General features: G+C 43.6%; 3 protein-coding genes and 1 non-coding gene across 5 annotated transcripts in view; 1 reads left to right on the top strand and 3 right to left on the bottom strand.

The window, feature by feature from the left end:
* The window catches only part of PGRMC1 (progesterone receptor membrane component 1), a 7,947-nt gene extending 2,653 nt beyond the window's left edge, over window positions 1–5,294 (bottom strand). Inside the window, exons 1-2 of the mRNA XM_010947407.2 lie at window positions 4,863–5,294; window positions 1,373–1,528 (exon numbers count right to left, since the gene is read on the bottom strand). Coding sequence (XP_010945709.1) covers window positions 1,373–1,528; window positions 4,863–5,187 — 481 coding nt within the window. The 5' untranslated portion in view covers window positions 5,188–5,294. The remainder of the gene's footprint in view (window positions 1–1,372; window positions 1,529–4,862) is intronic.
* Window positions 5,295–70,287: 64,993 nt separating this feature from the next.
* Window positions 70,288–129,493, top strand: KIAA1210 (KIAA1210 ortholog). The gene is made up of 12 exons (XM_074359249.1): window positions 70,288–70,390; window positions 89,859–89,929; window positions 95,618–95,786; window positions 99,186–99,312; window positions 99,633–99,731; window positions 103,232–103,387; window positions 115,217–115,411; window positions 117,790–117,898; window positions 119,553–123,299; window positions 124,307–124,470; window positions 125,893–125,998; window positions 127,422–129,493. Exons 1-12 carry the CDS (start codon window positions 70,311–70,313, stop codon window positions 127,592–127,594), a joined length of 5,196 nt encoding a protein of 1,731 aa, XP_074215350.1. The 5' UTR covers window positions 70,288–70,310; the 3' UTR covers window positions 127,595–129,493.
* On the bottom strand, window positions 72,390–72,461 carry TRNAG-ACC (transfer RNA glycine (anticodon ACC)). Its single transcript has one exon. It is a non-coding gene; the product is annotated as a tRNA-Gly (tRNA).
* Window positions 129,494–131,138: 1,645 nt separating the features above from the next.
* Window positions 131,139–134,609, bottom strand: CT47C1 (cancer/testis antigen family 47 member C1). 2 transcript variants are annotated; one of them, XM_074359452.1, is made up of 3 exons: window positions 133,734–134,609; window positions 132,773–132,911; window positions 131,139–131,730 (listed from the first exon to the last, which is right to left on the bottom strand). In XM_074359452.1, exons 1-3 carry the CDS (start codon window positions 134,404–134,406, stop codon window positions 131,718–131,720), a joined length of 825 nt encoding a protein of 274 aa, XP_074215553.1. In that variant the 5' UTR covers window positions 134,407–134,609; the 3' UTR covers window positions 131,139–131,717. The 2 variants fall into 2 exon arrangements, with proteins under 2 accessions (XP_074215553.1, XP_074215552.1); XM_074359451.1 differs by having other exon boundaries at window positions 131,139–131,657.
* Between the last annotated feature and the right edge of the window lie 9,570 nt (window positions 134,610–144,179).

Raw genomic sequence — 144,179 nt, 5'->3', positions numbered from 1 at the left:
TGAGGAGTAACCAACCTGTTTAACCAGGTAACTGGAGCTGCTTTTGTGTAAAATAATCTCCAGGAACAACTGGAATTTCCCTATTTGAACAGATTACAAAGATCCCTCGGGTGCTTGGGACTGTGCAAGACAAAAGGCCGGGTGGTGCCTGAGAAACCTGCCTTAAGGGGAATCCACACCAGCTCTGAGTGCAGCTGAAGTGTCACAAGTGTTTGGGGCTGGCTTTAGTTTAAGGGGGTGGAAAATACCATGTTTTTTACCCCATTGATGAAGGCAAGCCCTAGAAAATCAAGCTTTGTACATTATGAATTACAACTCCTTTGTTTCATATGGAAGTCTATTGTTACAAAGGCAGCCTGAGGCTGCCAAAAAAAAAAAAAAAATGAAGGACCGTGTTAACTGAATTCTGTTTTCAAAGTAGAAAGACTTGCCGCTAGACTTGAAAGCTATACTTAAGTTGGCTTAGGATCCAAACTCTTAAAAGGTAGAGCCGCATCTGGCTAATTATTAATCCAGGACTCTCTCTGAAGTCAGCATTATTTTAAAATAAAATGGTTGGATTCAGCCAAAAAAGCCAGTAATAGTTAACTGATTATAGAGAACAGCAAATAGAAAATGACATTTTCAATGAAAGAACCCCTCTCAAGGAACTGGTCATGGTTTTTATATACTGTTTCAAAGCTGGGAAAGATTGTTATTCAAATTCTTAGCAGTGAAACATTGTTAAAGTGATAATTAAACTTAGGTTGGACAAAAGCCAATTCCTCAATTCTCAAAATTTGAATTTAATGTTCATCCTTACTAACCACCTCAAGATTTCAGCCCATAGCATAAGGCAGGAAACAAGTGTCTCCTTTTTGCTTTCTTCTTAAAAACGTAGACACCATTGTTGCTGGGCAGATTATAAACATCATTGGTAGATGAGGCCTATAGTTAGGCTCAATTAGATTCAAAGAGAAGCTGTTTTGTAGAATACAAGTCTCTCATTCTTCAGCAGAAATGTGGGCTGCTTTTAAACGGCAAGTTCTACAAGTGAGGGCTTATGAAAATCCCTTTCTGTAGCCAAGATGGCCACTCTTTCCCCTGCACATCAAGCACCAAACCCTAGTGTGAAATTTTTGCAAAATTGTAATGTAAAAATGTAAAAACCCAGGTTTCCATAGAGGACTAGCTAAAAACTGGTATGAAATCATGGCAAGTGACTCAGCACTGCTGCAATTACTTCAGGCCATGAACTTGATCCGTCCAAGATTCAGGAGCCTATCAGAATGCTCCCCAGTTGCAGGCTACTTAGTAATAACTATTGTACTGCCGTGAATCCCACTACTGGTAGAAATTTGACCCAGGCACAATTTAAAAAAAAAAAGCTTACAAGTGAACTGAGAGTCCCAGTCATTCAGGGTCTCCTGCTGGGCAGGAGTGAGGTCAGAAAGGTCGTCGTACTCGTCCTTCAGTGCTTCCTTATCCAGGCAAAACGTGGCAAGGCCCCTGGATGCATCTCTTCCGGCAAAGACCCCATATGGCCCCTCTTTCAAAACAAAACAAAACCAAAGACCGATTCTTTATTACACAGTCGATTTCTCTGTGGTTCATATACAGAAAATGGCTTCCTTATCCATTAACATGGAGAGCCTGCTTTGTGAATATCAAATTCCATTTGGAAACCATAAGTGATATTGATACTTTTGATCATCACATAGTGGACACTGAAAGACCGGTTGTCAATTCAACTTTTAAATAACTAAAACTAAATCAAAATGCTGTGCATTATCATTCATTTCTTAGGATTTTCAAATAGCTAATAAAAAAGCCATAAATAATTATCTCCTGGGTTTGGGGGTGGTTAGTAGGGAATGAGCCAAGATAATGCCAAGCTCATGGGTCAGAATTCAACTTCTGGACTTTGAATCTGGAGCCTGGCTCTGTTCTAGGTACTTGGGCTATGCCAGTGAAAGTTACGGTTTCTGAAGATAAACACTAAGGTGTAAATGAAAACATCTGTTTATAGATGTACTCTGATACAGTTTAATGAGTCAAAAGTATCTTATAGAGATCTTTGGTTAGGAGACTAGACTGTGTTAAAACAGTAACATGTGGCATCTGCAGGAGAAATCATTTTATAAGAGTATCAGTGCTTCAGAAACCTATCCACAGGTTACATAATCTTCACTGTCGATAAAGAAGAGATGGCATAGAGGAAATCACCGTTTTTGGTGGGCTTGAAGAGAAGACTGTGAAAATACTAAAACTCTCAGGAACAAAGGCTGAATCAATAACCCAAAATAATTCTATAAAATATCTGAACGCTATTATACATAACATTATGTTATTATATCTAATATGATACTGAACGTTTGTCTAAGAGAGCAGTGAATCATTCGGTACGTATTTAAGTGGATGTTTAGACTTAAATGAAAAAATTCAGTGTACTTTAAACAATGTGTTGTTTCCCCAAAGGTGGATTGAGTAGGATAAACTTTGTAGGTGACCACTATGCCAAGTATGAGAACAGATCAAGTTTTAATAAGGCCTGGTCACCTGAAACCTCAATCCATCAGGATTTTTTTTTTATTTTTACAAATTAGATGAAATTTATGATCAATTTTAAAATGCACAGAAGATCCCAAAGAAAAATGGTTGTTTTTAATCATCATATGCTACCATTTCCACTAAAGAAGGTAAATAGGCCAACTGTACTGGTCTGGACCTCATCATTTCAGGAATTACGGTCACAGAATATTTAAACAATCTGAGGAGAGCACTAAAAGTCTTTAGAGAACATACATATTATTCACCAGAATGTATACTCATGAGAATCTATGCTCCATGAGCAGAGATTTGTGCCTGTTTTGTTCACTGCTATATTCCCAGCACCCACAAAAGTGCCACGCACGCAGTAATAGGCACTTGTATGAATAATTTTTAGGAATCCTTTATAACATGAAGTATTTCTATGTGACATTGTCACATATTTATGGCCTCACTGGATGACAGTGCAGGGTAGAGACTTAAGAGATCTTACAGTGGGGCCATCCTTATTTTAAAGAGGGACAACTAAGGCCCAGAGAGAACAATGCTTTGCCTCAGGTCACACAGCTGGTCAGTGATCCAACCAGGCTGAGAACCCAGGTTGCCTGACTCCCCGTTTTGTGCTCTATACACCGGCCTACATTCTCTCCATGACTTTGCAAACTACAATCATATGATGATGCTCCAGGCACATGCTTCAATTACTTTATGGCGTAAGTCTGTAATAACAGCTAACAGCACAATTATGTTTATTGATAATGCCTCTAGGGGAGCTGCTGTAAGTGACAAATATAGGTGTGGTTTTTCAAATTATTTTGACAGCTACATGCCTACAGAAAGTAGTTCTTCTAAATCTTCCACGAGGATAAACTGCTAAGTGGGAAAGTTCATCAAACCTTAGCACATCTAATTTTGATGACTTAGACTAGGAGAGTAAAACAAAGCAGGATAGGGGATGAAGGCAGATGGTGGTGGTCCATACTTTACCCTCTTCTCCATACCGGTATACACATTCCCTGAGCCCCCTTGTTTTTAGAGGCGTCCATATTGGAGGAGCTAAAATCTCTTCCTCCTCTGATCCAAACACTCTATAAAGCAGGAATTTCCAAGCCTGGATGCTTCTCGAATTTGCCGGGGGCGGGGGGGGGGGGGGAGTTAAAATGCAGACTCCTGGACCCCCGCCCTCGCCTTCCGTGGTCATGGAGATTAGGCCGGGAATCTGTATTGTACTTCAAGCACATCAGGTGATTTTGATCCGCAACCAACCTTGGAAAAGCCTCATCTCCAAGGCCCCTTCAAGCCTGTCCCCTCCAACAGCTCAGCAGTCATCCTCCCCTCATTTCCTCTGGTTGGCTTTTCCTGAAATCCGCACACCCAGCAGGCTTCATAGCCCTACCCCTTTTGTTTCTCAAGATCCTCCCACTTCTCTCTCCCTCCATTTTATTATTATTATTATTATTTTTTGGCTTCTAGTCCTTTCTCTCCTGCTATAGAGTATAATACCGTATTGCCTTCTCGTCTTGCCACATTCCTACCGTCCGCTGCATTCAGCTTTTCTCATCCAGCTCCCTTCCCCCATGGAACCTCCCTTGTTCACCTCCCAGCTTTCCCCGTCCACCACACACAGCATGGCACACACATACCAAACACATGCCACACGCATACCTGACACATGCCACATTCCTAGCGCACGCGCGCACACGCATACACACGCCTGACCAGCCACGTACACCGAATACGCACACACATCACTCACCACCACGCACAATGCTCCTACCTGCTGCTAATCTCATCTCCGCTCTCCTTCTCCCACACCCTCACTTTCCACCATGGCTACTCCTGGCGTCATCGGCCTTCGCGTCCCCTCCAAGTCTGGACCTCCCTACCTCCTCCTGCCCATGCCTCCCTTGAGACACCTTCATTTTCTTTCTCCAGCTCGACACCATCCCTTCCTTCCAGGAACCCCCAAACCCGATATCTTCGAAACTCCCCCAACATTGTGCTCTGCTGTGTTCCCCGCCCCCTCTCCCAGCCTTCCAGCCTCGCGATCTCACCCACCCACCCCGGCTTAAGCGCTTCAGCCTTCTTCCTCCACTCCTTTCCTGGCGCTGGCGGTGCGGACCAGGAATCTGCGTGCCCCACTGGCCCTCAGCCCTTCTAGAGCGCCTCTTGCCCCTTGCCCGCCCGGGGAGCCGCCCTGCCCCGCCCTCCCTGGCTTACCGCCATCTCCCCACCGCCTCAGGGCGCCCCGTCCCCCCCTCGCCTCTCCAAGACCCAGCCCCGTGCCAGGGCCCCTTCTTTTGTCTCCGCGGCCCCCCGGCCGGCCGCCGTACCAGGCCCGTAGAACTTGCGGCCTTTGGTCACGTCGAACACCTTGCCGTTGATGGCCATGAGTATACGCGGGTCCTGGACGCCGTCGAAGCGCCGCAGCTCGGCAGGGGTGAAGTCGCGCCGCTTAAGGCGGGGCAGCGGGGGCGGCTCGTCGTCGTCGCTGTCGCTGGCCGCCGGCTGGTCCCCGCGCACGATCTTGTAGAGCAGGAAGATGCAGAGGCCGAGCAGCAGCAGGTTGAGCGGCGATGTGAAAATCTCATGCAGCAGTCCGCCGCCTTCTAGCTCGCTCGGGTCGGCGCCGGTCGCCGCCACATCCTCGGCAGCCATGATCGCTGAAGCAAAGGTTGGGCTGGGATAGGGAGGGCTCCGGAACTCGTTTTCTCCTCCCTCTCCGCGAGCTAGTGGCGCGCGGGGCTCTGCGGACCAGGACTAGCGGGCGGAGGAGGCAGGACCAGGCGGGGCGGGGGCGGACCCAGGATGGGCGGAGCCTCCTAGCCCCGCCCCTCGCGACCGCTAAAGCTCCAGGCGTTGCTCAGTCCGGCTCCGCCCAACTCAGGCCCCCCACCTTGCCTCTGGATGGTGGCTCCCCTCCCCCAGCCGGATCTTGCCTCCCCCGCTGCGGAGAGAGCTGAGTACGCCCCTCAGCTCTACCTGCGAGGCCTGGCCCCAGCCTCACGCCATCCTCACGCCATTCTCTAGCTAATTGCGACTTAGCGCGCAGCCCTCCTCTGCACCCAGTTGCTCCTCGCACACCGCTTGGCTTAGCACGGCCCTGTGTGAGGCCCTCTCTGCCACCTGATGCAAGGCAAACACCGACTCAATTCTCACGCTTCAGGCTTCTCCCCACTTTACATTTCGAAGCCTCATCTTTCACTGGCCAACCCTCGGGACCACGAGGCTCTCTTAGGGAACAGCAAATTCACTCCTTGAGCTCCTTTGCCATCCCAGAGACCCAGACTACCCATTTTCACTTGGGAATCCCCACTCACGTTCCTTGATAACCCTTCTGCAATCCTCCCCCATCCCCATGCTGTGGGGCAGACCCCCTGGTATAGCTAAAGTCAGTGCACAGGCCCCATCTGACAACTCTCCCAATAACTGGAGAAATGGATCGGATCGCCCAATGTACTTTGTGTTCATTCTTGGAAAACTGGGTCCTTTTACAATCACTGATTTGCGCAGTCCCAAAGCATCAGCAAGCAACGTTCTGCTGCGCTTTGTTATTGTTGTTGTTGTTGTTGTTGTTGGCTCAGAATAATGACCGAAGTTTCTTTGGTAGAGTTCTTCTATTTGAAGTCGATCGAGGTACCGTTGGCAGTCAATAACACTGCGCTGGAGCCCAGAGGAAGGTGGGAGTTTGGAAGGATCCTAGGTTTGGTCCGTTCGTTTCCTCAGTATTTCATCCGGCCTTTGATGTGCTAACCGGCTGCTCCGGAGCGTGTCTTAGGGAGGAAGAACTGTCTATACCCTTCACAGTCCTAATCTGGCCGCCCTCTTTCTTGTGGCAGGGGGAGGGGAGAGGAAGACAAGATAGAGAGGGGGAAATAATTAAAACCAAGCCATGCACACATCTGCGGCCCAGAGCAGTACTTTTCCATCAAGGGTTCTGTTCGCTTGCACATAATTTACTCCCCCTCCCAACACACTGGAGACTGGAGAGAATTGGCTTCTTACTTCAGAATTCTAAAAATTTCTGGCACAAACTACGTTCATCCCTGCCCCCCACCCCATCTTCTTAAATCATTTAAAAGTAAATGAGCTGAACAATCTTTAAATCGGGCCCACACATTTTTTTCTACAGATCTAAAGTTAGGATTAGCTGAAATGGCCTTTCCAGATCTTTTGTCAAACCTCTTCCATTTAATCAAAGGAAAACAGGCTCAAACTGAGGGCACTCGGCTGTAGTTAGAATCTAATTATCTTTAAAAAAAAAAATTGTGTGTGGCCAAGACATTTTTTAAAAAAGCAACAAACTTGTGAAAAATATTTACATTTGCAACTAATGTGACAAAGGGTTAATATCTTTTAAGAGCTCATTTTGATTGACAAGAAAATCCATGAGAGTCTAGTCAATAAATGGGCAAAAATAGAAATAGGGAGTTCACAGAAGGGTTAGGAATGGCGAATAAGCATATGAAAAATGTTCAATCTCATTTGCAATGAAAAATGCAGATAACGCTGTCACCTACTACTTTCCAACAGAAAGGATAACAGAAAAAAAGGATGATATACAATGCTGGCAAGAGAGCGGTGAGACTCTTATACACTGTTAGGGAAAGTAGAAACTGGTATAACCTTTTGTTATCCATAAAAATATTTTCTACCCATTGATCCCACTCCTAGAAATTTACCCTTCGGGCCAGTAATTCCACCACTAGGAATCTATCCCAAAGAAACTCTTAGAAATGCAAATGAAGATTTCATTACTAACATGCTCATCAGAGAATCATTTGTAATATGGAAAAAACTGGAAACAACCTAAATATTCAAATTGAAGAAATAGCTAATTAATCCACTCGAATTGTGACAAAAGCATAAAATAGTGTACAATGCAGCCATCCAAATATTATCACGATAAAGGAAAGTGCTTGTGTTTTAATCTTAAGAGAGAAAAACAGGATACACAACTATATACAGCATGAACTCAACTATGTAAAAAAAAAAAAATGCATGAAAGGAAGCCTGGAAGGAAACATACTAAAATGTAAACTGCTGTGATTGTTAGTTTCTTCTTTATACTATTCTATGTTTTCCAGAGTGAGCACATGTCCCTTTTAGCCTCATGGTGGGGAGAAATGGTTTATTATTTATTTTCTGAAAAAATGTAGAACGTAATACATGTTCACTACAACCAACTTAACAGTATGTAAGTGTATAAAGTAAAAAATGAACCTCATTTATCCCTCTCCCAGCTCCCCACACAATCTTTAAGCCCAGCCCCACACATTAGCAATTTAGTTTATATGCCTGCAGACATATGAAACACACACACACACACACAAAGATTTTGTTTTACAAAACTAGGGAAATTTTAAAATAATAAATGATTCTTTAGGTTTTTTTTTTTCCTAATAAAGAGAGATACAAAGTAAAAAAAAAAAAAAAAAAAGAATAAGCCGTTAGCTCCCACCCAGGTAACCCCGGTTGGAAATTTTTAAAAGTCGTATTTGTTTAAGGTTATAAAATTGAAGCTATAGAAAGATACAAAAGATAAATTAAATCCCCTCTCCTCACCCCTGGTTCTCTCTCCTCCAAGGTAACCACTATTAAAAGTGCAGAAAACGTCAGACAGAGAAAGACAAATAGTGTGTGACATTGCTTCTACCTGGAATAGTAAAATAAAATAAAAAGCCCTAAACCTGAACTAAAAAAAAAAAAAAAAAGCAACAACAACAACAGCAACAAAAAAAGCAGAATGTGGAACGGTCATTACCAGGGGCTGGGGATGGGGGAATAAGAGAGATGTTTAAGGGTACACAATCGCAAATAGTAGATAAACAAGTCCTGGAGAGCTAATATGCAGTACAGTGATTGCAGACAATATAACCATATTATAAACATTGAACTTGCTATGAAACTAGATTTTTTAAGGGTTTTTTTTTTTGGTTGTCAAATAACCCCTTATTAAATTAGTTTTCTTTACCATATGATATCACTTATATACGGAATCTAAAAAAATGACACAAATGAACTTATTTACAAAACAGAAACAGACTCACAGACAGAAAAGAAACTTATGGTTACCAGGAGGGAAAGGGGTGGGAAGGGATAAATTGGGAGTTTGAGATTAGCAGATACTAACTACTATATATAAAATAGATAAATAATAAGGTCCTACTGTATAGCACAGGGAATTATACTCAATACCTTGTAATAACCTATAATGAAAAAGAATATGAAAAGGAATATATATGTATAAATGAACCACTATGCTGTACACGAGAAACTAACACATTGTAAACTGACTATACGTCAAGAAAAGAAAGAAAGAAAGAAGGAAAGAAAGAAAGAAAAAAAGAATGAAGCTGTTTCAGAGAAAAAAATTTATTTTCTTTGTAGTTCTTAACTAGCTGGGCATTCCACAGCACCACTGTTGATGTCATCTATGATGTCGTGAGGGTGGTGGCCATCAACATTGCAGCCCACAGACTGGGCAGTCCCCGGGTTCTCTTAAATGGTTTCAGGGAGTTCTCTAGTTAAATATTGGTGCCACATCTGTCCAGCAATGTTGACAATCTCATCAAAAGTGATATTTCCACTGCACTTAATGTTTTTCTGCTTCTTTCTGTCGCTAAGAAACTATATCTTAATTGTTCCCATCACTAGAAAAAATGATAATTCTATGAGGGGACAGAGGTGTTAGCTAACACTATGATGACAATTGTATAACAATCTGAATGTATCAGATGAGTATGTTGTACACCTTAAACTTACACGGTGTTATATGTCAATTATATCTCAATAAAAAGTGGGGGAAATGTTTTTATGGAGGGCTAGAGGGATTTATAATTTTCACTTATCACAGTCCAGTGTCCTTCCTGCTATACCTCTGTAGCAAAGTACACCCTTGGAGGGGTAATGGATTAAAGGAAGTCCCACTTCATACAGAAGGTAGAAAATTTGTGCCATTTAAAACCTCAAGAAGTGATACAGCTTGAAAATTAAACTGTTTTCTGAGCAGATTTGATGTTAAATAAAGTGGGCTACTAGGTAAACACTGGGCTGTTGAGATCGTTGAGGAAGAGCATCCTACCATTCTGACTCATGTCATAATACTCAGTGGAAAGGTCTCGTCCATGTGGCCATGCTCAAGTTTTCTGGAAATAAGCAAGGTGCTCCTGACTAAAGAGTCCCTTCAGAACATGAGAGTTCCGTCATATATACTCTCTGGCTTCAAATCAATTTCTAAAGCCTGAGTACTTGACCTGAGGATCACTTATTTCCCAAGATACATGTTAAATCTTTTAATGTTTCCAAATTTCTTGCCTCCTTTACATTATTTTGAAAGGTTTTAAAGAACTCAAAGAAGAATAGGACAATTGGCTGATTAGCATGAAAATGTGTGGGAAGGAATTTAACCTCACTAATAATCAAATAAATCAAAGGAACATAATAACAACATACCACTTTTCATCATTCAGATTACTGGAACATTCTTTTTTGCCTTTTGTTGCTTGAAGCTTTTTAAGAATGGTAATACTTGGTGTTGACAAGCATATATCTAGATAAGCACTCGGACACCATGCTGGCCGGGGTGAAATTGCTAGGATGAAAGATTCATCTTGTTCACTAGTGTATTTCATGCCTGCCGTGTTGTAAGTGATCAATAAATATTTGTTGAATTAAACTATATTGTTAGTGGATACAGACTTTCTAGAAAGCAGTCTTGGCAATATGCAACAAGTGCTTCACATTCTTTGTACCCTGTGGCCAAGGAATTCGACTTCCAGAAATTTTTCCTAAGGAAGTACTCAGAGATACGGAGCAGAGATTTGTATAGAAAAATCGCAAAGCCTGATACATGGTAGCAAAGAACTGGAAACAATGTAAGTATCCAAAGAGGTTCTCCATCTCACTCGGAGGAAAAACCCAAAGTCCTTACAGCAGCCTACAAGGCCCTACAGGATTTGCACCGCCCCACCCAACCTCTACCTTTAGGACTTCAGGGCCTCATTCCCGTTTCCTTCCCTGGTCACTCTACTCCAGCCACAGTGGCCTCCTGGCTGGCCCTTGAAGTATCAGGAGTATTCCAATTCCTCTGTACTTAGGATTCCTCTTGCTGGAGTCTTCTTCCCTAGATACCCTCATGGATCATTTCCTCGCTGCTTTCAAGTCTCAAAAAAGCCTTCCCCGACTCTCTCCCCTCTTCTCGAATTTATTTTTCTCCATCACATTTACTGCTTCCTAATATACAGTATCATTTACTCACATTTTTATTTACCTCCTCCGACTTGAATAAAAGTTACACGAAAACAGAGATTTTATCTATTTCCTTCACTGCCATATCCCCTATACTTAAACGAGTGGGTGGCATATCTTAGGTGCTCAATAAATATTTGTGGCCTTGATTTGAATATGGAAACCCATTATGTTAAATATACATATGCAGAAAAATGTGAAGGAAGTACACATAAAAGTTGGTAACAGTTATCTCTGGGTTGTGAGATTATGGGTAATTTTTGCTTTCTTTTTTATACAGTGAGCATAAATTACTTTTATTATTATAAAAAACAATCCAAAGTTCAAACTTCTAAGGGATAAAAAAACAAAATTCCAGAGTTACCAACTATGTCTTAAATAATAGGATATTAGCATACCCTATTATATTAGTATATTAGTAGGATAATAGTGTATAGATTCCACACTGTCAATTTCAGAGACTAGAGTAGGTGGCGCTTGGTGCTGAGATTTTAAAGAGACCCAAAAGGGGCCTGCCCATCTACATCCACTTGACCATTCTCCCTTGAACCCCGACTTCATGCTAGGCTCTGTGGTAGATGCTGAGGGTGCCAAGTTTTTCCCCCAAGGAAGGAGCTCACTGTCTAGTAAGAGGAGACAGACAGTCAAATGGTTATAGATGATGTCATCATGATCTACACATGGTAAGAGGGAGGTAGGCTAAGGAGAGATGGGAGGTTTGATCCAGGAAAGTTTCGTACAGGAGGTGACATTTGAGCTGAGTCTTGAAAATGTTCACCAGATGGACAAGGAAGCGATGAGTCTTCTAGGGAAACCCGTGGTTCTCAAGATCTAGTGAGGATCAGAATAATCGAGAGAGTGGGGAGGGTACTTACTAAAATGTCTATTCCTAGGATCAACCCTCAAAGATTCTGATCCAGTAAAAGGTAAAGTCTGAGAATCTACATCTTCAGTAAGAGCTAACATTGTTTGTGCACTTACATGCCAGGCAATGTTCTAAATCCTTTGTATGGAATAAGACTTGTACTCTTTTTTTTAAAGTGAAATATATTTGATGTATAACATTGTGTAAATTTAAGGTATACAACAATGTTAATTTGATACATTTATATATTCTAATATCTTTGCCATTGTAACAATAATTAGCACCTCTATCTTGTTATATAGTTCTTTCTTTTCAGTGGTTGGATAACTCTCAGACTTTTTATAAAACACTGTGAGGCCAGTGGCTGCTGGGGCAGACTCTGTGGGGCCATCTCAGCCCAGAGCTCCCTGCAGGATTGACTGAGTCACCGCAGCTCGTCTTCTCCCTCTGCCTCATCCCACTTCCTTGCCTTACCCTTCAGGTGCAGAACCCAAGAGCACTCCCCAATAAACCTCCTATGCACCAACCTCCATCACAGAGTCTGTTTTCCTGGGGAACCCACTTGAGATCCTAAACTTCCATGATCTGGCCTCAGCCTACCTTTCTCCAGCTGTATCTCTCTCTGAGTGTCTTACCCTCAACACTCCAACTTTACTGAAGCTAGGAGTGACATGATCACCATCACAGCTAACGTGTGTGTTTGAGTGCTACAAACGACTTTACAAATATGCCTCATTTCTCTTGCAATGAGTTAGGTTCCATTATCATTCTCTTTTTATAGATGAGGAAACTGAAACATAGAGGGGTTAAGTTATTTGCTCAAAGTCACACAGTAAGAGGCAGAGCTGGGATTTCAACCCAGAAGTCTGGCTCCAGAACCCAGGCTTTACATGAGATCATTTTGCTTTTTAGAAATATCCTGCTGGTAGAAAAACTGAGGAGGCATTGGAGAGGTAGATGCTGGAGCAGGGACACCAGTGAGGATCCTAACTGCAGGTTGTGATAGTGAGGACGTACATGCAGGAATGAATCGGATCTATATTGAAGAGCTGGATGGGACAGGGTTTAGGATTCCTCCTACTTCTCTCACTCCCTCTATGTCCAATTATGACCCAAACCCTCACTTGGGTGAGTGGACAAATGCTATATCATCCACCAAGAGGAGGTATACAGGGTAAGAGCAAACTGGCAGAAAGATCTGTGTATTCAGATAAGTCTTAAAAGTGTGGTTCATGGACCAGCAGGTTGGCATCAGCTGGGAGCTCGTTAGAAATGCACGATCTTGGGCAGTATCCCAGACCTCCTGAATCAGAATCTCCATTTTAACAAGACCCCCCACATGAGTCACGAGCGCATTCATGTTCAAAAAGCACAGGCATAAGGAGCATTCTGGTGGAGATAGCCAGTAATGTGTCCTTTTGGGTATTTGGGTGCTTGGGGGCTCAGGCTAGTGGTCTGGACTGGAGAGATAAAGGCAGGAGATATCAGGCCGTGAGTGGTATTTGAAATCAGGGAGAACACAGGGCAGAGGTGTTGCCAAGGCTCATTGCACAATGTGCTAAGCCAAGGTTGAGAATGGTTGGCCCTGGTGACTAGAACTGGCCCCAATGCATGTTTATTTGACCTTCACGTTATGTTAATTTAAAAAATATTAGATGTAAATAGTTAACCAAAAGATTTTTCCATAAAACCCGTATTTCTGACTTCTTTTAAAAAGTTGGACGATCTGGCCTTAGATCCCTGTGTGGCAACAGTTGGCCAGAGCTGACTGGCAGCTACCACCTTCAGAGGGCGTGCCCGAGCGAGGCCCGCTCCTCCCTACGGCAGCCCCAACAGTGGCACCAAACATCGTTGTCTTTTATCATATTTGCTCTGCTCTTCGTAATAGTAAAGAGGATAGTCAAATGTTTTTTGTACCCACGACTCTATTGAAAGGGAAAAATGAAAGCTAGAGAAGAGGGTAAGAGAGTTACTGTTTCTTAAAAAAAAAGAGAGAGAGAGCATGTTTCTTTGTGAATTCCAGCACATGCTACGCTGTCACGTAGCCACCATTATCACATGACCCATTCAGATTATTTGCCTGGCATCTATAGGTTGTTAGCCAGTTGTAGAGAGAAAAAGAGGGCTGAGACAGACTCTTTTTTAAAAAAACTTTTTATTGAAGTGTAGTTGATTTACAATGTTAGTTTCAGGTGTAGAGCAAAGTGATTCAGTTATACATATTCATACATATATATATTCTTTTCAGATTCTTTTCCATTATATGTTATTACAAGAAATTGAATATAGTTCCCTATGCTGTACAGTAGGGCCTTGTTGTTCATCTATTTTATATATAGTACCGTGTGTCTGTTCATCTTCCACCCCTGATTTAGCCCTACTTTGGCAGGAAGACTGACTTTGTAGGGATAGGTAGAGGAAGAACGACCCACCAAGATGATTGAGATTAAAAACTCCTAGTGGTAGAAAGACGACTGGGAGAGTCTGACAGAAGCAAAGTGGGTAGAGACAGTTTCCAGGGGGGAGAAGTTCACAGTGTTGAGTGCTGTAGAGAGAGCAAGAAAAATGGAGACTAAAGAGTAAACTGGACTAGGCCATTTGGAAGGCCAGAGTCCTGCGAGTGTGGGTGGTGTGACAAGGGCCAAAGCCTGGTTCCAGTGGCCTGGGGGCTGAGTGGGAGGTGAGGGTTGAGGCAATAAGCTTGAGGAGCTTGACTAAAAGGAGGGGGATGGAGGACAGTGGTGAAGTTGGATTTCTTGCTTTGATTTGTTTTTCTGAAAGCTGGAATCGACTCAGGCTGGAGTCACGTAGCTCGCAGGTGTTTAGGGGGTGAAGATACACAAGAGAGGGGATATTAATCAACCCTGTGGCAGGAAGTGAGACAGAAGAGGATGAAATCAAAAGGGATGGGGGGCGGGGGAGGGATCAGAGGAAGGGATTGTACATCATCCTTTAAGAGGAGGGGGAGAGGTGTAGGGACCTCAAGGTTGGGGAAACTCACACCTGACAGCTGTAGTGTTTTCCATAAAGTAGGGGGCAAGGTCAACTGCTGGGGGAGTAGCGTGGGGAGTGGGAGGGAAAGAGCAGGGACTTGAGTGTTAGCCAAGGTTAATATTTTCACCATTCCCTCCATGGGGGCTTTTAGAAACAGGAAGAAACAGGAGAAATGCTGGCATTATGTTGCCTAGGAAACTCAGTGCTTTGCTAAAGCAACAGTGGGTTGTTTTTAATCCCGTTAACCCATTCACATCCATTGTTACCTAAAAGAGAACTGGTAAGGAGAGGATTCTGCTTCCCAGAGCACACAGGGGGCACCTTCTATAGCTAAGGGGACAGATGGGGGCAGAAGTAGCCCTGGGATAAGAGACTTTAATAAAATGGGAGGAATCGGCAAAGAAGTGGCAGGCAGGAAGGTGTCAAAGACACATTTCCCTTATTTCCTTGTGCTTGTGTATCCACCCCTGCACCCCCCACGCACACACTCCACACCTCTGCATATGTGTAGGTGTGGTCCCACTATCCTACCAACCAAAAATATCTAGGGTTAAAATGTAAGAATTATTCCTTCTTAGGTTTTTCCCCCCCCCCCCCCTGTGTGGCAGCATAATCGAACTGTCACCTGTTTTCTCTGCTGTGGCTTCTACACTAAATAAAATTGATTTCTCTCTCCCTTACTCAATCTTGTCACAAAGGGTGGCCAAGTCTTGTGACATGGAGGTCTGGACTTTACTTGCCCCAGGAGGAGAGTAAAGAGGCATTTGATTTCAAAAAGTCTACGTGATGGAGAGCTTGGAGCTGGATTGTCTGAGAGTAGGGGGCTCTGAAGGAGGGAGGTGTGGAGTCTGGGCCAGCCCAGGAGACGGCTGGATCCCCGCAGCCTGGGCGCACACCGAGGAAGGAGGCAGAGTCCTAGAGTATCTGAGCTCTAGGCCCTGGGCCCCCTTACTCCCCAGAAGCCCGGAGCAGGCGGGGTATAAATTTTACTGACCGAGCCTTTTCCTCTAGGCTCAGTTGTCTTCCCCAGGCTGATGCTTCTTCCTCCTTCTTGGCAGCTTTAACATCCACACGGATGGCCCCTCCCGCACCTTGGCCTTCCACTTCCTTGACTGTCCTCAACCTCAATCATCTTTCCCTCTACCCTACATCGGCCAGCCTCTCTTGATCACACACTAGATATTTCCAAAATTTTTTGAAAGATAAGAATTAAAACTGTTTTCATTCATGGATGACATGATCTTTTGTATAGGAAATCCAATGGATTCTACAAATAAGCTGTTAGAATGAATGGGTGAGTTTCACAAGGTGGAAGGATACAAGATTGACACATAAATATCAATTTTATTTCTATATAATAGCAACACCCAATCAAACACTGACATAAAAAAGATATCATTTACAATAGCAGTAAAATATGAAATATGATGATTCCATCAATGTAAATGTCCAGAAAATGCAATCTGGTCTATAATGGCAGACAGCAGATAGGCAGCTCCCTGGGAAGAGGGGATGGGGAGGGGCCCACTTTAAATTTTGGACCGTAATTCACAAGTGGATAATGTGGTCTAACAGTCATGCTCCACAGCCATGGCCCAACCTCTCTCCCACTCTCATTCCCCAGGAGCACGCCATCACATCATCTCCACTCATCCACCCTCCAATATCCCCTCACTATTCTCATTCTCCACTGATGACCTTGCCTTTGATTTCATTAAGAACATAGAAGCAACGGAAATGCCCTCATCTTCCCAAGGCCAAACCCACCACCCTCCTCCCTGTATCTACAGTTTCTGTTTTTCTTCTTAGTACAGTGCAGAAAGTGTCCTTCCTTCTAGCAAGGAACTTCCCCAGGGAGTCTGAATCCATTCGCCTCACATCCTCTCAAGACCTTGGCTCCCACAGTTATCCACACCGCCCCACGGCATATCAAGATCATTCTCTCTACAGAATCATGCCTATGTGCAAATAAACGTGCTTTGCTGTTTCTTCTCTCATAAAACCCTCTCCCTTGACCCCAGATCTTCCTTCTAGCTACTGCCCCATTCATATGCCCCCTAGATCTCCAAACTTTTCACAAGGGTTGTCTGTTCGCACACACTACATCCACCCTTGCCTCCCATTCTCTCCTCCACCCACTCCTTTGGGCTTTTGCCCCCACCACTCCTTCAAAGCCATTCTTGTCTATGCTCTCAGTGCCAGGGGCATTTCTGTAACCTCAGCTTAGTCTCTCAACAGCATTTTGGCAGAACTGATCACTGTCTCTCAAGATACTTTACTTACTTGGTTTCTGGGATACGTACTCTGATGGTTTTCTCCTTTCTCCCTGGCTACTCCTTGTTAGCCTTCTTTACCATTTCCACTTCTTTTACCAGATTTTTAAATGTTAGAGTGCCCCAGGTATGTCCGAGGTCAGCATCCATTCTCACTGTCTCCCTAGGTGATTTCACCCCTCATCCAGTCCTACGACTTAAAATGTGATTCATAGACTTATGACTCACATATTTAAACTATTTACTCCGCTCTTCTCCTAGACTCCAGACTCTTCTCTACAATTAGGCATACCTGATTGTCAGTAGGCATCAGGATCTTGATGTGTCCCAAGCAGATCTTTCTATTTCATCCTTGCATTAGTCAGTGTTCAGTGGTAAGAAACAAAAACTGTTCAGTTATTTTGAAAAAGGGATTTAACAGGGGAATTAAGTGCTTATGGAATCACTACAAGTGTTGCAGGAACAGGGCGGCAGGAGTGACTTCCAAGACATGACAGTTAAATAAGCCCACCAGAGGGTGCCGTGACCTCTGCCCCCGTCAGGGAAGTGGGCAATTAGGAAGCCCCTACCAGGACTACTGACCTCAAGAATGCAGCACCATAGCTGCAACCCAGGGAAGCTGAGCCATTACGACTGCCACTGGAAACTGCTTCCCCAAATCCAGGAGACTTGCTGAGATACTGGAACACTGAGTTGTGTTGCCACCATTACTGCAACTGTCTCTTGACCACCATTTCTCTCTCTCTCTCTCCCCTCAAAAACACACACACACAAACACCAGCTAATACTTTGTGTGTTCAAGGTACTATTCTATGTTCTGTTGCTATATTATCTTCGTTTTATAGATGAGTAAACAGAGGTTAAGTTGCCAATGATTATACAGCTAGTGCATTGGATCTGCCGTTACCCGCCCTGCTTTTTATCTCCGAACAGTCCTTTGTAAGAGGTTTCCATGTAACTAAAATTCCTCACAAACATAATTTTAATGACTGCATAAGATACCATCATATGTATTAACCATAATTTATTTGCTCATTCCTCTGTTTGCATATTTAGGCTTATTTCCAATTTTTCTTTATGAACGATAATTCTGCGATTAGCACTATGCATACAAATTATTTTGCCTATCTCTGATCACTTCCTTAGGATAAACTCCTTAAAATTCAACTCCTGGGGCAAAGGCTATAATGATTTCTAAAAATAGAATGACTGGGTCAGCGGTTTGAGAATTTTTTTTTTTTTTTGGTTTGAGAATATTTTTAATGCAGTTGATGTCACGGTTGATTTTATGAGCCAGCTTGACTGGGCCAAGGGGTGCCCTGATTAAACATTATTTCTGGTTGTGTCTGGGAGCGCGTTTCTGGATGAGATTAACAATTGAATAGGTGGACTCAGTGAAGCCGACTACCCTCCCAGTGGGGGTGGGCATCATCCAATCCACTGAGGGTCTGAATAGACCAAAAAGCAGAGGAAGGAAGGATTCGCTGCCCCCACTTCCTGTCTGCCTGCTTGAGCTGGGACATTGGGCTTCTTCTGCCCGTGGATTAGGACTTACACCGTCAGTGCTCCTGGTTCCCAGGCCTTTGGACTTGGACTGGAATTACACCACCGGCACTCCTGGGTCTCCAGCTTGCAGACAGCAGATTGTAGGGCTTCTCACCCTAAATAATTGCATGAGCCAATTCCTGTAATAAATCCTTTGTATATGTATCTCCTGTTGGCTCTCCAGAGACTCCTGACTAACACACTTGGGGGTACTAATGCGTGTGCCTACTGGCAATAAGTAAAAGGACTTGTTCCCCTGTGCCCTCCTCACCTCAGCTAAGCATGATTGTCTCCTCAAGTTTTTGCTCTAAGTATGCAGTATTTCCATACTTCTACTGAAAAAGCATCCTTTTTTCCCCTAAAATTCAAATTTAACAAGGGTTCCTGTATTTTATCTGGCAGCCCTCCCTGAGGTGGCTCTCCAAATCCTCTCTTCTGAGGTAACCCCTCATTGTGAATCTGGAAGGCAAGGCCTTACCTCCCACCAGGGAAATGGGGGCAGGGGAGGAAGCTTGTGTCGCTTCCTCACATGCCTGGGGCAGTTAGGATGCCGGCAGAGGACCCAGGATTCCCTGGATAATAGAGATTTATACAAAAAGTGGAAATTTTGAATTCATTTAGAGAAATTGCCTCTAGCAGAGGCCCCAGCAGCCGACATGGGATGAGTGGCGTCCAGGGGCAGCAGTGACTTGTGGTGATGGTACCTGGAAGTGGTGGAGGGCGCTGTTGCCCAGAGCGGCACACCAACCAGGCTGGTCCCATCGTGTGACCTTAACTGGAGTCCCCACGGCTCAGCCTCCCTTGCTTCCTGCCCATTTCCCTTGCCTGTTCATCTGCCTCCCTGTTGATTCTGTGAAATGCCCGATAATTGGCTTAATTCAGTCAGTTCCTGCCATTTGCAGTCGAGAACTCTGCTATAAATACAAGCTCAGATAGACTAGAGAAAAATTGAAATCCAGATATTTCCAAAAAAATTTTGTGTTCCTAAAAGTGGTTCTTTTTTTTTCCTTTTTAGATATTCTCCCAAGCAAATGACTGTTGCTTGAAAGACAGATGTGGAATTTCCCCAAATAAGCACTAGATGGTGCTATGAGGTAATATTCTTAATTGTGGCACCCGCCCAAATAACTAGGTTTAAGACAGTAACTCCACTACCAAGGGCACTGCCAACAAGAATAGCTAAACGTTAACTGAGTGCCTAATATGTGCCAGAAACTGTTCTGGGTGTTTTCTAGAATGAACGCATTCATTACAACCAATAAAGCAGGTAGGTTCATTACTCTCCATTTGCAGAAGAGGAAACCAAGGCATGTCCAGGTGAAGTAACTTGTCCAAGATCAGAAAATTAATTAGTGCTAAAGATAAGATTTGAAGTTAAGAAATCTTCCCCAGAGCCTGTAAGTCTTATCCCATGTGCTCTCGTACCTCTCATAACTAAGCTAGAGCTGTCATTTACATTGCTACTCCGAGTCAGACTCGGAGCCAGGCATTTTGCATAATGAGGTTGTTATTGCCATTTTACAGATGAGGGAGCTGAGGTTCAGAGAGGCTAAGTAACTGGTTCATGTTCCACAGACAGAGACAAATCCAAGAGCTTTTATAAATGGAATTCCATAATGTTAATAATAAAATTAAAGTGAATTAAATTAAAAATAGTTTGTCTCTTGAGAGAGTAATTCCATTTTGGAAAGAGGGAAAAATAGATTTTGAAAGTGGTTGGCATGGTAAATTATTCCTTTTTATTTCAGCTCTGCAGGCCATTATGGCCAAAATAGTCTTCCCTCTTTAGGGCGCTCTCTCTAGGAATAAAGAAAGTATGAAAGCTAAAGGTTCAATTGGAGCCTGGCTCATTTGGGCTTTTGCTTTGTTCATTATGAGGATGCTGTCTAATGATCCAAGGGGGTGATTTAGGCAGCCCCCAAATTGTATAACTTAGGTGGGCTCTGGGAAGGAACCAGCCCTCCTGATAAAATATAATATTTATCTAGAAAAGAAAACTAATGTAAATAGCTTAAAAAAGTTCAAGTAAGAGGAGTAATGCTATCAAATATATTACAAAAGCACAGCATATAAAACAGTGTGATAGTGGTGCAAGAAGAGATAGATCAATGGAACAAAAGAGACAGCCCAGAAAAGACAAAAATAGGTAATGTGTGTGTACATATGTATGCATATATATGTACGAATTTATAAAGTAAAGGAAAGATCACAGATCAGTGGGAAAGGGAAGGATTATTTAATAAACAGCACTGGGATGATTTGTGATTTGGGAAAAACAATCAGAAAATACACTGAAATAAATTCTGCATGTATCAAAGATAAATTCTTAAAGGAAAGAAATGAGATGATCCATCTGATTCCTGGATGGGGAAGTGCTTTTAGGCATACATGTGATACAAGAGATCATAAAGGAAGAAATTGATTGGTATGCCTACAGAAAATTAAGCCTTCTGGCCACCAAGAAACAGCATAAACATATTTAAAGGCAAAAACAATCCCCGAAAATTCTTCCAATAAATATTGAAGACAACTGATAAAGAGATGGTGCAAATCAATAAGAAAGACACTAAAAGAGCAAATGAGAAATAAATGGACAAACAACTGAATAGATGAATCATATATGAAGAATACAAATGTGTAATGAAATATTAACAAATTTTGACCCCACTTGAAATTTTAAAATGACAGCTAAAAATGAGACGGCATTTCTCACCTATCAGATCAGTAAAGATGTTTTAAAAAATCACAACCCCTAACATTATAAAGCACTTTCATGCACTGATGAAAAGGACAAATTGGTCTGGCCTTTCTGGATGGCAATTTGGCAAGATGCATTAAGAACCTTAAAAAATGTTCAGGCTTTTCCCCCAGAAACTCTGTGTCTGTCTTAAGGAAATAGTAATACAGATAGAGATTTTGTACAAAGACATTCATTTCAGCTCTGAATAACCCGAGGAGAACTATTAGGAGAGTGGTTAAATAAATCACAGGACAGCCATGCAATGGAATATTATGCAGCTATAAAAAATGATGTTTACAAAGAATTTTTAGTGACACAGGAAAATGGGCAATAATAAATGAGATAATCTAGATGAAATGGACAAACTCTCAGAAACACACATATTACCAAAATTGACTCAAGAAGAAGCAGAAAAGTTGAGCAGACCTAAAACAAGCAAAGAGATTTCATCAGTGATCAAAACCTCCCCTTCTCACACAGACCACTCCTACTCCCCATCTGTACCTTTTATAAAGAAGAGTCATTTGTCAATGAAACAAATTGCATATAATTTGGGATTCAGGTTCTGGACCAAGGCAACACTGGAGATGGATAAGTTTTGTCTTCATCTCCCTCTTCATATGATTTTGGATCATCTCATCGGTGCTGTTTCCTCTTTCCAGTGGCCTTTGGGTATAATCACTTTCCTCTCTAGCAAAATTTTCTGTAAGGCAAAGAGCAAGGAAATGAATTTGTACTCAGTTATACTTGGCTGATAATACACACTCTTCCCAGGAATAGTTATGTTGACAGAGGCCAAAGCCTTAGCCGATAGAATGAATCCCTAAGTGGCCCAGCATTCAAGGCCACTCCCTGCCTCCCTCCACTAGTCTTATTCCTCACTCTCCCCTGTACGAGCTGAGCTATGGAAACAGTCTCTTGCTCTTCCAGCCAAAAGGATCTACTGGCTGTATCCCCCCAAGAACGTTGTTCATGCTCTGTTTCCTTAGGATTTCCTTCCATTGGAAAGACTTCTTGCTTACCTACTCAACTCTTACCCGTCCTCCGGGGCCACCTACACCCCACATCCTCCCTGAATTCTTTCATTTATTCATTAATTCAATTATTATTTCTTGAGCACCTGCCATCTTTCTAGTACTGTTTCGGGGATAGTAGATATAGTGGTGGTGAAGACACATAAGGGCCCTGGGCTCAGGAAGCTTAGTTTCTTGGGAAAGACTGACATCAGGCAAATAAACATGTATATGCATAGTTACAAATTTGGTATGTGCACCGAAGGGAAAGAACAGGATGCAGTGAGAGAGACTAGTGAGGCTGGGGGAAGCTGCTTCCTTGAGTAGTCCAGCTGTCCCTGATCTCTCCCTAATTTAAGCCCCGAAAACCTTACTATGTGAACCACTCTCTCAAATATATATTAGGCATCCTTTTAGGTACCAGGCCCTGTGCAGTAATAATACCAAATACCACTGACTGAGCAATTACTCTATGCCGGGCCCTGTGCTGTCCGTGCACTTTATATCCTCAGATTTAATCCTTAAAGTGACCCTGTGAGAGACGTACTGTGATTATTCCCACTGTATAGACGAGGTGACTGAGTCACAGAGTGGGTCATTCATTTGGTTAGTGATAAAGCTAGGACTCAAACCCAGCTGTCTGAATCCTGACTTCATCTGCGTGACCACAATATTCTAGTGTCTTCTGTAAGACGTGTGTGTGTGTGCGCATGTGTGCGTGTGTGTGAGTGGGGCGGGAAGGTGCATGGTGGGAGAGATGGGACTGGCAGGGGAGTCCGCCATGCAGGCTCTGACCATCTTTTGCCATCCCCTCGTCCTCTCCATGGTCACAGGGGATAGGGAGGGAAATCCAGTCTGCTGAAGTTGGAGCATGGGGTTCACGAGATGCAGCGATAGGACTGGATCTAGATCTTGGCTGAATTTGGAATGTATCTGTGGCAAAGGGGAAGAGAGTGAGAGCCCCGAGAACAGCCCGTTCAAAGGCACAGAGCTGGAAAGAACACAGAGTATTTGAAGGCTGGGCAGTCTGCTCTTGACCCTGCTCAGGGCCGGGCGGGGGCAGGAGAGGGGAGGTTGGAGGGGTGGTGCACTGTCTTGTCTTGTTCCTTCCGTGTTTGGAAATACCTCTTCTCTTTTCCCAGAGAAGGTGTCTGTTTCTTTATTTTGGAGGCAAAGCCAGTCATTGAAGATGCACGGAGACAGGAGGTCACATGCCACCTCTCTCTGCTCTCCCGAGAGTGAAAGATGGTCATCCTAGGAAGCACGATAAAACTGCTGGTGGCAGTTCCATCTCCTGCAGAAATTACAGGAGATAAGTTATAGTTCTCTTTGTTCTGGGGCAGTGTAAAAATTGAAGTATATCCTCAAGCTGGAAAATGAAATCTTACCAGTAGCAAACAATCTATGTTCTTCACTTGCTGTAGATCCATTCAGTGACTTTATCCCAGACAATTGATATCATTTTTGTTAACAGTACCATTTCAGATTTTTGGGAATCTACTATCTGGTAGCTCCCAGAGTTCCTGGGAGAGTGCTGAGCACAGACTAAGTGTCTCAATTTCCTCATCTGCAGGACAGGCCCAGTAATAGCCTCTATCTCCTAGGGTTGGTGGGAGGCTTAAATGAGATATTGGGTGGAAATAAAGTTCTTTGCACAGAACCTGGTGCACTGTAAGCCCCTCCCCCCAGGAATGTTCTTATGATAACTGAGATTCGTTGATTGCGTGTGGCCTTTTCGTTCTGTTTTGTTTTGATTTTGTAACTGTAAGCTGGGAAAAGAGGTATTTGATGGGGGCAAAGGAGTCTTTCTGTTCCCAACACTCCTAAACACAACTTCTCAGGTCAACCCCCCAGGGTTATTTTGACCATTATGAACTTACAAAAAGTTCCTAACCAGTCACCAAAACAAACCCCATTTCTCTTGGCTCACTTCTTAATCCAGGGCAGGCATAAATACCCTCCAAATCATTGGCTTCTTTCTCAGTGGAAATCAGCCTGTATAAACTTGAAACTGAATCTGCCCCACCTTCTTGCCTCCTGCCCTCTACCCTCCTGACCTCTGGAAGTATCCCACTGATTCTCAACTCAATCCTCGTCTCAGCATTAACCCCATCCTGGCTGCTCTTCTAGGTTGATACACCTCATTAGCTATGGTTCTATGAGCCATAAGATGGCCAAGTTGGAAAGACCCTTAGATAACAGTTACACTCCCCTCCCTCATTTTACAAAGGAAATGTACCAGAAAGGGGAGAGGGGTGGGATTTAGCCAAGGTCACACACTGAGTTTGTGGCTGAGCCATGCCAAGGCCTGGGGGCTTTGTAAATAGAGCCCTGTGTTGATTCTCTAAGTTCTTGAGTCAGTTGCCAGGGTTGACAGCAGTGTCCATATGATTGGCCAGGCCAGTTGGTCTCCTGGCCAAGTCGTTACAGTGGCCAAGCAGGACTATGAACTATCCCCTGGAGGAGTTGCAGGACTGTCTGCCTGACCCAGCAGCAGAGCTAGCCTGGGACAGGAATGAAGCTTGATTTTGGCATGTGCTCATCACACCTCTCGCTTTTCACTGGAGTATTTTGGCACCCGGTAAGCACTGCTCTGAAGAGCGATTACACAGCGTGGGGAAGAGATAGCTGGAGGAGCCATCTTGTTCTTCTAGGTGCCTTGTGCATGGCAGGCACTCAGTAAGCATTTGTTAAGCTGAATTTCATCTCGCTCTGAGGGGAAATACTCATTGCAGTGTGGGTGACGATGTGTGCTGACTGTGCATTGAAAACACCCTTGATAGCATATATTCAAAATGGGGAGGTGAATCAAATGTTAGCCAGATGTTGAGGAAAAACATGTTCATGCCCAGAATCCCAGGGAGTTGGGGTGAGCGCAGTTCATCCTTACGGCAAGATTCCTCGCAGTACTGCCAAGGCCAATGAAACCTTAAGCTACCTGAAATCTACACACTAATCACTTTCATGGGGTTCCTTGGGCTTTGGTTTTGTTTTGGTAGGTTTCATTTAAACCTTTTTTTTTTTTCACTCATTAACTTCATCATTAGAGAAAACAGTCCTCCACCCACCCACATTTATCCCATCCCTGGGGTTTCTTAGTTTTAGCAAAGGAGGATTTAGGAAACATAAAAGAAATTGCTAAATATTAATATAGTAATATCAACTCTTAAGAGTAATTTGGCAGTGAAAGTGCAATTACCCCTCAGTGTGTATACATATTTATGAGCCTCATATGAGATGTAAATGCAGACATCCACCTGATCATTTTTAAAAATAACAGCTTTATCGAGATATAATTCACATCTCAAAATGTTCCTTCCTTTAAGTTCACTGGTTTTTAGTATAGTCTGAATTGGTCAACCATCACCACTATCTAATTCCAGAACATTTCATCAATCCAAAAGGAAACCTAGTGCCCATTAGCAGTCACTCTCCATTCCTTCCTCCCCCATCCCCTGGCAGCCACTAACCTGCTTTCCATCTCGATGGATTTGCTTCTTCTGGACATTTCATACAAATAGAATCAGACAATATGTGCCCTTTCTAATCTTGATGTCATGTCCCTGTAATGTGCTCTCTCTGTTAGCCTCTGAGCACCTTTGTCTGCGTTATCCTCTAGGCAATAAGCCCAAGAGAAGATGCCACTCAGGTCATCATGACAGGGGAGTTAGGAATGTACCTCGAGAAATGAGGACCTGGAAAGCTGGCATCATGTACGGCATCTCTCTCTCTCCCGATCCAGGGAGACCTGGGATGGTGGAGCTATGGTGCTGCCCCCAGGGCCGGTGCTTACAGGCTGGGCAGTATAGTTGAGCCCTTCCAAATCCTTCTCTACAAACTATCAGGGTGCAGCCCCAGGTCTATCCCTCATTCAGTTCAGACTATTAGGCAAACCAAGCTGCTCAGAACCTTTGTTATCAGGCAGTACAAAGGAACACAAACCTAAAATAAGATTGATGGTAAAAGCATTGAGTTCTTCGTCCTCATCACCATGGCAACCCAGATATTCCCTAATCTCAAGTCAACATTTAATGACACATGTTCTGCTTTTCCCTCTCTCTTTTTAGGCAGATTTCTTCTGCTGAAAACATCGGAGGATCAGAAAACCAGGGAACTGGTCCAGGGTAATCTGCCCCAGCTCAGTATTCCCTAGGGCTCTGCAACCTTTCTGGTTGTATTCCTTTCATTTACAGGAATCAGTCTCAAGCCACCTACTTCAGAGAAGGTTTTGCTTCGATTAGGTGTCTTGCTGTTCCCAAGGACACAGCTGGCATGTACCACTCCTTTTTTTCCCCTTCAAATTGAGCCTCCACCATTGTTCTCTCTCTCTCTCTCTCTCATTCACCCTTGTTCTCTTAAAGGCAGTGTCACAGCTCCATGTCCCCTGGCTGGATGCCTGTTGTCACCTTTAACTCATCCTTTTCCTCCCACACCCACCAGGGTACCAGGTCTCAGAATCTGTCACCTCGATGACAGTTCTTACTGTACTTTCTGCTTCTAGTTCTACTTCTATTCCTGCCTCTTTGTGCAGCAGCTTCCACACTGCTCCTAAATGACTCCTGTTAAACATTAGTTTTTCTCTTTTCCTGTAGTTGATTTATTTTTTATTGAAGTATAGTTGATTTACAATGTTATGTTAGTTTCTGGTGTACAGCATCATGATTCAATTATACATATACATGTATATATATTCTTTTTCAGATTATCTTCCATTATAGCTTATTACAAGATATTGAATATAATTCCCTGTGCTATACAGTAGGACCTTGTTGTTCATCTGTTTTATATATAGTAGTTAGTATCTGCTAATCCCAAGCTTCTAATTTATCCCTCCCCCTCTTTCCCCTTTGGTAACGAGAAGTTTGTATTAAACATTAATTTTACCATGTCATGACCATACTCATAAACTGGCAAAGGTCCGCTACCCTATTTTCTACCCTGGTGGTCACCTGGGAACCTCAACTGTATGGATTCAGCATCAGCTTCCACACAGAGAGAAGGTCCCCATCCGGTCTCTCCCCCTGCCTCCTCCCTGCTCACACTCCTTAGAGCTCGTGAACTTAACTGTCAGTGCACACACACACACACACACACTCATGCATACATACACAGTCCTTGTAGGCCCAAGTTTCATGTAGCTCCACTTACAAAAAAAATCAACCGAAGTTGTAAGTACTCATTGTATGCTAACTACTGCATCCTCATCATCTCAGCTAATCCTCCAAACAAGCCCAGGGTAGCAAATGATTACGCTTATGTTACAGAGAAAGAAACTGGGCTTCAGAGAAGTTACGAGAATTGATTAAGCACCAGAGCTGGCATTGGAGCCTTGATCTACTCTGACGCCAAAAGCATTTAATCACCCGGTTACTGAAGACCAACAAGGCTGTGCTCAAACTTCTCTTCCCAGCATTCGAGGCTTTCCATAAACCAGTCTTGTGAATCCCCAATGCACCCCCACCTGCTCTAGCCCTTTATTTCCGATGGGTAGTCTTGTGTCTCCAACTAACAAAGAAGCTCCCTAGGGACAATGACAAAGGCTTTACTCATCTTGGGGTCTTTCACAAGGCGTAGGGCAGGGCACAAAGCATTAATTCTTGTGCAAGACAATCGAAGTGCTTAAATTGCAGTCCAAGCAATGGCAAGCCTTGCAGAGCGGTGCTTCAGTGCTTTTGGTAAAGGAAAGGCTTGCTCTGCGACCTCTGATGACAAGTGAAGAGCAAGCCCTTCTGTGTTTGCAGGAACAAACTAGAAATGCTGCAAAAAAAATTCCTAATTCAGAACTGGAGAGGAGGTAATAAAGCATGAAACAAAGTGTCAATGGAAGGACATAGAAGGAACTGGTCCTCATGCTTGCCTCAGGTGAGGGACCCTGAGTGCGACAGATGTGGGAGGGAGGCTCCTCCCTGCATGCCTTTTGTACCTTTTGAGTTTTGAACCATATCTTCACAATTTCAAAAGCAAATGAAAATTTAAATTTTTTAAAAGAAAAACTGCATAGCTGAGTGGGATGGAGGGTGGTATTTAAGCTCTTGTCCTGAAACGGTTTCATTTACGGAGCTCTGTGAAATGGAACCCATTGTGTCTTACTGGGCTTCAGGATCTGAGGCCAGTACCCTAAGGTGCAAAGTATGTGTCCCACACATGCCAGGGCATTCCAGTATCCAACTGCTTCCCCTCACCTGACCACAGTCTTTATCCTTCAGGGCCACTAGAGGGCAGAAGTCAGCATGTGGTGGAAATACACCTACATGGGCAGCAATGTGATGTGATATCCAGTGAATCTGCGGGAAGATGGATTCTTCCAGTCACCTTCAGAGGGACCTCCTAGCCCCAGGAGCCAGAGCTACTTGGGTACAACTGCTTGTATTTGTCTGGGCCTGAGCAGGAGTCTCATGTCTGGGAGAACAGTTACTGAATGGTGTGGACACGGCAAAGGGGAGAGATAAATGCAGATTCGGCCCTTGATCTCACTTAGCCGCAGTCCTTAGGAATGTTCCCGAGAAAATACTCACTGGGCTGGCAGATGAAGTGGAGCGGAAGAGCCAAGTTAAGTTTTTCGTTCCCCTTTCCAGATTAAAAAAAAAAAAAGATTTTCTTGGTTGAGAAAGCCTGAGATATAGCAGTTAAAGGGTTAAAGTAAGTGACATCATAAAATGATGCAAGATGCAGTTTGATCTTGGGGCCACTACATTGTCCCTGTGGGGAAACAGAAGTGACTTTAACAGAGAATAATATTCCATTGTATGTGTACACCACATTTTTCTTATCCATTCATACATCAATGGACACTTGGGTTGTTTCCACATTTTAGCTTTTGTGAATAATGCTGCTATGAATGTGGGTGTATGAATAAACATGGGGTCTCTTCAAGACCCTGCTTCCAATTATTTTGGGTATATACCCAAAAGCAGAATTGCTGGATCATATGGTAATTCTATTTTTAATTTTTGAGGAACCACCAAACTGTTTTCCACAGTGGCCATACCATTTTACATTTCCACCAACAGTGCACAAGGGTTTCAATTTCACCACATCCTCACCAAAACTTGTTGTTTTCAGTGTTGTTGGTTTTTTTTCTTTTGATGGCAATTATTCTGACAGGTATGAAGTGATATTTCATTGTGGTTTTGATTTACATTTCCCTTCCCTGATGATTAGCAATGTTGAGTATCTTTTCATGTGCCTGTTGGCCATCTGTATATCTTCTTTAGAAAAACGTCTATTTAAGTCTTCTGCCCATTTTTGAATTGGGTTTCTTTTTGTTGTTGAGTTTTAGGAGCTCTCTATATATTCTGGATATTAATCCCTTATCAGATACATGATTTACAAATATTTTCTCCCATTCGGTGGGTTTCCTTTTTACCCTGTTGATAGTGCTTTTAATGCATAAAATTGTTCAATTTTCATGAAGTTCAATTTGCTTATTTTTTTCTTTTATTACCTGTGCCTTTGGTGTCATTGTCAAGAAATCACTGCCAAATCCAATATCATGAAGCTTTTGCCTTATGCTTTCTTTTAAGAGTTTTATTGTTTTAGATCTTACCTTTTGGTCCTTGATCCACTTTGAGTTAATTTTTGTATATGGTGTTAGGTAAGGGTCCAAATTCATTCTTTTGCATGTGGGTAGTCAGTTTCCCAGCACCATTAGTTGAAAAGACTGTCCTTTCCCCTACTGAACAGCTTTGGCATCCTTGTCAAAAACCCTATACTTGAGGGTTTATTTCTGAACTCTCTAGTCTATTCCATTGTCTATATGTCTGTCTTTATGCCAATATCACACTGCTTTGATTACTATAGCCTCACCCCTTCCCCAAAATAGTTGAAATAATCTTCCCACTTGTTAACATATGAAATTACCCAGCCCATAAAAACTAACCACCGCCCCCTCCCGGTCCCAGCATCCTGGGGCTGCTCCCCCTCCTGAGACAGACCGCATTCTGTCTATGGAATGTGCATCTCTCTAAGTAAACTTGCCTGCACTTCACTGACTTGCTCTTGAATTCTTTTTTTGCATGAAGCCAAGGACCCTCACTTGGCAGCTTGTCCCATGGACTCCTCTGAAACCTGGGGCGTGACCACCCTCTCGTGCTCCATTCTCCTGCAACACCCTCACCTGTGTGGAGGCAGCAATAGGCCCAGGGTCAAGATTACAGATGACTCTTCACTATTTTAAGTGAGTGGGGAGGGGAGGTGAAAGTGATTAGAAGTGCAAACCATTTTCAACTGGATGATTTTGCCACAATCTGGAGACAATTTTGATTGCTACAGGAGAATGGGGTGGAGAAGGGAGGTGCCACTGACATCTAGTGGGTAGAAGGCAGGAATGCTGCTAACCATCCTATAATGCACAGGACAGACTTCCCCAAAGAATGCAAGCTTGAGAAACCCTGGATCAGAGAGGAATGAAAGGTGGGGCTCAGAACAGTCCTGCATGGTGAAGAAATATCAAATTACTTGTTCACCAGAATGGCCTGAGTAACCATATTTATTCACATTCCTTTGCCCCACGAGTCAACTGGAGAACCCCAAAGGTACGTGACGGGTACTTGGTCTCACTCACTGTTAGTAGATGAAGGCCCCCTATGAGAGTAAGAAGTCCAATTCATAGACTGTTTAAAAATAGTTCTTTTCAAGTGAAACAATAACCTCAACTAATACCTAACAGGGAGTAACTAATGGAGGTTAACCTCTACCTTTGTTAATGAATGGATAAGGTGAAGTGATTAGCACCTAATTAGCATGCAAATGATGCTGCTTCCAAACTAGTTGAATTATTTTCAACCATTTTTATTCAGATGATTAATTTCCATAGCTCTGTCATTTTTTAAAATAGTTGGGGCAAGGGTAAACTTCAGCTGCCTGTGCTCCTCCTGTGATGTGAGTGATGGCTCTCTCAACTCACGAGACTTTGCTCAGTTTTTCAGAGGTCCAACCAAGGCTCCATCTTAATGGTAAGTGAAGAGTTTAAAACGAAGAGCAAATCATGTAGGAAAAAACTATGTGTGAGATACATTTATTTCTATAATTAATTATTTTAAAAATATTTTAATGCTGTTTATTTATATATTTTAAAAAGTTTTTGTTGGGGGGAAGTGATTAGGTTTATTTGTCTATCTTAATGGAGGTACTGGGGATTAAACTCAGGACCTTGTCCGTGCTAAGCACATGTTCTACCACTGAGCTATACCTTCCCCCCTTACATCTACATTTATATATTTCTTTCTATCTATCTACCTATCCACCTCTCTCTCTCTCTCTCACACACACACACACACACACACTCAATCCTCTCCAGCAGCAAGGAGTAATTCACACTGTGGGAAACCATGGCCATCTCAAGAAGAGGGTTTAGAAAGTACTTACAGGATAAACAACAAGTTTTTTCTGTATTATAACACAGGGAACTATATTCAGTATCTTGTAGTAACCTATTTCTTGTAGTAACCTATAATGAAAAATAATATGAAAAGGAATATATGCAGGTACATATATGACTGAAACATTATGTTGTACACCAGAAATTGACTCAACATTGTAAGCTGACTATACCACAGTAAAAAAGGAAAAGAAAGTGCTTACATGATATGGGCTTGTGTTCTGTGATTTGAGGAGGATTTAAGGAAGCCAGGTTTAGCTCTAGATTGGCTGCTATCAGGAAGCAAGGCCACTTCCATGACTGGATATTTGAATAAGTTTTATCCAGAAGGAGGGCAGATTAGAGAATGGCTAACACTGTATTGGTTAACAATTGTAATTGGCAAAGTAGCGGCAGCCACTCGTCTTAGCCAGGAGAGGGAGATGTTTGGTCATTTCTGTGGTTTGGACAGTGGTCCGTGTTTTGCCTGGGTTCAGACATGATTAAGGAGGGTTCTTATCTTTGTCTTGGTCCATCACCCTCACAGAGTGCCTTATCTGATGTTACTGTTCCTGAAATTGCTTACATTCAACAGGAGAACACCAAGGCCTGGCTGTGAGTACAGAGCCGGCTCCTGGGTGGCAGGGGATACGTCTCCCTTTCTTGATATATTATATTATGTTATATCATATCAGTATTATCATATCATATTATAACCCACCATATAATGGCCCTCCACATCTGCAGGTTCTGCAGCCACAGATTCAACCAACCATGGATGGAAAATATTCAGGAAAAAAATTCCAGAAAGTTCCAAAAAAGAAAAACTTGAATTTGCCAAGCTCCAGGCAACTATTTACATAGGATTTACATTGTCTAGGTGTTATAAGCAATGTAGAGATGATTTAAAGTGTATGGGAAGATGTGCATAGGTTATATGCAATTACTATGCTGTTTTATATAGGGGACTTGAGGATCCACAGATTTTGGTATCTGTGGTGGATCCTGGAACCTACCCCCAGCGGATACCAAGGGACGACTGTGTATGTATATACATCATATTCCCATAACCTAGAGTCAACTACTATTAATGTTCTTCCATCTAGTCATTTCTTCAGTGCTCAGGTTTTCATTTGTTGGTCTACTTTGCATAAAGACTTTAAGCCTGCTATTTGACTGCTTTAGGAGACACTGATTTTCCCCTTTGAGACATCCACCAAGTTAGGACACTCACTAGCACACGCTCACTGTGACTCTTCAGGCCTGCCCTCATCCCAGTATGGTCTTTCTCCCTTCCAAGCTGCCCACCTCTTTATCTCCGTATCCATGAAAGGCTTCTTTTCACTTGAGATTCACTGTGAGAACACCAGAGGGCGCACCCGCTCCTGGGGCGGGGGTGCATTTTGGCAGCTGAGGGGACCTAGCTGGTCTCTACCCCACACAGGAGAAAAGGGCCTTGAACTAAAGGAAGGATGGAAGTTCAGGCTTAGCAAATGAGGGGGCAGGTAGTAACCCTGAAATCATGCTGCGCAGATTTTAGGCCACCTCGGTTTCTGGGTAAGAGTTGGGGGACACCCAACTTGATGGAGAGGAGGTTTGACACTTAAACATGTGACCAAATTGGGGTCTTGATCAAACCCTGGCTCTTTATCTGATCTGCATCTTACAGCCTGTCCTCAGGGAAATGGGAGCCTAACTACTGTGGGTGAGCCAGTCCCGAGGATGCAGGGGGTGTCTGGAGAAGACTCCTTTGGACTCTTTCTCTAAAATGCCTTCCCTGACCTCTCTGTTGGATGAGGTTCTCCCTGTTATAGTCTCCTTCAAGCAAGTCCTTTGGGACCAGACTAGACCTGAGATCTTAATCTGGCTATACCAAGCTCCTTGGCCTCTCTGAAGCTGTTTCCATATCTTTAAAAAGGGGCTAAACGTAGTACCCTCTTTGTAAGATGTGTTGTGAAGATGAGAGAAAACATCTGCCTAGTTCCTGGCACATAGTAGATACTGGAAACATGGCAACTCAGCCTGCTTGCTCTGCCTGGTTGCACTGAGCTCTCAGCAGTGGGTAAGAAGGGTGAGGAATGTGCCCTGACAAGATGAGGTGCCCACGAAGGCCAAGAAGAGGAGATTTCCCCTTCTGACCCATTATCCTCCATGCCCATCTTCCCTCAGCTCAGAGCTGGCAGAGTGTCCCCCCATCAAAATCTACTCTTAAGTAAGATTAGGGCTGGAACAGGGAGTCTGGCTTTAAGCTGGAGGACTGAAAGTCTAAGGGGGAACACCAAGCATCCATCAGTGGATGAGAGAGAACTGGATGGGGAGGATTCACCTCCGTGTCCCTGAAACCCCAGCCCACTCTACACACAAGAAAAAAGGGAGTTTTGGTCAAAAGACATTGTTGAGGAAGTCACATGGTCCTAGTAGGACCCAGTCTTTTCCACTGACGTGCCACCAAGGGGGCTTCCAATCAGACTTTTGGTTAAAGAGTTAATGACCTGTAAACAAATTCATAAATGTAGGCTGGTCTTTCAAAGACCTTTAAGGACACTCCTTCTGTAATCCCAACTTCTAATTTGCCTAATTTGTACTTCCAATAAAAAAAAGCCCTTGCAGAGTCCCTTCCCCCTCTGCCCTCCTCCTGCCCCCTCTATTTAATACAGCCTAAGTCTCCCAGACTCAGAAAGTCACCCCAGCCACAGGCCCTCTTATATCCCTGCCGCAGGGCTGAGCCAGAGGCTCCCTGAACACAGGGGGCAATGTCTGGTTTTAATAGTAGCTACATATCATCAAATGCTTTCTACATGCTGGGCATCGTGTTTTGTCTCTCTCCTTTTTTTCCCCCAAATTTTAAAAAAATTTGGGATAAGTATAGATTCACAGGAAGCTGTGAAGATACTAAAGAGAGTTCTTGTGTATCCTTTGCCCAGTTTATTCCCATGGTGAAATTTTGTATTACTCTAGTACAATATCAAAACCAGGAAATTGACACTGGTACAATGTGTAGTTCTATGTCATTTCATCCCAGGTGTAACCACTACCACAATCAAGGTACAGAACTATTCCATCACCGTGTACATCTCCCTCTAGCTACCCCTGTGTAATCACATCCATTCACTCCCCTATCCCCCAATCATCCCTAACCCCTGAAAACAACCCATCTGTTCTCCATCTCTATAATTTTGTCACTTCAAGAAACTTATATAAGTGGAACCATACTGTATATAGCTTTTAGAGGTAGACTGATTTTTTTGATATATAAAAAGCATAATACATCATGACCAAATGTGATTTACTCCATGCATGCAAAGTTCGTTTGGCATTGAAAAATCTATCAATATAATTCAAGATGTTGACTTTTTCCACTCAGCATAATGCCCTTAATCTCCATCCAAGTCATTGCATATATCAATAGTTTGATTCTTTTTTTCTTTAAGGGCTAGTGCTTTTTATTTAAAATAGTTACAATGTGTCAATTTCTTGTGTACATCATAATGTTTCAGTCATACATATACATGCACATATTCGTTTTCGTATTCTTTTTCATTAAAGGTTACTACAAGATATTGAATATAGTTTCCTGTGGATGACTAGCGCTTTTGGTGTCACATTTAAGAACTCTATGGAGCCCTCAGTTCTGAAGCTTTTCTCCTATGTGTTCTCATCCCCAATGGAGAGAATGGGAACATCTCCTCCCTTCCCTGAAGCTCCATAGCCGATCCACAGCAATGTCCTATCGATTTCACTTTCTGACTGTGCCGGGACTCAGTTCACCATTCTCCATCTTCACCATCTGCACTAGGTGAGGCTTCCATCATCATCTCCCACTTGAATGCCTGGAGCAGCTTTCCAGCTGTCTCCCCGTTTCCACTCTCAGCTGCCCCCTGAAGCCAATGCAAACCTGATTCTGTCTCCTATCAGGAGTCCTTCAGTGGCTCCCCAGAGTTCTCAGGCTACAACCCAAATCCTTCTCATGGCCTGTGAGGCCCCGTCTGTCTGGTCCGTCCTTGCCTATCCCCCAGAGCTCATTTGAGCCTCTCTCTTCCTAGTTCCCTCTGCCTCAACCCCTGGCCGGCTTCCTGTTCTTTGAGAGTATCACACCGCCTGGCCTCTGGGCTTTCATGTGTTGTGTCCTCTGTGAGACGACACTTCTTCTCCCTCCTCTCCACCTCACCAAATCCTGCTCATCCTTCAGGTTTCAGCTTTCAATGTCACCTCTTCCAGGAAGCCTCCCCTGACCTCTCCCTTGAATGAGGGCCTCCTTATCAAAGCATTTAGCACAATTGTAATTAGTGTTATTCATGAAAATAATTCATCTCTGTCACTTCCGTTGATGTGACCACTGCTTGCTATCCAGTTCACCTTTGCACCTCCAGCTCCTGGAGAAGTGCCAGCTTTTTGTGGCTGGTCAGCAGATTCTTCCTGAGCCTATGGATGAAGGAAAGTAGAACCAACTGGTCCTGAGTTACTGTGACTTTAAAAGACAGGGAGGGACTTTATGACACTATTGGGAGGAAAAGATTACTGAATGACACACTGACTGAACAGCTGGTTGTTCAAGAGGCCTCCTCGCTGCAACCTCACCCCCCTCTTTCTTCCCTCTTCAAACCTTCCTTTATGGGTGAGAGGCCCTGTGAAGGGAGAAGGTTTTTATGAGGTGCTAGGGACCCATTTTTGAGCCTTCTATATCTGCAAAATGTTGGCAGTTTCCTCAGGACACTTAGATTTCAGGTTTGGCAGCGCAAACTGGAAAGCATCTGTGGATCTTTAGGAGGTGCGGTGTGGCCTCATGGTAAGAGAGAGGCCTCTTTCCACTCCCCTATCTAAAGGGGCCCCCCTCCCTTGCTCCCCCATGAGTCTGTAAGCTCCAGCAGGGCGAACAGCCTGCTTTGTTCACCATGGTATCTCCAGTGCCCAGCACATAATAGGCACTTCATACATATTTATTAAGTGAAGAAATGGGTGAAGAGTGAATGAATGAATGAATGAACAAATGAATGGGTAGGTGAGTTGCTGAAGGTCCAGCAAGTTGCCTGGAAGCCAAAACAACTCTTGTCCTTGGACCTCTTGCCTCGTGTCTTCTCTGGGAGTTCTGCTCTGTCCCCTTGTCCCAGACCGAGAGCAACTGGAGGGCAGGAGCTGGGGTCCCCGTGGAACAGCATGGGGCCACACTCGAGGCCGTCTTCGTCCTCGTCCTTGTCCTCGGGAAGGGCTTGCCGAATGACTTGCTGATTGCTTGACCCCTCACTGCAGCTCCCCCACCCCCACTCCTCCATTCAAACCTTCCTGGCCTCAGAGCTGCTCACTGCTTTCCAAGTTGGCAACCTACAAATGGATGAACTAATCCCAGCAAATAGCTTCCGGTTCTCCCTGTCCCCAGCAGCACGTGCGTTTTCACATTTCAGTCTTATCATCAGAGACCTGGTGGGGGAAGAGATGGGGTCCTTGGGGAAGCACCCAGAACCCCATGGGAGGGCCCTGCTACCCTCCCCGCCCCACTCCCACCCCAGGACACTCTGGGCCTTCGGGGACAGATAAGAAGAAAGGCGCCCTCCCTACCCCACCCCAGCTATTGCCACTGAGGATAGGTTGGAAGATGTGCCTGGGAAGGCCCTGGAGAGCCTCCTATGGGAGGCACCCTCTCGGGAGACACCCAAACCCCAAACTGGTTTCTCTGCCTTTAAATAGGTCACTGAAAGCTCTGAGCTGGAAGGGAGGGAAACCACCTCCCCGGGCAGCTTCCCCCAGAGATTCCCAGCCTGCTGTGAGAGCAGCTCCTGCAGGTCGCAAGTGGTGTGGAAAGGCCTGGTGAGGCCAGGCCACAGTTCCCTCAGGAAGGGCTCCAGGTCAGGGCGGCGAAGAGCTGCACTTCCCTTGTCTGTGCTTTTCCTTTTGGCCACCATCCCCGCTGTGGGAAATGTTTGGCCCAGGAGTTTGGCCCCAGCTGTGCCACTGATTCATTCGCTGCTGCGTGAACCTTGGGCGGGTCTCAGCCCCGTCCAGCTTTAGGGTTTGCAAATGTAGAGTCAGGATGCTCCCTGTTATACCTGCCTTAGGCAGGTGATGGGGAGCGATGGTGATAATGGAGAGGAAAGTTCTTGGTCAAAGTGAGAAGCTTTTCTTCTCTCCCATCATCTCTGGTTCCTCCATCTGGCAGCTGGCCTGGCCCATGGGCCCTGGCTCTCCAGCCCGTGATGTCTTGGGGTGGAGATTGGCCCGGGGCAGGGAGCGCTCTACATGAGATGCTAGAAGGGCTCTTCAAAGTCTCACCTCTGTCCTGCTGGGCGCTGAACCTTCCTCCCCCCAGCCCCCATTGGAGCTGACTCCCTACCCCCTACCACCCCCTACACCTCTGCTTTAAGCATTCTGCTGTATTTATCATTGATAAGCACTGAATAAACACTTCCTGAGTCAGTGATACAGGCTAAGCCATGGGGACACAAGAAGGGCTGGGACACAGTCCCTTCCTCCAGCCAGTAGTGATGAAGACAAGAAAGGAGAGAGAGAGGGAGGAAGACCTTCCTTTTTGTGTACTGCTTTACAACTTACCAAGTGTTTGCACATTTTCATTTAATCTTCAAATTTATCTACAGTCATGAAATGGAATCTCAGAGGGGCCAAGCCATTTGTCCAAGGTCACAAAGCATATTAAGACCAAGCCTCAAAGTATCCTGATTTTAAATTCAAGGCAGTTCTTCTATAAAACGTTGCCTGTCCATGATCTCCAGGAAGCTCCTGTTGAGGTAATGGGAGATGGGGATAATTTCAGTGCCTTGACTACCCACTAATACCTCGTGTGGATTACTGTGGCAGTGTCCAGGAGAAGGGGATAAACAGAGGAACAGAAGAGTCTTTTCTTTTTCCATTTAACTTTTTATTTTTAAAAATAGCTAGGTTGACATGCTCTTGTAAGAAATAATACAGAGAGATCCTATGTACCCGTTACCCAGTTACTCCCAATGATACCATCTTGCAAAACTATAGTATAATGTCACAACCAGAATATTGATGTTAATACAGTCAAGACACAGATGACTTCCATCACTACAAGGATCCCTCCTTTTGCCCTTTTACAGCTACACCCATTTCCCTCCCACCCCAACCCCCACCTCTATCCCTGGCAACCACTTATCTGTTCTCCATTTCTATAATTCTGTCATTTCAAGAATGTTATCTGAATAAAAATCATATAGCCTAACTCTTCGGGATTGGCTTTTTTTCACTCAGCATGATTCTCCAGAGTTTCATCCAGGTTGTTGCATGTATCAAGACTTGATTTTTTTTGTGGCTGAGTAGTATTCCATGGTATGGATGTTGTCAGTTTGCTTAACCATTTACCTGTTGGAGGAAATCTGGGCTGATTCCAGTTTTTGGCTATTAGGAATAAAGCTGCTATCAACATTCATGTACAAGTGTTTGTGTGACCATAAGTTTTCATTTTTCTTGGATAGATGCCCAAGAACGTAATTGCAGGATCACATGGTAGTTGCATGTTTATCTTTTTAAGAAACTGCCAAACTGCTTCCCTGAGTAGTCATCCCTTTTTACATCCCCACCAGCAACATACAAATGGCTCCATTTCTCTAGATCTTCACCAACATTCGGTGTTGCCATTATTATTATTTTTTTTCTGTTTTAACCTTTCTGGTAGGTATCTCATTGTGGTTTTAGTTTTCATTTTCCTAATGGCTAGTGTTATTGAACATGTTTTCATGTACTCATTGGCCATCTATATATCCTTTTCGGTGAAATATATGTTCATGTCATTTGGCCATTTTCTAATTGGATTGTTTTCTTCTGAGGTTGAGTTTGAGAGTTCTTTATATATGCTGGATACTAGTCTTTTCTTGGACATGTGCTTTGCAAATATTTTCTCTCAGTCTCTAGCTTGTCTTTTCATCCTCTTAACAGAAACTTTCACAGAGCAAAACTTTTTACTTTGATGAAGTCCACTTCATCCTTTTTTTTTTTTTTATGGATCATACTTTTGGTGTCAAGTCTAAGAACTTGCCTAGCCCTAGATCCTGAAGATTTTCTCCTATGGTTTTTCCTAGAAGTTTTTTAGTTTGATGTTTTATATTTAAATTCATCATCCATATTGAGTTAAACTTTTTTTTGGCCTATGGATGCTTACTTGCTCCAGCATCATTATTAACTATCAGTTTGGGCCTATTTGTGCATCTAGTTCAGGGTTCTCTGTTCTGTTCATTAATCTATGTGTCTGTTTATCAATACACACTGTAGCTATATAGTAAGTCCTGGAATCAGATAGACTGATTCTACCTACTTGTTCTCTTTCAACATTGTTTTATCTATTCTAGTTCCTCTGCTTTTCCATATTAATTTTAGAATAAGCTTGCTGGATTTTGCATTAAACGTATACATAATTTGAGAGAGAAATGACATTTCTACTAGGTTGAATCTTCTAATTCACAAACACTCCTATGCCTCTCCATTTATTTAGATCTTCAATTTGTTTCATCAGTGTTTTGTAATTTTAGGCAAACAAGTGCTGTATATGTTTTGTTAGACTTATACTTAAGTATTTAAATGTTTTGACCGATTGTAAAAGGTATTGTATTTTGAAATGTTTGTGTCCATGCATTCATTGCTAATGTACAGGAATATCATGGATTTTTCTCTGTTGATCTTGTATCTTGTGACCTTGCTGAACTCATTTATTAGTTCTAGATATTTTTTGTAGCTTGCTTGGGATTTTCTATTTAGACGAGGATGCCACCTGCAAATAGGGACAATTTCATTTCTTCCTTTTATATCTGTTTGCCTTCCCATGTGGTAGAGCCTCATTACTGTGGGGCAGCAGTGAAATTCCTCATTTTCCACTAGGCCTCCTCTGACACCATCCTGGTGGGACGTAGGGGAACCCCTGACAACCTCATGAGGGTGGAAGTGTGGGCTCCCCTCTAGGCCTTTGCTGTCTTCAGTAGGGGTAGGGCCATAGGTTTTCTGTGGTATCTGGCTGGAGTAGAGTATTTATTTAAAATTTGCATCTGTCTTATGGCTTCTCCCTTTCCTGGTCCTTTGGCTAGGGACACCAGGCTTTTCTCAGGGCTTTTTTGGACTGTGTCTCTTGTCCTTTCTCAGTTGTTGGCTTCTTTAGCCCAAAGTCTGAGATATGTGAGGCAAAAAGAAAACCCAGGGAGCTCACCACCGTTGTTGCTCCTCTGTCCTAAGGCCTCTGGTCTGCCTTCTTCTCTCCACCTTTGAGTCTTCATTAGCAGCACCTCCTTCTTCTTTTTTTAGTATATAATGATTAGCATTCTTATTTGTATTTAGTGGGAGGATCGGGGAAAAGTACATCTGCTCCATCTTCCCAGAAGCAAAAGTCTCCACAGCAAGGTTTTGTTTGGTAAAGAGGCAGGAGAGAGAGGAAGAGATCTGGAATTCAGGTTTTATAGCCCCGCCTCAGTATGGTGGGTCTGCTTCTGGGCCGGGTACCATCATGGGTGCAGGTTAAAGTCATCCCAATGGTCCTGGTTGCCTGAGGTAAGAGGTATTGAGAAGGATGCATTAAAGGGGCAGGTGGGAGGCCCTAAAACATGGCCCAGACCCTAGTTATCCAACTGAATGGTGCTGAGGCTTCAGAAAGCCTGAGCAGGCACCACAGCAGCCTTGGCCAGGATTCCTGAGTGAATTGGCCAGACTCCCAGCAGCCTGTAGGTGGCACCTGGCATCAAGGAATTCAGATGTGGGTCTTCCAGGAGGCCCAGTGACTGTGGCCATGGCTGGTTGGTCCCAAGTGTGAGCTCAGCTGATTCAACCAGTTCTCCTTCCTCTGAGTCCACAAGGCCCTGCAGTATTGAGTTTCTACCTCAAAACACAAAGACTCCCCTGGACTTGGCGTGTCAGTAAGTGAGAGGTTCTCATGACGCATTCTTGGGTGACTAGTGGACAGGAAGAAGAAATAAAAAATTTCAGTTTTTATAAAGGTTTGTTTAAGAAAAACTCTGGTTCATTGAAGAGTAACTCACTGAGCATCAGGAACCTTTCCGTCCCAGCCACTGTTCATTCATTCATCAGATGTCATTGTGTTCCAAGCACAATTCTAGGCACTATGGATATAAAATAGACAAAATCCCTTCTCTGGGGGAACTTTCCTGTGGAATTAGTTTTTGAAATCTTTCCCTTCTCAGTGAATAAAACTTCCCCATAAGGGGCTGGGGCAAGCCAGGAGAAAATTGCTGGTTATTTGAAGTCACTGGTCAAGATAGTTTTAATTCACTGAGGTTCACCTCTAGCTCCAGAGTAAATGAAATATTTTTATATTTCAGTCTGAGACTTTATGACAGCACATCTGTGCCTTTTCAGTGCATTCCTGACTTATGCTCATAATAAAACCAGTGTGACCTCCCTGTGTGCACTACAGTTAGCAATAAAGATTTGAGAATCAGAGCAAAGCTAATCTAGAATTGTTGTGTTTTTAAAGGAGCAGTTTTATTTTTATTATTTTGATTCCCCCCTGGTTTTATTGAGATATAGTTGACATGCAGCACTGTATGAGTTTAAGATGCACAGCATAATGATGTGACTTACATAGATCATGAGATGACTGCCATGATAGGTTTACTGACCATCCACCATCTCATATAGATATAAAACTAAACAAATAGAAAAAAATATTTTTCCTTGTGATGAGAACTCTTAGAATTTACTGTTTTAACATGTTTCATATATAACATACAGCCGTGTTAATTATATTTATCATGTTGTACACTACATCCCTAGTACTTAGTTATCTTATAACTAGAAGTTTGTACCTTTTGAGTAGCTTCATTCAGTTCACTGTCCCCCCACCCCTGCCTCTGGTAGCCACAAATCTGATCTCTTTTTCTATGAGTTTGTTTATTTGTTTGTTTTTAAAGTATAATTGACCTGCAACACTCTGTTAGTTTCTGGTACACAACATAGTGATTCAGTATTTCTGTACATTTCAAAATGATCACCATGAGAAGTCTAGTTGTCTTCTATCATGATACAAAGATATTACTTAATTATTGACTATATTCTCCACACTGTCCATTTCACAACTGTGATCGAATTGTTGTGTTTAAAATTTATCACAGTGATCTCCAAAGGATACGAATGCCATCTGCCTAAGGAAAAATGGAATTTGCTGCGTTTCTTGCCCAGCTCTGTGCCTTCCCTTATAGCCCCACATTTATAGCTGGATCCAGATGGCCCAGAGGAATCTGCTGCTTCGCTGACATGTGAGTTCCTGGTTCTGCCCCACAGCGTGGCTATTGCTTTGGCATCTGGCCTCAGGCTCAGGGTAGAGAGGCAGGGATGTAAAAAAGGATCCAGAGACAATGGACTGTGTGGCGAGTAGTAAGATGGTGGCCAAGTAGTTCATCAGGGAACCACTGGAAAGGCAGAGCCCTGCTCCGTTCCCGCAGTGGTTGGGTGGCTGGGGTGCTGAGTGCCCCGCTGTCATGCTCTCTGTAAGTCTGGCTTAGAATGCACATGCCCCCATTTCCCATTTGTGGTTTCTCACAACTGAGCCTTATCCTCAAAGACAGCCAGAGCCTGCCCCTGAAGCCCTGGGCCCTGGACTGAACAATGGGACCCTGAGAACAACGAGGCCAGTGTCACCCAGACGGACTATTGTTGGAGAGAGATTAATAGGCTCTTTGGGCTCTGGGCCACACACAATTTGTTATCTGTTGACCCCCCATTCACCAGGCCCCCAAAAGCCTGTGGCTCTTTGCAGATGTGGTCTCCAGGGTCCCAGAGGAATGTGGCTGTGACTAAGGGCAGTGACTCTGGCAGTTGGGTTGGTTTGCTGTGTAGCTGGACTTGTCCTGAGCTTGGTGGTTACTCTCTCCTTATGGTTTTTTGTTATGTCCACTAAAGAAGGATTTGTTTTTAGTTTTAAAAGTTCATCCAAGAGACACTCAAGATTCTATGTAGGCAAAAGCAAATGCTCTGTGTTGCTTATTTCCTAGGAGTTGTGGAGATTCTTTTGGTCTTGTATGTTAAGCTGGCATTCATATTAAGTACCACTCACAGAAAAATCAAAATGAGCAGGATGTATGTTTAAGAGTAGATCACAGGGCCCCGTTTACAGTAATGCAGACTGATTGGACTTCAGAGGGCATCCTTAAAGGGGTGGACTGGTTAAAGATGCCTTAATCCTGTTCCGGATAGAAAAATTGTTTACAGAAATAATCTAAGTTACTAAAAACAAAACTAATTAAAGCAAGAGAATAGAGAAGTAGGTTTCAGGAGGAGACCATCTCTTCTCCATTTACAGCTAGTGTAAGTCTTCCATTTGGAGAATTTGAGGGAGGGAATAATTGCCCCTTGACCACAAGGGACTGAATCAATGTCTTCCATCAGAGTTTAAGTCATTGCACTTGAAGTGCTGGCCGATGGATGGCTGGCTCTGGGCGAAGACTGGGGTGAGGGGATCACACCACAGTCACTTGCCTTCCAGCCTAGTGCACGTCCACATGGAACTTAGGGACTGGCTTGGTTTGTATTGCAGCCATCCAAAGAAAACAACATTAATGAGAATAACATGTACTGAGTACTGCCTCTGTGCCAAGGAGGGCTTTACCTAGATATAAGCAAGCCTCAAAGATATCTCTCCTTCAGTTGGAGACCACCACAATTAAGTAAGTATCGCAATAAAGCGACTCACACAAATTCCTGGGTTTCCCAGTGCATGTAAAAGTTATGCTGACGCTCTACTGCAGTCTATTCAGTGTGCAATAGCATAGTGTCTAAAAACCAATGTGCACCCCTTAGCTGAAAAATCCTTTATTGCTAAAAAGTGCTAACCATCAGTGAGCAAATGCTGTTGGAAAAATGATGCTCATAGACTTGCTCGATGCAGGGTTGCCACAGATCTTCAATTTGTACAAATCACAGTATCTGCAGAGCGCAAGAAAATGAGATCTGTCTGTAATCTCATTTAAACTTTATGTTAATACTCTGAGTGAGGGACCATGGTCAGCCCTATCTTACAAAGAAGTTACAGTGACAGAGGGACCCATGCTGGAAACAATGAGGGTGTGGCTAGGCCAGCTCTGCAGACTGCTGTAAGTTTAGTCACTTCCAAGCAAAGGCCACAGTATTTTGGGGGACCCATGGGAGGGGGCAGCTTCAGTCTTCATAGGCACAAAAAAACTGAAGGGCACTGTTTGCAGATGTTTGCATATAGGCAGTGGTGTCACTCCTCAGCCCCACCCCCATAGTCTTCCGTACAGAGAGCCTTCTGGTGATTATTCTGGTGTCTTTCTTGATGACAAACCTCATCACCAATTGTTAGCTGTAAGAACTACATTCCTTTTAAAATCCACTCAGGAAACCTCTTTCTTATTGCAAGCTGTAGATTGCAGGGAAGCAGGCTTGTTCATGGGTTGTCTGCTACATTTAAGTTTCTCTTTTTTTAATTTTATTTTTTATTGAAGTGTAGTTGATTTACAATGTTAATTTCAGTTATACAGCAAAGTGATTCAGTTAAACATATACATACATATCAATTTTTTTCTTTTTGGATTCTTTTCCATTATAGGTTATTACAAAAAATTGAATATAGTTCTCTGTGCTATACAGTAGGTCCTTGTTATTTATCTATTTTATATACAGTGTGTGTGTCTGTTAATCCCAAACTCCTCATTTATGAAGTTTATCTTTGTAAAGGGCTCTGAACATGGGATGTAAGTGATAATTAGCATCACTATGCTCTTTATTAGCAGAGTAATACCTATTCCTAGAGGCAGTCAGGCCTCCTGCTCGTGGTCCTGGCCCTTCGCTTATAGCCGCTAGACTTCTTACCCCGGCACTGCAGCCTGCTGGGGACAGTTCTTGCCTCTTAGCAAGACCAAGAGCTCTTGACTAACTGTAGCTGTGACCTGAAAGAACAGCAGGCAGGAAAGTAAAGGGTTCTTTCTTGGCCTACAGTGTGTCCATTGGCAGACGGGCAGGTCTACAGCAATAGGTTAGTTTTTTAAAAAACCCACTTTTATTGAGATGTAATTCACATACCATGCAACTCAACCTCATTTTTGAATGGCTTTTTATCACGGCCATTTCTAGACATACAGAAAAGTAGAGAGAAGGGTAGAATGAATTCCCACATACCCATCCCCCAGCTTTGGCAATGAACAACTCATGGCCCATTTTTTGTATCTATCCTGACATGCCCATGCACCTCACCCTCATATAAGTAGGCATATTTTAAAACAAATCCCAGAAAATATGTCATTTTACCTGTAACACTCCAGTGTGTATCTCTAACACAGAAAGTATTAAAAATAAAATAAAACCACAGGAGTTAGTCTGCGTTCAGATTTCTAGATCGGAAGTCTCTGTAATGTGGGGTCCTTGTGGTGGGTGGGCGGGTGGGGGGCAGTGTTCATGAAGGGGCTTCAGAGGATCTATGTCCTCCCTGAAACTATGCAAAGGTTAGTATTTTGTGAGGGGACCACCGGAGGAGTGCGGGCCTCTGTGTGGATGTGTCTTGGGGCAAGGTTGGGGGAAGACCCAGACCTTTCAAAAAATCTCAAAGTGGCATGTGACCCCATAAAGGCTTGGGGCCCCCAGTCTAGAGGAAGGGGCTAAGCTATCCTGGCCCAGCTAAAGAGCCCTGGTTTTCAGTGGCCAGGATTGGGTGGGGGATTTGCTGGGAAGATGGCTGAGCAGGCCTGGGGTGGAGGCTTCAGCCTTCTGGCCTACACTGTACCCCAAACTCAGGAGGTGGCATAGTGTCCAGTGGGTCCTAAAACTTCCCGGTGCCTCTGAACCCCTTGGCATGGTGTTAAGCATGTGGATTCCCAGGCCCACCTGCTAGGATCCCAAGTCAGCAGATCTGAGATGGGGCCTAAGAATCTGTTCATGCTTACCAAGTTCCGGTTTTGAGCAATATGGGTTTGGTGGCTAAGAGCATGAGCTTTGGAGTCCCACAGCCCTGGGTCTGAATCTTGGCTCTACCTCATGTCGGCTGTGTGGCCCTAGGCAAGTCAAGAGACCTCTCTGTGAAGTGGGCTGACTTACAGCACCTCTGCCCTAGGGGTGTTATAAGAATCAGGCTAGATGATACAGGTAAAGCACAGGTGGGCTCTGCCTTGCATGAACGGCGCTCTAATGGATGGTAGTTCTTTTTCTTCTTCTTACTAAATTTCCCAGAGTGGCAGACCTTGGAAAGGCTCCCCTTACTTCCCCCAGGATCATAAGGGCTTACTGTCCTTCTCATAGAATTGTCGAGATTATAAGAGTATCAGAAAGTTTATATGATTCATGGCTCCTCTAGGCTCCACTGACTTCAGCTGACAAGAAGGAAACTCAGAAAACTGATGAGCTCAGATGGTATTATCAGACTGCATGGCCAGGGTGAAACTGGAAGCTTCTTTCCCTAGGCGCCTTCCTGCAGTTGGTGGTCTTGTTAGCCAAGTTGTTTGGAATGTGGTGCATCAGTCGGGAAACCCTCAATAGTGAAGCTGGCCCGATTTGGTGACTAGGTTTCTGTAGCCACACCGAAGACTCCAGGAGAGAATGTGTATGACTCGGGGTTGGTCCCCCTCACTTGTAGGAAAAGAGCTCAACACTCACGTCCAGCTGATGGGGGAGTGGGGAGCAGTGACGCTGACATCTTTCTCATGCATGAGGGCACACCGTAACGCCAATGGCCTTTTCTAACTTCAAAACCATCGTGGTTTCTGGGGACCAGGGCTGGGAGGCACCAGTGCTGGGCCTGGGCTTCTTTATGTGAAGGAAAGGCCCTGCTAGGCTTCAAACTCCATGAGGGCAAGGCTCTGTCTAGGCCACACCAGGAAACTGTAGCCTCCATCCAGGTCCCCTAGGCTTTAATGCAGGATGATCTGCCCATGAACCTTGGGCCTCAGCCCCACCACCACCTTCAGCCCTTTTGAAGGTAATTGGATTTTCTCACTTTGTTGCCATCCTTATTTTCTAAGCCTATATCCATGCTAGTGTCCAATTGGTGTCTGACTTTTCACATCTTATCTCTTGTTTCTAGCTCTGTGTGAGCCCTTGGAAATTAACAGCCAATGTGGCCTTCCTCTTGCAGACCCTCTGGTCTACCAGGACACAGCTCGTACCTTTTTGGGGACTCCAGGTAATTGTCCTGTCTCCAGGTCTCTTGCTCAGGGGAGCTTCCCTGGTCGCCTCCATCCCTAGAAAAGTGACCAGATAAGCTTGGATGCAAATGAGTAGTAATTGGCTCCAGAGAGCACTTGCTGTCCAGGATGCTATGAGTGGATGACTAGTGAGGGAGGGAGCAACATTTCCTTCCTCCCCACTCCCCTTCACTTTATTTTTTATTTTTTTCCCCTTTCATTTTATTTATTTATTTATTTATTTATTTATTTATTTATTTATTTATTTATTTATTTATTTATTTAATTGATGTATAGTCAGTTACAATGTGTCAATTTCTGGTGTACAGCATAATGTTTCATTCATACATATACATACATGTATTCATTTTCATATTCTTTTTCATTATAGGTTACTACAAGCTATTGAATATAGTTTCCTGTGCTATACAGTAGAAACTTGTTTTTTATTTATTTTATATATAGTAGTTAATATTTGCAAATCTTGAACTCCCAGTTTATCCCTTCCCACCCTCTTTCCCCCCAGTAACCGTAAGTTTGTTTTCTATGCCTGTGAATTTGTTTCTGTTCTGTAGATAAGTTCATTAGTGTCTTTTTTCTTATTTTTTAGATTTAACATATAAGTGATATGGTATTTTTCTTTCTTTTTCTGGCTTACTTCGCTTAGAATGATCTCCAGATCCATCCATGTTGCTGCAGATGGCATTATTTTATTCTTTTTAATGGCTGAGTAGTATTCCATTGTATACATGTACCACAGCTTCTTTATCCAGTCTTCTGTCGATGGACATTTAGGTTGTTTCCAAGCCTTGGCTATTGTATATGGTGCTGCTGTGAATATTGGGGTGCATGTATCTTTTTGAATTACAGCTCCTTCCAGATATATGCCTAGGAGTGGGATTGCTGGATCATATGGTAAGTCTATTTTTAGATTTTTTGAGGAACCTCCAAACTGTTTTCCATAAGGGGTACAGCAAACCACATTTCCACCAACAGTGTAGGAGGGTTCCCTTTTCTCTACACCCTCTCCAGCTTTTATCATTTGTGGACTTTCTAATGATGGCCATTCTGACTGGTGTGAGGTGATAACCTCATTGTAGTTTCGATTTGCATTTTTCTGATAACTAGGGATATTGAACACTTTTCATGTGCCTATTGGCCATTTGTATAAATCTTCATTGGATAATTGCTTGTTTAGGCCTTCTGCCCATTTTTGGATTGGGCTGTTTGTTTTTTTGTTATTAAGATGTATGAGCTGCTTATATATTCTGGAAATTAAACCTTTGTCAGTCACATCATTTGCAAATATTTTCTACCATTCTGTAGGTTGTCATTTTGTTTTCCTTATGGTTTCCTTTGCTGTGCAAAAGCTTATAAGTATAATTAGGTCCCATTTGTTTATTTTTGCTTTTATTTCTATTGCCTGGGTAGACTGCCCCAGGTGAACATTGCTAAGATTTATGTTGGAAAATGTTTTCCTATGTTTTCTTCTAGGAGGTTTATAGTGTCTTGTCTTATATTTAAATCTTTAAGCCATTTATTTTTGTCTATGGTGTGAGGGAATGTTCTAACTTCATTGATATACATGCAGTTGTCCAGTTTTCCTAACACAGCTAGCTGAAAAGACTGTCTTTTTTCCATTGTATATTCTTGCCTCCTTTGTTGAAGATTAATCGACCGTAAGTCTGTGGGTTTATTTCTGGGCTCTCTATTGTGTTCCATTGATCCATATGTCTATTTTTGTGCCACCATGTTGTTTTGATTACTGTAGCTGTGTAGTATTATGGGAAGTCTGGGAGGGTTATTCTTCCAACTTCGTTCTTTTTCTTCAGTATTGCTTTGGCAACACTGGGTCTTTTGTGATTCCATATAAATTTTAGGATTATTTGTTCTAGTTCTGTGAAAAATGTCCTAGGTAATTTGATAGGGATTGCATTAGATCTGTAGATTGCTTTGGGTAGCATGGCCACGCTCTTTCCTTTAGCCAGTGCTCCTGCCTGTCTAACTCTACTCAAAGATCCAAGGATAGGGAGGTGGACTTTTGGTAATGGAAGGAACTGAGAGGCCAGGCTGGGGATGGCCCTATTTCTGTTCTCTGATGGCTGGCAAGCATGTAGGCCACTTGTCTTTCCAGAGGTTTCTGGCTGCAGGGTCAGCAGAACCGGAGAGGCACTAGCCTGAGCTATCTCTGGCCTTCTCAGCAGAGGGAAACCTTGAGTGGTCAGAAGCTTGGGGAGGGGGCTTCATGGAAATTTTTGGGAAACTGAGGCTCAAGCAGAAAGCTTATTTTGTCATCCTCCCTGCTGAAAGCATTACCAAAGTGTCTGAGGCCTACTTCCTGCCTTCCTGAGCTCAGCCTGGTGACTGTTATGAGCCTTTGTGTGGTGATTAAGTTTCCTGGCTATCTGGGATCACTGCCCAGGCTGAGGATAGACACCAAAAGAGTGTAAGACTGTGACCCCAATAGATGTCCAAGTAATCATTCATCTGTTTGTGTGTGTGTGTGTGTGTGTGTGTGTGTGTGTGTGTGTGTGTTTTGGAACGTTGATTTTTTTTTTCCTAAAGGAGAGTTAAAGAAAATGTTTGAGGGGGTCCAAGTAATTGACACTTTGTCCTCCTGGAAAATAGAATCTTCTAACCTGAAATCATTTTGGTCAGGGATGACTTGGAAAATGAGACAGAAAGCAGCATTTGGGGAGGGTTAGGAAGAAAGAGAGCCTCTCCCATCAAATAGGATTTGGCGAGGCAGTAGAGGAGATGTAACCTAGATGTAGCATAGTGTAGTTTGAGGCTTCTCAAATGATAGCCCCCAGAGCCTTATTCTGATTTTATGGCTCTAGGATGGGGTCCAGGAATCTATTTGATCACACTCCCCAGGAGATGTGGAATCTCTGGCAAGTCACCTCTTTCCACAAGCCTTAGGGTCCTTGGCACAACTGAGGCAGACAGACTGGATGATCTCCCAGAGTTTTTCCTGTTCTGACATTCTGAGATGCCCTGGAAAGCCAATTAACTAACCCAACAAGGTGCCTTATAATGGGTGCCATATTTACGTAAGAAAAGAGCCTTTCTAGGAGTTCAGAGGAGGTAGAATCGCTTGCTGAGTTGGGGTGAGAATGGTCTTTCTTCATGGAGAAGTTCCAAACTCAGCTTCTAAGGATAGAAGGGAGATTTGGAGAACATGGAGAAACTATGTGACCAAAGGCTCAAGGTTATGTGGTACTGCTTCTCTGGTTTTCTTTGTGCTTCTTATCTGGGGGTGGAGATGGAGGAGTTGAGTTGGGGATAAGAAGTCACACTGTGTACCACTCAAGGCCAGACCTCAAGTCCCTCAACATTTTTCAAAACTTCTTCCTGCCCAAAGTCAGGGAACCTTCATTAAGCACTGACCTGTTGTTACTGGGAATAAAGATTTAGTGAGGCCATTAATTCATTCCATAAACCTTTATTGAATGCTTACTTTGGGCTAGGTCTTTTTTGGACATATATAATTGATATATAACAGATTAGTTTCAGCTGTACAACATAATAATTTGGTACTTGTACATATTGCTCAATGATCACCACCATAAGTCTAGTTAACATCTGTCACCACACATAGTTACAAATTTTTTTTCTTGTGAGGAAAACTTTTAAGATCTACTCTCTTAGCAACTTTCAAATTTGTGATACAGGATCATTAACTATAGTCACCATGCTGTACATCACATCCTTAGGACTTACTTGTTTTATAACTGGAAATTTGTACCTTTTGATCTCCCTGGCTAGGTTTTGTGTTGAGTGCTTAAGATACATAGATGAATAAAATATTGTTCCTGCCCTGGAAAGGTCTCAGTTTGAGCAGACAATTACAATGTGATGGTTGTGTCCAAGGCCTTATATGGACACTAGTGAGCAGAGAGGCTGTAGTCAGGGAGAGGGGACAGGGAAGACCTCATAAAGGTGGTAGGTAAGATTCACCAGGTTGGGGGAGCAAGAGGGGAGCACTATGGGGTAGAGGTGGTAGAGAAATGTAAAATAGTCTGGCATACCAACAATGAATTAGGGCAGCTTGTAGGCTTATAATCTGTCCCTCCTCTAGTTGATGTAAATTGTCTGAGGCCTCCAGGGGAAGAGGGAGTGTTGAGCACAGTTTAGCTGGGGCCATTGCTTGTGCCTCCCCAAGGGTTCCCACTTCACCCTGAAGACCCTGGGAAGACAGAAATGTGATCTGTAAACAGGAATTGACTTGGACAGAGTTGAGTTTTAGAATGTTCCCTCTGGTGGTTTTGTAAATGGTGGGGATAGAATGAGTTGAGTCATAGCAAAAGAACTATTGAGCAGAATATTTTTCTGGTTCACAGAGAGTTGATGAGTTGGGGCAGTACAGTGGAGAGGGTGAGGTAGGGTGCTGAAGGAGAAGGTAGAGCTGAGGCTGACTTCCCAGTTTGTGATTTGGATCGTTGGGTGGGAGAGAAAGGCTTAGGGGATTGTGGATTATGGAGGGAAAATGAGTCCAGTTTTGGACAAGCTGAGTTTGAAGTATCCATGGACCATCCAGATGGAGATGTCCAGTAGGCCACTGGCTAGCAAGAGAGAGGCTCAGCTGAGACATGTTTCTAAGGGAGAATTTCTGAATCTGATGTGAATTTCCTCCTTATGTATTCCCTTTTACTTTTAATGTGCTTCTAAGAATAGATTTACATGACGTCTAAGGTTCTATACTCTCTCCTTCCCAATATGCCCATATCCACCAGTCATAACCCACCACATATCCACTCTTGAATTCCCATTATTTATACAGACATTTCCCTAAATCATGAGGGCAATTAGAAGAAGATCTCAGATCATCACTTCTTGACACCTTGCAGTCAAGTGTGGATATTCCAGAAGGTAACCAGGCAAATTTGTTCAAGATTCCAGAAGTCACTCATACCTTTTTAGGAATGGGAAGGAAGTAATGGTGTGTCAAGTGTCCATAGACATTCTGCCTTGAGGCCAGGCCTCCTGGGATGGGTTGACATCATCATTGTCATCATCATCACCACCACCACCATCACCAAAGAGCTTACAGCTTTTGGAACATTTCGCACATGGTAGAAACTGTGCTGAAGACTTTTCATGCATGACCTCACAGAAACTTGTAACAGTCCCAAGGTAGTACTATTAATATGCTTCTTTTAATAGATGAAAAAAACTGAGGCACAGTGAATATGCATGACTTGCTCACAAACCCACAGTTAGTACTCAATAGAGCTGGGTTTCAAACCCTCATCTACCCACATCTGACTCCAGAATCCTTATTCTTAACCATACTCGGCCTGCTTTGGAAGGCTGTTTAACCATGATTGCTGTTGCTTTTCTTTCAGAAAGTCTTCTAGTTTTCTTTCATCTTCAGTACATAATTGCCTCATTAGTCAGCTAGTCAATCAACAGCCTGGATTGCATACCAGTTTTTTTTTTAACCTCTTATTCTGGTCAGGTTTATTCCAGTTCAAAGGACAAAGGTATATTCCATATATCCCAGGCCTTATCAGTTTGTAACTACAAAATACATTAAAAAAGTTATAGTCAGTTACAATGTGTAAATCTCTGATGCACAGCATAATGTTTCAGTCCTACATGCGTACCAGTTTTGAAAGGAGAACTATACGACATATTGAGGGGCGGGGGTGTGAGACAAAAGAACTAGAAAGCACAGCTCCTGTACACAAGAACCTACTTACCAAAAGACACCCATGAGAGAGATGACTTGAATGAGATTATGCAGTCTGGGGCTAGGATCGGGTGGAATTCAGAATAAGGCAAGACTTCCCGGAGGAGATGAGTGCTAGCTATTTCTGCACCTAGAAGGGAAAGAAGGACAGATGGAGCAAGGCATTTGAGGTTCCTATTAGGAGAATTCAGAAGTCATCAGAGCTTGGCAGGACCAGAGATAACATCCGGTTACTAGATTCTGGCCCAAAGATCTCATTTCCTGGATGAAGAAACATAGCAAGAGAGGAGTGAGGACCTGTGTGGGTGAGGATTCCCGACGACCCAGCCAATGTGCTCTCTCTGGGGCGAGGGAGATGGAAGACCAGCATGAGCAAACTCCTAGAGGTGCTTGGTGGTCACCTGCTGGGAAGAATCAGACCAGGAGCAACCACAAAGCCATCTTGTTCAGAATCCACTTCAGCAAAGTCCAGGAAGTCTTGCTTTGATTTCCACTTACTCCACAGGCTTCCCTCAACTCTGGGGATGGTGTGTGGCATACTCTTGCTATGTGCTTCTGCAGTCCAGGCTGGGTGTACCTTTCACTGGCCCACCCAGGCCAACACCATACAATCAGTGGTATGGTCAGTGGAACAGGCTTACAGCTTGTTTACCCAGCACAGAATATTTCCAATAAGAAACGAAAGCTTCTTTTCTTTTCCAGCAACAACTTACATATTATCAAGCAAAGAAACCATGGAGTCTTCACTTATAAACTTCTGGCTGCCCTGGTGTTTGGTCAGGAAATACCAGTTTTTTTACATGGTGTCAAAATTTAATCAACTTCCCATCTCCTCCCACAAAAATGTTGCCCCGCAGATGTTAAGACGTGGGGGTTGGAATCCCAACTCACTTGGCTCCCAGACTACCTTGCCATGGAGTCCTCATAAATCAGAAAGCAACCCTCTCTGCCGGGTCTGTATTTATCTTTGCGGATGAACAGAGATGCCAAGTTATGGAGGAAAAATCTCTTCCTGACTGCCTTCTGGAATCTGCCAGCAGTTCCCACCTGCCTCTAGTTAGAGGCTGGGTGGATAGCTGAAGATATGTTATTCCTCACCTCCAGAGGGAGTATTCTGGGTGCTTCCCTCCCTCCTCCCCAGCCCCAGGCTTTGCCCCTCACCCTGACCTTTCTGCATTACAAGTCTATAAGGAGTTTGCCATGGCCTTCAGCCTTCAGCTTCTCGGCTCCAAGTTGGGGCTCAAAGGAAATGCTCTCCTCTCACATTAGTTACCCTGATTCTGGATCCTGAATTATACTTACTGGACTAAGGGCTGGCCTCACTCTGGATGGCATCAGTAGAACGCACCCCTGATGTGTGGGGAGGTGACAGCCAAGGGCCATGGGTTCAAGGGGGTGACAAGTGGAGATATGGAGGGAGGGAAGCCAATTCAGTTTCTGTGAGTCCGTTCCACCTAATCAGAATGTAGTCATCTTAAGAGAAAGGATTTTGAGGAGCTTCAAGACCTAGGGAAATACTCCACTACTCTTATTTGGGATCCTTCAGATCAGACATCTTTACTTTGGAAACTTGACTGTATACTATTTAATTTTTTTGTAAATATTTCATTGTGTTCTCTTGTTCATTCAGCAAATATTTGTTAAGCTCTCTACTATGGCCAGACACTTTGCTGACTTCAGTGATGAGCAAAACTACATATGGTCCTGGGCTTCATGGAACTTATAGCCAAGTTGGCAAGCTAGACATCAATCACAGAATCACAGAAATGAATGCTAAAATACACTTGTGAAAAGTCCTAGAAAGGAGAAATATCTGCTGTGAGAGCACATAATGGGGGAGGGGTTCTGATTTGTCAGGAGACCCGGGAAGGCTTCTTTGAGGCAGTGAAGATTTTTCTGAGACCTGACGGATGAATAGACTTTAACTAGACAAAGCATGGAGGGAAGGGTATTTCAGGCAGAGGGGAAAGTATATGCAAAGGCCTTGTGGTGGGCCTGTAAGAAAGCCAGTGTGGCGGAGCAGAAAGAGGATTAAGGGAATGCATGGTGGGAGCTGAGGTTGCAAAGGCAGCAGGCCTCCAGGGCCAAGCCCATGTGGGGCCTTGAAGGACTTGCTAAGCAGTTTGATCTTTATCTTAAGGGCTGCAGGAAGTTCTTGGTTAAGTTCTTTTTTGAAAATGTCAGCCTATTGGAGGGGAAATTGACTACTTAGGAAAGAAAAGAAAGGGTTGTTTACTTTCTTTGAACATACATGGGTGCACTAACATGTAAATAAATCACATTTCCTATTTTCTTGAGTTCCAAGGGGAAAAGTCCTCCTGAAATGGAGCAGAAATCAGGAAGAGCCTGACAAGATGATGAGAACTACAGAAGGCTGGGAATTGTGAGTCTGGCTCTGTTCCTTTAACAGGACTTGTCCAATTGTTTCCTTTTATAATCTGACCCAGGTCTCAATCTCTCCCTGAGCCACCCTCCATTCATTTAATTTTTAAATTTGTGATAAAATGCCCACAACATAAGGTTTACTGTCTTAACCATTTTTAAGTGTACACTTCAGTGGCGTTAAATACATTCACATTATTGGGCTATACTATCACCACCATCATCAACAGGACTTTCATATTGCAAAGCTAAAACTTGGTACCTATTAAACACTAACTCCCCATTCACCCCTCCCTGAGCCCCTGATAACCACCATTCTAATTTCTGTCTCTATAAGTTTGACTGCTCTAGGTGCTTCATATAAGTGGAATTATACAGCGTTTGTCTTTTTGTGACTGGCTTCTTTCACTCAGCATAATGCCTTTAAGGTTCATCCACATTGTAGCACATGTCAGAATTTCCTTCTTTTTTAAGGCTGAATAATATGCTATCAAATGTATATACTACGTTTTGTTTATCCATTCATCTGTTTACAGCCATTTGGGTTGTTTCCACCTTTTGGTTATTGCAAATAATGCTGCTATGAACATGGGTGTACAAATCTTATGCTGGATCACATGATAATTCTATTTTTCATTTTTTGAGATGCCACCATATGGCTTTCCATAGTGGCTGCACATTTCACATTCCCATCAACAGTGCACAAGGATTTCAATTTCTCCACATCCTCACCAAAGCTTGTTACTTTTTGGTTTTTTGATAGCAATCATCCTAATGGGTGTGACGTGGTATCTCACTGTGGTTTTGACTTGCATTTTCCAAAGGTTAGTGATGTTGAGCATCTATTTATGTGCTTATTGGCCATTCGTATATCTTCTTTGAGAAATGTCTATTCAAGTCTTTTGCCCATTTTTAAATTGGATTGTTGAGTTTTAGGAGTTCTTTATATATTCTGGATATTAATTCTTTGTCAGGTATATGGTTTGCAAATATTTTCTCCCATTCGATGGGTGCATTCATCTTTATACAATGACTTTTCTTAGAACAAGGGTCCCAGTCCTGGTCCCAGTTCTACAATTGACTAAAATAGGGATAACACATCCTGCTCTGCCCAATAATAATGATAACAAACACTTATCGAGCACTTACTAAGTGCCAGGCACTGTTCTATTTACATATAGTAACTCATTTAATCCTCCCAACAATATTGTGAAGCAGGTACTATTTTATTTTCATCTTTATTTTATATTTATTTATTTTTTATCAAGTTACAGTCAGTTTATAATGTGTCAATTTCTGGTGTACAGCACAATTCTTCAGTCATATAAGAATATGTACATATTCATTTTCATATTCTTCATCTTTATTTTATAAATGAGGAAACTGGGTTATGGAAAGCATGTGACTTGCCTAAGGCCAGTAGGTGCCAGAGCTAAGATGCTACCAAACAGCCCGGCCTTCAAACCCATGCAGTCACCCATTTCACCAGGCTCCCTCCTTCCCTTACTCTGCTCTTGTGAGGAGCCAAGGTGTGAGGAAGGCCTGCAAACTGTTAAGTGCTATAAAGAGACAAGAAATGGTTTGCATTTCTGGGCCATATTCAGAGAATAGTGAGGGTTCATTGACATGGACAAGCCACTTCTGGGGCACACTAGGGTCATGAGGAGTCAGGGAGAGGCCTTTGCCAGGGACAGAGCCCGTGTGCAGGCTGTGGGCTTTGAAGCCCAGCCACAAGATATGAAGAACATGAAAAGATCTGCTCTTCTCATTGGCCTCTCTCCACCAGGACTCCAAATGTAAATGTGTATCCCCTAAGAATAGTTCCTTGCATCTCCATAGCACTTCTTACAAATTAAACAGTTTTGCGCACGTTATTCCATCAGATCTTTATGATGACCAGTCAGCAAGGAAGGGTGAGCGTTATTGTTACAACTTTACAGGTGAGAAAACTGAGACTCAGAAAGCTTAAGTGCCTTACCAACAGCTCCAGTTGGTGACCAAATCAGAAATAAAACAAAGATCTTCGAATCTCTTCATTCATTCCTCAAGGAATCATTTTGCATATTCATCAAAGCAGTTGATTCCTTCCCCAGCTCGTGGGCCAAATGGGCAGGAAAAGCTGGGTGTACTAACCTCTCTGGGACCCGAGCCAGAGCCTGACCCATGGTTCCCACATGAAAGCTTTGAAGGTCATTAAGTGTTTCCTTTTCAGCCCACTGGTCAGTAGTGGGCGCTTGGTTAGGACCATTGCTCTGAGGGTCAGAGACCCAAGCACGTATAGACCTCTGTAGATCAACACTGTCTCTCTCCAGAGACTCAACAACTCTGTGAAAGAGGTCCAGAGGACATTATTGCCTCCATCTGAGAGATGTGGAAACTGAGGCCCAGGGAGGGTAAGTAACACGCCTGAGGTCACACGGCTAATAAATGCTTGAGTATCTGGCTTCAAGATCAATATCTTTTATCACTCCACCAAGCTGCCAAAAGGCTCTGGGTGTGGGGGAGGCGACTTAATCATGAAAGTGCTGTATCATGATGTGGTCGTGGCAGTGCAAGTGTGCCAGTATAGACATTCTGGGCCGCCCTGGCCAATGGCAGGTAGCAGGCTGAAGCAGGCAGCCAGCTATATGGTATGACATTGTGGAAATAAACAAAGACCACCCAAAGGAGAACCAGGAGACGTTATCGATTCAGAGCTCACTACACAAGGGAATCAGCCAGCATCATGTGGCTTTGGCAGACTCAGAGGCAGGCTGGGGAGTGGGAAAGCTTTACAGTGAAAAAAAGGGACGGCTTTTGACCCTGATAGGAGGCTGCTGTCATGGGGAAGCTGGAGGTGGGCTAATTAGAAGCAGGGCATCCTATGTGATTGGTTTGTGGGGCCTATTTGGTTTTCTCGGGCTATTCCTGAGTTGGAAGGGGTAAGAGGGTGGGGGATGGGATAGTGGCAAAAATAGGGAACCTGGGCCTATTACGGAGAGCTTGTGGTCTGCCTTCCCTGCTGCTTGCTGTAGAGGTGTGGGTCCGAGTTCTATTGTTATCTATGGTCTGGCTATTCTGTTTGTATTTCCAGCCTTTCAATATAAAGGAGTGAAAAAAATTGCCCTAACTGAACAATCTATTGCAGTGCCTAAAATGTCCATTATCAGAATTAAAAAGAAAGAAAAGATTTCCTCAGGTCCTTAAAAATATGTCTTTTCCCATGGGTTTAAGGTACTGTGATTCTGGAGATTTTTAATACCAACCCCTAATAGAATTTTCATTATTTTATTGATTTTGATTGACACATATGTGCCTGTCACTGTCACGCATCACCAAGTAGTTTGCTGTGTAAGGGAGAAGAGAGTTCAGATTGAAAGTCTGGTGGAGGGGAGTGGGGGCAATATCTGGGCTCCTGGGGCTATGCTCAGTCTAATAAGACCAGGCCAAGGATTGGAGGAGGGCACTCAAGAGTGAGTGTCCCCAAAAGTAAATGGAGTGGGCATAAAGGAGCCTCCAAGACATTTTTCAGTTGGAGCCCTCCATTCAGAGCGTTTGCAGTAAATCAGTTGTTCTAATTCCCCCATGACACACCCCACCGTGACTTTTTTCCCATTTATTTTAATTTATTATTTAGTTTATTTATTTTTGGTATAGACTTCCTCTTTCTAAGAGCAGTTTTAGGTTCACAGCAAAATTAAAAGGAAGATACAGAGATTTCCCATAAACCCCCTGCTGCTACACATGCATCACCTCATTATTAATACCCTCACCAGAGTGGTACATGTGTTGCAATTGATGATCCTACATTGACACATCATTATCATCCAAAGACCACAGTTTACACTAGGGTTCACTCTGGGTGTTGTACATTCTATGGGTTTGGACAAATATATAATGACATGTATCCAACATTACACTATCATATAGAGTATTTTCACCACCCTAAAAATTATGTTCTCTGCTTATTTGTTGCTCCCCAACTCAAAATTTTAATTTTAATTTTAATGAAGTCCAGCTTATCAGTTACTTCTTTCATGGATTGTACCTTTGATTTTGTATCTAAAAAGTCATTGTCATACCCATGGTCATCTAGGTTCTCGCCTATGTTATCTTTCAGGAGTTTCTGATATTAGCCATTTGTGACCTCTCTCTTTTTTTCTTAGTTAGCCTGGCTGGTTTTTAACTTTCAGAGTTGTCCATAGGAGCCTCCAGTAATTTGTTCAGGTTTTCCTACCTGGGCACTGGTTCCTGCAGCAGTTTCTGCCTGTGAATCCTGGCTTTGGGAAGCCACGACTCCCTGTATTTGCTTGTCTGTCTCTCCAATCTGGGAGGGCAAATATTTGCCCTGAGTTCTCCTTTCTTATGGATCTGAAGAGTTGTTGATATTTTAGTTTGTTCAGCTTTTTACTTGTTGTTAGAACAGAGTGGTGACATCTAAGCTCCTTACTTGCACAACCAGAAATCAGAAGCCCTATTGCATGATATTTTCAGCTTTATTAGATATAACTGGCATACAACATTGTGTAAGTTTAAGATGTACGATGTGATGATTTGACACATGTGTATATTGTGAAATGATTACCACAGTAAAGACAGTGAACACCTCCATCACCTCACATAACTACTTTTCTTTTGGTGAGAACATTTAAGATTTACTCTCTCACCAACTTTCAAGTATATAATACAGTACTGTTAACTATAGTCACCATGCTGTACCTTAGAGCCCCAGAACTTATTCATCTTATAACTGGACATTTGTACCCTTTGACCAACATCTCCCCATTTCTCCCACTTCCTAGCCTCTGGCAGCCAGCATTCTACTCTCTATTTCCATGAGTTCAACTTTTTTAGATTCCATATATAAGTGAGATCATACAATAGTTGTCTTTCCCTGTCTGGCTTATTTCACTTAGCATAATGCCCTCAAGGTCCACCCATGTTGTTGCAAATGGCAGGATTTCCTTCTCTTTTTTTAATGGCTTAATAATATTACTCTGTGAGTGTGTGACATTTTCTCTATCTAGTCATGTATTGGTGGACACTTAGGTTGTTTCCATGTCTTGGCTATTGCGAATAATGTGCATGAGGGTGCAGATATCTCTTTGAGATAGTGATTTTCTTTCATCTCATTTCCTTTGAACGTCTACGCAGAATGGGATTGCTGGATCATATGGTAGTTCTATTTTTAATTTTTTGAGGAACCTCCAAACTGTTTTCCACAGTGGTTGTACAACTCCATATGATTTTATTTATATAACATTCTTGCAATGACAAAATTATAGAAATGGAGACCAGATTAGTGGTTGCCAGGGGTTCAGGTGGGGTTTGGGGTAAGAGGGAAGTAGATGTAGCTGTAAAAGGGCAACAGGAAGGATCCTTGTAGTGATGAAGATGTTCTGTTTTTTGACTGTATTAACATCAGTACCCTGGTTGTGACATTATACTATAGTTTTGCAAGATGCTACCACTGGGAGAAACTGGGTAATGGGTACATGGGATCTCTCTGTATTACTTCTTACAACTGCATGTAAACCTAGCTCAAAAGAAAAAAGTTTTAATTAAAAAAGTGAAGCCCTTTCTGTTCCTATGTTTATCCCCTTCTCCTGGGCCCTTGTTTGGGTCAGCACTGATGTGTAAAAGCTAAGACTTCTTGAGGCTGATGGTAATTCACCAGAGCGGTGAAATTCAGCAGTCAAGCGGGTGGCGTATAGGAGGTGGCCTGAAAATCAATATCTTTTCCACACTCCACCTCAACTCAAATAGCTTCAGCACTGGACCTGCCATGATACCTAACCCTCCCACCACCACCACCATTAATACCACTGTTTGGGACCCTCTCTTAGCAAGGCTGTGCTCTTTGTGGCTTGAGACAAGTAATGTGTTTGTTGGCATGATTATTGTCACTTGGCACACCACAAGGCTCTGAGGTGCTGAGGAAACAGGACAGAGTCTTTGGGGGGTGAGTATGAGAGAGAGGCCAGGGTAGCAGTTTTCAAATTTTCATTCCCCCAAATTACTTGAGAGTTTGTTGGTGTGCAGTTATCAAAGAATGAGGGGCACCTCCTTGGCACAGGAGGGAGAGATTGCCAAGATTGCTTATTAGGTGGAAAAAAAGCAAATGAAAAAGCAGTGTAGAGCAGGATTCATTTTTGTTTGTTTGGACTTTGTTTCTGTAAATAAAAAGAACCAAAAAATATATATGCATACAACTCTTTTGCTTCCTGGAAGGAACCCAAGAAGTAGGGTATGGATTGCTGGGGATGAAGGGTAGAGAGGGGCTTTCGAGTTTCATCATCTTATACCTTCGTGTGCCATTAGAATTTTTCAACCTTTTTTTCTTTCTTTCTTGGGAGTTCTTGGAGGCTGGCTGCCCTGGCTATGTGCCTTTACTTGTCCCACTGACCAGTCATTCAACTCAGGATGCCAGTGGCCTCGGAGGAAGGATGAGGAAATCCTTCTCCAGGATGTTAAGTAATGAAGGAAATAAAATGACAGCAGGAGGCTGTTTGGGTAGGCCAGTGTGAACCACTGATTCCAGACCTGGGGCCCGGGGTGGGGAGGAGTGCTTCCTTCTTAGCTGCCTGGGCAAGGAAGCCAGAATAGTTCTCTGCCTGGCTAGGTGGTAAAAATCCCATGTTCTATGCGGAGCAACTCTCCCCCCTCCAGCGGGGGGGAAGGATCCCTGGCCGGGCCCTTGCTCCCTGGGCTGATGGTTGGGCGGAGGGGGGTGTGTGGGCTTTGGGCAGGGCTCCTTGTAGGGGGAGTGAAGCTTGGCAGGGTTTCTGACCCCGGAGGTGGCAGCTGTGGGACCCAAGCTGCCTCACACCTCCAAGCTCTGGGCTGAGTGAAATGGGAGTGAGAAATGTGTGTGCTTCCTCTTTCCTGGTGGTTTTCAGGTTGGATATCATTATTTGGGCCATGAAGGAAGCAAGGAAAAAGCAAATTGGATTCCTTCTCCTTCCTGAGCACCGCTCCATCCTCAGGCTCTTGAGGGCCAGGGAGCCAGGGGGAGTGGAGGGAATCATTCTGGAGTTTTCACATAGCCAGGAGAAAGGAAACGAAGGCAGCCAGCAAGAAACTGGCAAAGACCTTCCACATCCTTGTACCTTCGCTCCCAACATCACTGGCCCCATTGGAGCTCCAGTTTCCACTTAGGAAAGGGAAAATCTAAAACGCAGGGCAAATCAAGCAGGCAGGCAGATGGATGGGTGTGTGTTTAGAAATATTTCACAGTGTCTATTTACAAACCCTTCTCATCTGTGCTCAGTCAGGCAGGTCCCCTAGGACCACACCTGGAGCCAAGTTTGTGTTATTGGATACAGAGCCTGAAAGTAATAAAACTACATCCTAAACATTCTATATAATACAGATTTCCTCCCAATCTGGTTGCTCTCCTCCACCACAAGAACAAGCCTGGAGTGTGGCAAGTGATGGTGACTTTCCCGGTTGTCCCCTCCCCAGTCCAAGGTGTCAAGGAAGAAGGAGATGCTCAATGACTCTGAAGACTGCCTGATGGAGGAGGAGCGGGGAGGGAAAGAGGGAAGAGGATCTGAAGTCAGGACTGGGGACTACCCTTAGCCCATGCCTTTATCAGCATCCTCCCTTTCAGCCCTGCCATCCCAGAGAGGCATCCTCCCCTCCCCCACCCCACCATAGTATCTTATTGGTTTTCCCCTCCCCCTTCCCACCTCCTCTGCCCTGAATGTGAGTTTGCATCAGACTTGGCCTGTTTTAAAATGTTGGGAGTTGGGGAAGGTCCCTGCCCCACCAAGTGTAGTTTTCCTCAGTCCAGCTCCCTTAGAGATAGCCCTGGCTCTGTTGGTCTTTAATTCCCCAATCTCACTGGCCCCTAGATTCCCTTGGGCATTGTGAGGGCAGATCTTCTGAAGGACCTCTGAGAGATCTGGATGAGTGGCTCCACAGAAGCCATAACTCAGCTCAGCCCTCTAGCTCATCCTCCTGGGCATCCTGAGATGTCACTCCATCTGGGATGCTGTGATCAGCAGGGTCACATGGATTCAGACACTAAAACTGCTTTGTCTTTCTCATTCCTAACTCCTAAACCCACCATTTCTTTGCCAGCCTTTAGTAGGAACTCATTCAGTGAGCCTCAGGAGGTAGACTGAGGGGAGAGGGAAAGAGGAAGGAGGGCTACAGCAACCAAAAGGAAAGGAGGAGACACAGGGACTGAGAGGAACCTTCTAGAATCGTTTGCATCTGCTCAGAAGTGAGTCTCACCATTCTCCATTTCAGGCTCTAGTGATTACAGATTTTTTTTCAAGAGCCAGATGTTTAAAAGTCTTGGCATGGTTTTAAAGGTAGTCCTGAAGGTTTCAGCTGAATTTACTCCTGCAGGCTTTAGACTCACTGGAATCACTGGTTAGAGCCAGGAAGATCAGATTCCCTCCAAAAGCAATGGAGGCGTTGATCCAAGAACTGGGGGAGTCACTTGCAGTGTTTGCACCCTACTTTGCTGGGATGAAGCAGTTGTGCCCTGCTACCTTTGGAAACCTGCCTGATTGGCCTGGCATCCTAAGGATGCGCCCACCTTGCTTAGTAGAGGTCATCCCCCTCCTGAAAGCCGAGTAATGGAATGTTTGCCCTCCTGGCATTTACAAAAGGTGACACTTTTCCCAAAAGTCTGGCTGTACATCAAGGTATCTACCTCCAATTTTAAGAATTAAAAAAAAATCTATTCCCCCAATAGTTGTTTTCGTAGTCCTACCTTCTCACCCAGCTCTCACCGTGCAATGCTAACATCCTCTTCTACTGGTCTGTCATCAGTAATGACTGGCTTTTGGGCATGTGACCATTTTCAAGTCAATGTTATGACCCACTCCAAACCCCACAGGACAGTAACCTCAAAGTCAACTCAACAAGGCATTCTGTCCACTACCTATGATTCACAAAGTGTTGTGCCAGCTACTATGGTAGATACAAGGAAAAAATGTAACAAACGCATGTTGCCCTCTGAAGGCCTAAAATCGAAGTTTAGGAGATAGGATATAGGCACTTGAAACACCTTAAGAACAAATAAACAAACAAACAAAATACCCAGCATACAACCAAATGTTAAGCAACAATGGTACGATAATAGCAATTCTGCTCAGTTACTGAGACCTTCTTAAGGAACAGGCACCAGGCTAAGGGCATGACATTTGTTAGCTCGTTTTAATCCTCTGAATGACCCTATGGGGTAAGTTCAATTAATAGTTCCATTTTAGAGTTGAGAGAACTCAGATTTGCAAAGAGGAAATAATTTCATGCTACACATTTGATAAGGGCAGGCAGGGCTAAGATTTTAGCCCCAACTTTTAATCTTGAAAACACTTCAAAGCTCAGGAAAGTTGAAAGAATAGTACAATGAAGACTCACATGCTTCACCTAGATTCCCCAACTGTTAACATTTGACCACATTCTGCTTTCTCATTCCCTCTCTCTGTCTCTGTCTCTATACAGACACGCACTCCTCCACATTTTTTCCTGAACTATTTGAGCATAAATTGCAGACATCATAACACTTCACCTCTAAATACTTCAGCATGTATTTCCTAAGAAAAAAGACATCTTCCCACCAAATGCCAGTGCAGTTATCACACTGCAGAAACTTAGGCAGAGTCAGAATGTAAACCCAGTTCTGACTCCAGAGCGCTAACAGCGAGTTCTGTGAGAGTTCAGCAGAAGGAGCCATCAGTGCCATCTGGGAATTACAGGAGGGATTTTCCGTGGACCCTCTACTCCTAATTATTCATAGCAAAGGAAGAAAGGAGTTGGCCAAATAATCACAAAGCATGTATAATCCAAAATACTAAATTGCATGGTTTTCAGAGTGTGTTCCATTTGGGTGGGAGAGGAAGGACACAGATTTGCCTTCTGAATTCGTTTCTTCTCTGGCCAATATTAAAACTGGTCTTTCCCAACCACCCACTGACAGCACAACTTGGGTAGCTACCCCAGAAGTAGTTCTTTGATTAAAACACAATAGCAGAAATTCTGCTGAGTGGGCAAGCCACATATGAATAATAGAGAACTGACTATATTCTAGCTAAAAAGGAATTCTAGCTAGAAATTTTAGCCACAGGTCAGGATTCAGCATCCACACTATAAATCTAGTCCTTGGTCAGTTAGGTTCCCCCCGCCCCAGGTTAAGAAGAGATGGTTCCATGCACTGCCTTGCTCCAGAGGCCCGAGTCTACTCACCCAATGAAACTCCAGAAGCAGGGTGTTGCCTACTGCAGACTGAAGGAGAAAGCAGGCCCTCTGTAACGGATGGGCCAAATCCCCCGAGGGGCTCTGACCTGGCTTTCTTCCTTCTTTTTATTCTCAGAAGCCGGATTTAGAAAGGCTGTCAGATTAAGCCCAGCCCTGTGGTGCTTAATGACCTCCCTGAATTGCACAGGAGAAATCTTGACCTTTTAACATGTTCAATTTCTCTCAGTAATTAAAAAAAACCCCAAAAGCCTTCATCTGTGTTTGCTCTGTTTTTCACACTTTCACTAGACACTTCAAAAATGAAAATATTGCATATCTCTGAGTCTCAGATACCAGGGCAGGGGCACCCCTTTATCGAACTGGGATTGGGAGGGATGCCCTACTGGACCTTCCAGGCGGCCAGCATCAGGTCACACTTTGATGCTCTCTCCAGTTCTTTTGGTTTTCTGCAGACACCATCTGATCAGCAATATCTCTGAATCCACGTAAGGTGAGTCCCCATTATAACTGGGATCCACTGTGTATACACAATCTTTGGTAGGGGCTTTCTTCTCACAGGCATCCCTTGAGATGGCACAACTTTAAAGATATACTTGCTTTTTTTGTTTATGGCCAGACTTGCTTGGGGAATAAATCGTTTTCTTTAGGATTAAAGAACAATCGTGTCAAAAATAGTGCTCAGGTTGAGGTGGGAATGCTTCCAGCCTTGTTATTTAAAGTCCCTTTGGGGCTTCACCTCTGTCTTCCTCATTTTGTTCCTCCCTCCCCTCAGCCTGCAGGATCTAAAATGCCAGAAAGCGATTTCTTTACAGTGTCCTTCCCCTCCCGGATCAAAGTCTCTGACTCCTCAGGGCTTCCCCTCCAAGCTTTCCCTCACACTCGTCAGTCCTGCAGGGACCCAGGGAGGCTAAGAAAGAGCATCTGGTATTTTGCACTAAGGATGCTGTGGTCACGGGAAGCTGGAAGCAGAGGAAAAAGGGAGAGTTAACAGTTCCTAACCAAGTAAGGAACAAGCTCAGCCCTTTTTGGACCTAGTTCAGAAGACAGAGGCCTCCGAGAAGAAACTTTATCTGGCTGGTGATTGCATCGGCCGGCCGGTTTGGGGCTGCGTGCGTGTGGGAGCTTGGCGTGCAGAGCTGCCCCCACGTGGCAGCCCCCAAGGGCAGGCGCACAGCGCTGGCCCCTATGCACCCCAGCGGGCAGGGCGCGTAACCGGCCGCCGGCTCCCTCGGAGGCACGATGGCTGGGTTTTACGGTTGCCTGAAGAACCCAGAGTAAGTGGCGGGCGCAGTAAGCGCTGCAACTGGACTGTACGGAGTGGAGACTGGCAGAGCGCCGACCGCCGGTATGGGTACCTCTCGCCGCTCAAGCCGGGCGCCGGCTGAGAAGAGGCGTAACTGCGAGCTAGTCGAGCGCGCGCGGCGGGACTCTAACTCGCGGCGACGCGCCCGCCGGGTTGGGGCCGCACGCTCCTGCGAGGGCTCGTGCAGGTGTGCGTGCGTGTGCGCGTGCGCGTGCGCGGGACAGCGGCGGCGGGGGCGCGGGAGCCCGGCGCGCGCTTCCCGGACTCGGCCGGCCTGGAGAGGGAGGGGCGGGGAGGGGCGGGGCGGGGCGGCTGGACCCGGAGGCTCCCGCCTTTCGGGTTTTCTCCTTCCCGCCGCGGTGCCTACCTGGCTCACCCGAGTCCCAGGGAGCGCGGGGCCGGGCTGGGAAAGCGGAGAGTGTTCCCAAGGCTGTTGAGCCTGTTGATTAATACACTTGCAAGGCAAGGAGGGAAGCACCAATAGGAAAATTTAGCCGAGCCGCCTTGACTGACGTGGGATACCTAGTTATTCCCGGGGTTTCCTTTCCTGCGCATCGTGATGCCCGACCTCTTGGTGCAAGGGCACTCTTTGGAACCCCTGCGGCCTTAGCTTTGCTATACTTTGTAAGAAATGGCTCAAGGATCTGAGGAAGGAGAGCTGCACGAGGAGGATGTTTGTATAACAGGCGGGCTGGGGAGAGAGACAAGGGCAAAGCTATAGGTTCCAACTTGCACGTGTTGAGAAACTTAGCCCATATCGTCTTCAGTTAAAGCGCCCCACAAACCCGGATTTTACAAGGCTAGGAACACCATTAAAATAATGTTCCCATTAAATAACATAGTTTCAGTTACACCGAAACATTTTCTTCTGGCACCCGTCAGCAGCCAGCATGACTGGAAATAAAGATATGGTGGTGGGATCGTTGGGGCGGACGCTGGGGGAAGAAATGGGAGAGAGAGGAGAGGAAGGAGGAGAGAGGGGTGGAAAGAGGGAGGCGATTTGGTGTGAGTGGAGAAAATCACTTTAAATTTTCTGAGTTGCCTTCATTTTCTGAATTTGTTCTAAGCTGTACAATACCTAGTCTCCCAGTTATTTGATGCGGCACTAGCTCCAAGCAGTTTATTCTCACTATGTGTCCACAGAGGTGTTTTTGGATGCTGGGTGTGCATATTTCAAGCAGTGACAACAGGAAGAAGATATTAAGCAAAATGGATCTGGTCATATGGTTGTGATTATTTTCCGTTTTCATTCATAAAGCTAACAATCTTCTCCCTCAGCTGTCACAATCTGGAATTCCATCAGAAACCTCACTCGCTGCAGGTCTCCAATAGTCTAGTGTTGCACGGGTTCGCCTGGCCCCTGCAGTTTTCTGCCTTTATGGAAAGGCACTATGTGGACAGGGACTGGTGGCCTCTGGCCTGCAGGCCCACAGTGGTATTCCATGTGGTTTTTAGTGGCACCCCATTTGAGGTGGCAAAGACAGGTGGTTCGGGCGTGGGTAGATTGGCTGCCCCCTTCTGCTTCTTCCTCAAGATCAGTACCAGAGCACATTCCTGCAATTCTGATGGGGAATGGGCCTGGAATCTTTAAACTCGAAACATGTTCTTGCAACTGTTTTAATTTGTGTGTGTGTGTGTTTTCAAAAATTTTATTATGAATGATTGTTGAGTTTTGTCAAATGCTTTTTCTTTTTTATTGAAGTAGAGTTGATTTACAATGTTGTGTTAGTTTCTGGTGTACAGCACAGTGATTCAGATATATACATATATATGTTCTTTTTCAGATTCTTTTCCATTATAAGTTAATACAAGATATTGAATATAGTTCCCTGTGCTATACAGTAGGACCTTGTATATATATTTTATATATAGTAGTTTGTATCTGCTAATCCCAGACACCTAACTTATCACTCTCCCAATCCTTTCCCATATGGTAACCATAAATTTGTTTTCTGTGTCTGTGAGTCTGTTTCTGCTTTGGAAATATGTTCATTTGTATCATGTTTTAGATTCCATGTTTAAGTGATATCATATAATATTTGTCTTTATCTGGCTTACTTAGTATGATAATCTCTAGGTCTATCCATGTTGCTGCAAATGGCATTATTTCATTCCTTTTTTATGGCTGAGTAATATTCCATTGTACATATATACCACAACTTCTTTATCCAGTCATCTGTGGATGGACATTTATGTTGCTTTCATGTCTTAGCTATTGTAAATAGAGCTGCTATGAGCATTGGGGCTTGCAACTGTTTTTTAACCCCAGCTCCCAGGCTCATTTCACTGTTGTGCCCTCAACCTATGGCCTTGGATGGATACTGTGGAAGTTACAAAGTTTTCCTTGTGTAACTCACCATAGCACCAGATGACAGAGAGTTAGACCATGAAGACATTGGGAGGACGAGGGAGATGACAGCCATTGCAGTGGGAGATGATAAGGGCGCTGTTATTGCTCCCAGGTGGTTGTGCACACCCTTCCTCCCTTGGCTCAGGGCTGGCTTCTGTTAGATCCTCCTGCTTCCAGATACACAAGGGGCCCTTCTCAGGGTTCCTCCATCCTAGTGTCTGCTTTCCATGTACGGAATCTGGGGCAGCCTGAGGTCTTTGGGGTGGAAAAGGGAGACTCAGTAGACCAGATGGCCTTTTCCTGTAGCCACCATTAAAAGTCTGAGCTCATCTGATGATTTATTGAATTGGGGCTGAAGGAAGAGGAGAAATGATGAGGGCATTTGAGGAGACTGAGTCAAGCTTTCTACACCTAAGTGGCTTGGAGTCCCTTGCAGGACTTAAAAGGTATGGAGACTCAGTAAACATTCAAAAATATTGTGCACCTGCTCTGTAGCAAGGTTTGTGCTGAGCATCGTGGGAGAAACTTTTGCTTCCTTTCCTGGAACCAAGTGAGCACAGGGCCTGGCACTGATATTTGTTGAAAGAATGTTGTTGACTGAACCAAGATGCCCTTGAGGAGCTTGCCTTTTTAGGGAGTGGTCAGCCCAGTAAACAGCAGTTTGCGGGAGGTGGGGTGGGAGGTACAAGCTCAGTAGGAGAGAATGTAAAACAGAGCAGTTGCCAATGGAGAAGCTGGAGGAGAGAAGTGGGAGAGAGATAAGAAGACAGAGGAGAGAGGGATGGAAACAAGGAGCAGAATTTGGGTGAGTGAAGAAAATCCTTCTCAATTCTCTGACTTGTCTTAATTTTCTACATTTGTTCCAAGCTGTACGATATGCAGTCTTGCAGTTCTTTGATGCGGTGCTAGCGTCCCTTCTCTGAGCTTTCTCGAGGGCTCCAGGGGTAATGGGAGGGGAAGACTGGGAGGGAAATGGGGCTGCTGGAACATTCACTGCTCCCCCTGTGAGCCTTGGCTTTCCTTCCCCCTCCATCTCTCCAACAATTCCCTCAAGGGGTTTCCTAGAATCGCAGGTTGGCTGCCTCAGATGGGTTGTACCCCTTCAAGGAATCCCAGGAGGGCTTGAATGTTGAATTTGGGTGGAAACACAAGACTGGCTCCCAGTTTCCTCTCCAGATCACAGTTGCATTCTAGATTTTATATACAGGTGGATACATTTATTATGTAAGTTGGAGATGTTTGGCCAGTGGTGGAGATGAGTGTATTCAGAGCGATCCGTGCCCTTGTGGGCTTGACTCCGTGTTGCTTGTCCCCTGGGCCCCTCGCTTGAATCCGGTCAGTTGCTAGGGTATCAGTTTGGGTGTTTAAATCCTGAACTGGTTCTTGTTAGAGATAGCTCTTGCTTAAGATAACTAACTATTAAAATCTGTTCTCTTCATAGACATAGAATGACAGCAGGTGACAGGAGAGTTATCAAGGGATCAGTGAATGTGCTAATTGGTAGAAGGGAGAAAATAGGAGTCTTGAATTATGCGAGACTGTTTTTGTGCAAGTACATGAGGAGATGAAGGAAAAGCATAAGAATTTTCTTAAGCAGACAAGATCCTGTAATGGTGGGATGGGTGCAAATGTCTTCATTTTGAGGGTAAGGAAGCCGGACTCCAGTTGATAGGTTCCATTTGGTCTTTCACAGCTTTCTAAGCAGGGTTCCATTTGCTGTAGGGAGGCTTCTTTTCCTGGGGAATATATTCAAAATGTGGGAAAGTATGTTATTTCATCAGTAACTAAAATTTCAGCACTTTGTGTGGGAACATTTACACTAGTTTCTTTTGAATTCTTTGAAAGCCCATATTCTGTTGGGCAAACTTTAGCATTTGGGGAATTCCTTCACCAATTTCTCACGTAGTACAATATTTCTTGTTAGTTATTTCTGGGAATTAGTAGCCGAGATGCAGTATGTGATGTGATTTCCTCTGTTGTTTCCTAATTGATTTTCTACTCTGACATTCCTTTAGCTTTTTACACCAATTCAATTCTTATCCTTCCTTCACAATTTCATAGTTAGGGTTAATGAATAGCAAGTTGGAGGAACTAATCCTGTGGTACATTCTAGTGACCCCTTCTTGGCATCTTCACTCTCATCCTGCTGCTTTAAATAGTTTTACTCTTTCATTAAATCTTCAATAGCTTTTAAAACCACTCATTCAATGCAAATGACTGTAGGCTGTGATTCACTAGAAGAAACGAGTTTCAGTGAAATGGCATGTTATCAGGAGGCCAAGTTATGGTAAGTGATAAGATTTGCCATTTGACTACTTCAAATGCTTGTGCTAACCTTAACCCAGAATTTCTCTGCACAAGTGTGGGGAGCAATTTTGCTCCCCCAGGGGACTTTCGGCAATTGTCAAAACTAGGAGGAAGGCGTGCTCCTGACATCTAGTGGGTAGATGCCAGGGATGCTGCTTAACAGCCCACAGTGCACTGGACAGTCCCCGCAGCAAAGAAGTTTCCAGTCCCCAATGTCAACAGTGTCAAGACTGAGAAACCCTGTCTTCAGTTAATAGCATTTTACCAAAGGAGAAGCCTGAGGAGGACCACCCTGGAGTGTTTGCACTAGCACTATCCAGTTGCAGTTTCCATGGTGATGGACATGTTCTCTATCTGGGCCGTCTAATGCAATAGCCACTAGCCACGTGTGGCCACTGAGCACTTGCAGTGCAGCTAGTGTGATGGAGGAACTGAGGGGCTTTTTTGCCACCAGTTTTTTTTGCGGGGTGCTAATTAGGTTTATTTATTTATTTTAATGGAAGTACTAGGGATTGAACCCAGGACCTCGTGCATGGTAAGCACGCGCTCTGCCACTGAGCTATACCCCTAACCTTGAGTGATAACTGTATTTCATTTTAATTAATTTAAAGTTAAATAGCCACATGTGGCTAGTGGCTTCCATATTGGACTCAACTGTAGAGGCACTCTAGTCTAGTGGAGTGTGGTTCTGGGACCACAGTCCTGGGGTTGTGTCCCCAGTCTACCACTTCCTAGCTTTATGGCCATGGGTATGGCATCGAGGCCTTCTGAACCCCAGTATCATCATCTGTCAAATGGGGGTAATAATGGGACCTACTCCTCTGAGGGTTATGATAGGCAGTGAAATAATGCATGAGAAATGAAGCATGTTACCCGCGCCCAGTACAGTAAGCATTTGCGAGATGTTCGTCATTATTGCCAGAGATTTGTGATTAATATTGTAATTGTCATCATGTAAATGGGGCTTCTGCAGGGCTTACAAAGGAGCCCTCCCCTGGGATATTATTTAAAGACCACTAACTCTCAGCCATCACAGCATCACCTATAGGCATGTCCCCATGAATTTTGGGAGCCTTGGTTTGCTTATCTGTAAAATAGGAACACTAAAAAAATAATAATGCTGCTTCCCTGTTTATGTCACAGAATTGTCCAGAGGATCAAATGGATGTGGAAGTGCTTTGTCAAGTACAAGGCCATCTATCAGTGTAAGGTTTATGTTACGACTTTGCTCACAGGAGTGCTTTTGTTTTGAGTTAGTGCAAAAGTTCTGCCTTGGTAGAACTGTCTTAAATTTGGAATGTGAATGCCTGTGTTGGGGAGGCTGTATTGGAGGACAGCAGAGCCAGGAGATCTTCACGATGTTGAGGCCTCCTCTGTCTTTAAGGATACATGGAAGCTGGGCATTTGGGGTCGGGAAACCCGGGCAGTGTATGGACCGGCCTGGCTCCCAGGCTGCTAATGAAGTAACAAGTCATCTGGCCCAAAGGGAGAGAAGAGGGCACCTCACTGCAGCTTATGGTGTGCTATCAAGGCCATGCTGCCCCAGGGCTCAGCCACCCGCCATAGTGTCTGGCCTGAGAGGTACACACATACACTCACTGAAAGTATTTGGCCCCACATGGTGGAAAGAGTATGGAGCTTTGGAGTCAGACATGGGTCTGAATCCTCACAATGCTCCTTCCTAGCTGTGCAGCTGTAGGTGAATGCCTTTGCCTTCCTGGGCCTCAGTGGTCTCATCTGTATAATGGAGATAATGACTCCCACATCACAGTGTTGTCACAAGGGTTAAATCAGGTAACTGACAGGCATGGAGGTTGCCCTCAGTAAACGTGAGTTCCCGTGCCACCTAATGTTGATAAACAACTTTTAACCAGCTCATGAGTCCTAATCCCGTTTTTGGTCTTCTGGAATGGAAAAAGAAAATGAAAGTTTTCTGCTGTTGGCATGGGAGAACTGAGAAGAGGAAAGGGGAAAAGCATTCTCCTTGCTGTGCCACTACTCCGTCCAGAAGGGCCATCGGAACTGTTTAGGGACAGACTCGGATGAAGGCTAGAGCATGGGGCCCTGAGTTCGTCACAATACAGTATAAATGAGGAGCCCAGGTGGCCTCGCCTGGGCTTGGGTGTTCCCAGAGAAAAGTCACCATACCCTGAGTACCCAGAGAGAGGCTTTCTGGGCACAGTGGGCTTCCCAGGCCTCTGGAATTAAACTCCAGCCCTATCGGTGGCCACTTGATCCAGTGACTGCTAACAAGCAAAGGACACAGGTCGGGTGCACTTGGCTGTGCCCACACGCAGCTGGGGGCCCCAGGCCCCAGTGCAGAGAGCCATTTGATAATGCTGCCGGTCACCAGGGAGCTGGCTGCTGGGGAGAATGCAGATAACTCCAGGAAGTCTCACCTGTACTCTGGGGAAACCAACGAAGACATAGGGGGACATAGGGGATTAACAGCATGGGAAGGACAGGCAGCCTTCCCACGGAGAAGGGAGGGTAATAATGATCGCCACTACCATGTATTGAGCATTTACTATGTGCTACACCTCTTGCCGGGGGCTCGATGTGAGTTAGTTCACCCAACTGTGAGAGTGGAGCCCTCTTCTTTGTTGAACACACTTCTCATCTCTTCTTAGCACATAGTAGGTGCTCAACAAACAGTTATTAAGTGAGTCCTCACAGTTAGCCTATGCTGAAGGAGCTCTAAGCCCTACTAAATAGATAAGGAAATCTTGTTTTTGAACAGTTCCATGATTTGTTGAAGAGCCCAGCTCTTATTGACTGAGAGTCGGGATTCGCACCTAGATTTGTCCAAGTCCGTGGTCTAACCCTCTTGCAAGTACATCATGCTGCCTCCTCAGAAGGTCAAGATGCCAGATTTTCTTCAACAAAGGCATATCTGCTCAGAAATGACTGGATCAGATTCAAGAACACCACACAAAGACATGATATTGTGACATCCATGCCTCCTTCATCCCACCCACTGTCTCCATCCCCCCAATTCTGTCCCCAGATGAGTTCATTTTACAGATAAGAGAACTGAGGCATGAAGAAATTATATGACTTGTCCAAGGTCACACAGCTTGTCGGGATCTTTATTAGTTTGACATTTTAGCCCTCAGAAAACTCAGAGCCTGACAGGGAGGGGAAGAATTTCATCTATTGGGGCCAAGGCTAAATGGGAAAAAATTAATAAAGGGCCCCATATTGTTAAAGCAACTTACATGAATTTTTTTAAAGTAGGAACATAAAACACAGTACTCATCTAATTTGAACATTTGGAACTGTATTCCTTGTTACAAATTATAACAATATAATTCAGTTATCTGCTATAGTATATACAGTAGATGTTCAAAATGGGGAATAGAAACATGAGAAGAGAAAAAGAAGAGATACAGACATGGGAAAGTCTAGATATGGATAAGAAAAAAGTAACAAATTGCAGGCACTGTATTTCAGAAAAGATTGCTACTAAAGATGAATAAAGTCATGTTGCTTTTTTATATCAACAAGGTCATTATCCTCTGGGGGCCTCACTGGGCCAAGGACCAGCCCATTCTATAAGCTGTGGGTCATGTTACTTCCTTATTGCATCTCCGTCTCCCCTTTCCATAAACCCAACTGTTCTGGAAAAATGGAGAGTAAATTATGTCAAAGGGAGACTCTTCTGAGTTCCATGGGGGCTGAAGAACAGAAAAGAAAAGAAAAGAAAATGCCTGGGAGGCCAGGCATATCTGCCTGTTCAGATTTTGAGTAGAGCCCAATAGGTAAGGCAGGAAAAGTCTACTCTCCTGAGTTTGCATAAAGCATATGAACAGAGGTTTCTGCGTTAGTTCACTATTCATTTATGATACTTGAAGGGAGTCTCCAGAAATCATTTAATAGACTAAGATGGGGGAAAATTTCCCAATAAACCTCCATGTCCTATTTTTGAAGGATATAATTTTACTGAGTGAAAATGTGTGTTTCTTCTGTGCAAATGTCAGTGATCTGCAAAGACCTTTTTTCATGTAGAAATGGCCTGTGTTTGGTTACTCAGAGTTGGAGGAAACTCTCTGAGATGAGATTGTTAATTCTCTGATAAGGATGAACTCCTGATTTGAAAAAAGATTTTTTTGGTATTTCCTTTGAAGGGGAAAAAAGAATGAATAGGGAATTTTCAAGTCAAGTATTTTGCATTTTTTAAATGGGAAAAAATAGCTTAGGTTTCTAAACAAGATAAAAGTAGAGGTTTCTGAAAATGTCAACAGGCTTCAGAAAGACGTGCTCCAAAGGCTGGTTTTCTGTTGGTCAACTCAAGCCAGGCTTACAGGGGTCTCTGCAAAATCGGGCCTCTCTAGGGATGAACTGGGAACTTTAAAAGATTGTCTCAATGAATCAGAGGATCCTGGAATGCCTGAGCTAGAAGGACCCTTAGATCCAAGTCTAGCCTAATCCCTTACTTCTTAGGTGAGGAAACTGCAGCCCAGAGAAAGAACTTGGTGTGCCCAAGGCCTCACAGCTACTTAATAGCAGGGCTGGGCTGTCAACTCTCCAAAAGTTGCTATAGGTCTCATTGGAGGTACCAGTCTTAGAGGCAGAAGTTAGAAAAGCAAAGCATCGTCCTTTGTGGTCGCAATTCCCTCTGGGTATCATTCAAATTTGCTTTTTCTTCACCACATTTTCCCTGCCATCCATTTCTTATGGCTTCTCATTTTCCAGCTCTCCTGTTCCAGCCATGCCCGTGATTTACAGTGGGGTTTCCTCAAAGCGGGATGTTTGGACTCTACCTCAGAATCACCCAGGAGCAATGGAATGTTCAGATCTCTGAGCTCAGCCCCAATGGAAGACTCCAAGTCTCTGGGAGTGAGGGCCCCAGAATCAGCGATTGTTATGCAGGCTGGTGACTTGCAGCCTTCCTCCTCAGACCCATTTCTCACACCACTGTCCATATCTGTACTAGTAGTTTTATTTATGTATTTATTTGAAGAGTTGATTTTCAATATGGTGTTAGTTTCTGGTGTACAGCAAAGTGATTCAGTTATACATATATACATATTCTTTTCCATTATGGTTTATTACCAGATATTGAGTATAGCTCCCTGTGTTATACAGTAGGACCTTGTTTATCTATTTTATATATAGTAGTTTTATCTACAGCACTATTGACAATAGCCAAGACATGTACTAGTAGTTTTTAAAACCCTACTATTTCTTGAGCACTTATTTTGTACCAGGCACTGGGCTATTTTTCATGCATCATCTCATTTATTCCCCAGATGCTGGCTGTGTGCTTCCCTCTCACTCTCAGATGGGAGAGGGGCAGCTGCCTTGCACCACGATGTAGGCACCCCTCTCGGGCACTGCTCCCCGGGGGGCTTTCTTCCCACCAGGCCATTCTGACTAGGGATTCTTGCATCTTATAGTTGAAGGAAGCCTGGCAGATTTCTCCTTTCCTGGTTCTCACTGCCACTATTCTTTTCCCATGAGGTGGCTACCCTGGTGGGAAAGGATTTGCACACATCATTTGCTTCTTCAGAGTGGCAATCATTTTCCTTTCGCTGCCTAGGAGTGACAGGGGCTGAAGGAGGGAATGAGCTTGGGCCTGCAGTGAACACAGAAGAGAACCAGGAGTCTTCTTCCTGCCCTTGGTCATCTGGGCCTTTCTCTCCTCCCCCACTAGCTGCCTCCTAGCCTGGCCCAGGTCCAGGTCCTCTTTCTGGGGCTCCCTCTTTCCCTCTGGGTATCCTGTCTACCCCTAGGCCCTGGGGCACTTCATTTTCTAATCTGTTGCTATCTGGGGTCCCTTGTCCTGAAGCCTCCTTCCTGTGGCCTGTCCATATTTCTCTAGACCCTTCTGGCTTCTTTTGCAGGCACTGGACCTAAGAGGTATGAGAGTCAAGCGTGGGAGCAGAGTTGATCCTGAGCAAAAGGGATGTAGGTGAGCCAGGTTCTGCCCCTGCCTCAGTGCCCCAAGCACGCTGGGCCCAGCCAGAGTCCTCAGGCTCCTCCCGGTCACTCAGGGTTTGTGGTTGTCACTTGCCCTCTCTGTCCCCATCCCCAGCTCACCTATACTGACTCTCAGTGCCTCAGGCTGGCAACAACATTTTCTGCCTAGTAAATGGCCCACATGAAATGGGCTTCCCCTACAAGGCCTTTCATGATGACTCCAGCCTATACCAAGAGGTTCCTTCTAGTCCCTTTTGCTGTTTTAAATGGAACCACCCAGAGAAGCACCATTTAGGACCTCCTGTGGCTAGACTGCCTCCCATCCCCCAATACCCCCACCCGAGGTTCCCCTGTACTCTCACCTTTCCTGTTCTTTGCCTTCATTTACAGCTAGATCTCAGCTTTCTAGTCCTGCTTTGCTGCTTCCTGCCCAGCTGGGCTTTGTGATGTGTTTTGGACACATTTCTCCAGCTTAACCTTGATGCTCTGCCTCATTTCTGCCTTCTGGTCCCCTGTGCCATGCCTGTGTGCAACACACACGCTAGTTTCCTGTTCCATGACTACTGGGCCCTGCGGACTCCTCCTATATGGAGTCAGTACTCAAGAGTTTCGCCTTTGAGTCCTCATCATAAAATGAATACTTGTCATAAAATATCATAAGAGAACACATGACAAGTTTGTCTCACCTCCTGATTTTACAAATGTGGGAACTGAGGCCCAACAAGGAACTAGAACCAGGGCAAGGCCACAGGGAGACTCTGTTAGAAGGGTAGAATCAGGACCCAGGCCTTCTGGTCCCCAATCAAGCACTGCTCTCCATTTTTCACGTGTATTTTTTTCTTTGTCATCAGGGAGTGGGTCATTTTAGTAGAGCACTTCTGGGCTCTGGAGTCAAACCACCTCAGTTCAAATCCTGCCCTCACCACGTACTTGCATGACACCCTGAGGAGTTACTTAGCCTTTCCGTTGCCTCATCTGCAAAATTGGGGAGGAGTGCGACTAAACAATACCTACCTCACAGGGTTACTCTGAGAATTAAATGAGATGATGTATGCAAAACACTTTGAACTGTGTCTGCACATATTAAATGTCCAGTAAATGTTAACTATGTCAATTTTATCATTGCCTCCATAGTCTCTAAAACAGGACTGAGTACATAGTAGGTCTGTGTGAAGACTTTGAGGTACAAACAGAGAGGCCCTAGGAAATAATATTCTGACTTGGTAGTCTGGTTCTAATGGTGGGTTCTAATTCAAATGGTGGATATTTTAGGCTGTATAGAAAGGGAGAGACCAGAGAACCTTTGGATAACTCTTCCTGTAGCTGCAAGTAGGCAGCTGTCTCCTGGCCCTGCTGCAGGGCTGTCTGTGGAGTCAAGGGCTAAGAATCGAAGGTCTTCAAGACCCTCAAACATGACCTTGACTGAGAATGGCCAGGGCTTTCAGATTCTTGGAGGCATTTTGATTCTAGTAGGCCTAGGCCCCTTGGGGGCGGCAGCATCACCCCTCCTTCTGCCCTTTCCCTCCCTGTGGAGACACAGTTCACACTGTGACCTCTCTGCTTGACCTCTCTGCTTCCCCCCCAGAACTGAGAGACTGAAGGCTGTTTATCATAACCATGAGGTGATTGCCTCCCCAGCCCCCACCCTGTGGGCTAAAGGACCTTAAGATGAAACCAAAAAGTTACAAGTTGGCTTCACAAAGGTCACAGATTGTTCAGCTTGGGCTGGGGGAACATTCTTGTGGCCAGGTTCTCTTTCCCCTTTATCTCCCCTGCCTCCCCCACCAGGGAACCACTGCCAACACAGTCCAACCAGCCACGTAGAATTCACAGCCTGGCCCAGTACCACCCCCGCTCTTTTCTTCTTCTTTTGCCTTTTTTCCCTCCTTGGAGGGTTTTTTGCCCCACCTCCTCCCTCCTCCCTGGTGGAATATTGACTGCTGGGAGTAGTAATAACAAATAGATGATGAACTAGAAAGCCTCAGACACACTCTGCTTGGGATGGACTTGAGAGTTGGCAGAAAGTTTGGGTTTAGAGCTCTTGGTGCCCAACACACGCTTAAGGCTGTGAAATCCATCCTCAGGGCCCGTCGACTCAATTCTGGCTCTTCCTTGAGTCTCTCAGGGTCCTCATGCTTCCTACTCCTCTTGCTGGTACCCCACTTCAGCCTGGCCACCTGAGATGTCCATGCTACAGACCTAGCCCCTTAATATGATGTGATCTCTCATCACAATATACATGTCCAGTGAGCCATTTGGGGCAGGACTTTTCCTTGTTAAAATGACCACCAACTTTGCAAAGATGTTAGGGGCTGACGATGACCTGACGAGTCATCCAATTTTTCAAGTCCTATAATGGGCTGATATGTGAGATTCTTTGGGGCCGGAGTGAGTGGTCATTTAATACTTAATCAGATTTTGCCAAGTAAGGAGGGAGCAGAGTGTAGTGATCAAACTATGGGCCCTGAAATCTACCAGAATTGCGTATGAGTCCTAGCTCTGTTACTTACTACTTGCATGGCCTTGCCCAGATTACTTAATTTCGGTGAGACTCAGTTTCCTCATCTGGGAAATGGGGCTGAAAATAATAATAAAAACAAAATAAAAAGGCCTTCCTCATAGGGCTCTTGTGAGATTCGATGAGCTGATGCCTGTAAAACCATTTTTTTCAGTGCCTGCCTGGCCCAGAGTCAGGATTTAGCAATTTCATTTGTTGCATTAATTGTGTAATGTTAATTGCCTCCAACTGTGCAAGAACAGAGCTTTCAAAATTTTTTCTTTTCTTTTTTTAATTGAAGTATAGTTGATTTATCATGTTGTGTTAGTTTCGGATGTACAGCATAGTGATTCAGTCATATATATATATATATATATATATATACACACACACACATATATTCTTTTTCATTATAGGTTATCACAAGCTATTGAATGTAGTTCCCTGTGAGGAACAGAGCTTTTACTCACTGGATATGTAGGTTGACAAGACAGAACAAGACCCCATACCAGCTGGGCTTTGAGGCCGCTAGAGAAATGGCGAAAAGAATCTTTGAGGCCAAGTTCTTTGCCTTTTTCACCCCCTGCCCCCACCAGATGCTCTAAGGTATTAGGGGTGGATGAGTCCGCTGTTTCTGATCTGCTCCTGGTCTCCTCTAGGGGTGAGGGGCAATGAGGAGGAAGGGAAGGCAGGGCTGGAGGCAAAACTAGAGAGCTTTTAAACAGAAGTACTGGAGGAGGAAAAGGCACAAAGAAGGAAGAAGAAGAGGAGGAGGAGAGGCTGTAGCCAGTGTGGCTGTCACAGCTGCTTCTCTAAGATAAGGCGAGGATCTTTCCTCTCTTCTCATAGTGAGATGCAGCGCCGCAGAAATTTTGAGCAGTCTTCCAGCCAAGACAGCATGTTCTTTCGAAGCTGCCTCCCATCTCCAGTCCAAAGACATGCTCCCCGGATGACGATCAGGGTGTTGCGAGGTATTCATGAAGGGGGCTCCCCTGTGGCGGGGAAGTGAGGGCAGGAGGCTGTCATTTTCCTCTGGCCTCCTGGAGTGGAAGGAAGGCCTGGGGGACAGAGTGTAGTGAGCACCCCTTCTAGAGCAGGGGTCCGAGGCAGGAGTCCCCTAGAGCGTGTCTGGGCATCTGCTTGATGGTTCTGGTGGCCAAATGCCCACAGGTGAGGGCGTGGAATAGCTCTCATCCAACTTCCTACTGACACCCATGCGCATATTCAGGGCTGGCTTTGAAGGGGCTGCTGAAAAGGTCTTTTCAAATAACATGCCACCAGAGCCATGCAGCAGTTTCTGCTTTGGGCAGACACCCCACCAGGGATTTCAGAGGCGGGATCAATGACCATCAAGATTGTTCCCTTAGTCCGGGATGGCACTCACGTTCGTGCCTAAGAGCAGCAGCAAGCAGACGTTCCGGAGCTAACTAGCTGGCCGGGAGCCTGCTAAGAGCTGCTGCCGCTCTTGGCCCTTGCTGCAAAAATGTCCGTCATGCCGATGACCTTGGAGAGCCCTGATTTGTCCATGGAAGTAGTCATGTCCTGGCCAGAACTCGGCCTCAAGCCCCCACCACCCTGAGTGAACGCTGCCATCAGCAGGGCGACTGTCCACATCAGAGCCATTCTGATGGCTGCTGGGCTGGCCGGGTGGGACTTCTGGATCTCACTGTGTGATCTAAGGGGTGGCCGTCTCCATCATGGAGTCCAAGGGCTGCATTTCAAGAACTGGCCAAATCTCTGGTGTCCTCCTGCCAACCTCACGCCAGGAAAAGGGGAAGAGGGAGTGACCATACTCCATTAGAAGTCAGCTTATTTTACAACTAATAAGGGGAAATGGGGCCCTTTCTCAGACTTTCACTTCAGGGGTGGCCCAGGTTTCTCACTGAGCTGGCAGCCACGCAAAAGGCATTCCATCTAGGAGTAGCTGGGCACTTTCTCCCCCTGCCCCCCATCGTACCTCAGAATGACCAGCTCCACGACTCTTCAGCCACTGATTGGCGGACACCCAACACACATATCTGGCTGAGGGGCCAGAGTCTAGCCATATTTGAAGGAGTTGGAGACATTCTCCTGAGGATCAGGAAAGCCATCTCATAGAAGATGAGCCTTCAGGGGCTTTGGCATGTTCTGACATTTTGTCAAGGTCTATCTAACTTGCTCAGTTGACAACTCACTTGAGGGACTGGCAACTTCTGTTCTTCATAAAGAAGTGTTTGTGGTGGGATGGGTTGGGGAAGGGGGCAAAGCATCCCCTCATGGGCCACTTACCAACTTCTGTGTTGCAGCTTACATAGCTCCAAACCTGCCCCACGTTTGGCTTCTTGCCCAATTAAGCTGGGGCCTAGAGGATTTGTATTCGTATTCTATTGCTGTTTAACAAATGACAAAAATTTGAGTGTCTTACTACACAAATTTACTCTCTCTCAGTTTCCATGAGTCAAGAGTCTAGGCAAGGTGTAGTGGGCCCTCTACTCAGGGCCTCAGAAGGCTGCAATCAGTGTACCAGCCAGAGCTGAGGGCTTGTTTGAGGTTTGAGGTTATCTTCCAAACTGACTGGTTGTTGGCAGAACACAGTTTCTTTGAGGCTGTAGGGTTGAGGTCCCTACTCTTTGGACAGCTGTTAACCAAGGGTTGCTCTTGGCCACTGCCATTCTCGGCCACATGGTCCTCTCCCCAACATGGCATTTTGTTCCTTCAAGGCCCACAGGAGAGGGTCTGCTGTACCTTTGAATCTCTCTGACTTCTTTATCTGACCTCCAGACCCTCTTTTAAAAGAGTTCACCTGATGAGAGCAGGCTCATCTACCCTGGGGGTGGGGGGTGGATTTACAGGCCATGCAAACCAGGGAGGCAACAGCCCTGGGGGCCATTTGCCTACCACAGACTCTGTGGAAAGCATTTTATCCTATCAGATTTTTTTTTTTTTAGTAATGAGGCCAGCTGCTTCTCATTAGCATTCCCCACTCTGGGAAGGCAGCAAAGCTTTCAAGCAAAGTCTGCTGAATCCTTGAACTTGAACAAGGCTGTAGTTCAACAATTTCAACCACCTTGGAAGACAGGCCTTTTTCCTTGTTTTGTTTTTTCTCCCCCCCCCCCCCCCCCAGAGCCCTTGCTCAGCCCTCAAGTCAGACCGTTTGAGAAGGAAAAGGCAGCTCTGAGGCTTAAGCATCTGGGGTTGGCCTAGAGAGAGCAAGCATTTGAATAATGACTGATAATAAAACTTTATACCTCTGCTGGGCCAGACTTCCTGATGACCATTATTCCATGACTTTATGCCCCTTGGAAGTGGTTCTGAAGGCCTCTCATCATTTACTGAATAAGAAGTTACGTTATTTCCTTTTTCTTTACTCAGGTGGCCAGCTTTTTCATGGGACTTCATGCAGAGGGGTCTTTTGCTGCAAGTCCACCCCCCACATGTTTTTAAACATTGTCCCCATATGTATGAAAAAGGGGACCTTTTCCCCTACTGATTCTGATTTGTCACTGCAACACCCCCCCAACTCCTCATTCATCCATCCATAAAAACACGTGGTGAACATCTTCTGCGTGTCTGGTGCCAGGCACCGGTGATCTCTAGATAAGCGACATGTGGTCCCTGTCTTCAACGGGTTATCAGCTATGATGGAGGTAGGTACAAAGGGTGAGAGCATGGGGCAAGGGTGGTAACCTTTGAGCTGGATTTTGAAGAATGTGTAGGATTTCAAGGATGTGGGGATTAGGGAGGTCATGTTCCAGGCCAAGTGGACAGCCTGTGCAGAGCACAGAGAATGGAAAAGAACATGGTGTGTTTAGGGAATGACTGATGATTCTGGAAGACCAAACATGAGGGTGCGGGTTGGGGTGGACTGCTGGTAAAAGGGAGGGGGGCTGAGAACAGCGGGTTTTTGAGAGCTTTGAGTGTTCAGAACTTGGCTTTCATCCCACAGGCAGCAGGAAGTTGGGGAACTAGTTTAAGCTCATGGTCAGATGGGTATTTTAGAGAGAACATTGTGACTTTTTTTGAGATACCAATGAGGTGACTGTAGTTTTTGCTAAATATCATAAATAAAAATAGAGACCAGAGGAGCCAGTGCCAAGGCCACTATTAAAGAACCCTGGTGTAATTAAGGAACAAATTCACTTAAAACTTAGATGAGCCATAATGAGACACAGAAAAAAAATACAATTTTCTCCTCTGTGAGGAGATATTGGGGAAGCAAAGCTCTGGCTAATATGGTCAGCCTGGGGTACACGGAAAGACGTTTTGCCAGTGGTGGTGGCTGTCAAGTAGGATGAGGCAGGGGATCTGTTCCTCAAACCTCCTCCAGGAGGATTTGGGACTAATCCCACTAATCGGGCTCTGCCCCCGGGGACCCTGTGGCTGGGACACCTGGGGGTGGGCTCTCTGTACCAAGGACAAGAGGGGCCAGAGTGCTTGATTCTGCGCAGGTGAATAACCTAGGGCCAGGGCCCACGCCCACTTTGCCAGAAGGGAAGGCAGGTCCTGCTCAGTTGGGAAATAAGGATAATTATCCTCCTAGATAGCATGCCTCTGTTTCTAAGAAATTTCTGACCGCAAAGATGATTCTTCCATTACTTCTCCTTCTTTTATTGACGTTAGGCATTTACCAAGTGCCTGTGGTGTACCAGGTCCCATTGTAGGTGCTGGGAGATCCAGGGATGAACACAAGGGACAAGGCCCCTGCCTTAATGAAGTTTACATTCTAGTAGAGGAGACAGACAAGAAATTGCAATTAAATTAATACAGATGATCATTTCAGATAGTGATGAGTGCTATGAAGATGTTAGTAAGGGATAATGGGATGGAGAGAGACTAGAGGCTTTAACTAGGAGCATCATGGAGGTCCTCTCGTTAATGTTTGAGCTGACTTGAAGGTTGTAAAGGAGTCAGCCTTGCTGCTAGCTGGGAAGGAACCCTTCCGGCAGAGGGAGCAGCAAATGCAAAGATCCCAAGATGGAAAGGGGCGGAGTGTGTTGGGGATTAGCCAAGGCCAGGGAGAAGGCAAGGGGAAGGCCAGTGAGGCTGGAGCTGAGGGAGAAAGTAGGAGGGTAGCAGGACTGGTGACTCGGGAAAGGAGCATGGGCAGAGGGCCAGATCACATAAAACCCAGAAAGAGTGAGTGTCAGGGGAACCAAGGGTCTACTATGCACTGTTAGGTGAAGATGTTGACTAGGCAGTTATAGGAAGAATATGGAGTTCGGGGAAGTGGTCTAGTCTGGAGATAGATATTTTGGAGGCCAGTGAAGAGATAGTATTTATAAGGCCTGAATGAGATTATCTACAAGATGGTAGTCACTAGCCCCATGTGACTATTGAGCACTTGGAACGTGGCTAGCCTGAATTGAGATGTACTCTACGTGTAAAATACAAACCAGACTTCAGAGACTTCGTATGAAAAAAGAATAAAATAGTTCATTGATATTATTTTTATAATGATTATATGTGGAAATGATAATATTTTGATTCTATTGAGTGAAATAAAATATATTATTAAAAGTGATTTCACCTGTTTCTTTTTAATTTAATTTATCATTATTTGGGGGGGAGGTAATTAGGTTTACTTATTTATTTATTTTTTAGAGGAGGTACTGGGAATTGAACCCAGGACCTCATGCATGCTAAGCATGTGCTCTATCACTTGAGCTATACCCTCCCCTACCTGTTTCTTTTTGTCTTTTTATTTTTTTAATTTTTAAAAATTAAAAAAAAATTTTAACTTTTTAAATTGAGTTATAGTCATTTTACAATGTTGTGTCAAATTCCAGTGTAGAGCACAATTTTTCAGTTATACATGAACATACATATATTCATTGTCACATTTTTTTTTGCCGTGAGCTACCACAAGATCTTGTATATATTTCCCTGTGTTATACAGTATAATCTTGTTGTCTTTCTAGATATGGCTACTAGAAAATTTAAAATTACATATGTGTCTTGCAACTGTGGCTCCCATAAACATTTCTATTTAATGGCGCTGGTCTAGGAAATGACTGTAGATAAAGAAAAGGGCCAAGGGTAGAGGCCTAGGGTGCTACAACATTTCAAATACAGGGAAAGGAGAAAGATACAGCAAAGAAGGTTGAAAAGGGCCAGCCAATGAGGTAGGAGAACCATCAAGGGAGTGTGGTGTTTAGAAAGGCAACTGATAAAATTATTCAAAAAAGAGGGAGTGTCAGATGCTGTTGGGAGGTCAAGTAACTGATGGTTGGCTCCAACGAGAGAAATTTTGGTGGTGTAGTTTGGAAGCAGTTGGATCTGGAAGGCCGGCTGGAGGGAGCTCAAAAGAATAAGAAGTGAAGACATAAGGGCAGTATGTATATATAACTCTTTTGAGTTGGGCTTTAAAGAGATGCAGAGAATTGGATGGTAACAGGAAGAGGATTTTGAATCAAGGGGAGGTTTGTGTGTTTTGTTGTGGTTATTGGTTGGTTTGTTTGGAAAGGAAGACTGCTCAGCTGATGGTGGTACTGTCCTCAGGGACCTTGGGGTCCAGTTGGGGAAATGAGGCAAGTATGCCTGAAAGACTTTGAGACAGTCTAAACTCAAAAGTTAGTTAAATCAAATGATTCTGTTAGCGCTACAGGAATGCAGGTGCTGCCACGATGCCCTCTTTCTTTGTTCTCCCTTTGTCTCTCATAGTTTTCTCTTTGGTTGTTGTTTCCCTTTCTTCTTCTACCCCTGACAGTGGTGGGTCAAAAACAATGTTAGCCTGCCATGCACGTGGCCTGCTATTTTGGAAAATGGGCTCCTTTTCCACGGGCTTCTCCAAAGCTCAGGAGTAGTTTATTTCCACAGTGTCTAAGTAACCTTTCTCAGTGGCAGAGGCAGGGTGCTGCCATGTTTATTAAGATGGTCCGGGAACTCATCAGTGATGTGAACTGTTCCTGGCCCAAAGAATCCTCCTGTTCTGTTCAATTTCTGAAGGGCTTCTGAATTTCCCTACCCCTTTGCTCTTTCCAGATCTCCAGATGAAACGTGTGTGTGTGTGTGTGTGTGGTAATTAGTGAGCGTTGTGTGGGCCTGGCGTTGTCATCTTCAGGCAGAGTTGTGATATTGGCTCATAGAGTTTGAGTGACTTGAATAAAGTATCAATACCTTGCAACCAAAGCCCCCCTGGAACACACTCGTCGTTAAACAAGCTGGGTTGATTATTCATGGCAATGGGAGAGACACACTGTGGGGAACACCAGGACTTCTCAGGGGAGGGTCTGAAGCCATTTTGACACGAGGACCTGGACCCTGTCAGCTCTCACTGAGGTTTGGAAGCTTTTGCTTTCCAAGGCCTCAGTCACTCTCAGTGGGTATCTTCTCAAGTTGGCCTTAACTTCAAGGCCTGTGGTCACCCCTCTCTAGCTCCAGAGATGTATCAGGGGCTTACAACTAGACAGCAGCACAGACTGGGCCTTGGGCCCTTCCATGAACTAATAATGGCAGCTTGACTATTTGTGGGAGCAAAACAGATCTGGGATTGGAAGAGGGGCTCCAAAACCTACTTAGTCCCACTTGATGTACTTGACTCACTCACATCCAGACCCCAGGGGGAGCTATTGTGAGGGCAGTCTCTGCCTGCCTCTCCCCAGGGCTCTTGCTGTGTGTGCATGGAGCATCCTTTCTCTGGGTGATGGTGCTGATCAGGCCCCCTCCCCTCCACACACAAATTCCCATAAAAAAAGTCAGTGTTGATTTATAAAGGTTTGGTGATCAACTGACATGCTTCCCTGGACTGTCATCCCTAGCTTTAGCTAGAAGGCTAGACTGAATGGAAATTTTACGGTTGATGCTCAGTTGATTATCGGCACTAATGGAAAGGAGCACAGGGACAGATAATTCTCCCATGACATAGAATCAGAGTCCTGGGAGAATTCCCCTTTTGATGGTCACTTCGGTTGTTTCCCATTTGGGGCTACTTAAAACAATGCTGTGATAAACATTCTTGTGTGCATATTTTTGTGTACAAGTGTGAGTATATCTACAGGGTAAAATTCTAGCAGAGATGCTACTGGGTCAAAAAGTATGTGTAGCTTTAAAATTTTTGCTACTGTGAAATTGTTCTTTAGAGAGCAGTTTACACTCCATAATGTATGAGAGTGTCCATTTTCCTCATCCTTGTCAACATGGAACATCCTCAAAATGAAAACTTTTTGACAATCTGATAGGCAAAAATGTTAACTTGATTTTTTTGGGGAGGGAGAGGTAATTGGGTTTATTTATTTATTCATTTATTTTTAAATATATTTTTATTGAAGTAGTCAGTTTACAGTGTTGTGTCAATTTCTGGTGTACAGCACAACACTTCAGTCATATAGGAACATACATACATTCGTTCTCACAGTCTTCACCATAAGTTACTACAAGATATTGAATATAGTTCCCTGTGCTATACAGTATGAACTTGTTGTTTATCCATTTTATATATACTAGTTAGTATCCGAAAATCTCAAACTCCCAATTAATCCCTTCCCACCCCCTTCCCCCTGGTAACCATAAGTTTGTTTTCTACGTCTGTGAGTCTGTTTCTGTTTTGTAGGTAAGTTCATTTGTCTTTTCTTTTTAGATTCCACATATAAGTGATATCATGTGGTATTTTTCTTTCTCTTTCTGGATTACTATTCATTTATTTTTAATGGAGGTACTGGGGATTGAACTGAGGACCTTGGCTCTCTACCACTGAGTTATGCCCTCCCGCAGACCCCACTTTAACTTGATATTTTGATTTACGTTTCTTTATTTTTGAGTAGGATTGAGCCTTCCTTTATGGATTTCTTTTTCTATAAACTGCCTGTTGTAGCCTTTGCTCCATTTTATAGCGACTTGTTTGTCTTTTGTTGATTGATATGCACTCGACAAATTCAGAAAATTGGCCCCTATATCTCTATTTGTTCTAAGTATTGCTTCCTAGTTTGTTCTTCTTTTGTTGACTCTTTCCCTTTTTTTGACCAAAAGTTTAAAATTTTTATGTGGTCAAATATGTCAATTTTTTTCTTTATGACTTATCAATACCATTTTGTCTCCCTGGGCATGCCCATGAGTAGTAACGGGCCTCCAAATCGAATGGACCCCGACACAAAGCAATAGGTCAGGTTTTATACATCTGTCTTTGTTTTTGGAAGCATAACAGCTTTATTGAGCTATACTTCACATACTATCTAATTTATCAATTTAAAGTATACAATTCAACTATATTTTTTTTTAATATAGTCAAAGATTTGTGCAATCTTCATCACAATTAATTTTAGAACATTGTCATCACCTCCAAAAGAAACGCTGTGCTCTATCGCTCAAAAAAAAACACCCCTCTTCCTCCAGCCCTAAGCAAGACACTTTCTGTGTCCATGTGTTTGCCTATTCTGAAAATTTCATACAAATAGAATCATTGTCTTTTTTTTAAGGAAGGATAATTCTCTCTAATGGCAATTCACTTTGTATATTTTTCTTGCCTAGTTTAAGGAACTAACTGAAGGATAAGGGGTAGGGTAAAATGATGATGTTATGTCCTGGATATCAAACAATCTTTTGTGCTTTTCTTTTGCTCTATATTTTATTTTAGTGATCTTACTATGGCTGAATCACTAAGTGAAGTTTCTGGCAGTGTGGAAGTTCTGGAGGCCAGTGATGAGGGTAAGTCACCCAATAAAATCCTGATAACTAGAACCAGATTTGTTTACTGTGTTGAACCCCTAGGAAGAAGAATCAAGTCACAAGAAAACAAGTTCATATCAAATTTTAATAACACTAGACTCAGTCCACATTTACTTTTCCATCTTCTAGTCTCTTCTCTTTTACCTCCAACTCTGATAGTCAGAAAAGGTTTGTCTAGCAAGGCCTTGCAATCTTCTTGGTGGATGGTTACCAGGTTCTGGTTACTAAAGCAGGAGAAATATTTCTGCTTAATCAGAAAAAAAATCAGAGCAGGCCATGATTGAAGTGATTCAAGTGAGGTTTTACTGTAGATAGTAATCCAGATTTAACCAACAGATAAAGTTGTAATTTGAAGAGTAAAGGAGGGGATAGAAATGAAAGATGCCACTGTAGGCTTCTGTTAAATAGGAATCAATTTACAAAATTTTCTTTTTGCAAAATTACTCAGATGTGTATCCATTGCCTAAATTATGATGCCACCTGTGAGTGGTAGGAGACCATGGGTGGGATGATAGACAGGCAGAAGTCACCAAACAGTGATAAGCTTTATTGACACAAAAAAAGGGAGGGGGAAGGAAATGAACCATATGAAATGAGACATTGAATTTCAAGACAGAACTGAATTTAACAGTTCACTGGATTGTTTGTCAATTTTTGCTGAGTTTTCTTACTAGTGTGTGGTGCAGAAGACTTGATCTGGAAGGGCAGTGAGAGGGGAAACTTCTTGTGGCTTCCTGGAACCCTGACATCACTGATGATTTGAGGCCGGGGGTCCTGAGCCAGGTGCATGGATCCTTGAGGGCAGAGCTTGGGGATTCATCTCTGTGTCACCATTGTTTAGTATTGGGTCTCAGAGAGAGTGATTAGACACTCAAAAGTATTTAATCAATGAATGAATAGATACCTGAATGATAGTCCTCCTCACCAAGGCAGCCCCAATTACCAAACCAACTGATATATCTTTTGGGATATGAGCTAGACAGATACTTACAAAAGAAGGTGGCGATGCGGTGCGTCTTGATGGAGAATGGAGGTAAGGAAATGCCTTTTCTCTGTTCCCAAGTTTTTTTTAAGGAGCCAAACATTTGGGTACATTATTAGTATTAGCCATTGCTAGCCAGAGAATAATGTGGCTGTTGAGAGGATGAAGGGAAGAACGGCTAGTTAGGAGAGTTTTCCTTGCAAGCAGCAATGCAAGAGAACAAGGTCACCATGATGTGACGTGCTTTGAAAGCTCATCAAGTTCAACCTGGATGGGCTGCCTATGTGCATGGTAGAGAAGCAAATGTACAACCCAGAAACAATGATTTCTTCATTGGATTTAACAGTGTTTTCTTCTGGTGAGGAGGTAGGGGACTGCCTTCCAGGGGCCGTTTTCTGCCATGTGATGCACTGCAGACGCTCAGTGGTTGAGGATGTTGAAAGCTACTGCCTTTTTGGGAATACATTGTCCTTGGACTTGGCCAGAGATGTCAATGGCTTTGGTAGAGAAGTCCAGACAGCTGTCATCTCTCAGCTGTCAGCTCACTGACCACCACCGCTGTAGTTCACGGGGATATAAATCACCCAGTGTACAGGTGACCTACATAAACATTACTGGTACAAATGTGGGTTTTGACCCAAACCTGCTGTCTAGGTCTATCTATCCTTTACACTTTCAGCAGCTTTGGAAACCAGCCCACACAGGGCTCAGCTGCTGACAATTTAAAGGCACCCCTTTACAAAAGAAAACTTGAAAGGCTACTTTACACCATTGAATATATGGCAACTGTCTTGGACTCCATTAGGGTTTCAAAAGCAACATAGCACATGGACAGTTCCCAGCTTTGTGCCTCACTCCCAGGGTCTCCCATGCGGTCTGACGCGTTTGGAGTAGGAAGGTCTCCTAAGCCAGAGCAGGCTAGAGACTTGGACTCTTGCAGCTTAACTGGATGTCTGGCAATGGGTTGCTCAGTAAGGCTGTGTCCAGCTTTCTACTGCCCTAGATCAATGGCAGCCCACCCACCCTGTGTGGCGGTTACCATCTCTTGATGTCTTCCAAGCTCCCCACCAACAAAGCTATCCCACCACTATACCCAGAGCTACCCCAGAGGGAGGAAAGGAAACATTCTTTGCCTCCTAGTGGCCATGATTGAAACAGACAGGCATTGCTTAAGGTATTTTGAATCCTCCTAGGAAAATAAGTTGTTTCAGCTGAGCAAAAATGGAAGATTGGGGGAACATTGGAATATACACATATTAATTTTTAGCACTTGTTACAGTTCTAATGTCACTAGTCGTTTGGTTAATTTAGGAACATAAAAATCTGTTTATGCATAATTGTGTTCGTTCCTACAATGATTATGTTTGGTACACTCAGTTTTACAGCCTGAAAAGTTTATTGCAAGTGTTTTTACTCAGTTGCTACGTGTCTGTAGATTGTGTCACCTGCTGATTCTTTCCCATCTGTCTTTGCTGGTTTGTGAGAAGCAGGTTTGCAACTCTAAATCCTCTAGCTTTGCCCTCCTCCCTTCCATTCTGGGATTTCAAAGCAAGAAGGGCAATCATCACAATGTTTCCAAACGCTCTGAGCGTAAAGTTGTTCTCCTTTCAGAAGGCCAGGAGATCCACCTGTCAAGAATCAATACACCTCATTCCTTCCGTTTGAAAAATGGCAATGCCTGCAAAGGCTCCTTTCTGTTTGTGAGGGGACACCACCCAGTTCATCCTCACCAGGCAGGAATGATTTAGCGATGTGTTTGAGCTGGCACCCACTGGCTTGGGAGTTTGTGCACATCTCTTTGACATTGACCGTGTTGGGAGTCTATACCATAGAAATGGGCAAATATGAAATATTACAAATAAGGACATTTCCCCCAGAGATCCAGTTGGTAAATATTTTCCAGCAAAAAACTGATTATAGTAATTAGTTTAGTATCATAATCACGATTTTACATAAAAATCTAACTATTTCATAGATTAGAAATCATTTCGGGGTGGGGAGATTAAGAATGAAGGCCAGAGAGCAAAACAGAGATTATTTTAGAGCCAGCCTACTCTGTCCTGTATACTTTTCAGTACTTTCACGTTGAATCCTCACAGAAGTTCTATGAAGTCAAATATCATTTTAAATAATTTAATTTATTATCATAGAAATGAGTTTAATTTTTCCTAAAAAAAATTAAAGAAGGCAACTTGGGAAAATACATGTTTCGTGTTGTATCTTCAGGCTTTATTCTGTCTATCTCAAGGTAGAATTGCCAAGTTTATCCCACCCATAACCCTGTATAGGTACATCCTAGCAGATGAGAAATTCCTCATGTCCTCCCAAAGTGAAGTTACTTAAGCAACGATTATCAAGCACACAATCCTACAATCTTCTTTCATCGCCCCACCCCATGCTGGCTTCTGCTTCTAATCCATGTGTATTTTAGAGTTCAATGTATCTCCTGAGTTATAGATATGGGGAGCTGCCTCTTATCTATAGTTAGATTAGATGGATAGAATTGATAGAACAATGCTACAGGTAGAATGGAATCCAGTCTTAATAGACCATGATTGTTCCCCTAATTCTAGCTCAGATTTATTAGCATTTACTACATGCCAGCTCCTATGCCAAGCTCTTTACTGCATTATTTGCAATTTACATCAATCCCAATAAGGGCCAGTGTTTAAGTTACAGGATGCTTAAGGGTGGCTCTGCTCAGTGATTTCAATTTAAGGGAAGTGACATGCTGAGTTGCACCCCTCAATGGACTCAGTTGTCTCTCGAGTGCTACTGCATGCTTTGCACTGTGCTGGTTACTATTTATTTATTTAGTTAGTTATCTACTTATTTATTTTAATGGAGTTACTGGGAATTGAACCCAGGACTTCATGCATGCTATCCTACCACTGAGCTGTTTCCCTCCCCTTGCACTATACTAGTTACTAAAGAGGGCCTGCCTGCAGCCTTGATGTGGGGGATGGGAGCTAAGACATAGAACTGTATCTTATCCCTTTCTCATTGAGATCCAAAACACAGTAAGTGCTTGATCTTAATAAATGTTTGTTGAATAGGTGAAGGAAGGAATAAATGAATGCACAGATTGGAGAACATTCCGATGCAAAACTTGTGGTGCCAACAGTCAAGGTTTATGTGTACAGAGAGGAGCATGAATTGTAGTAATGGTGGACTTCAGGCCGGCCTGGAAGCTTAGAAACCTTTCTAATAGGCAGGCCCAGGAGTAATCAGTACACAAATAGACCATCGCATTTCAGAGCTAGAAGGAACCCTATTTCAGCATTTCCCAAGGTGCGTTTTGCCAAACATTCTGCACACATGCATTTGGGAAATAGTATCGTTGTCCATTTGCTTGGAGCTTCACCATACACATAGGCATGTTGAAGTTTCAGAAAAGTCTTGTTGGAAAGCAGACCCCCTTTTTATGCAGTACACCTATGAGTATCCCTCTGAACACACTCTGGGAGATGCTGATTAGTGTGATCCCCTCATTTTCCTGCTGAACCCCAAGGTCTCAGAGCTAACTGATAGCAGAGCCAAGCCAAAAGATTCCAGAATTTTCTGAATCTTAGGAGGTTCTTTCCATCACACCACTAAGTCTTTCTAATGGCAGCCATGTCGGCAACTCCCTTGGCTCGGCCCTTCACTGCCAGTGCAGCATTGCAGGGACCAGACTGTCGGGAATTGGAATGAGACAGCTGAGTTGGTGAATGATTGCATGTGAAAGCAGTAAGAGCTGCTTCCTTCCCTGTGAACAATGCAGCATGAACTCCCCTCCCTTTTCCCCTCTTCTACTGAGCCCCGTAAAGGTATACGTGCTTATTAGGAAACTCAAGAGAGTCCAGACAGAGCCTTGGGGGCATTTAAAGCTCACATTCCTCACTGCTGCCTTTTTTTTAAATTATTATTATTCTAGATAGAGCAAATTTTCAATTATCTGCCTGTGCAGAGGGCAGCAGCCCTGTAGATCATCTGAACCAATCAGCAATAATTGAAGCACACACACAATGCACATAATACACAAACACACCCCTCCCTTGCAAAACCCTTTGGTATCTGATTTCATCAAACCTTTTGCAGAGGCAGCTTCATTGCCCAGCAGCCCTTTCTTCCCAATTCCCAGACCTCTCCCCCGCTCATAAATTCCTTCCTTGAGGACATCTTCCCTGAATGTACCAACCCCACTGCATCACTCCTTGGGTCTGCATCCTTTCAGCACACAGGTTGGGCAGTACCAACTCCCACATGGATGTCACGTGTGGAAACTTGGCTTCCCAACTGGATCGTGATTCCTCCAGCCACTAGGGGGAAGTCGGGGCTGGGGGGAGCAAGTTCTTATATTGGCTCATTAATGGCTGCATATGAATGCACTTCTTAGGGCTGGAAAGAGGTGTGTGTTTATAGTTGAAATTGAGAGGGAAGCGAATAGCCAGTGAGTTTGGCCTGAAGAGAGGCTGTCCAAAGACCACAAGCTTCTCCTTTCAGCAGAAACTCAGACTCTTCGCTATTGAGTTACTAAGAAGAGACCAAACCAGACGAGTGGTGCTGTGGGCACTGGGGCCGAGGCCTGAGACCTGCAGGACCTCTGGGATCCCAGTCCTCGTTCCTGCCATGAAGGCCCTGATTCCTCTCCGATCTTCCCCTCTACCATCACACTCTGTCTCACTTCCATGTCTAACTTCTAGGAAAGAAGAAATCCAAATTTAAAGCCTTGAAGAGTTTTTTTGGCAAGAAGAAGAAAAAAGAGCCCGAAGAGGCCCAGGGAGAGAGGAGGCTCCAACCAAGCTTGTCCAGCAGCAATATCAACATCTCTTCTCTGAAGCCAATTCAGGAAGATCAACAAAGCAAGCCGAGGTAAAGTGGGTAGGGGTAGAGAAGGAGAGGGGCAGGGCAAGGGGCAGGTAGCTGGATCTAGCTCCCCCTTTGGCAGACAAATCACCAGCAGGCCTTTGGTCCCAGGGACTCTTGGCCTCCTTGCCTGTGGGAGCTGGGTCTGCAGCCATTGCCAATGCAGCCATGTCCTGGGGGCCTTGCTCTGTGCTCATATATACATGCTTGTTGTCACGGCAAATGCACAGCCCACTCCCCGAGAGCACTGGATGAGAGGGTGCAGGTAGGTCAGGGAAACCCTTCCCTGTCACAGCTATAACACCTTGAGATATGGGGCCTACCACTAGTGAGGAGCTGGAGGCCTCTGTTTCATCAGGTAAGGATCCCCTACATCATTCAGGAAGCTTGATCTGGTTCTCTTGACTAGCCTTCAGATTCCAGGTCTCGTCAAGTATGATTAAAGTCTTAGGTAGTGAAGCCATCTCGCTGGGTTGGGGCATAAGCATGAAATCACTGTGTTCATGTCAAACAAGCAAGCAAGCAAAGAACCCCAATTCATTTCTCCCTCCATCCCAGGAGACTGGGGGAAGTGCTGTGACTGGTCATAGCAGGTATGGGGAAGACCGTTTCTCAGTCTCTGCTGCCAGTCCTGTTCAAGAGTTCATCTGTGAAGCCCCAACTTCCACATCCTATTATGGAAAATCTGGATTCCCAGTACTCCCAGCTGTTTCTGAATCAATCAGACCCCCCCCCAACCATGGAGTTCCATTCGGGCCCGTTCCCCCAGCCTGAAACACCAGACTTATCTGGGCTCTCCACAGAGCTCATGTGTACTGCTATCCATTCGGTCAAGGCTTTGCTTGGAAGTAATGAGACAGCGAACACGTTATACTACCCACTGACAGGCCTCCTTAAAAAGGCCCTTGATGAGTGCGTTGAATGTGAGGAATTTCAGAGAGCTTTGTTAGTGAGGGAGATGGTTTTGCAAAGCGGGGCTTGTCTCATACCTCACAAATCACACCGTTACATACCACTGCCTTACAGGTCTAAGTGAGACTAAGATTAGCCCTACAAAAACCAGAGGGTTGGGTGGGAGAGGGGAGTTTGGGTTCACTCTGCTTTGTCTCTACAAATTAGCAAGGGTTGTCTCTACTCAAGTTCTACCTTCCCTATTTTTGATTGTCCCTCTCCCTCCAAAATGGTCCATTTAGTCTGATGCATTCTCCAGACGAAGAAGGTGTGTGTGCGCACACCTCTGCGGGGGCAAGGGGGGATGGTGTGAGTATAAGCACGCGAACTAGTTCATATATGAGGAATGGTGTTTTGGTAATGGTGTCTTCCAAGCTATGAACATAGGTTGTCTTTCCATTTATTCTGGTCTTCTTTAATTTTTTATTAGTGCTCTATAGTTTTCAGAATGTAAGTTTTACATACTTTTTGTTAAATTTATTCTGAGGTATATTATTCTTTTTCATTAAATTGTTAAAAATTGAAGTGTAGTTGACATATAATATTATGCTAGTTTCAGGTGTACAACATAGTGATTTGACAATCAAATACATTATGAAATAATCACCATGATAAGTCTAGTAGCCATCTGTGACCTTACAAAATCACTATAGTATTATTGACTATATTTTTTATGCTGTATCTTGTATCACCATGACATTTATTTTATACCTGGATATTTGTATCTCTTAATCCCCTTCACCTATTTCACCCAACCCCCTCCCCTCTGGCAGCCACCAGTTTGCTGTCTGTATCTAGAAGTCTGTTTTGTTTGTTTATGTTGTTTTTTAGATTTCACATATAAGTGAGATCATATGAGATCTTTCTGTGTCTAACTTACTTCACTTAGCATAATACCCTCTAGGTCCATCCATATTTTATTCTTTTTCATGGTATTGTAAATGGAAGTGTTTTCTTAATTTCACTTTCAGATTGTTCATTGCAACTTTATAGGAATACAATCCGTTTTTTTGTGTATTGGTCTTGTACCTGCAACCCTGATGAACTCGTTTATTAATTCTAGTGGTTTTTAATGGATTCCTTAGGAGTTTTATACACAGGATCATGTCATCTGTAATTAAAAATAATTTCACTTCTTCCTGTCCAACATGGATGCCTTTTACTTCATTTTCTTGCCTAATTTTCCTGGCTAGAACCTCCAGTACAATGCTGAATAGAAGTGGTGAGAGCAGACATCCTTGTCTTGTTCCTGATCTGAGGGAGAAAGCATCCATTCTTTCATCATTATGATATTATCTGTGGGTTTCTCACATATGCTCTCCGTGAAGATTGAATATATTTTTCATGAAAAGGTGCTGGATTTTACAAATGCTTTTTCTGCATCTTTTGAAGTGACCATGTGGTTTTTGTTTTTATTCTATTGATATGGTATGTTACATTAATTGATTTTCACATATTAAAGTAACCTTGCATTCCTTGCAAGTCCTACTTGGGCCTAGTGTATAGTTCTTTTTATATGTTTCTGGATTCAGATTGCTAGTATTTTATTGAAGATTTTTGCACCTATATTCATAAGATATGTTGGTTTATAGTTTTCTTTTTTTGTGATGTCTTTGGTTGAAATTTTTTAAAGATGAAATATATTTCTACATCCCCAAAGGAGTCTTTTGGCCTTTAGCCTTTCAATTGCTTCTAACTTTCCCCCTGATTTGGCTTAATGTAATTGTCATCAACCTGGCTCCATTCCCAATCAGAAGGTACTTCCATCTGGGTTTAGCAGGCTGGAGCTGGGGGTGGTGTAGTGTGAGTGTAAGATGACTTTGAAAATAGGACAGATATATCACAGAACTCTTGTGTGAAAGAGGGAAAGACCTGGTGAATGAAAGTTTCCAGCATCTGGGCAGATATTTGATATTTTAAATCAAAACAAAAACACGAGAGAGAAATTGGGTGTAAAAGTTCTTTTATAACTCTCACCTTAATAATGGCAAGCTCAGGTCTTCCCTCGCATTCCACAGTGTTGCCACTATTGAATTGTATATTTTCAATGGGTGAATTGTATGGTATGTAGACTGTATCTCAATAAAGCTATTACATGAATAAGATATGTGTTGATCATTTAAAAATCAAAATTATGCAGAAGTACATAAAGTAGAAAACGAAAATACTCCTCCTGTTCCTAGTGCCATTCCTCAGGGGGAACCACCACGAACAATTTGGTGGATATCCTTCCAGACTTTATGAACATAAACTATACCTGTACGTAATATATCTGTATGTATTAAATGGGACCATATTATTCTTTATTTCTTTACTCAGTGTCTCACAGACAACTTTCTGTGTCAGCACGTATGCTTCTGAGGTGTCTCTGGTAGGCTGTATTATAGATGTACATATGTCTTTGGTTCCTATGGACCTTGGCTGCTTTCATAAGACCTTTTACTTCCTGTCCAGGGCCAAGAGCAGCATGAGGATCAAAGCCCTGTCCCATGACAGCATCTTCACTTTGGAGCCTGAACCTAAAAGATCAGCAAGCAAAACATACCCCTCTCCTGATGTCCAGAGAGGCAGACCTCTGCAGGTAATAGTGAACTCAAGTCTCATTGCCTAACTGAACTACTCCTCTTCCATTTCCTACTCCTATCCTGCCAAAAAACAAGGAGGGAGGAACTTGGACCTGCTTCTCAGCTGATTCTACCCCACTGTTGTAAACATTGGGCTGTTGTAAACATTGAATGAGAGAATATAGAAATATGTGATGTGCTTACCTAGTGTCCAGCACACTGTATGGCTATTATTACCATATTCACACCCCAAGAAATGCTCTAAGTATTATGACAGTGACATTCCACTGTTACTGTGCAGGCATTCCAACCCCCATGTTTTTTCTTTCTTCCACAGAGATCTCATGGTTTTAGAACTCTGCCTAGAGCTGGGACTGGTAGTATGCATGGAGCTGTGTTTGGAGCTGTGCCCCGAAATGTGCCCAAGAGCACTGAGGTAATAAAGTAGAATTGGCAGTATGGCAGCTGAGTCACAGAGATCGACCGATGCTTGAAATCTTGCTCTGCTACTTATTGGCTCTGTGACCTCAGGCTGATTGTTTAACCTTTCTGAGCCTCCTTGACCTTGTCTACAATGGCTATAATATTAATATCTACCTCACAGGATTGCTTGTGAGAATTGAATAAAGACTCAGAGAGAGATTAAAGAAATTGCTCAATCTCACCCATATAGTTAGTGGCAGACCTGGAAATCTGACCCAGATGTGTTGACCTCAAAACCCATGATCTTTTCACTACCCCAGCCTCTAAGATGTTCAGCTTCTCTGTTCCTGCCTCAACAGGAAGAAGGGTACATCTTTAGTCTCCGTAAAATGCAGCATGTACATAGGACAGTCTCTTCTGTCCAGCTAATCCTAACCATTGCTCAGTCATACTCTTCGGGAGCTCTGATCTAGAAATGCTCCAGGGGGAGCTAGAGATATTGCCAGGAAGATTATGCTTAGCGGCTGCCTTCCTCCTCTTGGCTCATGGGTTGGCTTATACTCAAAGAGCCCTATGTAACGGAAAAGGCCACACAAGGAGGAGCCCCTTATCCACCTGAAGGCTGATTATTTGCATTTCGCAAAAGGTAACTGGGGCTTATTTCTGATGTGCCTGCTTAAGACCCCACATCTCTTGTTCTGGTTTTCATGCTGTGTGTGGGAGTTCTGCTGGGTACTTTAGCCATGAAGGGTTGAGAAGCAACTCTGAGGGGGTTACCAGTGGTGCTGACCTTGTGGTTGTAAAGCAGCCCCTAGGTCAGCCAGCTGTTGCCCTCTTGCACTACAGCAAGAAAAGTCACTTCTGTGAACTTTCTAGTCTTCAGTTTTAAACGTCAACACCAGCTTTCGCTGGCCTCCACAGCTGCACTCCCTTGCCACCCAGCATACTTGGCCAAATGCCACGGGGTTATTTCTCATATTCAGAAAGGGGAAACTGGCTTCCTGGACTCCTCCTTCTTTCCCTCAACTCAGTCCCAGCAACAGAGAGACTCTTCCATTAAAAAAAAAAAAAAAGATAAGGAAAAAAATTCTAGGGCCATTTCCTCTCACAGCGAAGGGGAAAGCCACAATAGCCCAAAGACAAGTTTTCTTAAATGTCTGGTTTGGGCTCACACTTCACACTTTTGGCCTGCTCCCTTAGTCCCTCCCCTGGGAAACAGGGCTGAAGATGGAGCAGGGTGTTAACAGAAGCTGAGTCATCAACAACCAGGTTGACTTTTGTGTGGGAAACTTCCCTTAAGTGCCCAGGTGACAGCCTTAAATGACAGGGTAGTTGACAACGTTAAGTCAAGGGTCCTGACACACAGTGTTGCATCTTCTTATTATTGAATCAAACTGAATTCAGTAATTTAAGTACCTGGGGCAAATACGGAATTGGCCAATGGCTGGGTCCCTTGAAAGGGCAGGATTCTTAATGGAGTAAGTGATATTCAGAGCAACTGGGAGACTGGGAGAGAAAATCCAGGTATACAATTCTGTTAGAAATACCAAGATGGGGCCAGTTTTTTGTTTTGATCTGATAAATGTACACATTCCCCACCAGGAGGGGGTTTCAGCCCCCATAGGCATGTATTAGCGCTAGAGTTAACCAGTTATCCAAGCAGAAGAGGCGTGAGCAACCAAAGGAACAATAACTGATATAATGAGCCATTCACAGTTTTACTGCACCAGCATGCGTACTTAGACGTGCATGGATTCATCTTTGACAAGCATATATGACTGCTAAATTTTTACCTGATGTCCTATCTGAAGTGTTAGGATTGGGTGCCTCAGTTGCTCTTCAAGACGTTTCACATTCTTTTTATTTGGGGACAAATAGATAAGAAGAGGTAATAGCAGATTATTAGCATCTTATTGTTGAATCAAACTGAATTCAGTAATTTAAGGACCTGACACTATAAAGCAGTTTTTCTAACTGCTCACAGACCTGGCTCTCCCTCTGCAGCCCCTCTTAAGGAAGTAGGCACACCATGTCTTCTGATTGTTGCCTTTAAACTTCCTGAACTTGAGTCTGGGACACCCCCTTCCCAGCCTTTGTAGTTAGGAGACAGGAGTGCAGAGTGGTTAAGAACATAGGCTATAAAGGCAAGCAGACCTTTTCAAATGCTTGCTCTGCCACTGTGAGAGTTAGGGCCAGTCATGCCATTTCTCAGACCTGGATTTCCCCATTGATAGAAGGGAGACCACAAGAGCAAATGCTTCAGGGAATTGTAAGGTTCAAATGAAACACATCTATAGAGAGCACTCCCTCCCGCTTGGCAGGGAGAAAGATCTCAATTCAGTAACCTAATTCTCCACCTTAAGGAATTAGAATGAGAAAAGCAAACTAAACCCAAAGTTAACAAAAGAAAGGAAATAATAAAGATTAAAGCAGAGTAAATCCTTCAGTAGAAGTTAGCTGCCTTCAGTAGTAGTTAGGGCTTGGGGATGGTTAATCCTCGGTGTATCTTCTCAAGGGCCCCCAGTGGGGCCTGGTAGTAATAAGAAGGAACCTTAGACACTGGCCAGGACTACCCCACAGGCAGAACCTCACTGTGGCCCCCTTTCTTTGGCTTTGAAAGTTTGACAAACATCTGTCCTGAGCAGGAGCAGAGCCCATGACAGAAGCAAGCATGTCAGCTCCATGACAACAAGGATTTTGTTTTGTTCAGTGTTATAGGCCCAGTGCCTAGAATGGATGTGGCCCAATGTACATGCTTAGCCAGTATTTGTTAAAGATAAAATCAAGGATTCTGGTCCACATCAAGAGGTCCATGGTGGGGACCAGTGCCTCAAATTCAAGTGTGCTATGACTTCAAACTGGAATCCACCAAATCAGTCTGCTGAGCCCAAGGAAAACACAAATAATCAATATCCCCTTAGGAAAACTGGTAAAGCATTTCTAATGAGGACTAGTTCTGTAGATTTTTCAATAAATCCCAGAAAATCAATCTTGCCAGGCTTAAGATAAATAAGCAACACCGTCAAGATTCAATTCAGACAATTCCTGGAATGATGGAATGATAGGAGTAAGGATTATAGTCTGGATGCCAAGCCCAGATTACAACCCAAAGTCTCACGCTCGCAAGACCAGGACTATCTAAAGACAGGGTCAAAATCAAAACAAAGATCAGACTCAAATAAGATTTGTAGTGATCAGACTCCAGTAAGATTTATAGTTAGCATCAGTAGGAGATAACACCAGGGTCCTGTTTTTGATCAAACAAGCAGTTTGAAGTTCCTGTCTTTGGGGATTGGCAAAAGTGTGCAGTGACCCAGAGAGTGAACCAAGGCTATCTGTCTTTGGTTTGAGTAGGTACCAAAAGCAAAGACAGGGAGGTAGGAGATTCTTGCCTTGGCTTGTTTTTTCACTTTGGGTTCTTAGCCCTTCAACCACTAAGCAACAAGAGAACATCAGTAATTTTGAGGAAGGCACATAAATTTTAACTTTTTCTTCTATCCTCTTCCTTGACAGATCCCACCACTGCGCCCACGCCAGGCCAGCAACAGCCCACCTCTTATCCGGTCTGACACAATCTCTAAGGACTCTGAAGAAAGCTCTGCTGATGAAGAGTCACCTAAGAGCCCACGAAAGAAGGTTTCTTCATACAAGGTCATGACATTGAAGAAGGTGAGTGTTAGCTCCATCCTAAGTGGCAGGTTGTGGGGCGGGGTTGGGGGAGTGTGAAGGGGAGTGGAGTGGTGGTGCACAGGTCAGGGGCATAATTTCTTCTTGCACTTTCTTTTCTCCTGCTGTAGCTGAATCCTGGGGAGGGGGAGCATTTAAGGAAGGAGCTGTTGTTCTTAGCTTTTGATTTGCGTGGTGGTTTACATTTTCTGTCCAATTTTACAAGCCAAATAATCAACCCTTTAATTTATAAGCAATGGAAGACAGTATTTGTGGGAAAAAATTTACAGGTGTTTTCACTTATTTTGTGAAGAAAACAATAGAGATTTTTAGGAAGTGAAGTCTCTATAGTTTCCACTGTCAAAATCTCAAAGGTTAAGGCATGTAGTATTATTTGATAGACACATATCCATTGAAAAGATTGACACGAGAGTGCATATATGTGTATTTCATATGTCTTGGCTTTGCCAACCAAATAATACCTATCAACAATTGAAAAATTATTAGATTGTGCTCATCTCAACACTTCCATTCTCAGACTAATGTGTGGTTAATTTGACTGGTTGTTATTAAACTTGAGAGGGCTTTTAGAGTGAAGTAGAGTTTAGAACAATTATCCTTATGAACTAAAAAGTGAACAGAAAGGTAATTTATAATGAAGATAATTGGCCAGTCAGCACAAAACTCTGTCTGATGCTAAAAGAGCCTATGGAGGGAAACAGCCTTCAGTTAAAGATGTCAACAAAAAATCAATTAGGCTGGTGGTAGGTAGAATCAGGATGCTCACTGATTTATGAATTTAGGCTATGACTGTATTTTATGCACAATACTACTAAGTCAGATGAATTGGGACAGTTTGAATTGGTGGAAGGATTGAATTAGACAACTTTTTTATTATGGTAAAATACACATAACATTTGTCATGTTTAAGTGTACAATTTAGTGACATTCACAATGTACAATGTTGTGCAACCATCACCACTATCCAGTTTCAGAATAGCTTTGGTTCCCCATAAGGAAGCCTCATGCCCATTAATTGGTCACTTATCATTCCTTCTCCTCTCAGCCCCTGGTAACCACTAATCTGCTGTTTCTGAATTTGCCTGTTCTGGATACTCCATGTAAATATAATCATACAATATATGACCTTTTGTGTCTGGCTCCTTTCAATTGGCATGTTTTTGAGGTTCATCCATGTTGTAGCACAGATCAATGCTTCAGTCCTTTTCAGTTGAATAATATGCCATTGTGTGGATGTCCCATGTTTACTTTAGCTATTCATCCATTGATGGACATTTGGGTTCTATCCACCTATTGCCTCTTGCAGATATTGCTGCTGTGAACATTCATGTACAAGTTTTTGTTTGACACCTGTTTTCAGTTCATTTGGGTATATACCTAAGAGTAGAACTGATGAGTCATATGGTAATTCTATGTTTAACTTTTTGAGGAAACACCAAACTGTTTCTCCCAGCAGCTACAGCACTTCACATTCCCACAAACTACATATGAGGGTTCCAATAGCTCCACATCCTGGCTAACACTTGTTACTTTCCTTTTTCTATATGTAATCTTTCTAGTGTGTGTGAAGTCGTATCTCATTGTGGTTTTGACTTGCATTTCCCTAGTGACTAATGATGTGAAACACCTTTTCATGTGCTTACTGACCATTTGTATATCTTCTTAGGAGAAATGTCTATTTAAGTCCTTTGCCTATTTTTAAATTGGGTTGTTTGTTTTTTGTTGTTGTTGAATTGTAAGAGGTTTTTTTTTTTATATATTCTGGATGCTAGATCCTTATCAGATATATGATTTGCAGGTATTTCCCCCATTCTGCGATTTGTCTTTTAACTTTATCAAGAGAACAAAATTGAATAAAATCTTTAAATTTTTGATGAAATCCAGTTTATTGATTTTTTTCCTTTTGGTACTTGTGCTTTTGGTGTCATATCTAAGAAACTGTTGCTAAATCTTAGATCATGGAGATTTACCTCATGTTTTCTTCTAAGAGTTTTAGCTATTCTGTTTAGGTCTTTGATCCATTTCGAGTTAATTTTTATATATGTGTGAGACAAGGGTCTAACTACATTCTTTTGCATGTGGCTATCCAGTTGTCCCAGCACCATTTTTTGTACAGACTATTCTTTCCTCCATTAAATGGTCTTGTCATCCTTTTGCAGATCAATTAACCATAGATGAATGGGTTTATTTCTGGGCTCTCAATTCTGTTCCACCAATCTATATGTCTCTGCTTATGCCAGTACTACACTGTCCTAATTACTGTAGCTTTGTAGTTAGGTTTGATTGAAATCAGGATGTGTAAGTCCTCCAATTTTGTTCTTTGTTTTCAAGATTTTTTTGGCTATTTGAGATCCCTTGCAATTCTGTATGAATTTTACAACCAGTTTTCCATATCTTAAAAAGACACTTTGGGATTTTGATAGGGATTGCATTGAATTTGTAGATCACTTTGGGGAGTATCACCATCTTAACATTAAGTTTTCCAATCTATGAACATGAGGTGTCTTTTTATTTCATTTATTTAGGTCTTTCATTTCTTTCAGCAATGTTTTATAGTTTAAAATGTACAAATCTTGCATCTCCTTGGTTAAATTTATTTATAATTATTTCATTATTTTTGATGTTATTATAAATGGAAGTGATTTCTTAATTACCCTTTTGAATTGTTCATGCCCAGTGTATAGTAATACAACTAATTTTTGTTTATTGATTTTGAATCTTTCAACTTTGATTAATTCATTTATTAACTCTAACAGATTTTGGGGGCTTTTCTATAATTTTCCTTTTTTAACTTGTTAATCTTTAAATTTCTTTTCTTCATAGTATGTCATTTTTATTGATTTCTCTATACAAATTTACTTGGTATTTTCTTCTTTCATGAGTATGCATATCCTATTTGGGATTTTTCCCCCAGACATCATAATTTTCAGTTCTAGGATTTCTATTTGGTTCCTTATTTTAATAGTTTCCATTTCTCTTTGAAACTCTCCATCTGATCATTCTTTATAACTGTAATGACTATACCTATATATAGAATTTTCTGTATATAAGATTATGTCATTTGTAAATAGAGATAGATTTACTTCTTCCTTTGCAATTTGTAGGCATTTTCTTTCTTTTCCTTGCCTAATTGCTCTGGCTAGAACTTTCAGTAGAATGTTGAATAAAAGTGGCAAAAGCAGACATCTTTGTTTTGTTCTTGGTCTTAGGGGAAAAGTTTCAGTCTATTACCATTAAGTATGATGCTAGCAATGGATTTTTCGTATATGCTTCTTATCCCTAACTTGTTAGGTGTTTTTAGCATAGAGGGTATTAGATTTCGTAAAATGCCTTTTTTACATCAGTTGGGGTGATCATGTTATTTTTTCTTTCATTCTATTAATATGGTATATTACATTAAGTGATTTTTATATGTTGAAACTCCTGGCAATTCTGGGATAAATCCCAGATGGTCATGATGTATGCCCTTAATATGCTGTTGGATTTGGTTTGCTAGTATTTTGCATGTGTATTCATGAGGGATATAGGTCTGTAGCATTCTTTTCCTGTGATGCCTTTATCTGGCTTTCGATAATGTTGACCTTATAGAATCAGGAAATGTTCCTTCTTTTTTTTTTTTTAAAAAAATTTGTGAAGGATTGGTATTAATTCTTTACATGTTTGGTAGAATTCACCAGTGAAGCCATCTGGTCCTATTTTTTTCTTTGTTGGGAGGTTTTGATTACTGATTAAATTTCTTTGTTATAGGTCTATTCAGATTTTCTATGTCCTTTAAATTCAATTTTGGTAATTTAGATGTCTAAGAATTTATTCTTTTCACTTAGGATACCTACACAATTATTCATAGTACTGTCTTATAATCTTTTTTATTTCTGTAAGGTTTGTAGTAATTGTTCCCTTTCCGTTTTTTGGTGGTTTTTTTTTTTTTTTTTTAGTAAAGGTAGATTTATTCAGAAAGATACATTGAAAGGCAAGAGAAAGGCCATGAGGTGTTGGGGTTGGGTGCTCAGATTAAAAGTAGGTGCACATTCCATAGACAGAATGTGGGCTGTCTCTGAAGAGGGAGAGACAGGGGCAGCCCTTTCAGTTCTGATTTTAGTAGTTTGTGTCTTATTTTTCTTAGTCAATCTAGCTAAAGATATGTCAACTTTGTTTTACTTTTCAAAGAACCAACTTTTGGTTTCACTGATTTTTTTCTATCGTTCTTCTATTCCCTATTTCATTATCTCTGTTTAATCTTTATTATTTCCTTCCTTTTGCTAGCTTTGGGTTTAGTTTTCTCTTGGGAGTTTGAGATTTACAGATACTAACTACTATATATAAAATAGATAAACAAGTTTACACTGTATAGCACAGGGAACTATATTCAGTATCTTGTAGTAACTTATGGTTAAAAAGAATATGAAAATGAATATATGTATGTTCCTATATGACTGAAGTATTGTGCTGTATACCAGAAATTGACACAACATTGTAAACTGACTATACTTCAATAAAAAAAATTTTTTTTAAGTGGAGAGTTAGGTTATTGATTTGAGAACTTCTTTTGTAGCATAGGCATATACAGCTATAAATTTCTGAGGATTGCTTTTGCTGTATTACATAAATTTTGTTATGTTGTATTGTAGTTTCATTCATGTTAAAGTATTTTATAATTTTCCTTTCGATTTCTTCTTTGACCCATTCATTGTTTAAGTGTATGTTGTTTAATTTCCACCTATTTGTGAATTTTCTAGTCTTCCTTCTGTTATTGATTTCTAGTTTCATTCTGCTGTGGTCAGAGAAGATACTTTGCATGATTTCAATTTTTTAAAATTTATTAAGACTTATTTTGTGGTCTAGCATATGGTCTATCCAGGAGAATGTTCCATGTGTATTTCAGAAGAATATGTATTATGCTCTTGTTGGATGGAATGTTCTGTTTATATCTGTTAGATTTACTTGGTTTATAGTATTGTTTCAAGTCCTCTATTTCTTTATTGATCTTCTGTCTAGTTGTTTATTCATTATTGAAAATGGGATACTGAAATCTCTATTATTCTAGAACTATTTCTCCCTTCACTTCCAACAGAGTGGGTCTGTTGTTTGGTGTGTATGTTTATGATTATTCTATTTTCTAGATGGATTTTATCAATGTATAATGTCCATCTTTGCCTTCTGTAACAATTTTGACTTAAAGTCTGTTTTGTTTGATATTAATATAGCTACTCTGGCTCTCTTTTGGTTATGTTTTGCTTGGAATCCCTTTAATCATTCTTTTTCTTTCAACTTACCTGCGTCTTTGGATCTAAAGTGAGTCTCTTGTAGATAGCATATAAATGGATCATGTTTTTTAAATCCATCTTGTCAGTTTCTGCCTTTTGATTGGAGAGTGTAATTCATTTACTTCCGTAGTAATTACTAATAAGGAAGAACCTATACCATTTTGCTTTTTTTTCCTATATATCTTACATCTTTTTTGTACTTCAGTTCCTCTATTACTACCTTATTTTGGATTTAATTATTTTTTAGTGTACTGTTTTTATTCCCTTCTCATTTCCTTCTCTATATAGTTAAAAATTATTTCCTTAGCGGTCACTTTGAGGATTACAATTAAAAAAAATTAGATAACATTTTAATACATGTAATTTTCTCTTTCCATTAATTTGAGTAGGCTAACTATGTATTTTATAGGTTAATGAATAGTGTTAAATTATTTATAGTCAACATTTCCTAACATTAATCTAAACATTTGTCCTGCTTGAATGGAATAAATTCTCTGTTAGTAAATTCAAAAATTGAGATAAGTTTCTATAGGTTAAATGTTAGGCTTGCAGGCAGAAAGTCTAATCTTTGGTGGTGTAGTCGAACCCTTACCATCCCCAGGTATGAGAGTTTCTTAGCTATTTCTGCCAAGCTTCCTGGTTTATTAGTTCACTGGGGTGAACACAAGCAGGGGAGAGGGAAGGGGGCAGCAACAGCAGCAGTAGCATCCCAAGAAGCAGCTGTAGTCACCATCCCAACCAGATGTGCTGACCTGGGTGCTAATCTGAGCTTCTTATAAATTATGACCCCTAACTCTTATATTCGAAGGCCTCCCCACAAACCCAGCTCCTGCTGCCTTCTCACTAAGCATCAACTAGGGAACTAGACAGAAACCAAATCAAATAGAGAAGTCAGACTAAAAGATGACTAAATCTCTACCATACAGAGAAGTCTTTCCAAGTTCTCTGTTTTATTCTTTCATCTCTGAGCCACTGCCCACTGCTGGCAGCAGGGGAGTACACATGTTATCTCTCAAGGGCCTGGTAGACCTTTAACCTTAGGCTTACTTTCACCTCCAAATCTCCTGGGGCAGGATGGGAAGGACTGCCTTAAGCCCTTGCTATCTCAGCCTATTTCTTCCATATTTCCTTGGGTGAAGAGTTGGGTGCCCTGTCTCTTTTAGTTCTAGTTAGCAAAGCTTGCTGTTTCATCCCTGAGTAACCTTCCTCTTTGGGCCTCACAGCCCTCTGACTCTGTTCAGTGGCTTCAGCTCTCTGAGTATAGGTGAGACAGGCAGTGAAGATGAATATCTCTATATAGCATATGCGACATAATGAGCCACTGTGACTCTCTGCTTGACTTCAGCTTTCACCACGCAAAGACACAAGCCCAAGGCTCCTCCAGCAGGCAGTCTGACTTAGCAGGGCCTGACTAATTCACCCCAGCGACCATCTCTAGCCCATCCTTGGACCAGAGGATCTTTTTGCTTAGCACTTTCCTGACCCCTGCCAACTTCTCAACCTGGCTCATCTTCATCAGTGAATCAACTTCATATTCCCCAATGAGTCTGTAGAATATTTTCCCTCAATATTGCTTTTCATGGAGAAAAATAATTGTATGGAAAAATAGTCATGCATATATAACCCAATCAGCTTTCTCTCTTGAGAAAGGGCTATATCAGCTGTTTAGGTGCTTAAAGTTTAAGCTGATTAAACATCTGGGCTTTAGTTCTATTGCAGGATAGATGTTGCCGTTTAACATGGTAAGAGTTAAATAGCTGCCAGTTGTTCCATTGTATTGGTTAATAAAGAGTTAACTTAGATTGCTGCAAGGTTGCCTCCTTATCATGCGTCTTGCATTACCCATGATGGCTTACTTCATAATTCACCATTATTATTTACAAATAGGTCTCTGAAGTTCAGAGAGATATTTTTGAAAATCCTCTGATACATCAAAGGAGAGCATAATGCCCTTCTCCCCACTGTTGCACTGAAATTTGTAGCTTACAGAGTGATTTTGCATATATAAAGGTACATTTGATTCTCTCAATAACTCTGTAAGTTAGACAGGGAAGATACTATTATTCCCATTTTGGATGGAAAAAACTGAAGTTTAGAGAGGTGAAATGACCCGGCCAAGGCCACACAGCCAATCAAAGATAGAGCTGAGACCCAAACCCAGGATTCCTCCCCAAATCCATACCACCTTTCACCAAACCATGCGGACTTTAGCAGCTCTCTGAATGTATACAACCAATGCCCAGCAATAGCAACAGCAGCTAAAACTTACAGAGACTTTCTTACATGAAAGGCACTCCCCATATTTCATTTCATTTCATTTTTAAAACTGCACACTAAAGTGTATATTACTATTATCCCTATCTTATAGACACAGAAACTGAGGCTCAGAGAGGTTAGGTAATTTGTCCCAGGTCAAACACTAAAAAAAAAAAAAAAAAAAAATGCCATGGCTAGGACCTCAAATCCAGGCCTATTCAATTCCACAGCTCATGTTCTTATTCTCTATATTACTTAAGAAATTGGGGAGATTGTAATGAGGGGGTCATAGGGAATATGTGAAATTCTACCTCTTACAACTTTCAGGATGGCAGAACAGTAGTCACAACAGCTTTTATGAAACAACGATTCTGAGTGAAGCAGCAGCTGCACAGGAATTCTCAGGAATGGGAGAAATAAGCCACTTTGACACACTCAGGAAATTAAAGTCCTAACAGCCAATATTGCGTCTCATATCCTGTGCCAGTACTTCTTGATAGAGAAGCCTCCTACTAAGAACCACTTTTCCTACCAAGAGCTGCTGCTTTCTCTGCAAATGTTGCAAAGACTACTTGCCTTGGGAGCTTTTGGCTGAATGACTCACACAGAACCTAGCTCTCTAGCATCCCAGTGTCAAAACCTCCCAGTTTCAAAGTGAGTTTTTTTCCCCCAAGGTGACAGCTTTTCAGGCTAAAGTCTTGATAAAATCTAGGCCTAAAGAGCCACCAGGTAATACCAAGACATAACAATTGGCGTTCTCTTTTGTTCCAAGGAGCAGCCAAACTGCTCTCCAACACCACTCAAGTGTTTCTCATCAACAGTTAAAAAGAAAAAGTGAAAACCCTGACACCATACAGCAGACAAAGAAGCTATCAAAAGGATGACCAAACAATGCATTTTTCACTGAACTATTTTGTACTGGGTCTAGAAACTTGACAGAAAGGTGAAAAGGAACTAAAATGTGTTTTAATTGTCCAAAGAGCAACCTTTCTCCCATTAACAGCAAAAGACTATCCAACACCCCTCCCAACCAGTGCTGAAGGATTCCTTACCCTGGCCCGAGGCCCAGCCCAGGTTCCTTCCCCAGGAAGATTCTGGGTTAGTAGGCGCTAGGCCTGGCACATCTCCCATATGTTGAGGCAAAAGGAGTTCATTTCACTCCAGCTGTTAATCAGAAGCTCTCTGTGCTACCCCCACTTGAAAACACAGGAGAAGGAATGAAACCATCTTGGCCTTCCTGAATAACTTGCACATTGGGTACTGAGAGGGTATGTTGGCTCTCAGAGTGCAGGGTGGGAGGAGTGGGGTTGCAGGAGGGGAGGGAAAGGAAAAGGAGAGAAAGGAGTCCCATTTCCTGCTTTTGCTTTTCTTTTGGAAACCTGCCAGGAAGGTTTTTGGTTTGCTTTTCCTGTGTAGCTCATAAAATCCTGTGGTTGGCTCCAGTGGTAGCTTTTCTAGGTTTCTCCTGACCAATATGGCTGTGGGAAAAGGTAGAGCCTAAGAAGGAACCCCACTTCCCAGAGGGAGCCCAGATATTGCTGGCTCCTGTTCTGAGGCAACTGATGTGGTTATTTAGGAACTTGCTATGCTTCTGCTTGAAAATAGGAGCCTTTCTCTTCATGCTGGAGGACTAGGCAGTGTTTCACAACCCTGGCCCCCAGAAGACTCACTTGGAGAGCCTGTTGAGCCTTGTCTAAGGCCCCTTTCCTGACAGTCTTGATGTGTCTTTAAATGTGCTTTTTCAACACTCACTCCAGGTGATTCTGATGCTAGGGGTAGGGGTTCCCAGACCATACTTTGAGAAACACTGCCCAACATTCCAGAGAGTTTATTTGAATAGTTTATTTAATTCACTGGTGAGTTTAAGGGAAGTTGTAAAATATATACATACTCTATATCCAGACGACATCCTCTAAACCCAACAGCAGAGACCATTATTAAGTTTGATGGACTCCTTGCTTAGGCTGTGACTGGGAACAGATAAGCTCTCTCCTGCACACACTCACTCTTGAAATTGCCAGAACTTTGCTGAAACTGATTTCTCTGAATGGGTTTTACTAAATAATGCTTTTTTCTATAGTGATTTTGCCACAAGGTTTGGGATGACAACTGAATTGAAAGTGTTTCTTTACTAAAGGTGTATTTACTTGCTAAATAGGCATCATAGGTTAGTTTTCAGGCAAAGCAGGTTGCATGGTATCCTTTTAGAGTTTCTAGATCCACAGACCTTCTAGACTTTTTCCACTTACCTTTGGTTGGAGCTAGTGAGGCCTCAGAAAGAATAACTAAAATGATACAGAGAACAGAGGAGCTTTCTCTGATGACTTCTCAGAAAGCAATATCTGGTAGGAGCTCTTAACATGATTAATCCACCAGTTCAACAAACATTTATTGAGCAACTACTATGTTCCAAGCACAGTTCTAGGTGTTAGGAATACAGTAGTAAATAAAACAGATGAAAACTCTTCTTCATGGAGTTTATATTTGTAGTGGGAGCTGTGAGATGGACAACAGACAAGATAAATAAGCAAAATATACCGTATGTTAGACAGTGATCAAAAGTACCAAGGAGAAAAACCCAGCACAAGCACATGGGGATTATGCAGTGTCAGGGTAGAAGGCTAAGATTTCAAATAGGTTGTGTCACTGTGAAGGTGGCTTTTGTATCAAGACCCCAAGGAAGTGAGGGAGCTAGCCACATGGAAATGGGGGAAGAGCATGGCCAGCAGAGGGGACAGCAAGTGCAAATGCCTTGAAGGAAGAGCATGCATAGGATGTTTGAGGAACAGCAAACCAGCAGTGGTTTGGGAACAGAAAGTGGTAAGAGACATGGCCGGAGAGGCAGTGCGGAGACAGACCGTGTGAAGTTAGTGGGAGCATAGATGCGGCCATCCAGTCTCAAAAGACCAGAACTATATATAAGACCACACCGAAGCATAAAAAAATTTCAGAACAATAAAACAAGAGACATTACTCTGTATACTGAGTATCATAATTCCAAGAGATAACACAAGCTAAATATAAAGTATCAGGAAGAGGTGTTGTATACATTCCTGGATGACAGTTGCATAAAGAAGTTAGGAAAGGCTTGGGACCACTCCAGTTTTGTGTGATTGACCCCACAAAAGATAACTGTAGCATTCCACTCCCTTTCCTAGAATCAACAACAGAATGGTGGGTTGGATGTATCATCAGCCCGACCCACTAGTTGTGTTAAGTCCCCAGGCATTGGAATCACAGGCCATAAAAGAATCATATTTGGAGCCAAGATAGTAGCTAAGGTTATCACTGGATCAACATACAATGGTGGTGGGGAAATGTGAAGGGATGTGAAAGCTGAAAATACCAAAGGGGTCCCTGGTGCTGTGTCAAGCTGGTTTGGAAAGAACTAGTGAGCAAACACACATGGAAACTGTCTACCTGCTAAACTGCATCATTTGCCACCGGTGTCCAGGAGAGAGATGGCTCATTGCCTGGCCTTCAAAGGGGCTTCTGCTAACACAAATACCCGGAACTTCTTAGGAGGGAGAGGTGCTCTGGAGTGTCTCTTTGAGGTGTGGAAAACACTGTGTCAAGAAGCCCAAGGGAGACCATTTTGAAGCTCCTACAGAGGAAGCCAGCTAGGAGCCCCAGGACCAGATAGTTTGGAAAGGTGGAGGCCAGTCGTAATGGGGACAAGGTGACAGGCTTCATTCCCACCCTGTTGGTGGTGAGAGCATTCCTCCAGGTGCTTCCATCAGCCTCGCACCCATGAACAGTAAACAGAAGCAAAGGTCTGCTAGAAAGTGTGCTGTCTCTGCAAATGCAGCTTTCAGACAAGCCCTCTTCCAACCTGGTTTTCTTGTCTCCACCAGGCACTCCTGTGGAGAAATCCCAGAACCCTGATGGTTTTACTGACATAGACTGTGCCTCTCACCCCAGTCAGCCCCTTCTGTTAATAAAAGGGGGGTACAGGACAAAAGAACATGCAAACTCTTTGACCTTGTAAACTCTACGAAATGGTTGGGTTCCTGTCCTGAGGATGAAGGGAAGCTCCTGAATGCTTGGTAAGCCAGGGAGCAACCTGAACTTCTTGTTTCTCATTTTCATCTGCAAGGGAACCAGCAGAAAGTGCGCACCTTGCCTCTAATGAGCCTACTGACCAGAAGTGTGAGTGCAGCTGTAGGCAAAAGGGACAGTAATTCAGGAAGGAGTTCTCTAGGAATTCTTCTTCAGCCAGAGGAATTTCTAACTTTTGAGACCAATGCCAGCATACAGAGCTGACTCCCTTCTTTTCTCCTACTCTTTCCAGAGATCCTTTCGGCCCTCACCTGGACCTGTTCACTCACAGTCCTTGAACACGATTGCCAGGCTCCCCTCTTCCAGCAGCACCCGGGTGCCTGTTGGTTTCAGCACCCCAGCCAACACCCAAGGCTGTTTGGATTCTTCGGCTGCTCGACACAAGATGGCTTTAAACCCCCGGAAACAAAAGAAGAAGAGCTTTCAGGTGACTATAAGTCCTCCAAGAGGCCTGGGGACAAACTCCTATATAAGAAAAGAAGAGTTCCAACCTTTGCAGACTGCTCCTAGGGATGTGGTATGGTTTGGGGGATCCAGACCCTAAGTAGGGCTGGTAAAGTCAAGGGTGCTGTCCCAGGCTTGACACCTTCAGAGAGGTGAGCAAACTTGCATCTAGTGAGTGGGATGTAGTATCCAGGTGGAACTTCCATAAAAGGGACTGAAGAAATGAGAAACAGTGACCTAACCCCCCAAGAAACTGCTTATTGGCTTAGCATCTGGGAATTCACTCAGCCCTCTTTGTAGAAGATATCCAATCATAGTCCAGATTAGCATTCTTTTAATTATTAATCAGATAAGACCCATGAGATACAAATTGTAGCACTCCCACTTATTTGGAGGTCAGGCTTCCAGCAACTCCAAGCATTCAGAGATCCAAAGTCTCTCGGAGTCATGTAGATGTCACAAAGTTCTGTCACATGACTTTCTAGCACACTTAGGTGAGCCAGTTATGTTTAAAACGTGGCCACAGATCATACTGCGATCTGATAGCAAAGAGAAGTGATGGTTGATAGGGGAGAGAAATGACAGAAACAATCTGGGGCCACTTAGTATGGGGAGCATGAACCTTGCTGACCTCAGTAAGTCCCTCAGGGCCACACTGCATCATTGTCCAATGTAATAGGTCATGTTCATTATTCATCCAAATCATCAAGAAAAGTTGAACGAGATTCGCCAATCTCTGTTTAGGAAGATAGGGGAGTAATGTCTTTGGAAAAGATTTTTACTGAAAGCTGAGAATTCAAAGATACTGGTATTTAAAAGATGTGTCAGCGAGCTAGAAGATTCACTTCGGTCCAAACAATTCCTCCGTGACTCTGGGCCATAGTAAAGGGCTGTAAATCAGAGCTAGAAGAGATGAAAAGTTTTTGTAGTTACAAGCATTTTACAGGGAAGGATATTAAAGCACAAATAGTTGCCGAATTTCAGAAACTCTGGTAGTGGCAGAGCTTGGACCAGAACCCAGTCTTCCGACTTCCAGCCCAGGACTCTTCAGGCCACCATGTTGCCCTGAGCTTAGACATCACAATTTGGCTTTAGAAAGAGAACAAAGTACACACTGAAAGAACAATTGACAGGGTGGCAGGCCTAGGAGGGCCTTCTGGTGGCCCTGAGAGAATCTCCTTGGTTCAGTGTCAAGCAGAGGGTGATCAATTACTATGTGCTAGACCGTGTAAATGCATTATCACCTGGACACCTCGCCACAAATGTGGGATGCAGGGAATGTTGGTGAAGGGAAACTTAGTGTGACCCTTCTGACTTTCTTCCTTCTGCACAGCCTAATTGAGGAAAGGCCTGGGTAGCACTCTCTAACAAGGCTGAGACATCTACTTCTTCCTTGTGACTCTCTCCCTGACACATGGATGAATATGAGTCTAGGATCATTTATGACCCAGAGGCTGCTGCCACTTGCTTCCTGCTTTGGAATTTCTTAGGTCTGCAAGTCCCCCGGAGGTTTCTCCTTATCCCTAATTTATAGACATGGACAGAAAGATTTAGAGAATAACTTGTGCAACATCACACAGAGAGTAAATGATGGAGCAGAGATCTGATCCCACGTCTCTCTGCCCTCATTCACTCAAAAGTAAATAATTTTGAGCTGAGTCTGTTTACACAGGCACTTCATGTGGGAACCTAAAGAGTTGCATGTCTGTCTTTAGATGCATATCATAAAGACTTACACAAAGCAAATTCTGGACCCTGTTCAGTGTAGTGCTCCTCTGACATTTCCACAGCTGCACTGTCATTATCTGAAAACCTTGATTATACTAAACCAATTTTAACCCCTTCAGTGTAAGGGCTGAACCCTTCATCTTTTTCTCTCTTCTTTCTCAACCAAACCCCAATCTTTTTTCTCCTTTTGAGCTAGAAAGACATAATTCATGCTTTCACTCTGAAAAGAAGCCTATCAGGATTTGAATGTGGTTCCCAGGACTGGTGAAGCAAACTTGGGAATTCCAGTGTTGACAAGAGTACGATTGTTGTCAGACCCAACAACCCCATTTTCATATGTATGGCTTTGCAGTGTGGGTCAGTGGTTTCCAGGGTGTTTTTGAGAGTTCCCTGCAGTGTATCACTCAGAGATCAGAAATGTCACATCTAGTGAACCACTTCCAATAGGAAAATGATCACCAGGGTCTGGATACCATTGGAAATAATTTCCATCATTAACAGTGTTGTTATGCTCCCAACAGAGCCATTTGGATAGCAAGGACTTTTCCCCTGATGCTTTTTCCTTTGGCAGCTATACAGGGGTTGAGGAAGAGCACTTCAGTCTGATTCAAGCTCTTTCTTTCCCTCTCTTAGGTGAAACCAAAGCAAGAGGAGTCAAGCCTTCCACTGGTTTCTGAAGAAGAGAAGAGTACAACCAGACCAAAAGAAGCTGACCAAAGGAGGCCGAAAAGAGACAGTGCAGGTTGGAACATCTTCACCCTCACCCAGAAACATGTACTACAAGCTTAGTGCCACAGTTCCATGTAACAGGGGCTATATAAAGAGAATTGCCCAGGCCTGCTGTCCTTGGTCCTCAGAGGGCTTTCAATTTAAGATACATACTAATAAGGTCCAAGTTTCTCCATCTAAACTGCCCAATTAATACAGTTGCCATTTGTGTGAGATTTAGGTAAAGGGTCATACCTGGATTCCTATTTTATCTAAATGAATTTCCAACCAGAGAGGTGATTTATGGTTATTTGTTTGTAAGTTTGTTTAATCCTAAGTCTAACGTACCTGCTGAGTTCCTCAGTGAGCCCAGGTGTCTGAGTGCAGCCAGTGATTTCCTCTTCAGCATCCCCCCTCAGCAACAAAACCAGACAATAAAAACAGAATTGGCGAAAAAAAAATCCTGGTTTTTTAAAGTTGCTTTTCTCTTCCAGTAGAGAAAAAAAGGTCTTCTGTTAACAGTGAGACCAGTTCCCATATCCATGGGCAGAGAGGGCTTGGGCAGCTGCAGACAGATGTCCTTGGCAGCCAACACCCCAAACAACAAATACCACTGGAGTGAAAAGTCTGTGTGTTTGTGTGTGTGTTTACGTGGATGTTGGCTCCAGTTGATGGCAACTGAATTTTGAGCAATACTTGATCAAACAAGATTCCTGTTCTACAAATTAAGTCAAACAGTTATTTCATATTTTTGCCGCAAAGGATTTCACACGTGGGTTCAAAGACAGGATAGCCCTGAAGACATTCTCCTATCAAAACTAATAAAACCATGAAACTCTTCTGCGTAACAACAAAAAGAAAGAAATTAAATGAGTAATTTCTTTTACTTTCTTTTTACCCTTTTTTCATATTTATTTTTAATAGCATTCCCTTTTACACACAGAGATTAAAACATTCATTGTCTGTGGGGTCAGATACTTTTGTTTTCCATATAATGGAAGTGGTTTGGAATGAACCTCCAGGTTCGGTGCTATTTGCTGGATGTGAAACCACTAGATGGAGCTAAGGATCAGTTGATGATGAGGGAGAGGAGGAAGTGAGGGCCCTCCCACCTGGGGATCAAACTTGGGTTCCTTAGTAAAAGTGCTAGAGAGGAGAGGAGCAAAGTGTAGAACTGCTGCCTTGTGCTTGATCTGAAGCCTGTGGACCAATGCACTCTTCCAAGATTGCTTTGCATGCATTTTACATCAGATTACTTTGCTACAAGAGAGTTGAAAGCAGAAGAAATGAAGAGCCATAATCCCACCTCCCATAACCCCTGTTGACTACTAAGTAGAAAGTAAAAGTTCCCTTCGCCCTGCCCCAGTTTCCTAAAAGGTAATCATTGTTACAAGTTCAAAAAATGGCCTTTTGAAGTGTCTCACACCTAATGGTGGAACAGACTGTTGATATAATGGTGATGGGCCAACCTTGGAATCAGTTCATAAAACAGGATTTCACTTTGATTTAAAAATTTCCAACTGCAGAAGGCTAATAGTGACCAAGTTGCTCTCTGTCTTCAGAATAGCTACTTCTTTGTACTAGGGAATTCAATGGCAAGTAGGTACCTAGCGGGCCAGGGCAGAGTATTCTTATTTTAGGAAATCAAAAGGACACACTTTCCCTTTCCTTATTTCTATTTGGTACAGGTCCCTCAAGCCAGAAACAGAGCAACAGAGCTGAGATTTATGAAAAGAAGACAACAGATCAGGCTGCAAACAAAGATGCCGCTGGGAGTCAGAGCTACCCACTTTCCCCAGTATACGGAAGGCGACGTGGAAGAAGAGGATTAAGTACTTTGGGGACGAATGAGCGTGGATCCAGAAGAAGAAGCTTTAAACAATCCAGTAGAGCCCTTGGCCTAGGTGACAGAGCTGGGTCCCCACCTGCTGATAAGACCTCCAGGGACAGCCCTTTCTGGCATCTGCCCTTGGAGAAGCAAGTTGTAGAGCAACGCACAACTCCACAAACAGAAAGTGCCGCGCCGCTGGAGCTGTTTTCAGATAAAAACGACGTGGGAAGGAGAAATGCCGGTGTAGACTTTGATGCCAGAAAAGCATCAGCATCACAGTCAATACCTGAAGACCTGCAAGAGTCCATGGTCACTGGTCTCTCACCATACCATGAAGATGGGGCTGCTGGAGCCAAGAAGACGGAAGCCAGAGCTGCTCTCTCACCAGTGGTAGAAAACCTTTCCACAACCCAAGATGTCATTTTCTCAGTGCCAGTGAAGGATCAGGTGTTTATGGACCCTTCTGACATCCAGTCAGAAGAGGAAGGAGCTTCCAGCTTTGATCGGAAGAGTGTCCGATTTAAAGTGAAGTCAGCTCAAAATCCCTGCAGAGAAAAGCCTCCTGGCAATGTTCTCCAGGCCTTCACAGCCAGCGTTTCAGGTACAGTGAGTGCTTTGGCAGACAGAGGCTCTTCTGCAGAGGGGAAGCCTCCCAGAAGCTTTTCCCGGTCCTTAGGGAAGCCGAGGCCTGAAGCAGTCGCCTCAGGTTCAGAGAGTACTTCCGAGGCAGGGAGTGGTGCTGAGCAGCGGCGGGCGCGCGGATACTCTTCCCAGCCCTCGGGGAAGTCCAAAAAGGGACAAGAAGTCTCCCCAGAATCAGAAAGCTCAGCTGTGGAGCTGAGCGGTGCTGAGCAGCGGCGGGCACCCAGGTATTCTTCCCGGTCCTTGGGGAAGCCCGAAGCTGAAGCTGGCTTCTCCGATTCAGAGAGCGCTTCGGAGGAGGGGAGTGGTTCTGCGCAGCGGCCGGCTCCCAGACACTCTTTCCCGTCCTTGAGGAAGTCCAAAGGTGGCCAAGAAGTCTTCGCAGAATCAAGTTTTGTCGAGCACATGAGCAGTTCTGATGAGCAGCTGGCTCCCAGGTGCGCTCCCCAGGCTTTGGGGGAGTCTGAGGATGACCCCTCCACAGGATCAAGTAGCTATGTTGAAAAGTACAACAGTGCTGAGGACTGGAGCAGCTCTGAGGAAGATCTGCCTCCCAGGTGCCCTTCCCAGGCCTTGGGGAGGCCCAAAGACCAAGAAGAAGTCTCCTCGGTTTCAAAGAATGCACCTGAAGTGTCGGGTGTTTCTGTGGAGCAGATGCCTCCCAGGCGCCCATTCCAGTCCTGGGTGAGCCCTAAATTACAGCAACAAGCCTCTGCGGGTCCAAAGAGCGCTGCCGGGGAGTGGGACATTTCTGTGGAGCCGCTGCCTCCCAGAGTGCCTTCCAAGCGCCTGATGAGGCTGAAAGTTGAGCAACCGGTCTCTGCAGGTCCAGAAGTTACTACTACTAGTGAAAGGATCACTTCCGTGGAGCTGCTGCCTTCAAGACATCCTTCTCATCCCCCAACGAAACCAATAGCTGAGCAAGACATCTCTGCCTGTCCAGAGAGCACAGCTGTGGAGGGGAACATGTCTAGGGAGCTGCTGCCTCCCAGACGTCCCTCCCAGGCTCTGGTGAGACCAGTCGTGGAGCACCAATTCTCCTCGGGTGCGGAAAGTGCCATGGTTGAGAAGAGCATTTCTACGGAGCTGCTGCTTCCCAGACATCATTCTCAGCCCCTGATGAGACCTCTAGCCCAGCAACACGTCTCTGCAGGTCCAGAGAGTGCTGTGGCAGAAGGGAGCATTTCTAGGGAGCCTCTGCCTTCTAAAGTTCTTGCCCAGCCCTTGATGAATGCTAAAGCTGAACACAATGTATTTTCAGATTTGGAGGGTGTTTCTGCTGAGCAGATTATTCCAGTGGAGACACTGCTCCCCAAGTATTCTCCCCAGTCCTTGACAAATCCTCAAGCCCAGAAAATCTTCTCAAAGAACACTGCTGTAGAGGAGGGCATGTTCGGGGAGCTGCTGCCTCCCAGACACAGCTTCCAGCAGTCCTGGGTGAGCCCCAAATTTGAGCAACAAGCCTCTGCGGGTCCAGAGAGCGCTGCCATGGAGTGGGGCATTTCTATGGAGCCACTGCCTCCCAGAGTCCCTTCCCAGCCCCTGGCGAGGCCAGTAGTCAAACAAGCAATCTCTGCAGGTCCAGAGAGTGTTCCTTCTACCGAGCTGCCGCTTGCCAAACATTCCTGGTCCATTGTGAGGCGTAAAGTCCGGCAGATGTCAAGTTTGGAGAGCGCTGCTGTCGAGGTGGGCATTTCTGGGAGGCCACTGCCCCCTAGACATCCTGCCCAGGTGGCAAAAAAGTCTAAAATTCAGGAAATGTCCTCACGTCTAGAGAGCAGTACTGGTGAAGAAGACACATCTAAGAAAATGGTGCTTTCCAAGCGTCCCTCCCAGTCGTTTGTCAAGTTTATGGCCCAGCAAATCTTTTCAGAGAGTCCTGCTGTTGAGGAGGGAAATTATGTGGATCCTCTGTTTTCAAATCCACCTTCCAAATCTATGTTGAGGCCAAAAGTCGAGCACCAAGTTTTCTCAGGCTGGGAGAGTGCTGATACCGAGGGAGGCAGTTCTTCCAAGCTGCTGCCTATGAAAAGCCCTCTGGAGGGCTTGAGGAGGCCAGAAGGCTCGCAAGAGGTTTTTGCCCATTCAGAGAGTGGTCATGTGAAGTGGAGCAGTTCTAAGGACCAGCAGCCTCCCAGACACCTTGCCCCGACTTTGGGGAAGCTGGAGTACCAGCAAGAAATCTCCTCGGCATCTGAGCGCTCTCGTGGAGAATGGAGGAGTTCCGAAGAGCAGCTGCCTTGCAGACGCCCCTTCCAAGCTGAGGATGAGGCTGAATTTCAGCCACAGACTTTCTCGACAGGCCCAGTGAGTGCACCTGCGGAGGGAAGAGGTTCGGAGGAGCGCCTGCCTCCCAGACACACCTTTCAGGCTCTTGCAGACCCTGAGTATCAGCAACAGGTTTATTCAAGTTCTGTGAGTGCTGCTGCTGAGGAAACCATTTCTGAGAGCAAGCCTAGCTGCTGGTCCCTACCGAGGGACCCCACTTCTCCAAACAAAACCAAGAAACGCAGCCAAAGCTCCGAAAACCTCATTAAGAACACCCCGACTCCTGCTACCAAACCTGTGAAGTTCACCGTCACTCCTGCCTGGCAAGCATCCATTTCTGAAGGCACTTATTCTAAGGAGGAAGCTCTTGGGAGTGGTGCTCAAAATAACAGCCATTCAAATTCACCCACCAATGGGGCTGACGTTGAAAATCTTTTTGGAGTCCGACTGAGAAGAACCTCTTCCTCACAAAAGGGTAAGAGTGGGAAACAAGATTTTACCAAGCATCCTTCACACTCCTTGGGCCCAATTTCATCTTCCATAGGTAGAGGACAGCAAATCAGAAGAAGGGCTTCCACAGGGCTCCTGGGCAGCGCACAGAGCCTCCCCACAGCATCTAACTTTGCAGAGAGGCTACAGAGGAGGCCCAAATCTGAAAGCATGGGCAAGAAGCAACCTGCTTACAGGACCCCAGGTGAGACTTTATCTTTCCAGATGGCAAACAGGTACCAAGTGGTGGGAAGAACTGGAAAACAAAGTCTTGACTAGGAGGAAGTCTGCTCTAGCTTTGCTTGCTCAGTTGTTGCTTTGATAAGGCTGACTTGTGGACCTAGGGGCAGAATCATGCCCCATTCTAGATTAATGGATTTGGAGATGGTTCATTTTGAGTCCTCTGTTCCTCAAGGTGGTCCCCTCTGGACATTTGTCCACATTCTGTAATAGACACGTGACCATCTCCCCATCCCCCAATCTCTGTACACCTTACATGTAGATGGGATTTTATGCTTTTCTCAAAATACGTTTCTTTACATATCTTAGGTGCCCCTCAACACCGTGTGTATTTTTAAAACCAACTCATTAATAAGCACTATGTTCAGGCTCTCAGCTTGAAATCTTAATTTATTGTAAATGTTTTGTACTTCCACAGCTTCTTCACTCACCTGAAATGTCTAAGAATCCAGAGCTAGGTGATATTTTGAGCATTTATCTCTCTCAAAGCCTTTGTACCTTCAGGCTCACCATCACATAGTCTTGTACACACCTATAACCACACCCATGTAACCACACACTTGCATTAGGGACCATGAGGTAACAAATACAGTAAGATTTTCCTTGGAGTTAAGAGAAATGACATCAGTGAATTCAGCGTCTGGCCTCGTAGGAATTTTCCCAGCGCATCTAGCAACCGCTGTCCTACCCTGAACTGGAGATAGGAAGAGGGATGGACAAGGGAGGGAAAGGGACCAGTAAGAGGACGGTTTGCAAACTTTGAAGTACAGCTTCTTATCTACTCAAGGAACTCCTGCCTTGCCAAATTGTAGGGAGGGTACAAAAGAAGGAGGCCCTTCTCTATGTGTTATATGTTTATTTTCATTTGGCAATTAACAAGGGTCCCATTTGGGACCTTATTGTGGGTAGGCCCCAGTCAGTCTCAAGACCCTGCCTGCCTCGCTTCAGTTCTAACTTTCATTCCTTTCACAGGAAAAGCTCCTGGTCAACAGTCAGATTGTGCCACCTCAGAGCCAGCTTGGATAACCATGGTGAAGCAGAAGCAGGGGAGTTTCCAGGCCAACATTCCTGCAAAAGAGCCCAAAACCAAGAATAGAGCTGGAGCCAAGCCTGAGACTAAGGAGCCTAGATATTGGGTAGGACCTGGGGCAGCCCACAAAACACTCCAAAAGGTTGCTGGAGCCAACTGACTAAGATTGTATTGGGAACTTTGCTAGAGATGCAGCTCCCCACCTCTTTGAATACGTTAATCATACATTAATCTGGGGACTCTTCAGGGGAAAAGACTTGCTTTGTACTCATAGAAATGTGCTCCGCTTTATGCACTTTAAAGGATTTGTAAAAAGTGATGAATATGAGAAGATTCTGTAAATCAAGTCCTGTCCTAAGGAATTCCATGAAATTGGTCTAGAAATAAGGAGTCATTGAAAAAAAACCCAAAGGTCACCACTGGGGTGAGAGTTGAGTAAATATCCTTACAGATATTTTATGCCTATAAATATGTACATGTATTTAAGAAAATATAAATGGAATTAAACTATACATACTATTTTTCATTTAACATTTCATTTCTGGACACACTTCCATATCAGTACATAATGGTTTACGTTTACGTAAGTTAAGGTAGTTTCATGTTTGGGTTTCCACATACTGATTTGGTTTGGTGTGGCACCCCCTATAAGTTAAGGGAAAAGCTATGTGATGAACAAGGCTAATGGTACCACGTGTGGACCAGGCATGATGGGATGATGTCTTGCTTCCAATGTCGCATTTGCAATGTCTTTGGAAGTGTCAGAATGAGAACCCTGCTTGTCAAAACTACAGAAAACTGACTCAAGAAAACATCAAATTTACGTATCAAAAGATATGTCTAAGTTCCTATACTTCTAAGTGCTTACTGAATTTGTTGTGGGATCATGTGAAAATCTAACTCTTTTCTTTAAAGATCTTTTCATTTTCATCATTAGTGTTTTTATGGGAGCAGGATCATACAGGGCAAAGTCCACCTTCATTAAAGCTTTTGTCAGGGGGACATATTTTAGGGTATATAAACTCATTGATTTAGACTAGTTGTGGAGAGGTTAATTTGAAAAGCTTAAGCTGTACAATTTTGAAAACACCTAGTTGTATCACTTTCTAATGCAAGTCAGATGTAAACAAGTTTTGTTACGTAGAAATCCATGAAAGTCACGTTAATTAACTGATAAGGTATTTGTAACCACCACATTCTGTTAGCTTGCTAAGTGCTGGTAAAGTGCTAGAGAAGAGGTTGTTGTCAAGTTAAATAATTCTCACGTTAACTTGTTTACACTATTTGTATGATTAGACAACCTTTTCTTCCAGCTCAGAAAGGTGATAAACTTGAACCAGCTTAGGTTTTGTGAACTGAAATTCTGAACCAAGGTGCTTTCTGTTTCTTTCTATCTCTCTATCTATCTCTTTCCTTTTGGTTAATGTTGAACTCATAATACCCAGGACAGGGCTTGTGATTTGAATAAGTAATTTGCTGTTTTCATGTCAGGACTTAACAACCTTTCTGTTTTCATTTTGTGTTAAAGAGAGCTGGCCTTGCAAATGAAAACCAATCAAGACGGATTTTCAGTTCCAATGTCAATAGACAGGAGAAAATGGTACGGATGAAGCTACCTACGTCTACCAAAGCAGGTAAAAAACACCCCCCACCCCCACCCCCCACCCCTCAAAATAGCCTGGGTAGAATGTTGTGAAACTTTTGCAGTTTCAAGCTCAGACAACATATGTCTCTTCCCCCAAATCAGCTTCATGTTTCTCTCATGGCTCTTCCATTAGATACAGATATCAGCTTGTTTTAGGAAAATCCGATTATTATGACTACTGTTAAGTCCAGTGTGTAACTTTCAAAGGGTCTTCCAGTCTTTACCTCATCTATGAAGCTGTATAGGCACAAAATTGTGATCACTCACTAGAACATTCTTAGGGCTGGTATTCAAGAGGAAAGAACCAAGTTACTTTTTTTTTAGTTCATAGCAAAGCAGCATTTTCTCACCTTCTACATTCCCAATGAATCTGTGGAAAATAAAGCACTGTAAAGACTCAGTGGTATTGAATTGTTTTTTTTAACCATTTAAAGGCTTGTTTCAGCCCCTCTGTATTCTGAGCAGGGGTATGAGAGGTGGGGGAATGTTGAAAGCTGAAAAAGCACTGCTGCGATAGAATAAGGTCTCATCAGTAGAGTTGTGTGCCAGAGGGATGTTTTCTCTTCCAGGAGGAGGAGCGGGTTGGGGGGAGGATGGATTTATATTGAGTCATCTTTGCCCTCTCTCTTAGTCTGCCTCATGAAGAAATTAAACTAGGAGTTTAGGAACCCACTGCGTGGCCATGAAATAGCAGCACTTGACCTGCTTATAGCTGTGAATCGTCTCATGTGCACTGTACTCCTGTCAAGTGGTTCTCAACTCTCATTGTATATTAGAATCACCTGATGAGCTTTTTTAAAATTACAGATCACCCTGGATCCGTTGCTAGAGATTCTAATTCAGTTAGTTCAAGAAATAGCATGTGCATTCATATTTTTAAAGAGAACCCTAGATGATTCTAATGTGTGGCCAGGGTTGAGAATCACTGGTTGACTCTAAGCCACTAAGTCCATCAACCATAAAGCCAGATGAGGGAAGGAGTAGTTGATATAATGTTATTTAGCATAGACTTTTACTGGGTGGATCTACTGAGTCATCAGTCATTTCATACAACATCATGGATTGGCAAAACAAAACAATATTACCTTATTTAAATTGAAAAAACTGAACAGATACGTTTCCCCTCTAGACTCAATTCAGAAGTGTAAGACAATCCAATAATAATCAACCAAAGATTGGCAGTTACAGCTGTAGGTATTTTCTCTCAGACCTTCCCATGTCCAGGTCCCTGTGGCCACAGCCGTATTGATGTTACCCCTTTCACATACCACCCTATGGCACTGCCTATGCACTGACTTTTAGAAGCCAGAGAAAACCTGAAAGGAGGAAAATTCTTATTGCATCCCATAAACATACCTCAGTATCTCTGGGGCTTCTTACTACTTGTGTGTTATTTACTGTGGTTCCAATAGGATTTGAAGATGATAAGATACTTCAAGTACATTCTATGAAGAAGGAAACCAGAAGGTCTTCCACTCTCCCAGTCACACTACAACAGCCGGTTGAGCCAGCTGAGCCAGTCTGGTTCTCCCTGGCCAAGAAGAAAGCCAAAGCATGGAGCCAGATGGCAGAAATCATTAAATAAATAGCTCCTGGGCGGAGTATCAGCATTTCAAATGATAATTGCCAATAGCTGTTATTAATGCCACATAGTGATTTATTTACTGTAACCATTTGTATTAAGCAAAGGAGCCTTAAAATGAAAATTAAAGCTAATAATTATCTGAATGAAACAAATGCCATGAATGTGTAACCTTCAGTACAGTCACTGCCAGCATCTGAAAACCAAGAATTTCTTCTGTGAAAACTATGTAAAATGTTTGCACTTCTGTCAAATTGAGAAGTCTTTAACTTTGGACAATGTGCTTTTAGAAGGGAGAAAGCTAAAACATTTTGTTGGAGCAACTAAGAGGTAGTCATTTCCCTTGATCAAGTAAATTCATTCTAATGGAAATGTCCAGATGATTTGGCCCAAGGATTGGCTTTTAGGTTCTATGAGCCTAGTTTGATGCTTCAGTTTTTTGGTTGCTGCTCCAAGCTTTGCAAAGCCCCTAAGAAGAGGTGGTAGAAGTGAAAATTCTGGGTGTCCAAGAAAATTTTTGCACAGCCAGTCCCCCAATCAGCCCACTGCCCTTTGAAACACCTTCTTTGTATCTGTGAGGGCCCCCAATGCCTACAATTTATACAGAGCTCTCTCTGCACCTGCCCTGTGTCAACCTGTCACAGGTCTGGCAGCAGTGAGCACCTTCCTATGAGGCAGACCATTCCTTGGGGATTCTCATACTCCTCTGGATGGTTAGTCCATCAGTGTTTGACCTTTTGCCCCAGTGCCACTGTGACCCTCTCCAGTTGCTCAGACATGTACTGCATGCCACATATATCCTGTTTTTTAACCTAAGACCCTGTTGAAATTCAAACTTCTACAGATGCTGAAAGCTGTGCTTTCAATCAGGCAGATGGGAAGCCTTCCGCAGAGGAAGTCTGGGGCCACTGGAGAGCTGTCTTATACGCTGGCTCCAGCCTTAAGATGGAGACCTCCACATAGTCCAGTTTCTTGTCACTTTCCCTCAGCAGCCTCTGTTTCACAAGATTTTACCCCAAAGCAAGACTGCAATTCTAAAGCCATAGAACAATTAACTTTCTGCTAACTGGAAGCCCAAGGTGATTGAATCAGCCTTTCCCTGCCCTCATTCCTAGGGGCACACACCCCAAAAGTCACTAAGCTGGACAGCCCTTGCCTCCCCAGTGAACCACTCACCCCAAGTCCTTTCCCTTTGTTCCATCCCCTAGACACACCAAGCACTAAGGGAGAGCTCCCTCTGATACCTGGGCAGTACCCAGCTCATTTGCTTAGGAAACCCAGAAGTGTCCTAGTATACCTTTTACTGTGTCTGTCTCTGTCACCTTGGGGCTACTTTGCTTAAACAGAAATGCAAACCTAGATATAACTGTGCCTTTAAATTCTGAGTAGGGTGCTGCCACATGCAAAAAAAGTTCAGCGAGGCTGTGAGGTGCCAGAGCTAATTTAAATCCTCGGTGCTTGGTTTTGCTGATGATGATATAATGTGATATTGTACAATCATATGCTGGATTTTATCTTTTCTCTATACTACATTTATTTTCCCTGATACTATATCTTTGCCTTTTTGATAATGCTAAGATTTTGATTGTTTGGGTTTGATTTCCTTTGTATTCTCATAGTGAACAGATCATTAAAGGTAGATGCCTTTTGCCTAGGTAGTCCTGGTAAATTAGCTGTTACACCTCCGATGCCCCTTTCCTCAGAGTGGACCACTATTAGGTTATTCTCACCCTAAGAACTCTCCATTAACAATTTCCTTTCCACCGTTAACAACAAAAATCTGTTTTAAGTAAAGAGGTTAAGTTTTTTTAACGCCTAGAGGCACATTCTGACAAGTTTTCAGCTTCTTTTAGCATTCTTGATTTCTGCTATATGCAAAGCAAATAAATTCAATAAAGCCTGTTCTGTAGTCTGACTCTGTCTGTCACATGAGGAGGGAAACTGAATACAGGGTTATTGACAACTTAGACCTGAGAGTTGTCAGAAAAGCTAAATGATTTTAAGAAGTTGTGCAAGGCATAAAGGCCCCCCTTTATGGAGGTGTGCCTGACCAAGCTAACGGCCTCGAGGTGGGTATTTGTATGAGGAAGAGACGGTATTGAAGAGAAGGTTTTCACGTGTATAAATATCTGGGGAGCAAATAGATGGGTGGGAGAAAGAATGCAGATGGGGATGAGCAGACAGGGAGGGCAAGGTGGTGGTTGTACTCCAGCCTGGCTCAGGGACTGGGTCTCAGTCTTACAGAAAGGCAGACTGGTGGTCACCAGGGAGTGGAGGGATGGGAACTGGGGAGTGACTGCTTAATGGGTATAGGATTTGGGGATGATGAAAATGTTTTGGAACTAAAGAGGTGGTGGTTGCATGAAACTGTGAATATCACTGAATTGTTCACTTTTAAATGGTTGATTTTAAGTGAACTTCACCTCAGTTAAAAAAATAATGCTAACATAAGTTAGAATATGAGATGTGCTACCATGGAATATGAGAGAAGGTATAAATGCTACCAAGAGAGCACTTAGGAAGCCTTAATTAAATGGAGAAATGAGGCTGTCTAGTGTCAAACTCCCGGGACCCCTCCCCTTCTCTGATCCTCTGATCAAATATGACTTTACCTTTTTTCCACTTTAGAGTCTAGATATTAAACTTATTCTCGCCCTTTCCTCTTTTTATTTTTTTATTTCAGACCTGCACAAAGGTATAGAGAATAATACTATCAATATCTACATACCCACCACCCAGCTTACAAAACGTAACATTCTAATACAGTTGAAGCCCACTGTGGAGCCCGCCCCAATAGGATCCCGCTCCTTCTCTTTCCCCAGGAGTAACCACCATCCTAAATGTGGTGTTTACCTTTCCATCACAGGCCTTTCTGTATGCTACATTTTTATACACTTTCACAGGCATGCCTGTCACTATATGCATCTACAATCAACGTACAGTGATTGTATTTTTCCTTAGACTTCGTGCACATGGTATCATTTTGTATCCTTCTGGAATCAGTGTCTTCCCTTATGCATTTTCTGCTGCCATCACCGTTCTTAGCCCCTCTGTGTCTCAGCCCCTGTGAGTGCTGTCTCCTCCCCAGTCCACCCTTTGCCATCCTGTTCAATTTACCTACAACAGTCCCAAGCCAGTGAGTGAAGGCTGGTCCCCCCATAGGTGAGTCTGAGCTTCTTCCCCTGTGGCTCTAAACCAGTGCTTCTCAAACCTTAGCTGCAACAGAACCCCCTGGAGGGCTTCTTAAAGCCCAGATTGCTGCGCCCCACTCCCCGAGTTTCTGATTCACAGGTCTTGGGTGGAGCCTAAGAATTCCTGGGTGATGCTGATAATGCTCTTTTGGGGACCAAACTTTGAGAACCACTGCTCCAAATCAATGTCTGGGCTCAGGCTCAGCAGCACCATCTGGCCTCCAGGCAAGCGGGGCCGTCTATGAGGTTTCCTTCAAACGCACCCAACAGTATATGAAATACACGTATCATGCAAGTCACGTGTAATTTGAAATGTTCTAGTAGCCACTTTAAAAAAGGAAAAAGAAACTGGAGAAAGTAACTTTAATATTTTGTTAACACTGTATTATTTCAACATGTAAGTAGTATTAATGCGATTTTACATTGTTTTTAACACAGAGTACATCTCAACTCAGACTAGCCACATTTCGAATGCTCAGCAGCCACACATGGCCAGGGACTAAATGTAGCAAACAGCACAGCTCTGAAGTCTTGACCTCCATGTCTATCTTTACAAAAATTATTTTAAACTTGACATTTTAACTTTGGGCTACAACAAAACTATTTAAAACAGGCTTACCAAGTGGTGGAAAGTGATGCCTTTCAATGAAGGTAAAATGGGTCAAGACAAAGGTAAAAGGGAGATTTGAGTCAGAATCATTTATCTAAATAAAATCTGCTGGCATTTCAGTTTATTAATTTAAAGCAAATTTATTTTTAATTAGAACCCATGCTGTTAAGTATGTTTGTAAAAGATGAAAGTCGCAAGCCACTGGATATCACATTTTAGTTGATGAACTTTGGATTGGGATCAGTGTTAAAATTCCCATGGGCGTCTGAAAAATGAAACACGTGAAAGTTGTAAACAGTGGGTTCTTTCTTTACATGTCTTCTTTCTATTCCTCCCAACTGCAGGATGAAATGAGAGACAATTAACAATTATTCAGCATTAACTGGCAGCAGTGACTTTCTGAATCTGAGAAAGTAGTCAGCCCTATGTGCACCTGCTGCGTTTGGGTGCTACACCTCAACGAGTAGAGGAGAACAACACTTTTTCCTCTCGTAACCTGCACCTTGGATACAGGGTGCTCGTACGACTGATGGCTTCAATCATGTGATCATAGCAACATGTCTCCCTCTTGCCCAACACCATAAACGCTTTTTCCCCCTTGAGAGGCCATTCTAGGATTTAAATCAACCTCTCCACCTTGAGAGCCTGTTCTCATTCCGCAAATGATACCCCCTCACCCTCCCAGAACCTCGGTCTCCATATCTACCATATGAGAAAGAGGCTGTTATTATGAAATACACAGCTGTGAAAATGCAGGGGAAATGTTACTCATTTAAATATGCTCAAGGGCAAGCTATGCCTTAAGATTCCATTACCAATGCAGTGATAAACAGTCATACTATGACTAAGTTTCTTTTCTTGTGACTGTCACATAAACATTTGTTCAGTTGTAGATTTTTGTATTTTAGGTATTAATCATTAAACGTGGTCCTACTCGAAATTTTTAACTTTTTGCTATTTGTAGTCACGTTCTAAAAGGCGCTGTCTCCTAGTGCAGGAGACTGCGCCTCTGTGGCCAAGCGATGAAGGCCCCACTAGTGCACAGCCCAGACACTTTCACTGCTGCTCTGGTAACTGTTTTCTAAACAAATATCGGTCTTAGGTACTGATACATTTACAACTTGTGAATAGTCTTAGAGGTGGAGGACAAAAGACCTCACAAGAATAAATGGGCAGCCATGAAGGATATTTCCAGGCATGATACATTTTATATTACTAGGTACGTGAGTGTTCTAGTAACATTCTAAGTAGGTAAAGTTGAGTTGTTAAACTAATTTTAAACAAGCTTTTTCTTAGTTTACTGGGAGAATTATAAAGCAAGAAACAAAACTGGCCAGTGCCTGGAATGGTTGGGTGATTTTCAAAGCTACACACAAATACCTGGGGTTTCTGGGCTTGCCCTCTGCTGGGTCCTGATGTTTTTCCGGCTCTTCTTGTTTTTTGTTAAACTTCTCTTTTCCCTTGCTTTCAGAGCCATGAGCCTCTTCACTGGAGTTCTCATATTGATAACTAGTTGTTCCTTTAGTGAAGAATAATAAATATTTTGGGACCAGACATTAACAGAAAGTTTAAAAAATCCCAATTCATAAGGAAGAGTGCCATTCAGTACTCCATCCTTGGGGGAAGCAGGAGGACAGGAGTAACTAAGGAAAGAACAGCTGGGCACCTTCCTTCTGGTTGATACAACACTTTCACGACCCTCACCTTTCTGCTGCTTGATCGTTTTCACAGTGACATTATTTCTGTTTTTCCGGTAAATCTGCCACCCTGTGCTGCTGATTATTTCTGGCCCTTCAGAGAAGAAGGGATCAGAATCGTCTGGGCCTGATCATTTTGTATGTCTTGGTTAGGATTTTCTTGCAAAAATTTTTTGCCTCAAATACAAATTCTATGGTGAAGCTCATTAGTTCCTCCTCCCTGAATGTCTTATTTTTACCGAGTGCTCCCCTGTCAGTTCATAATGTTTGGGTATCAACTTTCTAAGCATCTTGGCACTTTTTAATAGCCAGGAACCAAACATGAGGTATGCCATTTGCCTGTTCTTTTCTCTTCCATTTCCTCTCAAGCTCCTTCCTCCACACTTACCTCCATGGACATTCACCCGTGGACTCAGAAATGGCACTGATGGATAATCTCATATCTCTCACCAGGGTTGGTAGAGGTCGGCCCATTTTTTTCTCGAACCGTAAAGGTCGCTATGGAATTGGGCTTCTACTGGGCCGCTTTGACCTTCAGTTGGTGGAGGGCTCCCCGACTCCCACGGCCTCAGCTGCCGAGGCCCCGCTGAGCCGGGGTCCCGCAGGCTGGGCCCCCAGCCCCCGCACCCCGGCCGGCTCCTTACCCTCAGAAGTGCTGGTCTCTTCTGCCATCTCCCAAACGCTGATATCATCATCGGCCTCCTCCGCCGGCCCCTCCTCGGGGGTCTCCCAGGAGGCGTCCTCCTCGGGGTCCTCAGGCTCCTCGGGCTCCTGGGCCTTCGGCGCGGGCCCCTCTCCCGGCCCCCCGGGCGCCGGGGTCACGGGGAGCATGGCTGAGCCCGTGGGCGAGGGGGGCCTGGGCCGCACCACCACGCGGCCGCCGCGGGGCCGCACCAGGATGTGGTCGTTGTGGTAGATGCGGCGCAGCAGCGAATGCACCAGGTCCATTAACAGGAAGCGGAAGCCCACCATGGGGAACTGGTGGGCGTCCACCTCGACGTCCAGGACCTCCGGGGGCTCCTCCTCCCCGTCCTCGTCCTGGACCGGCCCGATGTCCGAGTCATCCTCGGAGCTCCCGCCCTCCAGGGCCGCTACCAGGCCCGCCGCCTCCCCCGGGCCTCCCGCGGCCCTCCTGGCCTCCAAGGCCGCGACGCCTGGGGGGGACCCGGAATCATCGTGGTCCCCGTGGGGCCCGGAGTCGCGGTCTGCCCTGTCACCGGCTCTGGCCGCTCCGGTCGCTCCGGCCGGCGCTCCCGCCGCGCCCGTGGAGCCGTCCAGGCCGCCCGAGGCCGGATCTCCTTCCCCCGTGGTTGACATGGCACCGAGCAGTTACCTCGGCCGCGCCGCGATCGGCTGCGGCGGCGACGGTAATGTTGGTAGCCACCGAGGTGGCTGCCCTGACAGGAGGCCTGAGGGTGTGGGCTGAGCGGAGTGGCCGCTGAGGGGACAACAGAGGAGGTCCCCAGAGCCGGTGGGCAGGAGGCCGATGCCAGTAGCTGCCCTGGGCCTCAGACAGCAGCCGCGCAGGCTGGGCGGGAAGATTGTGCTAGGTTGCGGACGGAGGGCGGGGCCAGAAGAGTGGACAATGGGCCACGCCCCTCATCATGAGCTGCAAGCTCATTGGCTGAGGAGACAGGATTGATGTGCCCTGCGTCTAATGAAAGACCAAGACCCTTTGGTTGGGTCCAATGAAACACCAAGGCCTTTTGGTTCTAAGATTGCTCCCAACCGCCTTCCTGTTCTTTGACGCCTTGGGGTGCTATGCTACGGTCCACAAAGTTCCTGTCCTTTTAATTATACAAGGAAAACTATAGTGGTCCAATATATGGACAGCCTGGGTTGGGTAAACGTTTTCTGTAAAGAGCAGAGAGTTAACATTTTGGGTTTGGAGGTGCTCAGAAGTAAAACTGAAATTATTATGTAGGCACTTACATAACAAAGGAGAAAGCAAATTTCCACAAATATTTTGCTGTTGAAACTAAAAAATACTAATAACTGCATACAATTTTTTAAATAACAGATCTATTAATGAGAAGAATGGAATTCTTTTGGGAGAATAACATTTTGCTTAATTGAAATTCCAAGTGACACTATTGGTTTAATAATACATGAGAGATTCAAATATTGTCTGCAGCATAACTGCTGATAAATAATATAATGAATAACCATGAGTTAAATAACTTATATTTTCACAAATTTTGTACATTTGTTCACTAAGTCTTTTTTTCTCCACACATATTTTAACACCATCAGTTATAACACAACTTAGTAGATTCCACTTGTTTATACTAAGTGTTTTTTCAACTCCAAAAATATTCATCTCAGACTAGTTCCATGCAGACTGTTCATAGATACTAATTCTTCAGTCATTTTCAACTCAGCAGTCATCAACCAACCTTTCAGTCCTAGTCTGCTCAATACTGATACTGCCAAATTCCTGGGATCACAATTATGAAATTTTTGACATGTTTGTTAGACAGTGCAAGTACTACCAGGAAAATCTCAGGCAGGTCTTGAGACTCAAAGCTCTGCCAAAGTAAATAAAAATGCTAATTGACTGACTATGTCTCTCAAATCTCTTAAAGAAATCCCATAGCTCTGCCACTTGGTACCCCAAAGATGAGCTCATTAAGAAGCTGCCAATGAAAAACTATGGCTATGAAATGACAAAGGTTACTGTGACTAACCATTTCAGAGCTGAGCCACTAGGGGCTAGTTCACACATAAGGGACAGTAATGTCAGTATAGGATATGATGCTAAAATAGTGCCTCTGTCCATACAACGAAAGATGATCTTTCATATGGAGTCCAAGCTACCTCCAAGTCCCTTACTCCTCACTCCAATCTTACGATAAACAGCTACATGGCTTAACACCATCAGAGTCAAATCTCTGTGACAGTCAGTATGAAGTGAACACAGAGAAGCTAAATCAAAGACATTCAAGGAATTCAGATAAACCATTGTCAAAATACTTGATAATAAATGTCCACTGGTAGAAAGGCATGAGGGGGTATGTGGGCCTTTATATAGTGATTTCTACAGTTTCTCTTTGTAATATTTTATTGTCAATTATTCTAGCCAGAAATGATAAGTATTTTATTCATGAATTAGCACACTGATTCACTACTTCCCGTTCATCAGAAAGCTTCTCTACCTCTTATGATCAGAAACAAGAAGCCTGGCAATAGTTTTATGGATTTGTTAGGAAAAATCCAGTCCAATGCACTCTGCCCTTCATAAAACTCAGACATGAAGAGAGTCCCAGAAACACAATGTAAAAACAACAACAATTCAGCATTTACTTGTTAAATAAATAGCAACAATCTAGCAATATTAATAAATCTGTTGAGCCATGAAATTATAGGACATACACTACAAATCCCAGCCATTCAATCACTCACCAGGCGTGTATTGAGTTCCCACCTGTTTACACCTGAGGTTGTGCTAGAGAGGCCTCACTCACAGATGCCTAAGACTCATGGCTTGCCTAAGTTCATGGTGTAGGGGGGAAGACAAACATACGGACAAAGATGACACAAGTGTCAAGTGCTAAAACAGGGGTGAACACAAAGTGCTATGGGAGTATGGGAGAGGGAATGATTAACTGGGGTGAGGGCAAGGAAGGGAGTAGTTTGGTGCCTGGGAAGATGCTCAAGGGGAGGCATTTCACCTGGATCCTGAAGGATCACTAGAAGTTTACCTAGCAATGAAGGATGAAGGGAAAAGGTAAAGAGGAAGGAAGAGGATCACTGCATGGAAAGGAAACAGCCTGCATAGTGGAAGAGATGTGTGTGTATGTGTGCCTCTCCAGGGAAACAAACGGCTCCAGCATGAGCAGTGGGGCAGATGAGGCTAGAAAGCAGATTGAGGCCATAATTATTACTACTAATAATTAACTATTACTACTAAAATTATTATTAAGAAGCTCTTCTGTCTCTTATATAAGCACATATTCCTCTTTGTGCCACCAATCTCCTCCCCTCTCGCCTAGCACATTGCCCTCTCATCCTCTTCACCTCCTACCCAAAATGATCAACTTTATTAATTAAATAATGCATTTACACATCTGCCAAATGTATTGGGTAACTTTCAATGGATCAATGCCAGGCGCCATTGGAACTGTCATATGTATCTGTTCTTGTTTGACATATGAAACTCAAAGATGGCAGAACTGTCCGTGGTCCCCATCCTGCTGTCTCCTCCACCATCTTTCCTGGGCCCTTCTTAGAGGGGCTGGCTAAGACCTCTGGGGGCTGGGCCCTCCCAGTTGCACACAGTGTGGTATTCTGATATATTTGCTAAGATTCTGTTTATACTCATCATACCCAGTTTTCTTCTCCACTTATCAGTCGGGCTGAAATACAACATGATGACTGCTGTCAATTATGAAATCTCTGGTAAAGAAGTGTGCACCTGGAGCCTCTTCTTTGTGCAGGGAGGCAGGACTGGACACTGAGTTTGCCATGGAGAAAGCCTGTTGTCATGGAGCAGCTGTTGCCAATGAAAAACTATGGCTAAGAAATGGTGGGAGTGAAGAGGACCCCAGAGGAGATGGTGCTTTTACAGCAGCAGCAAGCTATCTCCCTAGGAGGTTGGAGTTGGGTCCAAGTCCCTGGGAGGGAGGACTAATTGGCACCAGGAAACAAAGAAGAAAGGAAAAAGCTGAGTGGATGTGCCTTCAGGGAATACCTATACAAAACTGAGGGAGAGTCTCCTCCCAGCTCTGACACTGGGGCTCTCTTCACAGCAAGTATGTAGCCCAGAAGTCCATGGGTCAATTTCCAGGGCCTTAGTCATCTGCCTGAGCCTGCCCAGGGGTACAAACCCATCCAGGAGGTCCCATTCCCTATCTCTCTGTGTTCAGTGGTTGCCTGCCCTCCATCTCCAGCTATCCACCCATGACTTCTTATCTTCTCTAGGCCAGGAAGTTGGCTCTATCCAGGATTTCAGATTTCTTTAGGGAAAGGTGCTCTCTTTCCCACCGTCAGTCAGCAGAAATGGCCACATCCTTTCCCTTTGCAGATCGCTCATCAGGGTCAGGCTGGGGCAGGGGGAAGGACCCAAGGCCACCACAGCCAGAAGAGGTTTCTGCTTCACATAGGGAATGGCAGGGCACACTCCCTGAAGACCAGCCCAGAGCTCTTCTTTACAGCCTGGCCCCAAACTCACTGTCTCCAGCAAGCCTTCTCTTCCGTATCTGCTCCCCAACCCCCACCCCCACAGGCTCTCCTGATTCTGCTGATATGTGTGGACCTTGTCTGACTCTCCTAGGAAAGCACAGGCCCTTTAGGGGGACAGTGCAGACCTTCTTCAAGTTTGTGACACCCATGGTGTCTTTGCACAGGTGGGTGTTTGCTGACAGAATCACAAGGGCTCTGGAATCACTCACTGTCAATGGTGTTTCTCTTCTACCTGCCCAGGGCCCACTGTCCACAAAGGGCCTTCCCATCCCTCTTCCTGTCTCCCTTTAGCTCCTCTGTCAGGCCTCCCGTGAGGTTTCTGCTCCTGTGGATCATGGTGCTGTGATGTCGGGGACAATGAGGGACTTCGCTCCCAGGTGGCCCTGCCACACACACCCCCTCCACACACACAGGGAGTGATTTGTCCTGTTGCTGGCCTCCTAGACCACGTCGCAAGGGGCTTTCTGCACAGGCCTGTGACCTGGAGCCCAGCCCCTGGGAGTGGAATGGAGTGTCAGCGCTCCATCCTTCCTGTTGATTGGGAGCTGCAGTCCTGCCAGGCCCTGGTCCTAGTCCTAGCTGAGTTGGTACCATCAGAGGTCCTTTTCACTTACAGCTACCTAGCTTGTGGGGTTTACATCTTTTCCTCCAGGCCTGGTTGTCCTCCCTAAGCTGAAGCTCATTCATCATTCTTGGTGACTTTAACATCCACTTGGATGACCCACCCCACACCCTAGACTCTCACTTCCATGACTTATTTTTGTGTGTGTGGTGAAGGAAAGTACAGCATTTATTGCAAAGTACCAAGCAAGGAGCAAGGGGTGGCTAATGCTCAAAAGACCTGAACTTCCTGATGGCTTTCAGGGAAGGGGTTTTAAAGGCAAGGTGAGGGAGAGGGTCATGAGGAATGTGATTAGTTCCTGTGAAGTTCTCTGATGGGTGGTGAGGGAGCCAGCTGAGGCTACCTGGGTTAATATTATCAATCTTCAGGCTCCAGTGAGACTGTGTGCTCAGAGCCACCTCTTTCTGTCTGGATAGGGTCTGGCTTCTGCAAAACAACTCAGAAAAGAATCAGCTCCTTTTTGTTCTCTGAAGTGCCTTCTTCTTTTGCAATTCTACAATTCTGCTGATCTTGGAGACTCTCCCAGAGAAGCAGGAGGCAACTGCAGCTCACCCTGAGAACATAGACTCTGGTGACAGCCATTCCCAGGAGCTTCCTCCACCATGTGGACACGGGTGCCAGCGAGAACCATTGTGGAATCCTCCCTCTAGCTCATCAGCATCAAGACCCCATGACTTCTTTATCCGTGTTTTTTTTTTTTTTTGTACAACCTTACTTCAGATATTCACCCCTTTGATTTGATCCTACATCAGCTTTTTCATCACCAGAAACTGCAGCATTTTGAACATTTCTACTCTAGTGCTACAGCTCTTCAATCTCATCAGATTACTTCTCCAGTTCATTGACCCCACCACTTTCTTTCTCTTCATCTGCCCACTGTTTTCTCCATTTGCCTCCTTACCCAGTGTAGAGTCCATCCATTGACTTTTTTCATCATATTATTTTTTTATTTTTTAAATTCTTATTTATTTTTTATTGAAGTATAGTTGGTTGACAATGTGTTAATTTCTGGTGCACAGCATAGTGATTCAGTTATACATATGTATGTATATATTCCTTTCCATATTCTTTTTCATTGTAGGCTATTACAAGATACTGAATATAGTTCTCTTTGCTATACAGTAGGAATCTATTGACTGTTGTTATAATCACTCTGTGATAGGAAGAATGAAAGGCCCTCAAAAAGATGTTCACATCCTAATCCCTAAAACCCTGTGAATATATTAGTTTATATGGCAAAAGGAAATTAAGGTTAAGATGGAATTAGGGTTGCTGATCAGCTGACCTTAGGATAAGGAGATTATCCTGGTTTATTCAGAGGAAACTAGTACAATCACAAGAGTGACTAAAAGTGGATGAGGGAATTAGAAGAGAAAACTGGAGAGATGGCAACATGCGAAAGATTCAGCCCAATGTTGCTGGCTTTGAAGATGGAGGAAGGGGGGCTATAAGCAAAGGAATGCAGGAAGCCTCTAGAAGCTAGAAAAGGCAAGGACAGTTTCTCCCCCTAGAGTCTCCTGAAGGAATGCAGACCTGCTGACACCTTGATTTTAGCCGTGTAAGATTCACTTTGGACTTCTCATCTCCAGAACAGTAATAAACTTGTATTGTTTTAAGCCTCTAAATTTGTGGTAATTTGTTACAGCAGCAATACGAAATCAATACACACTCCCCGTTAAAGTCACTCCACTTCCTTTCTCCTCTTAACTGCCTATCATATCCACTAGGCAAAATCCGAACCCTACTTAAACCACATGGTTCTTTGTCCATTTTGAAGCTGCTGAAAATTGTCCGACTAGGTTCACCACCAATTTGTGATCATGAGCACACTCAAGACTGCCTGGCAAGTTCACACTTCCTCTCCACCTCAAATTTTTGACAACTTCACCATTCAACACCCAAGCTGTTTCTTAGCTTCTTCATTTCCAATGGCTTGTCATCTACTCTATCTTAGCCACTCACTCCCAGCGGCTAAGGGTCCCAGACCTTTCTTAATGAAAATCAATATCACTTCCAAAAATCTCAATTTCAAACATCCCACACTCTAATTTTTCCAGTTTGGTCCTCTTGTTCTTATTACGATCCCCAAAGACCACCATGGGATCACAACCATGGATCCACTTTTCTAATTCTCCTCTTTCTTGATCCTTCAGTCACAGCTGTCCATGCTCTTCTTGGAACAGTTTCTTTCAGGACTTCTGTGACACCACAGATTCCTGTTTTTTTTTTTTTTTCCCCACTTTGGTCACTGTCTACCTGATTCCCCCAAACTGGAGTTTCTCTAGGTCCTGTTATTGGACTTACCTCTCTGCATTGTCTTTCCCTAAGTGATGTGATCCTTTTTCATGGCCTCAAAAATAACCCAAACAATGATAACTTCCAATTTGATATATCTGATCCAAACCTCTCTTCTGAGCTATAATATCATAACAAACTCTACTTGACATCTCCACTTGACTATCTTACATATATCTCTAAACTGAAATGGCTAAAATGGAATTTTAAAAAATAGAGGTGTAATTGAAACACAACACTATATTAGTTTCAGGTGTATAACATAATGATTTGTATATATTGTGAAATGAACACCACAAGTCTACTCAACATTTGTCATCATACATAGTTGCAGAATTTTTTTTCTTGTGAGGAGAATTTTAAAGATCTACTATCTTAGCAACTTTCAAATATGCAATACAGTATTATTAACTATAGTCACCATGCTGTACATTACATCCCCAGGACTTTTTTGTTTTATAACTGGAAGTTTGCACCTTTTGATCTGTTTCACTCATTTTGCCCACCGGCGGGCAACCCTCTGGCAATCACCAATCTGTTCTCTGTAGCTATAAACCTCTTTTTTTAAAAAATTTAGATTCCACATGTAAGTGAGATCATATGGTATTTGTCTTTCTCTGTCTGACTTATTTCACTTTTAGCATAATGCCCTGAAGATCCAACCATGTTGTTGCAAATGGCAAGATTTCGTCCATTTATGGTTGAATAATATTCCATTGAATATATATACCACATCTTTATCCATTCATGCACTGATGGATATTTAGATAACTTCCATATCTTGGCTATTGTAACAAAATGGAATTTTTTGTTTACTCCTCCTCTCAATTTATTCTTCCTCCTGCCTTCTCCATCCTAGGAAACAGCACTTCCACCCATCCAGCTGCTCTGGTCAAAACCCTGGCAGCCTTTAACTCCTCTACACAACTTAGCTCCAAAATATCTTAAATCCGTCCATTTCTCACCCCTTCAATCACTACCATCCTAATCCAAATCATCATCATCTCTGATTTGACTATTCAATAGTCTCCTAATCCCTGGAAATCTATGAATACGTTAGGTTACATGACAAAGGGGAATTAAAGTTGCAGATGGAATTAGGGCTGCTAATACTGGCAGGGTCCTGTCCTCTCCAGTTGCACAGCAACCAGATGATTGTCTTAAACCGTAACTCAGATTCTTTCAGTACTTCTGCTAAAAACCTTCACAGCCTTCTCATGGATTAAATAAGATACAAACTCCTTATCCTACCCTATAAACCCTGTGTGATCTGGCCTCCGCCTGCCACTGGTCTCATAGTTTCTAGAACACGTGAAGTTCTTCCCTGAACATGCAATTCCATCTGCTTGAAGTCAGCCAGGGGAAAAGCTGAAGCTGGGTCCTTAACCCTTACTCCCATCTAAGACTGTGCAGACTGTTTTCCACACAAAGGTATCTGGCTGAGAGGTAGGGTGAGCTGAAATCTAGCTTACAGTCTGCTGTCCCAGCGGTACGCCGTGGTGTGGGACTGTAATTGCCTGGAGAAAGAGCTTTATCTCTTGACTTCAAAGTGCCAGTGAGCACTTAGCACAAGTCAACAGGGCTATATGTGTTCAGAGGGGAGTTAATTTTCCTTTCAGAACAAAGGCACTCTGCGGGCTCTCAGAAGCCCTGCTTCAACTCTTTCTAGAGCTCAATTCTTTTTTTTAATTGAAGTATATTTGATTTAAAATATTGTATTAGTTTCAGGGGCACAACAAAGTAATTCAATATTTTTATAGATTATACACCATTTAAAGTTATTACAAAATATTGGCTATGTTCCCTGTGCTGTAAAATACATCCTTGTAGCTTATTTATTTTATGCATAGTAGTTTGTACCTCTTAATCTCCTACCCCTATCTTGCCTCTCCCCCTTTGTCTCTCCCCACTGGTAACCACTAGTCTGTTCCTTATATCTGTGAGTCTGTTACTATTTTGTTATATACACTTGTTTGTTTTATTTTCAGATTCTACCTGCAAGTGATAACATAGAGTATTTGTCTCTCTGTCTGACTTATTTCACTAAGCATAATACTCTTTAGGTCCATACATGTTTTTGCAAAAGGCAGAATTTCATTCTTTTTATGGCTGAGTAATATTATATATATATAAATACCACATCTTCTTTATCCATTCATCTGTTGATGGACACTTAGGTTGCTTTCACATCTTGGCCACTGTAAACAACGCTGCTATGAATACTGGGGTGTATGTATCTTTTCAGATTAGTGTTTTCATTTTCTTCAGATATACACCCAAGAATATATAGAATTTCTGGATCATATGGTAGTTCTCTTTTTAGTTTTTTGAGAAACCTCCATACTGTTTTACATAGTGGCTGCACCAATTTACATTCCCACCAACAGTGTACAATGGTTCCCTTATTCTTCACATTCTCACCAACATTTGTTATTTGTGGTCTTTTTAATGATAACCATTCTGACAGGTGTAAAGTGATATCTCGTTGTTGTTTTGATTTGCATTTTTCTGACGATTGGTGATGTTGAGCATCTTTTCATGTGCATGTTGGCCATCTGTATGCTTTCTTTGGAAAAATGTCCATTCAGGTCTTCTGCCCATTTTTTGTTGTTGTTTTTGTTTAATTGAAGTATAGTGGATTTACAATATTGTGTTAGTTTCAGTTGTACAGCAAAGTGATTCAGTTATAGATATATTTTTCCAGATTATTTTTCATTATGGGTTATTACAACATACTTATTACAGTTCCTTGTGCTATACAGTAAATTCTTGTTGCTCATCTATTTTATGTATAGTAGTTTGTATCTGTTAACCCCATAGTCTTAAATTGTCCCTCCCTTCCTCTCCACCATTCCCCTTTGGAAACCTTTAGTTTGTTTTCTATGTCTTTGAGTCTGTTTCTGTCTTGTCTATAGATTCAATTGTATTATTTTTTAGGTTCAACATATATGTCATATCATATAATATTTATCTTTCTCTGACTTACATCACT

This window comes from Camelus bactrianus, chromosome X (assembly GCF_048773025.1).
Source record: "Camelus bactrianus isolate YW-2024 breed Bactrian camel chromosome X, ASM4877302v1, whole genome shotgun sequence".
Classification (NCBI taxonomy): domain Eukaryota; kingdom Metazoa; phylum Chordata; class Mammalia; order Artiodactyla; family Camelidae; genus Camelus; species Camelus bactrianus.
Note: the sequence above shows the minus strand (reverse complement) of the source record. Positions and strands in the feature narration are given on the sequence as shown.

Excerpts from the sequence above, each read along its gene's own strand:
- CT47C1 (XM_074359451.1), bottom strand. The coding sequence starts at position 134,406 with ATGTCAACCACGGGGGAAGGAGATCCGGCCTCGGGCGGCCTGGACGGC. Across the intron at positions 132,912-133,733 it reads AGAGACCAGCACTTCTGAGG|GAACAACTAGTTATCAATAT; the intron begins GTAAGGAGCCGG and ends TCTTCACTAAAG.
- KIAA1210 (XM_074359249.1), top strand. The coding sequence starts at position 70,311 with ATGGAGAAGCTGGAGGAGAGAAGTGGGAGAGAGATAAGAAGACAGAGG. Across the intron at positions 99,732-103,231 it reads ATGTGCCCAAGAGCACTGAG|ATCCCACCACTGCGCCCACG; the intron begins GTAATAAAGTAG and ends CTTCCTTGACAG. Across the intron at positions 123,300-124,306 it reads ACCTGCTTACAGGACCCCAG|GAAAAGCTCCTGGTCAACAG; the intron begins GTGAGACTTTAT and ends TTCCTTTCACAG.